This window comes from Onychomys torridus, chromosome 1 (assembly GCF_903995425.1).
Source record: "Onychomys torridus chromosome 1, mOncTor1.1, whole genome shotgun sequence".
NCBI classification, from domain to species: domain Eukaryota; kingdom Metazoa; phylum Chordata; class Mammalia; order Rodentia; family Cricetidae; genus Onychomys; species Onychomys torridus.
In genome coordinates this window covers 53,775,983-53,919,765 of record NC_050443.1, presented here as the reverse complement: position 1 = coordinate 53,919,765, position 143,783 = coordinate 53,775,983, and the positions used below count along the sequence as shown (strand labels likewise).

Below are 143,783 nucleotides of genomic sequence, written 5' to 3'. Positions count from 1 at the left end.
AATTTCTGAACAGGGGAACCCACCTGTGAGATAGTGCCTGCAAATGATCATATTTGGCAATGCATTTTGAGGTTGATTTTCATACAAAATAGTGGATAACATGTTGGTGCTCTTCTTGTCATGAAAATCATTTTCCCTTAGTACTTCTTCCTTCCTTCCTTCCTTCCTTCCTTCCTTCCTTCCTTCCTTCCTTCTTTCTTTCATCCCTCCCTCCCTCCCTCCCTCCCTCCCTCTCTCTTCCTTTCTTCTTGACAGTGTCTTAAGAATTTTCCAATTGCAATAGACTGGCCCATTAGCAAACTCCAGGAATCCTCCTGTCTCTACTGTGGGAAGAGGCTTCCTAGTGAGTTCTGAGCTTGAGTTACCCAGCAAGGGTGGATTGAGCACGTGCATGGTTACCAGGTGTTTGGAAGGGTCTGCACTTAGATGTGTAGTATGCTTTGATCTAGCAAGGGGGAGGTCTTTTTGTCCCGCCCCTTGGCATTGTTACAAAAAGCCCTTTTGAAGAGACAGAAAGGGCCTGTAGATTTTGATCCAGGTCCTCCTGAAGTTATCCTATGTTTCTGTCTATTTCTCTCCCCACTACATTCTATATTTCTTTCTTTCTCTCTTTCTCTCTCTCTCTTTCTTTTTTCTTTTTTCTTTTTTTTTTTTTTTTTTTTTTTGGTTTTTTGAGACAGGGTTTCTCTGTGTAGTTTTGGTACCCCCACTATATTTCTATCTACAAATTTCTTATGCCTCTCTCTTCCTCTTAGGAACCCTGTAAAAAGTGGGAGCTAAGCCGGGCAGTGGTGGAGCACACCTTTAACCCCAGCACTTGGGAGGCAGAGGCAGGCGGATCTCTATGAGTTCGAGGCCACCCTGGTCTACCAAGTGAGTTCCAGGAAAGGCGCAAAGGTACACACAGAAACCCTGTCTCGAAAAAAAACAAAAAACAAAACCAAAAACAAACAAACAAAAAAAAGTGGGAGCTGCCCTCCCACAGTCTGCCTCTCCAGTGTTGGACTTATAGGCAGACACTGCCATACTGAACTTTTATGCTGTGCAGAATCTGAACTCAGGTCCTCTTTGCCAACTGAGTACTTCTCCATCCATCTTTTCTATCCTCTTGATTTCAGGGGTGCACCTGAGAAGCCTGAAGCTCTTCTTATTCCTGGTTGTGAGCACATGCCTTTTCTTTTTTCTTTCAAAGCTTGTAGAATTAAAGGAACCTTTGTGCTCTGTGTCTGGGATTTCACAATGACCATGACTGGCTTCTGTGGAGGTCTACCTTCAGCTACTCATCTGACTGCCTGATGGGCTTTTTCACCTGCATATCAGACTCTGGTTCTGGGGAGTTCTTCTGAGTCATTCAAGGATCTCTCCTAGTCAGGATCTCTGTGTTTTTCTAGAGCCGTGTTATCAGAGGATGAACCCTCACACCTTGTCCCCCACTTCCCTCTCCATTATTTTCCTGCACTTCTTGATTTGCTTCCTGTGACTTTTCTCAATATTATCATTCTTTCTATTGAAATTGCCACGTGTACTCTGTTGGTTTATCACTATTTCTATGAATTCTTCCTCGTTCTTTGGGAAGCATTTCTTTTCACATATTTTGTTTTCCCAACCCATGACTGGGAAAAGTCATCTTTCTCAGTTTCCTTCTGTGGGTCTGTTGTTTGCCTGCAGCTTTTTCCCCCCTTTCTTTCTTGGGGTGGCACCCTGGAACTGAGGATGACCTTGAACTTGTGAGTGCTGGGATTCGAGGTGTGTGGTGCCATACCTGGTTGAGTAGTGCTTTGGAAGGCTTTGTAAAGCAAACTCTTTGTTTTCTGAGATGGTTTCTTGAAGTATAATTAACACACAAAGGACAGCACATATTTTAATAAGTACAATTGGAAGAGTTTGGACATGGACAGACAGACACCTATGGTGCCACACCACAATTAAGGTAAGTGGCAATCCAACACTTCCCCCAATGTGTCCTGGTCACCCCTCCAGCCCTCTTTTGAGATTAGATCTGACTGGCCTGGAACGTGCTATGTAGCCCAATTTGGTCTAAAACTTGTGGCCATCTTCATGTCTAGGCTTCTTGGTGCTAACATGACAGGTGGGAGTTACCACTCCTGACTGGCCCCCTTCGAACACAATTCTTCTCTATAAGAACAGATACCCAGTATCTCTGGTCCATGCCATCTACAACCTCATGGTACCTGGAATTTACAGCCAATGTACTGTGAGCCAAAGAAATGAAGATGGCTAACAAAATAAAGAACGTGGGCCAGAGAGAGGGCTCAGTGGTTAAGAGTATGCATCGATCTTTTCCTGAGGGTCCAACTTGGACTCCCAGCACCCACATCAAGTGGCTCATCACTGCCTGTAACTCCTGTTCCAGGTGGATCCGAGATCTTTGGCCTCTGTGGGCAATTGCACTCTCGTGCATATACCAATCTGCAGGCAAACATACCTACAAATAATTAAAAAAAATCGCAGGTATACATACATACATATATATATATATATATATATATATATATATATATATATATAATTAAAAATAACAACAACAAATAAAAAAACGGAAAGCCAGGTAAAGAAGCCGCAGGCGACATATGGTGGCTAAGACAGTCTGCAGGAAAGTCCCTCTCCATAACTACAAAGAGCAGGGGCAAAACATTAGGGACCCAGAGGTGCCTGGCCTTGAAAACTATCCTGGGTTTCTGTTCATCCTGGAGAGGGCCTGGACTGACAGTCTAAAGGAGACTGCTCACAAAATAGAGGGTTGCAGAGGATAGGATGCACAGAGAAAAGCTACATTGCTGCCTTCCATCTCCTCAGTAGCTACCAAAGGACCAAAGGGTGGAGTGAGGCTTTGGAGAAGCAGGAAGGCCTGTGGGAAAACCTGCTCTGTCTGCAGCAGAGCTGTGAGGTTGCTTCATCGGGAACGGAAGCTGCTATCTCAGGCATACTTATCGTCTTGACCTAGGAGCACTTTAGGTGCTGTTCAAATCCCTGGAGACTGTTTTGTGTGACTTTTATTTTCATCATTATGTATTATGTATTATTATTATCATTATCATCATTTTTTTTTAAGCTGAGGTTCCAACCCAGGGCCTTGTGCTTGCTAGGCAAGCACTCTATCACTGAGCTAAATCCCCAACCCCTATTATCATTATCATTATTATTATTATTATTATTATTTTTATTATTATTATTATTATTTTTGAGCTGAGGATGGAACCCAGGGCCTCACACTTGCTAGGCAAGCACTCTACCGCTGAGCTAAATCCCCAACCCCATTATGTATTATTATTATTTAGTTCATGTGTGTGTTTTGCTTGCATGTTTATCTGATCACTATATATATCTGGTACCTTTGGAGGCCATGTTGAATCTCTTGGAACTGGAGTTACAGATGGTGGTGAGCCATAATGTAGGTGCTGGGAAAAGAACCTGGGTCCTTTATAAGAGCAGCAACTGGTCTTAACATCTGAACCATCTCTCTAGCATTGTTTTGTTTTCTTGAGGCAGAATTCAATGTAGTCAAGACTGGCTTCAAACTCAATTGGTAGCTGAGAATGACCTTGAACTTATGATCTCTCCACCAGTTTTCCCACTCCCATTCTTGGATTATAGGCATATAGTACCAAGTACCATGCTTGGTAGGCTTATGGACTGCTAAGGATTGAATCTGGGGCTCTGAATGCTAGGCAAGCTTTCTACCAATTGAGTCACATTGCCAACCCCTTATGTGATCTTTATTCCATTGAAACATGCGGAAACATTTGAAGGTGTTTATTGTAGCAAAACTCAAACCTCTATGAAGTTAAAAGTAGTTATTTTTCTCTCCAGTAATTGGAGAGTAATTGGCTTTTTTCATTGCTCTTCTTTTCAATTAAAATTAGTGATTTAGTCACACGATTTAAAATTCAAAAATCCTAAGAGGATTCAGAGTGGAAAAGGCCTTTCTAGCTCTATTTTCCGGCTACTTCTCAGGTCTTTTTCTCCAAGGTCACCAGTATAAACAGTGTAGACATGTGCTTGTGTCCTTTGAGATATATTCTGTCATTCCAGCTTTTATTTTGGAATCTATTAAATAGGAAGACGACTCAGAGGCCAGACACACACAGGTATTTTGTTGTTGTTGTTGTTTGTTTGTTTGTTTGTTTGTTTTTTAAATTTGGTGAATTGAGGCTCACTTTTGCCTGTAGGGAAAAATATCAGTAGACACTATGGTGATGGTGGTTGTATTTGACTATAATACAAGCCCTTGGGAGGCTGAGGCAGTGGGAAGGAGAGTTGGGACCAGCTATGACTCCATAGTGGGACTCTGTCACAACTATAAAAAGAAATACAGACCAAAAGAACTCAGCAAAACCAGACCACAAAACAAAACAAACACAACAGTCTCAAGAGCCAGTGTAAACAGAGGAAGAACGGATGGCCTCTTGGTCCTTTGGCAGATGCCATAGAGCGCTGTGGTGGTTAGTTTTTTGTCAACTTGTCACAAACTAGAGTCATTTGGGAAGAGGGGACCTCAATTAAAGAAATGCTCCCATCAGATTGGCCTTTAGGGAATCCTGTAGGGCATTTTCTTGGTTAATGGTTGATGCCCAGCCCTTTGCGGGTAGTGCCACCCCTGGGCAGGTGGTCCTGGATGGTATAAGAATGTAAGCTGGGGAAGTCATGGGGAGCAAGCCAGTAAGCAGCACTCCTCCATGGCCTCTGCTCAGTTCCTTCCCTGCTGGAGCTCCGGTCTCGGCTTCGCTCAATGATGGATGGTGAAGGGGATGTGTAAGCCAAATAAACCGTTTCCTCTCCAAGTTGCTTTTGATCGGGATGTCTTATTAAAGCAACAGGAAACGCACTAGGAAAAGTGAGAAGGAACTGTGAAGGGGTTGATTGTAGTCTTTCAGGTCATTTTAAGGGAGGTCAGAGCTCTTCTCTAAGGAACGATGGCTAAACATAAGATACAGATGTGGCTGAAGAAATAGTGTCCAGGGCCAGTGAGATGGCTCAGTGGGTAAGGGAGCTTGCTGCTAAGCCTGATTACCCGAGTTTGATCCCCGAGTCCCACAGAATGGAAGGAGAGAACTCACTCCCCTCATGATTATTCTCTGAGATCCATACGCTGTGGCACAAATGTATCCCCTCCCCCCACAGAATAAATGAATGAATGTCAAAAAAATTATCATGTCATTTGTGATGGGAAACAGAATTTCAGTGTGGCAGATAAGTGCCTCTTCTGAAGAGAACCTTGCGCGCGACAGTTGGGAGAAGAAAGCTGTTGGAGATTAAACCACCCGAGGTGTATCTTTATAAAAGGGGTCGAGCCATAGTTTATGAGTAGGAGCTGTGGTCAAAGAGGCAGCAGAACAAGAGTGCTAGGCAGCTTTAGTTGGCATAGTTGGGAGGGTGGCACCCAGGTGGGCACAGGGCTGGGCGTTCTGTCGGACTGGACCAGGCGTCTGGAGTGGGCAAATCAGAAAAATGACCATGCCTTCAGAAAACTGAATTTCTGTTGAGGTGTTATAGCTCAAAGCATATGGTTAAAACATGTGGCCAGTGTGCCCAGAAGTGACCCCAATAACTACACAGATCCCTAGCTCTTACCTCTAAGCAGCTTATGCTACATTAAATCTAGTCACTTACTAGGTCTTTTGAGATAGGGCCCTGCTATGTTGCCCAGGCTAGATATGAACTCCTGGATTTAAGTGGATTCTCCCATTTCAGCCTCCCAAGTATCTGAGACTACAGGTTTGTGTCATCACAGCTGCCTAATTTTTTTTGTCTTTCTTTCTTCCTTCCTTCCTTTCTTTTCTTTCTCTCTCTCTTTCTCTCTCTCTTTCTTCTTTTTGGAACTGAGGACCGAACCCAGGGCCCTGTGCCTGCTAGGCAAGCGCTCTATCACTGAGCTAAATCCCCAACCCCCATTTTTCTTATCTATTATCTATCTACCTATCTACCTATTAGTCATATATCTCCTATCTATCTTTCTTTCAAAAAATTAAAAAAGATTTTTTTATTTTATGTGTAGGAATGCTTTTCCTGGATATATTTATGTCACCATGTATGTGGCTTCGGAGGGCAGATGAGGGCATTCGATCCCCTGGAACTGGAATTACTGATGGATATTAGTGGCCATGTGGCTGCTGGGAACTGAACCCAGGTCTTCTGCAAGCACAGTTAAGTTCCCTTGACTGCTGAGCCATCTCTTTGGCTTCAGTATGGGATTTTTATTTCTTAACATTTTATTTACTTAGTTTTTTGTAGTAGGTGGTGATTTTATTTATTTATTTTGGTTTTTCAAGACAAGGTTTCTCTTTGTAACAATCCTGGCTGTCCTGGAACTCACTTTGTAAACCAGGCTGGCCTCGAACTCAGATCTCTGCCTTCCTCTGCCTTTTTCTGACGCTGGAATTAAAGATGCACGCCACCACCGACTGGCTTTTATTTTTATTAATTTAAAAGTTATGTGTACATTTGTGTCTGTGTGGGAGATATGTGTATGTGAGTGCAGATGTCTTATGAGGACACAGGCATCAGATCCCTCTGGAGCTGGAGTTTCAGGTAGCTGTGAGCCACCTCATGGGGTTCTAGAAACTGTGAACTCAGGTCCCCTAGAGGAGCAGTACATGAGATCTGAATCACTGAACCATCTCTCCAGCCCCAGTGTGTGATTTGTTCGTTGTTAGCTTTTTGAGACAGGCTTTCTCCGTGTGTAGTCCTGTCTGTCCTGGAACTTGCTCTCTAGATCAGGCTGTCCTCGAACTTACAGTCTGCCTCTGCATCCCAAGTGATGGAATTAAAGGTGTGCGCACCCCCTCCCCCGCTGTGATTTTTAAGGCTATAAGCGGCCAGAGGGACAACCAGATGGCTCAGCTGGAGAAGGTGCTTTGCCTACAAGCCTGATCATTGGAGTAGGAGAGAACTGACTCCTTTATGTTGTCCTCTTACCTCCATATGTATGCTGCGAAACTAACCTCTCTCTGTCTCTCTCTCTCTCTCTCTGTCTCTCTCTCTCTGCCTCTCTCTCTCTGTCTCTCTCTCTCTCTGCCTCTCTCTCTGTCTCTCTGCCTCTCTCTGCCTCTCTCTCTGTCTCTCTGTCTCTCTCTCTCACACACACACACACACACTCTCGCGCCCGTTAAATAAACATCAAAAAATTAACAGAGTGTGTTTCAGGACAGCCAAGGATATGTAGAAAGACTATCTCATCCCCCACCCAAATTTAAATCGGGGCTTAGAACTAATTTTTGGGTCTATGCTCAACATTCTGATTCTAACCTCAAAATCTCAGGAGGATCTGAGAGTTGTCTTTCTCATCCCAACACTTGTCAAAAATTTTCTTTTCTCTCATAGAAATTAATTGTATCTATCTTTTTTCCCCCTGGTCTCTTGCTAAAAGAAACATTTCTAAATGCCACTCTCGGGAGAGAACTTTCTTTCCTTAGCTATTGGAGGACGGTTCAGAGGTTCACTTGTGTTCTGCTTAAAGTTGTTTCCAGGCAGAAGCGGGAAGAAGAAATGGAAAAAAGTGAAGTTTCCTGAGGAAATGAAATTTGGTTTGTGTAATTCTCTGGGGGAAAATTGGACAGGCAGACGTGGTGATTGTTCACGTTTAAACTACCGCTTCAATAACACTGCCCCAAAATGTGATAGGAGCCTGGGTCGTTAAGGCCTCAGGACACGGGTATGCTAATAGATTACCTCAAATAAATGGTATATCAAGTCATGTATTACGCTAGGGAATGAGCTGATCATAAAAAAATCACTACTCCTGAGTCTGTAACCTGAAAGTAGGTCTGGTTGCTTAGGGGGAAAAATCCTGAGGATATGGCTGCCTGCCTGCCTAAGAGTGAAGGACGCGTACAGTCTTTGCGTATCTTGTCAATCATGTCATCTTCGTTTCATCATTCCCTCTTCCTTTGAAGAAGAAAAAAAAAACCCTCAAGTTAAAAATAGCGAAGCCTAAGCTTTTAACGATTCGAGCCTGGCTTAGCCTATACCAGAAACAAACGAACTAGCTACGAGGAGTCCGCACTGCGGAGCAGAAAGCTACGTCTCTCCCGCAAACCCAAAGGTTTCATCCTCTTCCAATCGCTGGCCGAGACTTTTCAGCTGAAACGCCCACGGGATATGATTGGCACTAAAACAGTCCCATCGTCGCTGAGAAGGTGGAAGAGGTGGGATTAGAACTGACCAATAGTGTGCAGGAAGCTGCTGTCGGGGCGGGAGGAAGGCACCAATGAGAGTGCGTGAGGCCGCTCCGGGAAGCGATGGCAGGAAGCTGGTCCAGCCAATGGCCGCGGCGGGCGGGTGGTGGCGCGCGTGCGCACTGGGGGTCCCGGAGCTGCAGGCGGGAGGTTGGGGGAGGGGAGCGAGCTGGTACGCCGCGGAGCTCCTGCCGCCGCCGCAGCCACCGCCGCAGCAAAGAGGCCATGTTGTGTGGTGTGTGGGGCGGGTGGGGGGGAGAGGGAGGAGGAGGAGGAGGGAGTAAAGCCGAGCGAGGAGACGGGAGAGACACCACACACGGCACAAGATGGCCGGAGAGGCAGCAGCAGCCCGAGCTGTCAGGCGGCCCGCCGCGGCCCACGGGTTCGCTGCTGCGCTGGGAGCAGCGCCCGGGCGTCCCGGAGGGCTCCGGGGGAGCGAGGAGGCCGCGGCTGAGGCGAGGCGGCCGCGCGCGGGTGCGGGAGCCCGCGGCAGAGGCGCCCGGGAAGGCCGGGCCCGCGGCGCCCGGGGCTCCGCTGCGGTAGCGGCGGTGCTGGCGGTGCGCGCGGCCGGGAGGCGGTCCGCACCGTGGGCGGGAGGCTGCGGCGGGAGACCCGTCCGGGAGACGCGGGGACGAGCGAGCCGACGGCGCTGGCGGCCGCGCTTCGACCCGGTGAGTTGCTCCCCTGCTCCCTTTATTGTCCTTTGTCCTTGGGAGGAAAAGCACGACGTCCTTGAGCGAGGGCGGGAGGGGCGGCGGGTTGGTTACCCGTCCTCCGCACGCAGTCCCGGCTGCTGTCGCCGAGGGCCGAAGCCACCCGGGCAGTGGGTCGGGCCACCGCGTTCCCTCTGCACACCTGCCCGGGCGCCGCGCTGCCGGTCCCAGGCTGCGGGGAGAGGGCGGCGGCCGCACCGTGGAGCCCCTGCCTGCTCCGGTGAGTTATTTTGATACTTAGCGAGAAACAACAACAGTCTTCCGGAGACGGTCTCTTAAAAATCCCTTCCTCTGAGGTGGGAACCCATCTTCGGGGTCGGGTTTAAAAGAACAATGGAACCTCTCACTTCCCTTAAACCCGAATAAAACTTGTCTCTTTTCCCCCTCTCTCCCCGTTGGGTGTTGGCTTTTAACTCTTTCCAAGCTGTTTTTGAGAACGGCTGTTAGTTTTCTAGGTGCAAAGGTATCTTACTGCTTGTTAAACGTCTGTGACGTTTGTTGTCTTTTAGAAAAGGCAAGTTACAGGAGTGCTTCTGCTATTTCAAAAATGACGACGGCAACAAGACAGTTTAATGGCAGTAGATTTGATAATTACGGTACTATGTGATGACGTTTGATGAATACAGCTTATTTTTACCGAGTACTTGGCCAAGACTATTTGACAGCCTGATATTTGAACGTAACTATACTGTTGGATACTTTTTTTAAAATGAGCGGAAAGAGCCGTTATCAGTAACTTCTAACACCTGAGCGTTAAAACGTACTTGAGTCAGTTCCTACCCTTTAAAAGTTAAAATTCATCTTGTTATTTAAAAAGAGAGAATGTATACTCTTACAAACCGTGATCGAAAAAGTTTCATAAAGGAATATTCTAATAGAACAGTTCTTCGGGAAGTTACTTTCCTAGTGTAAATAGTGAAGTAGGACTGTCGGTGATGGGCGATGAAGAGGGGCCATATTTGTTGCATTTGTTGCATGTATAAAGTCGAGATGTGCTTAAAAACGGAACAGCACTGACCAAAAAAAAGCAGTTCTAATGAAAAGAAGAGTTTTCTGCATACCCATTTAAAAATGCTTGAGGTAATTGAAGTCAAATTGGTGGAAGAACAAACTAGGACTGCACAGACCTTTGTGTGTTGTTGAATATATTTGTCTTTATTCTGCGGAGCCCTTGTGCTGTAAAGGTGAAGAACTGCGTAAAGACAGTGTTGGGGAGACTTACGTAGTACATCTAAAATCAAAGATATGGGTTGATTGGACTATATTTCATAGGGTATTTCCAGTAAAAAACAATTGGAATACCTTTTATAGTATAGTACATGTTATATCAGTTGCACATACCTTGATTTCACAGAATTTAAGAACTAATTTTGTTTTTTTAAGTGAATGCTTTGAAATGTTTTAAAAGAGATTGGAAAATTGTAGTTCTTCGGGACCTCTTTTGAATAGTAAAAATTAAAAATAATTACTATCAGTTTAAGGTCTTATGATGATCTTTCATGGTAAATTGGGTAGGAGAAAGACAAAATATTCTGGACCCCGGTTTGGAATTGAATGAAGGTCATACATACCACAAGTTTTAGAGCTGTTTAAAAGACAAAACTCATAGCCCATTTGGTGAGATCAAATAGCTTGTAGTTTAAAATTTAAAGTAACCAGTGGCCATTTTAAGTTTCTGGAGGAGTTGATTTTTAATGCTCATAACTGTAAGAGGTATTTGTAGATGGTAAAGAAAAATTTAAGATGATGGCATTTTCTAAACACTGCCAACTTTTCCTTTGTTTTTGTTTAATACTTGATTTTTGAAAAGGGAAAAAGGAAAGCAAAGCAAATAGATAGTCATTTAAATTTTCTGTATTTCTTATGGATTCCAATGTTTTAATCCCTGGTATTTGAGTACAATTTCAAATGAGGAAAACAAAGACTGATAGACGTTACAGAAATAACTGCAGCCATAAATATGCAGGCTGTGCCACCCCACCTCTTTAAATTTGTACCTGAGCTTGTCTTTGGAATATTTTTCTCCTTTCATCATATTGAGTCTTTGGCCAAGAAATCCTTAAAAATTAAAACACTTAAATCATTTTCTTATTTTTTTTAAAGGTAACTTACAAGATTATAATTAGTGTGGTTGCTGATGATTCTGAATAAGTAACAGCTTTTATCACAGGTAAGATTGGTAAATATATTGATTTGACATAAAATTAATTTGTTAGGTTTTTGTTTTGTCTTTCTGATAACATATTTCTAGCATTCAGTTAATATGATTTTAAAAATGATTATGAATGAATATACATATGAAATTTTAAAAAATCTTTAAGAGCTCTTTTTACTGAGTAAGTGGTTAAGAGTATTCATACAGCCATTGTAATGTAATGTACCTTTGAATAGCTCCAAATACTGCAAGTCTTTTAAGGCTTTGTTTAATTTTGGTAAACAAGCTTTTGCAGCAGACATGGTCCAAAAATGTTTTTTTCCTCTTTCACTTTTTTAAGATATCATACAAATGATTTTAACATTTTAATTATTTAAAGAAATTAAGGAATCTGAATAGTTTGCCATTAAGACTAAATAGATTTTAGAGAGAAATATTTAAAAAGTTAGTTTTAAGCATTAGTAGTAGCTTTTGTTCTGTATAAAGTTTTAAAACATTTCAACTTGTTACTGATTTCTTCATGAGTAAGTTGTTTAGAATATTGTTTGTTTTCTCCAAAAGGTGTGCCATTTTGAAGACTGAGACAATGGAGTTTTACCTTTAAGAATAAAGGAGAGCTCTTGGAAAATTCTGTATTTTATATAGCAAGTAAGTTTTCTTTAATCATCATTTTTGAATATTTTTCAACATTTGGGTAGAAAAATATCACTAAAGTTTGTCAGTTAGACAAATGGACTATTTATATAAAAATGACAAAATACCCTATCTTTACCTTAAACCAAAGCACTTTTCTGTTGACTATTAATTAAAACAGTTGATACATATACTTTATATCAATGCATGTAATTATATCTGGTAGTAAGACAATTGGTCTTCCCAAAAAATGATGCTTGCCTTTCCATGATGGTTAAATTTGCCGTGTTAAATCAGTGTTGCTTTTACAGTCTGAAAGATAAATTATTTAGCTCTCTTCCCCATCCGTCATGCAACAATGTCCTTAAATTTTATAATTCTTGTTCCTTTGCTTCTTGGAAGACTGTATTTCAAAAGATAAAAACAAACTTTGATGTCTTTGTTATTAAATGGTTAAAATACTCATTTTTAGTAGCCTGTTTTTTAAACAAATAACAAAAATAAATTGATCTCCAGCAAACTAAGTGCACTGCTCTATCTGTATCTTGGTAATTGTTTTTGAACCTAAAAGAAATAATTTTAAGCACAAAAGGTTTTGGATTCCGCATACCATGAACTAAATGCATTAATAATCTTAATAGGTGAATATTAAGGTGATTGAAGAAAATGTGACTACTAGTATATGTTAAGAAATAAATCTGTCCATGTGAACTTGAATCCAGAAATAATGTTCAATTACTATTTTAAGTAATTGACCAGAGAAAATATGTAATAATAAGTGATATCTTGGGATATTAAAAAAAGTAACCAAGCAACTAATTAATTAAAATGAGGACATATTTACTTATAGCTTGGAAATCTGTGGAAAATTAAATTTGTGTTACCTTGTTTTGATTCAGATAGGTAATAAGGATGATAGAGTAGTTTTTATTGCTTTTGTGTTAGCTTAACGAAGTATTTTTGCAGTTTGTTCAAGGTTGTATTATTGTTTCCAAACAAAAAATGATTGACTTTTAGAGTCTATAATTTTTCAAAGATAGAATATACACAAAAGTATCTTTAATTTCATATTCCTATAACAGATGCCAAGATTAGGATTTCCCCTTTGCAGCTGATAGAATGTATAGTTGGCATTTGTTGAATACTGCTGTAGACATTGAGAATGAAGTATTTTATATGATGAAATCAGAAGTTAAGTCTAAATAGGCAATGTGTTCATAATGGCCTTGTTTGAGGTATAATTTGAACAGAAAAAGTAAATAGCTGAAGGTTAGAAAATTTTAAATGAAATTTTAATCTTTGTTCACTTTAATAAGTGATGTAGTAACTGTTAAATTAATTCCTAGCCTTTTCAGAGGCAACTTTTTTTTTTAAGATTTATTTATTTATTATGTATACAGAAGAGGGCACCAGATCTCATTACAGATGGTTGTGAGTCACAAAGGGGGTGCTGGGAATTGAACTCAGGACCTCTAGAAGAGCAGTCGGTGCTCTTAACCTCTGAGCCATCTCTCCAGCCCCAGTGGCAACTTTTATAACCAGCATAAATGGTTAAATTATATTTTATGAAGAGCATTTCTTATCCTCTTTATGATGGTACTTATAATTCAGTGTGTGAGTAGTTATTTCTTGAGCACATGAGGGCAGTTCTCAAATACTATGTTATATATATATGGGATTATGTGACCTACAAAGGTATATGTAATAGATAATATGCTTTATTATATAACCAAGGTAAGTTTTTGTCAAGTATTTTCTACTTAAGAACTGTAGTAATAAATACTTTTTTATCTTAGTGTTGTGGACAAATTCTTTCATTCTTAAAACTCTCCTTATCTAGTTGTGTTTATGTTGGAATATATTTAGTGTTTTCATAACATTTGAAGATTAATATACCAAAAAATTGAAAGAAGCTGTGTTGCAGCTAATTACAATTGTTTTTGGATCATGATACAACATTTATAGTTTTTAGTATATGACATGGGTAGTTACAATGTAAATTTTTTTTTTTTTTTTTTTTTTGCCAGAGCTGAGGACTGAACCCAGGGCCTTGTGCTTGCTAGGCAAACGATCTACCACTGAGCTAAATCCCCAACCCCATAAATTTTCTTTAACTTTCAGTTTTCTGATCAGTTTCTTTACCATAAAAAACTTGTTACATTTTTCCTTTGGCATTTTATTGTTGAATCAGATGTATGTGATGATTCAGCAGTCAGGGTACTCCACCTATAATGTAAATATGCTATATACTCTTGACATTTCTTCTGGAGTCTTGAACTTTTTCATTTGTGGGAAGGGTTTTGAGTTTACAGCTTTCATCTCATTTAGCACTTAAATTTCATGATAAAAATAATCCCGAGGAGTATCTTAGGTGAGGATTTGATTGCATATCAGATATTTCTGTTGTAAAACTACCAGAATCATAAAACATAGGACAATTGCCTAAATAATTTTGATGTGTTCCAAAGTATTCACAGTGTAAATGCAGATACTGCAAAGTAATTAAGTATGAAATGGAGCCTGAGAAATATAGCTCAGTTGGTAGAGGGCTTTCCTATCATGCAGAAAGCCCTGGATTCATCACTAGTACTGAATAAAACTAGTTGGTTGTTTTGTACATGTCTATTCTTAGCCTTTGGGAAGTGGAGGCAGGGAGGTCAGGTATTCAAGGTCATCAGCTACTTGACCTTGCCTCAAAAAAATTGTCTTTAAGCAGTGAAGGTTTAGAATTCTGCTATGAAAACATTAAATTTTTTTTCTATTTTAGTAAACATATTTAAAGGTGACTACTTTCATGTTTATAGCTGACCATGATTATAAACAAGATTTGTAGTTTATGTGCCTTCCATGTTTTATTCCTTTTAATAGAAATAATTATTTTAAGTAAAAATATGCTTCTGCATTTCAAAGACAAATAACTTCATTTCACAAATTTCTTCCTTTCTAGGTTGAATGCAAAGTTTATTTTCAAAGTGGCTATTTTTGCTGTAATTAACATTTTTTATTTTTTGTTTTCCTTTGTTAACGTGGACTTGTTCACGGTAGAAAAACACCATTTTAACTGAGCTATCCCCAGCTTTAATTTTTATTTAAAAAAAAATGGCATTTATCATTTATATACTTTGTGAACATGGAGGTCGGTCGGCCTGTAGGAATTGGCTTTTCCATGTGGAATGTCAGGCTTGACGTCAAAGCACAGTTAAGCTCTAAGCCATCTTAGTGGCTTACTTTTGGCTTTTTGAAACAGGAATTTACTGTGTAGCCCAGGCTGCCCTTGAATTTAAGGTCGTAATTCTGCTTTAGCCTTGAAAATGCTGTGATTACAGGTGCCAGCCATAATTTCTGACACCCTAAATTTAAGAATATTATGGATCTTTTGTGATAAGTGACCTGATTCTTTTTTGTTGTTACTTGCTTGTTTTTGTTTGTTTGTTTGTTTGTTTTTGAGATATGCTTCTCAGTAATAAGCTCTGGCTATCCTGGAACTCACTTTGTAGACCAGGCTGGCCTCTAACTCAAAGAGATCCACCTGCCCCTGCCCCTGCCCCCCCCCCCCCCCCCCCCCCCCCAGTGCTAGGATTAAAGGTGCTCACCATTACCTTTTTCTTTTTTTGGGGAGGTGGGGGACTGATCTGTTTTTTTTAAAATGGCATTTCTTATCTATTTATTAATTATATATACAGTGCCCTGCCTGCATGTATGCCTGCAGGCTAGAAGAGGGAACCAGATCTCATTACAGATGGTTGTGAGCCACCTTATGGTTGCTGGGAGTTGAACTCATGAGCTCTGGAAGAGCAGTCAGTGCTCTTAACCTCTGAGCCACCTCTCCAGTCCTAAATACTGATGTTAGGATTTATACATCATTTCATAAAGCTCCATAGGTCTGTAGTTTAATTATATTTAGTTTATTTGTGTATGTGTTTGCAAATTTGAATTTGAAGGTCAGAGGACAATTTGGAGTAGGTTTCTTTCTTGTGGGTTGCAGGAAATAGACTCAGGTTTTTTTTTTCCCCTTTCAAGAGAGAGGGTTTCTCTGTTTAGCTTTAGCTGTTCTGGAACTCCCTCTGTAGACCAGGTTGGCCTTGAACTCACAGAGATAAACTTGCCTCTGCCTCCCGAGCACTGGTATTAAAGGCGTGCGCCACCACTGCCCGGCTTAACTCAGAAATTTTTAAGATTTAAAAAATTGTGTGGGAATGAATGTTCTGCTTACATGTATTATTTCATTGTTTTCATGCCTAGTGCACTCAGGTTGTAAGAAGTTGTTGGATTCTCTAGAACTGGAGTTAAAGATGGTTGTGAGCCACCATTTGGCTATTGGGAACCATACACTTGTTTTCTCGAGGAGCAACAAGTACCATAACTTGAGTCATCTCTTCACCCACAAGAATTAAATGGTTAATATGTACCAGTAATCATAATCCTTTTAATTCAGATTATTCAGGTGGTTTTAAAATGCTTCTTAAGAAGGACACTTTTTTTGTGTGAGCTGAGACTTGAACTCAGGACCTTTGGAAGAGTAAGCAGTGCTCTTAACCTCTGAGCCATCTCTCCAGTCCCTTCATCCCCTTTTAAAGGGCGGCAAAATACTATTCTGCACTTTCTCACCTTTGGGAAAGGAGATCTTATGCTGGATTTCATCAGTGTTAATAATTTCACTCTAATGTACAGTGAGATCAAATACCTTTTTTTGGTGGTTTCAGAACCTAAAAATTTCTTGGATTGGTAGGATGACTTATAATCACTAAACCACTGTGAGGGATTTCTCTTAGAAATATTAGAAACACATTTTTTTCCAAGATTTCCTAAACATTTCCTACCCCATTAAAGGGCCCCAAATCAGTTTATTGTTTTACTTCTTAAGATACCATTTGAAGCAAAGATCTCGTATGCTGGGGAAGCTTTTTTTCTGTCACTGACCAGCATCCCCTGCCCTGAGTCAATTTCGTTTCCTGGTATGTTAACGATTGACTTTGTTCCCAAAATCTTCTTCCTGTTAGGTCAGACTACACTAGAGGTTTAAAAATTTGAAGATCATCACCTTGCTTTGTTTTCTTATGAAGATAGTTTAGTACCTACGTCAATAGTAACTTTTAAACAGATACTTGCTGTATTTCTTGGTTATGCTTACAAAATGAATTTAGATTTGGTACATAAGCAGGGCTCTTGCAAACAGTTCCTAGGAAGTTAGTTAGATAGCTTAATTTAAGTCTTAAACTTTAGGTTTGTTTGTTTTTTCTTTTTCTAAAAATCTTAAGTTGCTACAGTTTCTGATTAAGCTTTTAAAAAACTTTTGTGTGTTTGTAGGTCAGAGAAAACCTGTGTGAGTTGGTTCTTTTTTTCCATACTAGTTCCTATCAGCTTCCTTGTCATGTCAGCAAGCATTTTTTTCCTGGTGAGCCATCTCACTGTCTCTTGTTGATGGAGACAGTCACCTGTATATAACCCAAGCTGGCATTGAACTCTCATGATCTTCCTGCTTTAACCCCCCGAGTGCTGGGATGATCCTAACTTTCAAAGTTTTTTTTGCATGTTTTTATTTTTTTGTTTGTTTCAAATTCAAGGCCTCCCATATGTCAAGTGTTATACCACTTAGTTTTATACATCTTAATAAGGTTTCTGCCTGTAACCCCCTTCCTCCCATAATAAGGTTCTCTGCTGACTCATTAAACCAGATCATGCCAAATTAGAAAAATACAACAGGTATATTGAGCAAAGCAGCTCCCAGGTGGGTTCACCAGCCCCAGAGAACTAGGCCTGAGAGGTTGTGTTCTAAAACTAAAGAAGGGAGATTTTATAGGTTGTGGGCAAGGGGTGATGACATGTCCACCACAAGCTGGGTTTGTGCCTGTGTGTGGTCAAAGGCCATGTGCTTAGGCTGCTGGCAACTTCAGGGGAAGAAGCTGTAATAGCAGCTAAGAATGCTGAACTGGGCTTTTTGGCTCTTTGCTTTGTTAGGAGACTCTGGGTGGAGGTGTTTTGGACTGGGTGGGGCGAGCCCAGATGCTCCAGCTGAACACCTCTATTGCTTATTTTGTGATTATGTAATCATGCAAAACCAAGGCAAATGGAAAACTCATCCTTATTTCAGAAAGTACATGAGATGTGAGAAATAAGGGAAATATTTAGTCTTGAGGGATTTAAGTCAGTAACTAGTAAAAAGTCCTAATAAACCAACTGCATGTATAACATTTGGTATTAATGTTGGAGAAATGGCTCAGCATTTAAGCACCCGTAGTACCCTTGGAGGGGACCTACTGTGGTTCTCAGCACTCATGCTGCTTCTAACTCTAGCTCTAGAATATTCAGTGCCCTCTTCTGGACTTGTGCAGACGTGCATATACCCACACATAGACACAAAAGTTGTAAAAATAAGTCTTAAAGAAATAGTGTTAGTCATATAGATAGTACAATTTATAGTAATTTGAAATGATGCCTAAAGTAACATTTTATTTAGAAGTATTATGTACACGATTATATTATGTTGATTCTAGTATATGATATTATGAAGTAATATGTTCATGGGAGAAAAAAATGATCTTGGAGATAGATAGCAAAGGTCTTTTAAAGAAGGTTTAAAAGTATATTAGATGGGAGGCCAGAGTATGGATTAATTCTGTACTGTTTTAGTTTATTGAGACAGGGTTTCTCTGTGTAACTAACAGCCCTGGTTGTCCTAGAATTAGCTCTAGACCAGGCTGGCCTGGAACTCACAGAGAGATCCTCTTGTCTCTGCCTCCCAAGTGCTGGGATTAAAGGTGTGTGCCACCACTGCCCAGCTAATTTTGAACTGTAACTTGTATTCTATTTTCAGTCCTGGATATTCAATCAGATTTCATGTAGAACCTCAATAATTACTCCTTTGGAGTTCTTTGACTGAGACGTAGGCTTGTAATTTTAGTGACTTGTTCTAGAAGTTACTAAAGATCTTGTCACAATTTTCCTGTCTTTTGCTTGGTTTAATCCATTCATAAATTATTTCTTGATTTGTTGGTTCCTTAGAAAGTATTGCAGTTGTGATGTAATTTTTTTTAGTTGTGATATAATTTATATAGGATTTAATAAAATCTATTCTGTCTTTTTGCAGAAATGTGGATCCCAGATGGAATGAAATTACGTATACCATAGACATTTTTGAAGCATTTAGTAAGTCTTAATCTACTTATTGGGTTTGGTTTTTTTTTTTTTTTTTTTTTTTTTTTCATTTGAAGTGTCACCACATAGTTTAAGTTACTAATTTGGAATTGTAAGCTTTATCAATGCTGTGAACAGTGTGAAGAAAATCCATGTAATGGCTAAATGTAAATTTTATTTCTAGAGACAAAGTTTCATTCACTATCCTTGGTCGACTTGGAATTCATTAGGCTAATCTGGAACTCAGAAATCTGCCTGCCTCTGCTTCCTGAGTGCTGGGATTAAAGACATATGCCATCACAATGGGGTCAGAAATTAAAACATTAAGACCAAGAAATTCATTTGAACCTGTTTCCAACATCCTGGATTTGGGTGTCCCCTTGATTTTGGAAATACTTTCTCTCCACCTCACTCCCCTTTCTTCCCAGCAGACCTGGTCTGCTCATTTAGATACTGTGCTTGTTTTTTTTTTCCCATTACAATTTCAGAGTTGAGATTACTTGTACTGAAATAGATGCATAGTCTAGAATGTTTACAGTCTGGTCTCCAAAGAAAAAAGACAGGTTCTAGGATCTATGCTACTTTTATGATGTAGAACTCAGAGGCCCTTTGATTTTTCTCTCTTTACAATACAAATTAATTTTAATTGATTTCCAGTTGTAATTGATATGATAAAATAACTCTGAACTTAAAACTTCAAGAATGAAAAATTTGCCTTATTGGGAGAGAAATTGCTATTTGATGTAAGATGTGTTATAATCACCACTACTCTGAAATAGATTTTCTAATTCCAAACCTGACAAGTAGTGGGAAAGAGTAAAATGAGAAGGTTGTTATAAATCATTTTGAGTGAATTGCCAAAAGGATTTATTCATTGGCAACAAACTTCTAAGATAATTGTTTACGATCATAGGAGTACAGCACTTGGGAGTGTAGATTCTGAGTGACTTCTTTCCCATTATTGCTACTTGAGATTGCAATGACTTTAAGACCTATAAAACAAGGTTTCTGTTTTTCCTGAGGGAGAGTAAGTAGACCCTAACTAAATTTGTCTATTTGCACTAGTTACTAGTTTTCTGTGTGATCCCACTTAGAGATTAGTTGCCTGGCACATGGTACCTACCCAGTAAATATTTGTTCATTTATTGTATTAGTGTAACACTTATTAAACATTATCAATTAGTGCTTTGAATCTTATGAAAGGCAAAATGATATTCATTATTAAAATATAAATGTTATTAATGTAAAATATTGTAGGTAGGTGTGCTTGAAAGCTAAAATTTTGACAGTAAAACTGAAAGGTAATTACATAATTCCCCCCCCCCCCCCCCCCCCGCCCCAATACCCAGTCTCTTTTTGGTTTTATAATTAGATTGTAAAGCCACAGAAAAGATGACATTTGCTTTATTATATTTGACCTCATCCTTTCATTGATGAAGATTGCCTAGTCTTTTTGAAATAATTTTACTGTTAGTTTTTACACCTATCTTATTTAAGATCCAGACTTGTTAATCTATTCTGTTGAGGAGTCAATCTATTTTTTAAAATAAGAGCAAATAGAGTGTACTTGTCAGGGCTTTCTTACATAAGTATATTAAAATTTAAAGACAAGTCAAAAGATGGAAATTAAGGCATAAGCACTAAGTATTAATTACTTCATAGGAGGGATGAGTTTTTGTACTAAATTAGCATTTTGTCTGTTTTCTTTCAGTTGTGAAACAATTATTTAGCTTTTTAAAAATATTTCATTAATAATAGTAGCTTTAGAGCCATTTATTAAAAAATTGTTATTAATTTTCTTTCTAACCCTTTGCTCCTTATATTTTTCTTTGTTATTAAAACTGATAAAGATGGGCATAGTGGCACAAACCTGTAATCCTAGCACTTGGGAGGACAAGAGTCAGATGTTCAAGGTCATCTTCTTAGACTGAGGCTACTACACTGGGTATACTCAAAAAAATGAAAAGCTAGTTGAAATACAAGTAAAGAACTGGCTTGCATTTTAGTTAATGATGTGTGACTTATTTTCATAACTAATTTACTGAAAGAGAATTTGAAGGTATCCATACTCAATGTTCGGTTCTTAATTTATGAATGTCTCTAGTAGTTGGGTTTTGGGAGATAACATAATGATTAGCTTGGTGATATAAAAACATATTTGCACAGGGAGTGTTCTTAGAGTAAACATACTTACTGGAAGTACAAACTAGAAAATAACAATGTTAAGTTTGAATCTTACGTGTAAAACAAAGGCTCTAGGTCTGTCTGAGTGACAGACTTCCTCATCAAAGGCATATCTGTTTAGTACATCTGCACTAATTCACAAGTGACTGTAGAATGACTAGTTGATCATCAATATCTATGTTATATTGAAATATTTTCCCCCAATACAGTACAAAACTAAAGGCAAAACTGTTCTTAAATAATTGACTCCACGATCTTACTTGTTTTCAAAGATATTCTTGCTGTAGTAATAGAAAGTGGTCTGCTTCTTCAGTTTGAGATCTCAAATGCTTTGATTACTGTGATGTGGCATGATAGCCAGCCTTTACTGAGATCAGCTCATTTAATCTTCAGTAATGCTACAAGAGGGAGGCACTTGGATCGTTGCTGTTTGCACATGAGGAACTGTGGATTTTGTTAAGATTTTCAGGCTCTCAAGTGCTTATGTTTGATTCCTATTTTTTGTCGAGCAAAACTTTGCCTATTTATAATTTTAGTTTTTGTTAGTATTTGAAATTTTATGAATGCAAACAGATTACTTCTTAACCTCACAGACCTTTTATTAGCTTTGTTATTTTATATTTGTTTCCTAATTAATAAAATTCTTGCTTTTGCCTTTGGATCATGGACTTTGCATGAATCCATATTTGATCATTGATTTACAATGTTAAAGTATCTGTTTTCTCTTATAGTAATTTTAAATTTACTTTGAAATGATTTGACATACATCACTTGATGGCTTGACAACTATGGGAGTGCAGTTGTTGAGTGATAATGTCCTTAGATCTTGTTATTTTGAGACTACAGCCTAATACAGCCTCAGACTCTCCCGAGTGCTGGAGTTTCATGTAGAAGTCACCATATCTGGCCTTTCCTTCTTTGTGGATTTTTAATGTTTTTGTAGCCAAGGATGACTTTGGATGTCTGGTCCTTCCTTTAGCTCTCAATGCTGAGATTACAGACAGGCATGTGCTGCCACCATGCCTGGTTTTATGTGGTCTTGGGGCTCAAGCCCAGGGACTTGTGCTGCTAGGCATACAGTCTGCTGAGCTATACTCTTTCTTTTTTTTCCCCCTTACAAGTTATTTTAGAAGTAAGTTGTATTATCCAGTGGCAGAAAGATAGCACTGAGAATTAATGTCCCACACTGAATAACCTGCACCTAGCTCCTGAACTGACTACAATTTGGTAGGAATAAATTGGTACTGTCAGTTTGTCAAAGATTGTATTGCTGCTGCTGCTGCTTCTCCTCCTCCTCCTCCTCTTCTTCTCTTATTCTTTTTCTTATCCTCCTCTTTTTTTTTCCCCCCTTTGAGACAGGGTTTCTCTGTGTAGCCTGGCTGTCCTGAAACTCACTCTGTAGACCAGGCTGGCCTTGAACTCACAGAGATCTGCCTTCCTTTGCCTCCCAAGTGCTGGGTTTCAAGGTGTGCGCCACCACTGGGGCTATATCACTGTTTCATATAGTGCCTGACCATGCATTTAATGCAAAAGATGGAGGACAGTCTGGTTTGTGATGGACTGAGCTGACATATAGTTTACCATCATTTCTAAATTAAAAATAGTTTTTAATGTGTAAATTTTGCTTGCATGTTGGTCTGTGTACCACATGCAAGCCTGGTCCCAGAAGAGGAATTGTTTCCCCCATTCTGGAGTTACAGTTCTGAGCTGCAGTGTGGGTGCTAGAAATCAAGCCTGTGCCCTGGAAGTGCAACTAGTGCTCTTAACCACTGAGCCATCTCATCTATCCAGCCCTACAATTGGTCTTTTTCATTTAGAGACCAGGTCTCACTATGTACTCTTGGGTAAACTTGAACTCCCTGAGTAAGACCAGGTTGGCCTCAGATTCAGAGGTCTTCCGGCCTCTCTGGCTCCCAATTACTAGAAGTAAAGGCATGTGCCACTGTACCCAGCCATTTCTTAATTTTAAGAAAAGAACAAGGCAAATAGTATTTCGTTGACTTGGGAATAGAAGGAATTATTTTTCATTTTAAGGAGGGGTTCAAGAAATTTCCCAAAAGCTACTAGAGAAGAATATCTTGATTTGGGGTTGTAGAGATAGCTCAGTGGTTAAGAATATCTTGATTTGATGACTATTACTGATGCTGTGACAACCCTTTAATGGAGTAATACTCCTTTAAAAAAATTATTTTTTAATAAGGGGTACCCCATCTTTTGTTTATCTAGTTTTTCAAGTTTGTTTTCTAATGTGTGTATTGGAGAACACACCTTAATTTTAGTTATGGAGACAGGAGATTAGCCGAGAAGCAAATATACATTCTCATATATTTATTCCCCAGTCAGTCACGGACTGTAGCTCTACAAGTTGAGTTGGAAAGTTGTGGAACATACAGAGAAGACCAGGGATTAAAATGATTTTGCTGGCTGGGGAGATGGCTCAGCCTTTAAGCACTTGCTTGGGGATTAGTTTCCCCTCAAATACAAGTAAATACCCAGCTACCACCTGCCTCTAATTCTAGGTAGAGACAGATCCCCAGAGGAAACTGACTAACAATATGATGAGCTCTGGGTTTGACTGAGAGATCCTGCTTCAACAGAGTTTAGATGATTTCTCATCATGAGTACCAACATCAGTATTGACCTCAGGCCTACACATTGCACTTACACCCATGTAAATGAATACCCCACTACAAAAACAGGCACACATACATAAAAACTGGAAAAAAAAAAATCTTTTTCAAATTTTGTGTGAATATGATGAATTCAGATCTTTAGGACTAACATCACCTGGATTCTCATTTCTTCCTCTAGTCCAAATTATTTAAATAATAGATAAATTTTTATAGGAGGAACATAAGATGTTTTGGCAATGAAAATATATTTTAGTTCATAATTTGAAAAGCAATAGCGTTGCTGTGGCAAATTCCAAGTAAGCCAAGCAGATGTTTCTAATTTTTGTCATTTTTTTTCTTGTGGCTTCACATTTTCTGCATTCTCAGATACATAACTATAAAGGTGCTTTTGTTTATATAGGTCATATGTATTATCTGAACAAAATTAACATTTGTAAGAGTGTAAAAGTATGCCATGCAATGATCCTTTTTTTTTTTTTTTTTTTTTTTAAACCCTTAAGATTCTTTTTATACTTAGTTTTCTTTGAAGGAGCTTGGACACTTTTTTTGCATTGAAATTGTAGAATCAACAGTGTCTGTAATTTAGCCTCCTAACCATTTTTGAATTTTAATCCTTAGTTTTACTTTTCATATATGTTTTATGTTAGATTTTAAGAATTTAATCTTTGCTACTATTTTTAATAGATATGAATATATCTGACAGGAGAACCTACAAAATGTGCATTCATTGATTCTGTCTTCGAGAGGTTACATTTATCACAAGAGTGTTGTTTCAAGTTAGAGGATTTTACAGAATTAAAGATTTGTGTATGGTAGAATATCTTCAAGGTGGGTAGACTTGTTTGAAGAATTAAGATGATTGTTATTCCAACAGAATTTTTTTCTTCTAATTTTTTATGAAGCATCCAGTCAGCTTGAAGAGTTTCAAATGGACCATACCACTGAGAAATCAAGATGGCAGCCCACTATGGGGAATTGAGGAAAATGGATTAATCCAAGAATGCTGTGATATTATACAACCATCCCAGGGTTCTTTTAATGTGGATTCCATGAAATGAACGATTCTTAACCCAACACAAATGGACAGTGGGATTTACTTTCTAAAGACTTGTTATATATAATGTACAGTTTAACATCTGGAGAAGATGCTACATTTATTCAAATGGTAGTTTGTATTTCTGGAATTTCTTACAATTTTGATCTGAGTGACCACATGGAATGTTAACTTCAATAAAATCTCTAAAACTTAAAGATTTCTCAGTTTGGCCCTTTTTTGATTTTTTTTTTTTTAAAGTGGAAACTTTCATTAAATGTTCATTTCCCCTTAATAACATTTTGACCTTTATAGTTTGCTTTTCATTAAAATATACTGAATAAAGCTGGTAAAATGGAATGGTGTACTGGAGAATGTTTTGTTTGATTGGGATTTATGTTTATTGGCAAAGCTGTGTCTGTGTACCTATGCTTAGTGGAATGACCCTTTGCTTAAAAAGCAGTTTGGTTGGTGTTTATTATAGGGTTTAAATGAATTTCATTAAATTTGTTTGGGTCTTTTCAAAACATTTTGCATTTTAATCAGTGGGTAATAGGAACCTTGAAAGTCATGAGATTATAATGAATTTACAAAACAAAGTACTTGTTGGCTACCAAGTATCTCAGTTTGTGTTGATGCAAATGGCCTTGTTGACCTGTGTTTTTAAAGTATAAATAAAACACCTTGCAGTAGAATGCTCATCAATATTTGAGTTATACTGATGTTTGTATTGTTTAACATTAGATGTATATTTGTAGGGCCTTTAGGGTATACCAAAGGTCTTAAACAGCAGTATAATTAGCATTTGAAAAAAAATCTTGTTTCCTTCTGCTATACAGTTGGGAGTTTAAAAGAATCACACCATGTTTTGGAGTACCCATGGTTGGAATCAAATGACAGATTTTTATTTATTGATTTTAGCTAGTAACAGTTTGGGTAACTAATGTAAAGAAATGATGGGGATTTGTTTTGTTGACCAAATGACCACTGATTATGTTTTCTCAGTATAGAAAACAAAGAACAAAATAGCCCATTGTTAATGTAAAATACCTCAGAATTCACATCTGTGGTTAATTCACATGCAGTGTTGGTTCATTGAGTGATGTGAGGTAGTTGGTTGGTCTTTGTGTAAATTGGAAAATGAGTTTTGGATTTTTATTTGGATGCAAAACTATCTGTAGATTTGAAACTTGATTATGGATTTTACATTTACTTATATGTAACATAATTGCTTTTGGTTGTAAATCTAAAGTGGATTACCACATTGATGGAGTGACATGGTTTTGACCAATTACAGGGTTTAGTAAAGGAATGTTTTGAGTTTTTAGGGTATGTATGTGGTATACTTGTCTGTATGGGATAGAACACTTCGCATTTGTAATTTTGTTTCTATAGACTTTGTGTTTTCATCTTTAGGGAGTTTGTCTTTAAAAGTTTGATAATTGGCTGTTAGATGTGTCCTGTTGTAAATGACCTGTCATTGATGAAATATGTGTGTACCTAGAATTGGATTTGAAATATGAGTGATGCATTGGGCTATGCTGGTTATTTTGGTTTTGGAGTTTAGGTTGAGTTTTTGGTTTAAAGGTGACCATGGTTGGTGTATATTCTTGATTTTGTAGTTATTCATTTTGCCCAAATTGGTTTTAAGAAGTAAATATGTAATGAATATGAGAATTTTTTAATGTGTGGCGCCTCCAAGGTTATAATGGGTTAAAGATTTTTTCATGATTCTGTGGGGGTAGTTGTACTAAGTTTTGCTCTACTGCAACTGAACACTAGGGAGGCGCTCTTGAGTTGTAAAAAAATTACCCCTTCCAGTTGGGGTGGACAATTCCCCCTTAAACTTAATCTTTAGATGGTTTTTAGGGACCATAAAGAAGGCAAGAGTTGGGTAATTTATAGTATTGATGGTGCTTCTAGTTACAAGGCATTTCACCCATGGGGGTGTTAATTTTTTTAAAGATTAGTGTTTAAGATGAGCTTTAGATTCTCTAAAAATTATCCTTATTTCAAAATGGCTTGATAAAACACCACTTCCTGTCCAGGGAGGAAGTTATTTTAGCTCAAGGACTGAAATATTTAGCAGATCTTTAGACAAAAGGAACAAATTACATTTCTCTCTGGCTTAAAAAGGGTGCTTGAGCCAGAGGGGGTTAAGAAGCCCTTCCCCCTCCCCCTTATGGAGTGGTCTGGAGGGGCAGGGAGGTGTGGGGTTGGGGGTCTTAAGGCTGCCTTGGATGGAGGATCTAGGTTTTTTTTCTTTTTTCTTTCTTTTTTTTTTTTTGGTGGAGATGAAGGGGTGGGTCTATGGTACATCACCTGAGTTGTGGGGTAAATGTAGAGAGTGTCAATCAAAGGCAGAGCTCTCAGAGCTGGGAAGGAGGCTCTAGATGGCGGCTGTGCCTTAGAGAGAGCGCGCTTTGCTCCCTGCTTCGGTTCACTTTACGCAACTTTCCCTAACTTTCGGGCAGCCTCAGGGGGCCCCCGCAACCCCCTGCCTCTCCTAGTGACTTACTGGGGTCGAACCGAACCTTTTTTTGGGAGAAAAGCAGCTTTTAGGAGCTTTCTTTTCGTGCCTTGTTGGAAGAAGCTGCCGTATTGAGAGCCCAGGTCGTTGTTTTTTCCAGCTTAGAAGCCATGGCGCACCTCCATTTTTGTGCGCTCTCCTAATGAGGCTTTTTTTCCCTTCCGGACCTGTTTTAGTATTAATTATTGTTTTATTTTTTGCCAAGACAACACATTTGAGGACTATTTCATTTACTTTTGTTTTTTAACGGAGGATTTTGCGTTATTTTTAATTATTTTGGATCTGATATTTTTCTACTACTAGATAGGACTCTTGTTTTGGACATACTACATGGATCAGGTAAGTCCATGATAACTAGTGATAATTTTAAAGATTTTTATGTTGAAGTTGGCTTTATTTACTGTAAATAAGAGAAATTCCTGGATGACGCAATAAGATACAGAGATTGTTATTTGTATCCAGTGTGTTACTTTGAGAAACTTTCCTTATTGATAGTGATGCTTCTACTGTTCAGTTTATCCTCCACTTATTTTAAGAAGGAAAAATAGAAATATTTTTGTTTTTTTGGTGCTTATTGTTGTTGAATTACATGACTATCGCTAACATCGTCAGGACTTTGTTCCTGATAATAAAAACCGTCCATAGAAGCTGGGACCTTACCTTTCTTTCAACTTTTGACAGTAAATACCTGGGCACAGGACTTCAAAGCAAACAGATTCCCCCTCCCCCTTAATATTTAAGAATTAAAAGATGATGAGAAATAAGGACAAAAGCCAAGAGGAGGACAGTTCGCTACACAGCAATGCATCGAGGTATGAGCTATCAACTTTCTTTCATTTTTTTTTTTTTTTGGGGAAACCTCAGCTTACACTTGTTTACTTTGACAGACATGGATTGCTGTCTGTGTTATAAGAATTTTCTAACTTGGGTTGCTTTTTTTTAAAGCGTGACCTTGAGATTGCTAACATGCCACACCCTGATTTTTTGGTAGCAATTTATGAAAGTTGAGTTGTGACTTAAGGCCTCTTACAGCATTCAGAAGGTAAGGTACTTTTGTACGGAGGGGCCTTTCCTAGAAACTGTAGTTTTTCTGTCAGTAAATTTTTAGTTTTTAGGTTTTCATGCTGCAGAAAAATGACCTTGTCTGTTTAGCCATTGCTGCATTGCACCATTTTACATACAAGGCAAATTTTTTTCTTTGAAGAATCTAGGATATTCAAACTTGTAATTGAGGGCCATAGAGGAGCCTTGTGGTAGTAAATTATAGTAAATAGACATTTGAGAAAGTTTTATGAATGGAAAAATGTACATTTAAAAACAGAATCACAAATGGGACCCTTTGACTGATGCCTTTCGTTTTATATTTTTGATTGTTTCTTTCGATACATTTCACAATTTTGAGAATTTTTATGACTTAACCAAAGCCTGCCTTACAGTTCCTGAAATCATAAAATCTGTAACCGCAAAAATCCTGGAATGCTATTAATACTTGAGCTTTGTGTTTGTTACATGACAATATAATTTTAGATTTTATGTTTAAGATGTTACAAGGTTTATGTTTGTGTATTTATGTTAAGATAGTGCTTTCTGGTTGGTCATTGTATTTTATCTTTACGTTTTAGTTGATGCTGCTTTAAATTTATCCATTTATTTTTGACAGAGTCGTCTGGAATGCTTTCTCTTCTGAAGCTTTGTTTGTTCAAATAGTGATTTGTCTCACATTCCTTGAAGTAGTTTATTAGTGACTGAAGTAATAAAGCCTATAAGATATTTTTGTTGTATGACTGTATCTTAATTTAAAAAAATAATGTGCATGCATTTCTGGATGTGTTAAGAATTGTCATGTCATAATTTTTAAATCATTCAGCTAACAAGGATGTGATTGGTTATGTGACCTTTTCCCAATTTTGATTTTGCTTTATAATTTTGCATAAGATTCTTTTCTAAATTAGCTTGTAAATTTCAAAATTTTGAATATGGCTTATTACAAATGATGAATTTTGCTTTCGACTTAAACATTTTGATTCTTGCTTTTAAAAATAAATTTCCAAGTTCTTTTGCAAATTGAGTTTTTACAATTTTGGATGTCTTTTGAGTTGCCTGTGTGTGTAATTATTGAGTTATATATAGGACAAAAAACTTCTAATGCAAAATTAGTTTTCTGGAAAGTAATAATTGGAAGCTCCAGATATATTTGACAATTTTGAAAGACCCAGTATTAAAGTTGTTACTCCCTGGAGTATATGATTTGCATATTCTCACCAGGGTTTTGGCTTTCTTATGCTGTCTGGGTTTTTGGTTTCATTGATCAGACTATGCTCTCTAACTCTGAGATCTCAAAGTGCTTCCTTTGAATAAACTTTGACTTTTATCTGGGATATGACTTGGGCATCGTCATGCATTTGATTTCTTTAGTCAAAACAAGCATGTTTTTAATGCTTTTGTCAATTCTACTTTAAATTGTATACTTGATGAATGTCCAAATACTCTGGAATGTTTTAAAGATGGAGTTACTTTTAAATTAACTGTTACTCTTAAGTTATATACATTATTAATGCATGTACATAGTTATGACATCACTTCCTTTAAAGATTGTAAAGTTTAAAGGATGATTGTGTTACTTTGGTACAGTAGGCTGTTATTTCTAGTGAGCTGAAATTGGATTGCCCTTGTGTACCTGGTTTCTGTGTTATCTGTAGGTTGCCTTTAGAGGCTAAAGTTTTAAAGTATCTGTTTAAAGGACATTACTAAAATCACCTTTGTACCCTGATTCTGCAGGGGAGGAAAGGAATTGTTTTCAGGTCAAGTAAACTTTGGAATGAGAATCACTTGTGAAACAGGAATGAGCACAAGTTTTAAGAAAACTTTTTTCTGTTTCAGAAACAAGTGGTATAACTAAGAGTATTCTTGTTGAGTGTGGTTTTTTTTTTTGTATTCTTTTGAAGTTAATGTTGAATTCTGATGTGCTTTGTATATCATGAGTTTTTGAGATTAAAAATTGACTTTTTAGAATGTAATTTCAAACAATTTACATTTGTAAATTTGTAAATACAAGTTTTAATATGAACATAAAAAGTATGCCATATACTTACCTAAGTTATATCCAGGAGTGGAAACTAGGGGGAAAAGAATGCACATGGAACCTGTGTGCACACTTATTTGTTCTAGGACACGGCGTTTATAAACTAAAAATTAAATGTCTATCCAAAATCGTCTGCCTTTGAGCCATATTTTGATATCCGGAGGTGTGGGTAAAATCTTAACGTTTTCAAGAGCCTCTTACAAGAGCCTCTTAGCCTGGTAAGGTTGGAGATGATTAGAAAAGGAATATGCAGTGCTTGTGGACTGGAACAGGCAGTTTTAAGTGGCAGCCATTTTATGACGCTGATAATACTTAAAAATCGGATTTTTAAGAAGGCTGGGAACAAATGAATCGAAATTCTAAATATCAGAACATCCCCTTCCCCACCTTCCCATTGGTACTCTGATGATGAAATAAGGGGCAGCTCGGTAGTTGGCACAGGGAGCAGCTCTCGGAGGCTCTGGCATCTTGGTGCACGTCCAGCTCAGTCACAAAATGGCTGTTCCTTTGTGCCGCAGCGCTGACAGACATACTGCATTGCACTGTGTACTCGCCAAACAGCAGGAAGTTGCCGTGCGGAGTTCAAAGGCCGGCCGGCGCTGGCGGCGGGTGCTGATTGGCTGTGTTCGCGCCTGGTAACAGCAGGGTCAACGGCGGCGGCGCTGGCCTGGCCCCGCCCTTTGACGTCAGTCGTGGTGGGCGGGAGAACGCGGTGACGCGTGGCCTCGTGCTCCGGTCGGCTGCTTCCTCTCTGGGCTCTGCTGGTGTCGGGGGCGGGGCAGAGGAAGGGAATTTGGTCGGGACTTTCCGGTGGGCGGCTTCTTTCCGGACGGATTTTGATCCTTGCAGTCCTCAGGCCTGGCCTGTAGTGGCCCGCACCACACCCTACAGTGTTTTCCTGAGCCCGGCCCTGGAATAGTTATCCTCTTTTGGAGAAAAGACACTGTAATCGTAAATCTCCAAATAGTAGTCCGCTAGGTTTTTTTATTCATAGTTTTAGTTTTTTTTTGTTTTCTTTCTTTTTTAAAGATATATGTGTATATATATTTCGGTGCCTTTTCCTCCCGTTTTATTTCCTTGTTCATTGTAAAGAGATTAGTGAATTTCATTTTCTTGCCATTGATTGAAAGCAGTTCAGTGTGAGTGGAATGTTTTTAATTGAAAGGCCTTAACGGGTGTTTAAGCTCTGTGTCATACATGGCTCATACACCAAGTGAAGAGCATTTGAGCTTGTCCCCGTGCTTTTTTACTTGGTATCAGACATTTTCTCAATTGACATTTGAGGAAGAAAAACTCAGGTCAGTATGTGTTTAGTGGTTTGTAAGAGTCCCAGTGGGGTAGTGAAATGGAAAATGGCCTAGGAAGTTTTAGTTCTTCCACATGTACACTACAAGTGCCTGTGCATCTATATTACTGTGTAGTGCCAGCATACTACTAAAGTTTTACTGGCACTGGGTAGGATTCAAACTTGGCTTAGGTAAGGTCTGGAGAAATACCGTGGCCCTAGTCTCCCTCTAGTTCATCTCTGGTAAACAAACTTGTGTTGTTGCTTATTTCCTACCTTGTTTGGAAACCCTTGCAAGCATTTATTTTTAAAAATAGTTTACCAACTGCAACTCGAAATTAAGTCACAAGTAATGAGTTTAACCTTGAAGGAAAAGCAGTGTTAGTACATTTCTGTGCTGTTTACTTGCATATTCCTCATTCCAGTACATTTTAGGAATATTAAATAAGTATTCTTAGGAGACACTATTAACAATTCTGTAGAATGTGGTACTGTATTTTTTTATTTTATTATTTTTATTTTATTTTTTGTTTTTTTCGAGACAGGGTCTCTGGCTTTGGATCTCGCTCTGTAGCCCAGGCTGGCCTCGAATTCACAGAGATCCACCTGCCTCTGCCTCCCGAGTGTTGGGATTACAGACGTGTGCCACCACCGCCCGGCGGTACTGTATTTTTTTTTTTTTTTTTTTTTTTTAAATAAATGTAGGCACCGGGTGTGGTGGCAGAGCTCTCATTCAGCGCTTGGGAATCAGTGGCAGAAGCAGGCAACCCCTGAGTTCAAGGCCAGTCTGGTCTGCAAACCACAACAGCCAGGGCTAATACAGTGAGACTGTCTTCAAAAAGAGAGAATGAAGGAATGATATAGGCTTCTTGAGTGTTGTTAGAGATGTTTTCATAGGTGTTTGTGAAAGGAATAATTCCCTGAGTGGGATTTACAGGTTTCCCTAATCCTAGGAATTCTTAGGAGAATAAGGGATTTTAAGATTGTTACACAAAAGAATTACACAGAAAAGTTTGCATGTAATTTAAAATTATGTTCTCATGTTTATTTTGCACAAAATGCTTAACAACCTTAGAGATCTATATTTTGTAATCTATTTACTGGTTTCCAACGTCTTGAAGTGTTTATTAAATAAAAGCAATAAAAATATAATGTCTTGATAGCAGAAGGAAGATAGTAATCCCATCTCCCTTTTGGTGTATTGAAATTAAATTATTCTAGTATTAGACTTTTAGTATTTTTTAAATAGTCTTAAGTTTCTGTGTGGGATAGAACTAAGTAGCCAACATTTGCATTGTGTTTATGGGAGAATAAACAGATATTTTTAGCTCAGGTATATTGCACTGTGTGAGCTAATGTATATCACAGGTTTGGTGTTTTAGGACCTGGTTACAGTACACGTGGAACCAATAAACATTTCAAAACATTTTGTTAGGTTTGTTTTTGGATATGGCAGAAAGGCAAGAAACTTTTTTGGGTGGGGCAGTTATGTGTATTTTCATCATTTAAAACTTTATACCCCCCCCCCCCTTTTGCCTTGTTTTAATGATTAGTTCCTTTTGTAGATTAAGTCAGTGGGAGTTGGGAGGTGTGGTTTAGTTGGTAGTGTGCTTGTCTGGCATGCAAGAGGTCCTGGGTTTGTTTCCTAATTTCATAAACTGGATGTGACATACCTGAAATCTGTTTATTTGGGATATGGATGTTGGAGAATAAGGAGTTCAGGATTATCCTCAACTGTGGAAAGTTTGAGGCCAGTCTTGGCTACTACCTGAGATTATGGCTCCAAATTAGAATAAAAAGGATGGAGTTAATTGAGGGAGGTGTGTAATCAATATTTGATAAGTTTCATTAAATTGTTGCCAGGAGGAATGAATATGTAATTTTATTTGAACTTTGTATGACATTCAAATTTTGTAATTTACATTACTGTAGTGTTCAGCCCAGCTGTCTAAATTTGTACCACATAGCTGCTGAGATCACCTGGGATATCTACACTCCTACCATTTCTCACATAAAACTTAGTATAGTGAACTTGTCCCTAACAAGAAAATTGTGACTGCTAGTAAGTCATTTTTTGCTGGCTATTGGCTGCTTTAGTTTTGCCTGAGTATTTGAGGAGTGTTACTTTAACAAAGAAACTGTTTAACAGCCCCCTCTCCCATTACCCAAGAGTTACTTCTTTTCAAAGAAACAAAAACAACCTTGTAAGTTTGCTTATTTTAGGTGAGGTGATTGTGGTGGTCACATACTTAGTTTAGTATTAGCTCATGCGTTCCGTGATTGGGCAGCCTCTCCAGTGTTGCCAATTATTTGTTTTAGAACATTAAGATTATTGAGAAAATGCCTGAATAAAACTAATTTGACCCAAATCATCAAATACCCAGGGGCTGTTTTCCTTTTAAGTCAGTAATTTAGCATAGTGGTTACTTTGTTGATATGTCTATTGTGACCTTTGCTCCCTAATCTACTTGTGCTTCTGTTGGTTAGGTGACTTTGGTGCCTGAGACTTCTGAAAAGCTTTTTTTTGTTTGTTTTGTTTTGTTTTTCCAGACAGGGTTTCTCTGTGTAGCTTTGGAGCCTGTCCTGGAACTTACTCTTGTAGCCCAGGCTGGCCTGGAACTCACAGAGATCCGCCTGCCTCTGCCTCCTGAGTGCTGGGATTAAAGGCGTGAGCCATCATGGCCCAGCCTGAAAAGCTCTTACGATGGAAACATTTGAGCCCAAATTAGGACATGAGGGTCAAGGCGTTTCTGAAATAAATGATAATGAGCATAGAAGCCGCCATTTATGTTCTGTTTCCTGAAATGCTTAGTTTGAGTACTTCATTTATGGGCTTGCTTATGGATCACCTAGTTTTGGTGTTTCAAATGTCTTCCTGGCTCTACGTTTAGATTTATAGTAATAATTATCATCATCATTATTATTTTTAGGTTTTTTGAAACAGGGTTTCTTTGTGTAGCTTTGACTGTCCTGGAACTCTGGGTGTAGACCAGTCTGGCCTCAGACTCAGAGATCCGCTTGCCTCTGCCTCAGTGCTCAGAGTAAGGGCGTGCACCATCACTGCCTGCCTCCTATATAAGTTTTTGTTTTTTTTTTTAAAGGCTTTGGATTCTCTTATAGTTTGGGGAAAATAGGTACCCTCCCCTCTTTTTTTTTAAATTTAAGTATGTATGAGTGTGTGCCTGTATGAATGTATGTATGTATACTATGTGTGTGCGCCTGGTAACCCTTGGAGGCTCGAAGAGAGCGTTGTATCCCCAGGGACCTGAGTTACTAACAGTTGTGAAATGCTCTGTGGGTGCTGGGAACCACAGCCCTGCATCCTCTGTAAGAGTAGCCAGTTCTCTTAGAGGCTGAGCCATCTCTCCATTCTCAACCCATTAAGAGGCTGGGTAAAGAGCTAGGCCTGATTTTAGGGTTTAATTCTCAGTCATGTAATGTATGTAAGAGTGTCAATTCACCTCTTACTGTAATACCAAAAGCTTCCAATTTAGGTTATTTTCAGGCATGCGATTTTCCCATCTTAAGAATGTGGACCTTATTAACATCATTGGGTTGTGAGGATTAATTATTAGAATGCCTACCTAGGTCCTTAGCAAGGAGGCTAGCACATTGAATGTACCCAGTGAATATGAGCTACTAGCAATACTGTTCTGTTACTGCTCAGTTCATCCTTGTCTCCCCGCACCTTTCAGCCCTGCAGTTCTAAGTGTGTTCTGATGAGCCACGTTCTTCCTAAGGGCCCTGGTGGTTGTCTGGTTTGCCAAGAGTCATTTTAGGCAAATTAGAGGGGAGATTTTCGAGAATGAACTCAGGAGGCAAGTCCCCTTTAACCTAAAATCTTAGGTGCATTTTATAGTTAAAAGCTCAGTTGTTTTTTTTTTTCACCTCCTCCAAGGAGCCAGCCTCTGGGTGCTGATTGTTCTTCCTGTTGTATGAGTCACAGCCCTGCTCTTGGCAGTAATTGAGCTACTTCCCCACCCTCTGATGGTAATTGCTGCTTGTTTTACTTAACTCTTGAAGTGAGTGACTAGGGAGTGCTCTGGTAGTAGTTGTAGCCCATCTCGATGGCTGGGTTAGCTTTTCCTCATGGGTCTTCACCTTAGTCCTATGCATTTGCCTGCCCAGGGCTGATATGTACCTATTTCCTTGGAACTATAGTGCCAAGACTCGGGTGCTTTGATTTCTTCCTCTTCAGTTCCTTTTAATGTGGCTTATGGGTTAGATGAGTGTTTATTTCTGGCTCAAACATTAGAGGTCTTTTAAAATATCTGAGTTCAGATCTGCCTTCCAGGTTTGCTTTGTAAAAGCCCTCCATGTGGTTCCGATTTATCAGTGTTTGCCTGTTTGCAGAGCCTCCACGTGTTCCAAACCTAACAGTGGTTCACATTTTGTTCTTGCTTTCTTTAGTAACAACCAATTGCCCGTCATATCCCCCCCCCCTCCCCGACAGGGTTTGTCTGTGTAGTTTTGCACCTTTCCTGGAACTCACTCTGTAGCCCAGGCTGGCCTTGAACTCACAGCGATCCGCCTGCCTCTGCCTGGAGTGCTGGGATTACAGGCGTGCACCCCACCGCCTGCCGTCACATCTCTTTTGTTGATACTTGCAGGCACTGTTTTTAGTTTGGAGTTCAGGAAGTAAAAGAAGGGATGAAATTCTGAGAAAAGGAGTTAGAGGGTTAGTGGATAGGGCATGTCTGTGTTGAGCATTCTGCAGCTCTAGGCATTCTGGTCAAATGTGCAGTGAGGGGCTTTTCTGTACAGAAGTGGAGTTCCTTCTGTGTCTCAGTTCGCTGTAAGTTCTGGTGGTCTCTTCCCTTAGTAGTGTAGTCCACTCACACTCTTCAAATGGATCCAGAGATTTGTTTGGATGCTATCTCTGTAAATTTACTTAGCTCTCAAATTTGAGAAAGACTTACTTCATTTCAATGCATCCATACTCCATTCCGACTCCCCTGCCCTCTGTAGTTTATAGAGGTAAGTCCCTAGCCAGATGACACAGGGGTGGGGCTGTGTGTGCTCTTACTTAGGATGTTGCCCAGTTGACAGCTGTAAACTAACTAGCATCAGCTTTGTAAAAACTGATGAAAAACTTTAGGGAATCTCATTTACATAGTCTTCCTTTTTGAAGCAAGGTCTCACTGTATAGACCAGGCTGACCTTTGAACTCAGTCTGTCTCGCCTGTGCCTCTAGTGCTGTGATTAAAGGCATGTGTCACCTTACTTGGCCCTCCCCCACCCTCTTCCCTCTTTGATTTTTTTAAGGAGTCTTCATTCTCTGTATCTCTGGCTGTCCTGGAATGCTGTAGACCAGGTGGCCTCAACTCAGATCCACCTGTGTCTGGCCCCAGAGTACTGACGTTAAAGACATGTACCACCGAGCCCTGAACAGCCCTGTGTTTGTAATCTTTGTATTTTGATAGGTATCAAGCCTGTGGATGAAATGCTTGTGAGAGACTGTTTAAAAGAAAATAATGAGAAGGCTCAGTAGGAGCCACCATTTAGTGTGCCTGCTATGAACCCAGCCCTGTTCATGAAGAGGTATAATTAGCATCCTTGTTTGTAAAAAATGAGAAAATTGGAGTATTGGGATGAGTGGTGGTATCGTGACTCAGAGTTTTGGTGGCTGGCTCTTGGATGGCTTAAACTTGCCATAAATGTTTGCTGTCCCCTTTGTCGATTCAGAGGAAGCTGTAGAGGAAATTAGGAGACGCAGTAAAACATCTTGGACCATCCTCTTCTGCTTCTCCTAAGCTTTTACATTCGTTTATTCATTCACTCATTGTGTGGTGTATGTAGTTCATATACACAGTGAGGCCAGAAGAGGAGTCATTGGGTGTCCTCTTTTACTGTCTGCCCTGTTCCTTTGAGACACAGGGCCTCACTAAATCTGGGGCTAGGCTAGCAAGTTCCAGTGGTCTTTTTTTTTCCTCTATGTCTCAGAACTGCATTTTAAACAAGCCAGTCTCACTACATAGTTCTGGAAGCCTTGGAACTATGAAGACCAGATTTTCTTTGGATTCTCAGAGATCTGCCAGTTTCTGCCTCTTGAGTCCTAGGATTCATGCATAGTGGCCATTTTTTTTTCTGGAGCTGAGAACTGAACCCAGGGCCTTGCACTTGCTAGGCACAACCGCTCTACCACTGAGCTCAACCCCCTAACTATTTTTAAATGTAATTATTTTTATATATTTGTATTTTATTTGTATGAGTGCTTTCTGTATGTATGTTTGTGCACTTCGTGTGTTCCTGCTGCCCTTGGAGACCAGAAAAGGGTTTGGATCCCGTTGGAACTGGAGTTATAGACATGAGCTGCCATGTGGGTGCTGGGAATTGAATTTGGGTCCTCTGGAAGAACAAGTGGTGGTCTTTAAGCAGTGGGCCATCTCCAGCCCTACACTTGTGTTTTTATGAGGGTTCTTGGGATTTGAATGCAGGTCTTGATGTTTGCAAAGCAAGTGCTCATACTGCTTCTTCCAGCCCGCTCTCCTCACATTATTTATTTATTTATTTTTGGTTTTTTGACATGGTTTCTCTGCGTAACAGCCCTGGCTATCCTGGAACTCACTCTGTAGATCAGGCTAGCCACAAACACAAGAGATCCACCTTCCTCTGTCCCCCCCCCCCCCCCCCCCAATGCTGGGATTAAAGGCATGTGCCACCACTTCCCAGCTAGCCTTTTATATTTTAAAGAAACAAAACACCTCAAGAGTACTGTATATTGTGGATGTGATCTTCCAAAGGCTAGTAGTATTTTACATCAAAACTTTGTGGGGCCATTGAAGTGGTTTCCTTGGAACCCTGAAATGGTAGGGTAGATGGGGAGGTCATGGAAACCTTAGAACTTGCTCCTTTGTCCTTTGGCTTTTATTCACACATGCACTTTGCGTTAGTCTAGAATGCATGAAAATTTGTGCTTGTGGTTTCCCTCCCCTGTATCCTAAGTTGAATTAATGTGCATATTTTGCTTGAGAATTAGCTGGATAATGAGAACAAGTGTCATAACCGAGTGGATTTATGGATTGTGTAGCAGGTTAGGGGAAGGGAAAGCTCCTCTTGAGGTGGTTGTCTTGTAGATCAGGTAGATGGTGAGAATCTCAGGGATTAGTGTGTTCCCGTTCACATGCAGGTACAGGTTGCTTGACATTCACGAGGTCAGTATATGGCTGCTAAGGTGAAAGTTGGGACTGATGACCAAACTTCTGTAGTACTCATTCCTTTTCTCTTTAACAAAAGTTTGCCCTTTAGTCTCGCTTCATGTTGACATTTAACTCTAAAAATAGTCTTGCTAAGAATTAATCATCTGGGTTGCTTGTTAATACCCAGGCGTTTTGCTGGAAGTGTTAAAATAGGGTAGTTTAGGGATTTTATATATATATATATTTATTGAACAGTAGTCTCAGGTGGCTGCAGGTTTCATAGTTTGGGCAGCAGGGGAGGGTTGTGTGACAGGTGAACAGAGAGCTCTATAGTTTGAATCTCTGTTCTTTTTCTCCTTTTGGTTATTATTATTATTTTTTGCAGGTAGTTTTACCCAGGTTAGACTGGTATTTGAGGCAGTTTAGCCCTGGCCTCCTGAGTGATGAATGGTGTTATGGATGTGTGAACTCCCAACACCTGGTGTTTTGCTTCTTTTTTTATCTGTAGAATTCTGTGCAGGAGCTTCTGCACTTTTTCATCTTTTAAAATAATAGGTGGTAATCCTGTGCTTCTGAAGCAGGGTTACAGACAGTGGCAGCTTTTCACCCTTGACATTGTGTGGCCTCCATCCCCAATTTCATCCTTTTAGATATATTTTTGGTTATTACCAGGTGCTGAGGTGCTACTGACATCTAGGGCGTAGAAGTGTGGGATGCCAAACAGCCTACAAACATAGGTACTCCCCTCAATAATCCAGTTCTAGCCCCGTCAATGATATCCCAATGTGGAAAGCATGTGTAACTAAACATGTGGTGGCGTTCTCTTAGTGAATGTTGGTGATTGCTAAAGTGAGGCCCCTCACCTTGTTTTCTTAGCTAGCTCCAAGGACTCTTGAGGACATGGGCATATGTTTCACATTCATAATTGGGATGGTAGCCAGGGCTTTTAATGTCCTTTGAACTTTGCAGTTTCGTCAACACCATCTACTTTATAAAGGTCTATAAAAGTTATAGTCTGTAAGTTAGCTAATAAGAAAATAGGAGACTCGGGGGTTTAAAGGGAACCCCTGGCCAAACTAGTTCTTTATTCTTAGTGTTCAGAATGTAAACGTCCCGTTTGATGGTTGGTTAGAACCTTGTTCATGAATTCAGGGAGGTGTCCCTTGTAGCTTCTCTTCAGCTAGGTGGTTGGTCTTGTTTTTTTTTTTTTTTTTTTTTTTTCCTCAAGACAGGGTTTCTTTGTGTAGCTTTGTGCCTTTCCTGGAATTTGCTTTGTAGACCAGGCTGGCCTCGAACTCAGAGAGATCTGCCTGCTTCTGCTGGGATTAAAGGTGTGTGCCACCACCACCTGGCTTGGTCTTTTTTTTTTTTTTTTTTTTAACCTGAGTGGAAAGCTTTCTTTTTGTCTTAGTATATAACTCTTGCCAGATCCTAATTAACTATGCATAAGATTCTCCATGTAGACCATATCCAGCCTCTTTGATGCCATTCACACCCCCATCTGCTGGAGGCCAATTTTGTGGTACTTGGTAAACCATTTAAGATGATGAGAATGTTAATTGATTATTGGGGAACAGAAAGCTTAAGGTGACTTCTGCCTAGTCCCAGATGAGAATTTCAGAAACAGCTAGTTATATGGTTTTCTTTTTCAATTCTGGGTATCCCTGCTACCCTAGCCTAGTACTAGCTAGGCTTCTAGGCCTAAACCACCAGGGCTGTTACTCTCATCCATACGGGATATTGAACCTAGAGGGCCTTATGAATGCTATAAACTGCAGACCACTGGCTGCCTTAATTTGAGAACACAGTTGGGATTTATCTTTGCTATTCCATGAAATTGTAAGTGCCATTTGAGTGGTTTTCTTTCAAGTGAAAATGAAATGACAGCGTTTAACAGAGATTTGAAGATCTGGTTGGGTTTTTATTAGCAGTTGAGGCTAGCAGCATTCCATCAGTAAGTAGGAAGACGTGGAGGAGCAGTTTTAGGAAGCACTCTGTTAAAACAGGAAACAAAAGGCAGGACAGTTCCGGTTACTTGAGGTTGTAAAATAGAATTTGATTGTGCCAATGTAAATTGCCCTGAAGGTAAGGGAGACAATTACAAGTTTAGTGTGAGTGACTCCATTTTGGTTTGGTTTTCTTGTTGACTGGTGTAGTAGTACGGTCCTAATCCTTGGCCTTTCATAGATGTACAGTGAGATGGATGTCAGTGGAAGTGGGAGCAGACACATGCAGTTTCTCTGCCACCACCACCTGGAAAATGTTTTTCTGTTAAGGCGGGGCTCACAGCTTCACCACAGAAAAGAATTTCATTTCAGGTTGATAGATAGAAAATAGAGATTTGCTATTTGACCCAATGGATATTTTCAGTGTACAATATAAGCACAGCTGTTAATAAAGGGGCTCTCAGGGAAGTAAATTGTGAGTTTGGGTTCCTCAAGGGAGCTGAAATGAAGGGTTTTGTCGCCATCAATACTGATTTTGGTGGCTTCTGGAGTTATGCCTTGAAGGCCTGCTAAAGACTCTTAAATTCTTTGACAGTGTCATGCATGTGCGTAGGGTTCAGTTGTCTTCACCCTCCACTGGCCCTTATCTTCCCCCTTTCTCTTCCGCTGAAACCCTCTTCTGAGGGATCTTTTCTCTTTTGAGAAGTAAGATTGTGGGGGTGGTTTCTGATTTGCATTGATAAAGTGGAAGCCTAGAGCACTGGGGTTGCAGAAGAAGTTAAGATGTTGCTGTAAGATGGACGTGATGATGCATGCCTTTAATCCTGGCACTTGGGAGGCAGAGGAGGGCAAATGAATCTTTGAGTTCAAAGCCAGTCTGGTCTACAGAGCAAGTTCCAAGACAGCCAGGGCTGTTACCCAGAGGAACTCTGTCTCTCAAAACAAAACAAAACAAAACAAAACAAAACAAAACAAAAAGATGTTGCTGTAAACAGTCTGGCATAGTGGTACACACATTTAGTCCCAGCAGAGGCAGTTAGATTTTTGTGAGTTTTCAAGGCCAGCCCGGTCTACTTATACAGTTGCAGGACAGACAGACAGCTATGTTGAGAAACCCTGTGTCAAAACCAAAAACAAAGTGCGTGGGGTGGGAAGGGGTTTAATTTATAGTCTTGTTCTTGTTTGAGATCGGAGAAAATAAGACGTTGGAATTCAGTGAAGCAGTAAAGCTCATACAGGCAGATTTGCCTTCCCAGGAGTGTCAGCTGGGTTGGAATTCCTGATCCAGAATAAGGTGAGAGGCCCTAACCAGATTCCTCCTCTCCCTGCCATTTCTCCTTAATTATTCCTGTCTAGCTTGGCTAAGAGAGAGTCTATGGTGTCATTGTTATGGAAACTTCCAGAAGAACTGAATCCTAGGAAGGGATCAGTTATATGGTGAAAAGAAACCTTGCTGACTATAGTGGTATACTTTTATCTCCAGCACTTGGGGATCTCTGAGTTCTAGTTTGGTCTACAAGTTTCAGGCTAGCCAGAGCTTCACAGTGAGACCCTGTCTCAAAAACAAAATAAACCTTTGAAAACTCACGAAGAAACGAGAGGTTGAAAGAGTAAGTTTTTGTAAGACAGTTAAGACATAGCTACACTTCCATCATACCCTTTTACTGCTGTCACTGTTTTTTTGGTTTTTGTTTTGCTTTTCAAGACAGGGTTTCTCCGTGTAGTTGTTGCAACCGTCCTGGAGCTCACTCTGTAGACCAGGCTGGCCTCGAACTCACAGAGATGCGCCTGGCTCTGCCTCCTGAGTGTTGGGACTAATTAAAGACCTGTGCCACCACCTCCCTGCTTGTTATATCTTATTGAGTTTATTGGCCATTTCAGTTTCTGTTTTGTGGTTGTGTGTTTGTTTTTGCTGAATTTCCTACTGGATTTTTGAATTGCCAGAATTCATATGTTGTATATTTTTGTTAATGTATGTATTAACTTTGTTTTCCTAATTTACTTGGTTTAGTCATGTTTATACTATAACTTATTCAGAATCTGAAGACTTGAATTTAGAAGCATTAAAAACAAAGCTTGGGGTTGGGAATTTAGCTCAGTGGTAGAGTGCTTGCCTAGCAAGCCCAAGGCCCTGGGTTCAATCCTCAGCTCTGGCAAAAAAAAACCCAAAACCCAAAAAACAAAGCTTAAGCTGGGTGGTGGTGGCACAGCCTTTAATTAATCCCAGTAATCAGGAGGCAGAGCCAGGCGGATCTCTGTGAGCTCGAGGCCAGCCTGGTCTACAGAGTGAGTTCCAGGAAAGGCGCAAAGTCACACAGAAAAACCCTATCTTGAAAAACCAAAACCAAACCAAACCAAACCACCACCAACAATCAAAAACAAAAAAAACCCCAAAACTTAAGAATTGTTATATATTTGTCAGTGAGAACTCTGAAAATATCTTTCCCTTTCTATTTCCTTTAAGACACCTATCTAGCCATGACCTAGAAAGAATGGTCATATGGCAACTTAGTTGATTTGATAATGTATTTGACTGAAAAATGGGTGTAATGCAAGGCCAGCAATACCACACAGGAGTAGATAGTGCAGATTCTGTAATTCAGACTTCCTTAACACATTAGGATTCTATCTTTATAGGATTAATGTAAGGATTAGGCTTTTTGCATATTTTTGACACTTTAAATGTCTATAATGCAAACTGTGTGTGGATACCATTTTGTGGAGTCAGTATAGACTTGCGGTCTTTCAGGTTTTGTTTTTACCTGCAGTAACTAAGAAGTTCTGTCCAGTAGTAAGTCCTTCAGCCATTTTGTGAGTTAGGAAAATAAACACCAGTGTGCTGAAATGGAGGTTCTTAGAGAACCCACAGGCTTCCTCTTTTAAGTGTATTGTTGTGCTGTCCTCTTGTGGCCATTTTGAAAATGGCACTAAGAAAGGAAATGACTTAGTTTCCAAGCCCAACCCATTTCATGAAAACCTTAGTAAAGGTGGTATCTTTTTCTTCTCTTCTCTCTCTTGGATTTTGACACATAGCAGTTTTTTTCTTGTGTTCAGTTGAAAAACATGAAATTTGTTAACAATTAGAGTTTGAATAATTTTTAAATTTTTTATTTTTATGAGGCTGTAGTAGGTAATTCTTGTGAATTTCAAGTTTCAACTGCTTTGTTAACTATTACACTTTGAAAGACAGACAATCCTACTCACTAGTGGGAGTTGTTGTTTAGGAATTGTCACCTATGATATCTCTCTCTCTGTGATGTAGTTATTTTTATTGATTTTGGAGTCTGTTTTACTGTTTAGTCCTGGTTATCCTGAAAGTTGCCTTTTAGACCAGGCTGGCCTGGAACTCACAGAGCTCGCCACATGCTTCTGTCCACTGAGTACTGGAATTACAGCTGTGAGCTACCACTGCCTGGTCAAAAATAAATTTTAAATTGCTTAGTCTTATACTAACTGATTCACATGTGTGTTTATTTTGGTTAGTGAACCAGTTTATACATTAAAAATATTTAAGAATTCATGGGGTTGGGGATTTAGCTCAGAGGTAGAGTGCTTGCCTAGTAAGCTCAAGGCTCTGGGTTCGGTCCTCAGCTAGGGAAAAAAAGGAAAAAAAAAAGGGAAAATATTTAAGAATTCTAAACAGCTGTAAGCTCACCACTAAAGCCCTAAATATGTCTGTGTCTTACCTGCTTATACCTGTTTCCCTCGGCTCTACAGAGGATTATATAGTTTTGTTCCTTAGGTTTGATTTTTGTCGTGTTTTATTTTCTATTTTACAAGCATAAGTTGATCTATGAAATCTACCAGCCTTCTCTTTCCTACAGAATCAGCCACTTAACGAATATATGTGTGCCAATGGGAATGTGGGTGTTTTTGTGATAATTGTTTGCAGTGTCACATTCCTAATGGTTACTTGTACAAAAATAGAAACACAGGTGTCTTAGAAGAAGGTATATACAAGAGTATTTATAGCTTTACTGGTTAGAGTGAGCAATGGCAAAAGAACCTAAATATCCTGCTTAGAAACAAAGATATACAGAAATGAATTATAGCTATTTATAGCTTTTTTAGATAACAATTTGAAATCCAGCTTCATTGTGTGGCATTTCACAGAGAACTCTCTTTCTGACATGGCTCTGACATTCTGTTAAGTCTCCTGTGATTCTTGCTGTTTAGCACAGGACTAAAAGCCTTTCTGGGTAACTGGACTTACTGGTTTCTGCAGTCTTTCATAGCTTTTTTTCCTGTGTCTTTAAGCAGGTAGTTTAACATTGGCATATTTCTTTTCTCAGAGAGTAAGTATGTTGACTACTGTGCTGTTCTGACAATTTTGGTTGTGATGATGGTCATGTGACTCCACCCACAGTTCTTGTCTGGAGTTCTGCTGGGAAATGAAGGCAGGTATCTTGTATTATCCTAGCTTAGTCAGTAATCTGCAATATACCAGGCACAAGGAACATTGAGAAGATGGCCTTAGATTTCAAGCCTGTTTTGACAAGTGACTACATTATTATTATAGGATAGGGCAAATGGAGACAGGGTAATATAAGTGTCAAGTAAATAGCTGGACTTCACCCAATCTTATATTTACTAGTCTTCGACAGGTGTTGTGGGACCAAGCCTCAGATATATGCATGCATATGCGAGCACTATCCACTGAGCCATCCCCAGCCTGACTGCTGGGGCTTTGAATCCAGGGTCCTAGGGGCAGGAGTCATGGTGAGAAGTGAGAGGTAGCAGAAGTTGGAAGTGGAAGCCGATACCAAGTTAGGGCTGCCAGATTTTACTTTCATGGCAGTAATTGCAGTGGATAGGCAGCATTTGGAAGTGCCTAATAGGCTGAGCAAGGTACGTGAGAGCAAAGCATGCTTTCCTGCAGAAGCGATACCCAAGCTCTCGAAGTGACTTAGTTTGCTGCATAAGCACTGTGTACTTGGGTTGGAGGTGATGGCACTGGGATTTATGCCATGCTTCTACAAGTGTTACATGGAGCAAATGTGGATGAGGGCAGGGATGATGAAGAGGTGAGCAGGGGCTGGAGAGAGGGCCCAGCAGCTAAGAGGGCTTACTGGTTTTGTAGACAGCCTTAGCTTCAGTTCCCTGCAACTCCATGGTAGCTCACAACTGTCTGTAACTCCAGTTCGGGTATCTGATATCTGATACCTTCTGGCCTGTGGTACACAGACATCCGTGGAAACAAAACACTAATTAAGAAAAGAAAGGAGTTCTTGGAGACAGAGGTGGGAATCACACAGACACCAGCATGGGGCAGTCGTCAGGCTAGGGTAAAAAGACCAGGCTGTAAGGGGCAGACCATTGTAAGCACTCAGCTGCCTAGCTTCTGGGTTCTTCCTTGCTTCCATTTCAGGGAGAATGTCCCTTCTGAATCTGTGAATTATAAGGAAATTTGCAGCTAGTTCTACATCTCAGTGTGCACATGGTGACAGCTAAAGCTAACAAAGTCGTTTTAGTTCTCTGAGTTTTGTGGCACCTACTCCCTGGCTGGGAGAACTTTGTGTAGGGAGTCTGAGGCAGGGTGTCCGAGTCTCAGATTCCTACTTTCTGGGTAAGGGAAGCGTTTGTGGTGAAGTATTGCCGATTTCATAGCTGCGGTATAATGCTCCTGACTCTTTAGGTGGGTGGGACAGGTCCAGCAGTGGCACGGCTAGGGGACTGGAGAAATGACTCTGCAGTAAGGAGTGTCAGCTGGTCTTTCAGAGGACTCTGTCCAAACTCCTCACAGCAGTTGTAAATCCAGTCCTAGGGGATCCAACTGCTTCTGTGTGTACTGCACACACACAGACCTACATGCAGGCAGAATACTGATACACGTAAAATGAAAGGAAAAAACCATACAACTAGAAAGGGAGAGATGGGATAGGTATAGATTTCCAAAGGAAGAGAGAGAGGCTGAGTTTCTTAAAGTCTCTTGTCTTCTCATAGGATTGTTCTGGAGAATAAATATGTATAAGGTATTTAGCATAATGCCTGACACTATGAGGTGATCAGATTTGTATTTCTTCCACCTTTCCTTCTTAGAGACAGATTTCTCCATTTCTTCGTCTTGTCTTGACTTAAAGGCCTCTTCTATAATGTACTTTTTGTAGATTTGGATCAAGTCAAGTTTCCAGTCATTCATTTTCTTTCTTTTTCTCATATTTTGGCAGGAGAACATGTATTCCAGGCTGGCCTCCAACTTGTTTATGTAGCAGAGGCTGCCTTTGAATTTCTAGGTCTCCTGAGTGTGCACCACCACACCTGGTACATATATGCTGAAGCCTCGGCCCTGCTGTCCACCTGCAGTCCGCCTCTTTCCTCTGTAGTTATTTGTTAAGTTGTGTGACCTCAGTTCTAGTTTGGAAGATACAACGGTGGTCAATAGGAAACTTCCATCTCGAGCCTCGTGCTCCTGTGTCTCCCTCAACCTAAAGTTTCTGTTTTGTGGTATTCACCATTGTTATCGCCTCAAGATTGTTCTTATCTGAGGGTAGTTTCCAATGAGGAAGGGGATCGGACGTGCCTAGGCCATTATTAGACTGGTGGTGGGATTATCATTACAATCATTGCTTTGGAGCAGGACCTGTGGACTATAGATGATGTATAAAGCTCCCTATCCCCGTCTAACCCTGTCGTTGAGAACCACTGATTGGATAATTGCATACTTCCTTGGGGGGGGTTGTTATTTCTGAAATTATTAATATTTTTGTTTTGAAGGGGACATTGGTACTTAGATATGACTTAGTGGACCGACTGTAGTGTTTCAGTGAGATCTTAGAGTTCCTTACGTATGCATTGGAATGAAGGGGCCTGTGTTCACTGGAATGTGTGAAAATGTAAATCACCTGGTATATGCATGGTATCAAAAGCTACGAAGGTGAAGGTTGAAAATGATAGGAAAGCATTATTTGCAGCATAAGAATAAAAATGAATTTGAAGATGGGGATGCTGAATTGCTGAAATTATGGTCTGAAGATATTACCAAGGGATTTAAAAAACCAATTTATGTGGCAGTTTTTAAATGTTTCTAAGGCTTTCTCTCTCTGCCTTTCTCTCTGTTAAGTCGTTCGGCCTCTGAAGAAGCTTCGGGTTCAGACTCTGGCAGTCAGTCGGAAAGTGAACAGGGCAGCGATCCCGGAAGTGGACATGGCAGTGAGTCCAACAGCAGTTCTGAATCTTCTGAGAGTCAATCAGAATCTGAGAGTGAATCAGCAGGTTCCAAATCACAGCCAGTCCTTCCAGAAGCCAAAGAGAAGCCTGCCTCTAAGAAGGAACGGATAGCTGATGTGAAGAAGGTATCTCCTGGGCTGTATAGTGCAAATTTGTTCCTATCCAGGACCAACTAGTAGAATGTGTTTCCAAAGAAGATTGATTAGTATGTCTTTGTGTTTGTCTGTTTATGGAGATAGGGTCTGATGTGCCTTGGGCTAGCCAGGAATTTGCTTGCAGTACAGCCAAGACTGGTTTTTGCACTCCTGATCCTCCTGTGTCTGTCTCTCCTGTGCTGAGAGGTGTGCTTCATTATGCCTGGCTAGTCCTTCCCTCTCCACACAACCCTTTTTTTCAGACAGGGTCTTACAGTATAGCCTGGTGTAACCTGGAACTCAAGATGTTCCTCCTTTAACCCTCTGTGCTGGGACTACAGGCCTGACCTTGCACTGTCATAAAGAGAGTGTTCTTTGCCTGAGCTGGAAAGGAAAAACAGCCTGAGTGAGTGAAGGCATTGTAGTTGTATTTGACTTATTAGAAAGAATCTTATAGCAAAGACTACAAAAGGCAAAAATTAATTTGCATAACATTTTCACATTGAGGCAAAATTTTGAATACGTTCCTTTTTTGGTGGAAAAGGACTAGTGATTATGTGGCTTCATCAGCAGGTGTCTGAACTTCTTTTTTGGAGAGGATGTCATGTAGCCCAGGTTGACCCTGAACTCACTGCAACCGAGGGTGACCTTGAGCTCCTCATTCTTCTCCCCCGTGCTGGCATGAGAGGCGTGTACTTCTGTCATGCATGGTTTTCTGCGCTGCTGGGTTTGTGCAGGCTAGACAAGCATTATGCCAGCAGAGCTACTTCCCAGCCCACCATATCTGAACTTGTGAGATTTCATCTGAGAGTGTTATGTGCAAACCACTGCAAAAGAATGTTGCTTTCTGTTTCTTAAAAAAAAAAAAATCAAACAATCTTAATAAAATTAAATTTTATGCTGCCATCTTTTAAATTTATGCTATATTCTAAGATTAAATTTATATTCTGCATATTAGTTTTCATATTACAAATGATAATGAAATTATAGGTGGTAGTGAAAATTTTCAGACAATTTGAAGTTAAAAGAACCATTTGGAGCTCTTGAAATAGACTTGAGTTGAACAGTTATTTCAGTTCTCAGCAAAGTCAAATACCATTATTTGACTTTTAGGGGCCAGGGGATGGCAAGGGGTAGAAAACTGTATTAGTTTGTTTTATTGATTTATTTTTTGAGATAGTCCCTCACTATATATCATCCCTGGCTGTCCTGGAACTCTTGGTCCAGATGTCTCAAGCTCACAGAAGCAGCCTGCTTCTGCCTTCTGAGTACTGTGATTAAAGTCATGTGCCATGATGCCAGGCTCTTTTTTTCTTTTCTTTTTTTTGGTGACAGGATCTTACTATGTAGCCCTGGCTGTCCTGGAACTCACTATGTAAGCCAGACTGGCCCTGAACTCACAGAGATAAACCTGTGATTAAAGGCATGCACTTCAACCTGCCCCTACTCCTGGCTTTTTTTTTTTTTTTTTTTTTTTTTTAATGGTTTATTTTTATTCATGGGTATATGTGTGCTGGTCCTTGAAGAGGGTGTTCATCTACTGGAGCTGGACTTACAGGCAGTTGTATGCCACTAATCCTGGCTTGAGAAAGCATTACTGAGAATGGATTTGTATCTTCAGTTCCCACCAGAAGAATACATATGTGCATACATACATAAACACACAAACATGCATAAGATTTCAAGATGTAATTACATCTTTAGAAATATTAAGATAATTTTTTTATGTTTAAGGCTATCAGCACTAAAAAAGTAAAAATGTATAATTCCATTTAGCTGGACCTCATAGAGGAATTACCATAAATGAGAAATTCCAAAAAGACTACTTTGTATATCCATCCTCTTGACGTGCTAGCTTTCCCCATCTTCCCCTAACAGGAGGAAAGTTTTATTACCCATGTAAGGGGTACTCAATAGTGAGTGAGTTCACATGTCAGCTCTTTTTGGGAAGAGCAGAATTAGGTGGCCTCTACGGGACAAATAATTCAAGCTGCTTTGGGGTTTAAGTAGTACAGTATGACTTGGAGCGTAGTTGCAGCTTTGGAGCCAGTATGCCTCTGAGAGAGGTGAGACTGTTTGGTGTAGTCATATTAGCCTGACTGACCCATCTCAGCTAAAAAAGACGCCATAACATTCTCTGTGCAGTCAGACAAATCCTTTCTCTCAGAGGTCCGAAAAGAAATAGGTGTGGGTGTGGGCAGAAAGGCTAGCGGACACGTCTCTCTACTTCTTTTTTCCACCAGGTGAGTTCAGTGTGTTGTGCATTTACCTGCTTCTCCCACTTGTATTTCCTCCCACTTGATCACTCCTAACTCCTGGTTGGGCCTTTCGTCCTTTAAGATTGGGATAATTCTAAAGCCATTATTAGGAAATCTGATGATATTGAGTCATACAACTGGATTGGATTCTAGTTCTAATATGCCTTTTCCTGGGCCATTTTTACTTGTTGGCTTTTCAGTTTATTCCTTGTTTTTCAGCTTACTGTATCTTTTTTTTTTTCTTTTTATTGGTCAGTGGTTAATATTGTTTGTCCTGCTTTGTTTTTGTTTAATCTTTGACCAGTTTTGGCTTTTTGAGGGTAGTTCTCTTACCCCCTCCACCCCCCAGTTAGGATCTCAGCATGCAATCCTGGCTGTCCTGGAACTCACTGTGTAGACCAGGCTGGCCTTGAAAGCACAGTGGTCTGCCTTTCTCTGTCTCCTGAGTACTGGGATTTAAGGCATGCACCACCATGCCTGGCTTAGGCATGTGAAGTTATTTGTCATATTAAAACTTGTAAGACAAAGAAACACAATGGGATTTGTTTCCAATTCTGTTCTAGACTTAGAAATGCTGTGTTGGGGACATGGTGTCATGTGTCACCCGTCCCTCGCCCCATCTAGATACTTTGTGGTTGATTTCTCATTACAGTTTCAGAGTGAAATAGCCATATAGCAGAGAATGTTTACTGTCCAGTTCCCTAGGGAAAACATACTTAAGTGCAAACATTTTGCTGGCCTCAGACAGTAGCTCCACGTCCTTTGCATATACTCTGCCTCGAACTTCCAAGTGCTTTCATGACATTGGCTGCTGCTTCTGTTTTTTTTTTTTTTTTTTTTCTTGGATTCTTTTGAGACAGAGTTTTTCTCTGTAGCTTTGGAGCCTGTCTTGGAACTCACTTTGTAGACTAGGCTGGCCTGGAACTCACAGAGATCCGCCTGCCTCTGCCTCCTGAGTGCTGGGATCAAAGACGTGCGCCACCACTGCCCAGCTACTGCTTCTGTTTTTAATAAAACTGTTATTCCTAACTTCGGTTTTCTAACATCTGTTCCACATGTTTGACTAAACATCTTCCCGCGAGTGTCCCACAGTCCATTCAGATTCCTTTTGCTTTTCTGTGATTTCATGTAAAAAGCACAGTTTACTTAAATGTAGTTATCTCTAGGAAAGAGAGTGGAAAAACATAACAGCTCAGCTAGTCCCTCCTTGAAGGTTACCTTTTCAGATTGCTGAAATCGTTAGCAGGAGTCTGAAAGGCAGAGGACTCTTTACTGCTAGTGAATTAAAGTAGGTGTACTAGGGAGAAAGTGGTGGTGGTTCTCTTCTCGAGCTGGTAGCTGGATGCGCTGCCTTGTTTGATTAGATTCTGCAGGGCTCTTCTGCTTGGTTTTTTTGGTTTGTTTCTAATTGAAACTGCAAGCATCAGGAAATTTAAAATTCTTCAGAAATTTGTATTTTGTTGAAAGGAATCAGGTGGTTTACTTTAGTAACAGTAAGCAGTGCTCAACATTTTTAATAGCATGAAGGTATGGTTAAACTTTTTTTAAATGCCTGTTCCTTTGAAAGGATACTGCTTAGCTTTCTCTCAAAGCTAGCAAAACAACCCTTTGGGTAGTTAGTTACATGATTTTGTTTGATTTGAAATAAGTGTTCTAATACTGATAATAGCAATGGAGTTAAGGGAATAATTCATGCACAGTTCTAATACTGATAATAGTAATATAGGTAAGGAAATGATTTATATGCAGTCTATTAATTTTGCAGATGTGGGAAGAATATCCTGATGTTTATGGGGTTAGGCGGTCAAACCGAAGCAGACAAGAACCATCACGATTTAATATTAAGGAAGAGGTAAGAAAAAATGATCTGAGGGGATGCATTTTGGTTCCCTATCTTACCTCATCTTCTGTGACTGGTGTATATTACTATTAAAAGACAGCTTCAGGTGTGGTGGTTAAAAGTGATCTAATGGGGCTTTCTATGAACAGATGGCATTGGAGCAAGAAGTTAGTAAACACTTACCAACACATACTAGTTAATACTTCATTCCAGGATTGTATGGTGTCAGTTAATTAAAAGTTCAGTTTTAAGAATGTATGATTGTGGCCAGGTCACTTTAGACACCTAATATCCTAATATTTTGTTAAGTGGTGAACAAAAATATCCTAATATTTTGTTAAGTGATGAACAAATGGAACATGGAAATGATTTTGGATTTACTCCAGAGAGAGGAAAGAGGAGTGTTTCATGTCTTGTTTTTCTTAATTTATGTATGTTTGATATTCTATCTCAATTGTAGTGTGAGATAGAAAACTAGTTCCTAAAATACTCATTTTCTGGTCCAATTATGAGAGATGGAGTACCTTTTTTTTTTTTAAAGTCATGAGGCAGAGTCTTGGTACTTGAGCATTTTTAGCAAGCACCCTGTCACTAACTGCATCCATCTCCAGTGCCGAGACCGGTGATTTTAAGGCTGGTAGTATGGGTCCACGTACGGAGTGGACTTATTTCATGTCTCTCAGGTGGTGCCATTGGTTTGTAGAGCAGCTTCTGAAGGGCCAGTCTCAGTGCACTGTCCCTTTCTGCTGTTTTTTCAGCTGTGTGACGTTCTCCAATGGAAGTTCTGTATTGAGAGGCAAGTGTTGGAGAGTTAGGTCTGGGTTTTCAGCAAATGTCCTCTGATAGTCAAGTTCATGCCCGCACCTGCATGTGTATGCTGTTTGAGTTCCGAGTGACTTCTGAGCTGGTGTGCCTGTCTTCCCTTTCCTGCAGTGTCTTGGGCCACTGAGCCATGTTCTTTATATCCAGTTACATCTGTATGCCCTTCCTGTTTTATACATCAGTATATTCTTAGTAGGACCCAAACTAACAGGGTCAGGGGAGTGCCATTTTGTTTCATTTGAGGGAAGAAGCTGTTTCAGTGGCTGTGACTGTAATCCTTCTTTGGCCTAGCGCTGTTAGCTCTTCATTCATGATTACAGATGCTCGTCAGTCAAGTCAAAGTGAACACGTTAGCAGGTGGTGCCTTTAAGGCATACTCACTAAATTTGGTATTTTCATATGTTGTTTTACATCTGCAGCATCCTGTATGGTTACTGCTAACACATGTGGCTTTTAAAATTTATATTTAGAATTCTATTCCTCAACCCTAATAGGCACATTTTAAGTGCTAAATTCACATGTGCCTGATGGCTCACTGTGTTGGATATTATATAGGTGTAGAACATTTACCTGTAGAAAGTTGTATTTGATGTTGCTGCTCTGGATGTCTGAGCTAAGTATAGATTTGAGAAAGAAAGTGACATTGGTTTTCAAAGCAGAAGAAGAGTGGGCTCCACCTAGCAAGTGCTTAGGTTTCATTCTGTCTAAAATCTCACTGTGAACTAAAGTCTGTAATCATTTTCCCCCTCATACACTGAAGGCAAGTAGCGGGTCTGAGAGCGGGAGTCCAAAAAGAAGAGGCCAGAGGCAGCTGAAAAAACAGTAAGTCTTTCATGGGGGAGATGACATCATCTGCTAGTTGTGAACATGTCTGCATTTCTAGGACAATCTTTTTGTTCTGTCTGTCTCAGGTCTCTTGGTTTGGGTTACTGCCCTGCCAGGATCCTCATATATAAGCTCCATCTTCTTATGTGAGATAGCCCAGTTAGCGCAGTTAAATTTTTCTTGAAAGTAAACATAAATAGCAAAGTAGACATTGGCATTCTTGTTAAGTAAGGACCAGATTTAAATTGGCCACTTCTCATGTTGACATGATAAGGTTTATATTGTTGGGTACTTATTTTGTTATGAAACGTTTACTGTTTCAGTATAATTCTAAGATTATAGTTTATAGACCAGAAGATTTCAATTCTTGAGCTTAGAGTTAAAATATTTTATAACGGACTCTATTCTGTACATTATTTTATTTTTGTTCTTACCAGCATTAGAGCTTGAATGTAGGGCCTCACACATGCTATAGGAAGCACTCTCCTGTTGAGCTAAACCCTTAGTTCTATGCTCATTAATTTTGTAAATTAATTTTTTCTTACAATTAAATTAAAAAAAAAAAACTTTTTTTTTTGTATGTGTATGTATATATGTGAATGTGCATGTGGAGGTCAGAGAACAGCTTGTGGGAGTCTCGTGTGGGTTTGGGGAATGGAAGGCAGGCTGTCATGCTTGGAACTGAGTGACTTTATTTCTGCAGTCATCTCACTGGCCTTGTTTATTTTCACACAGGACTCAAGTGCCCTAGTTTGGCCTTGGTCTTACGTAGCTGAGGATGACCATGAACTCTTGACTTTTCAAATCCTTGAATTACAGGTGTATACCACCATACATAGCCCTTTTTAATATATCTAATATCTAATATTTAATATGTATATATTTTATTTAAAAACATTTTTTAAGACAGAATCTCATTTTTGCCTGGAGCATATGGCTTGCCTAGAGCTCACTATGTAGACCAGGCTGGCCTTGAACTGTGGCAGATCTTCCCGACTTCTGCTTCCCCAGTGTTGGGGTTACAGGCGTGTGCCACCAACCCTAGCTTCAGGATAGCTATTTTTTTTTAATTTTATTATTTTTGAGACAAGGTCTTGTTTTATTGTCCAAGCTAGCCTCAAACTCAGAGTGATGGACTTGCTTCAGTCTCCTGGTGATGAGATTCAAGGAACGTGACACTTCTGGCTCTTAAGTATTGGCTTTAGTTTTTTGAGACAAGGATCTCACTATGTAGTCAAGGCTGATCTCCTGCCTTCACTTTCCAAGTGCCAGGATTGCAAGAAAGTCCCCCTTTATCTAGCTATTCATTATTTTTAGTCAAAAATTCTGTGTAGTCAAAAAATTGTAAGATTTTAAATAACAGCCCCTCCAGTTTCCATGGTGTGCTATCCCTTTAACTGTGTGAATTCTGTAGATCCTTTTTTGAAAAATGTGGATGTCCAAAACTTTGTACACCAACTCAGGAATATGTTCCACTAAGGTCTCCAGTTACATGTACTCTAATTACTAGGCAAATTTGAATTTCTTGAATCCTTTTCCTCATTCTGCCTGCCCAGCAGTGAATAGAAGTAGTTACATTAAATGTACGTTTTAAAGAACTTTGTAGGGCAGTATTTAATACTGTCTTGCCTGAATACACCCAGTTTCCATTGTGTTAAGTTGGGGACAGCAGGCTCTAAGCAGGAGCATCTTAGAAGGTTTTCGTTGTACTTCAGTCTCATGAGCTGCTTTGGAGACTCTACGGTTTTGTTTTTTGTTTTTCCTTCTGGTGTAATGGCCTTTTGGGGATGGATGTTTTCTGAAGTGTCCTTCCTGATCACATTATGGGAAGGCTGATGACTGGCAACCCTGAGCTAATAAGTGTAACGGGATCTTCTGTGTGGGGATGTGCATTCAGAATTGAGAGACTCACTCAAAGGGAATAACATCTTGAATTAGTACAATAACATACTCTTTAGAAACTGCAGATTGGTATCCATGCATTCTTTCTTTTCTTTCTTTTTTTTTTCTTTCTTTTCTGTTTTTTGAGATGGGTACTTCAGATTTTTTTAAAAGCTGAGGGAATAAAATTTAGTGCAAATGTCCAATCTGGGCAGTGTTGTATAGGGTCTCTGCAGAGTCTCTGCCCCAGTAGTGTTTATGAAGGTGGTGTGTATTGGTTTCTCTCCTTCCAGCCAAATGTTAAAATATTTTATAAATTATATAATTATAAATCATGCAGGTTTGTGTGTGTGTGTGTGTGTGTGTGTGTGTGTGTGTGTGTGAGAGAGAGAGAGAGAGAGAGAGAGAGAGAGAGAGAGAGAGAGAGAGAGAGAGATCATAGTTACTTACTTTCAGTGTGTTTTGAGTTAGGAATCTGTCACAGATTTATGTCAAAATGGAACTGAATCATTATTAGTCTTAGATTGGAATTGTTGGTGAAAGTATTCTGTCTTGGGGACATGTGCTATCTGGAAGGTATTTTCCTCTTTTCCTGATGTATCTTTTAAGAATGGCACTTAGCCGGGCAGTGGTGGCGCATGCCTTTAATCCCAGCACTCGGGAGGCAGAGGCAGGCAGAGTTCCAGGAAAGGTGCAAAGCTACCCAGAGAAACCCTGTCTTGAAAAACCAAAAAAAAAAAAAAAAAAAAAAAATGGCACTTAGCCATGTTCAGTGTAGGCCCATTCTATTTAAAAGTGGCTTTTGCTCCCTGCCTGTCTATTTTCCACAGCCTCTCTAATAATGAAAGTTAATGTTCCCAGCTGATTAGTATTCAGACTGCTTGTTTGTTTATATTACTTTGGAATCTCCTTAGCTAAATTTTGGTAGTTTTTTTCACAATCCCTCACATTTGGAGAAAAATTCTGTTTGTGCCTTATGGTAGATTAAAATGCAAGTTTCTTTTGAAATGAAATAGTTTTTAATCAAGTTCTTGCCTCTTTTTATCTCTTAAATTTATTTATTTTATGTGTACTGGTATTTTACCTGCAAGTAAATATATGCACCTGTGTATACCTTCTGTCCTTAGAGTTCAGAAAAGAGTGTGTGCCTCCCCTCGAACTGGAGTTAGGGATGTTGTGGACCACCAAGTATGTGGGTGCTGGGAACCAAACTTAGGTCCTCTGGAAGAGCTCAGGTGCTCTGAACTGCTGAGCCAGTCCAAGTTCTTGCCTCTCAAGACTCCTCTCTACTACAGTGGAACTAACTTCCAGTGTAAGGGTGACTGGGGAGTCTCCGTTAAAAAGTCCCTGTAAAGTTGGCTTTCCACAAAATGATAGTGTATGTGTGGGGGGTTGGGAAGTTGATGTTCATTTTTTCTTAATCTCCACTGATTCTTTCTCCTAGCTGGGCATGCTGGCAAACGCCTCTAATCCCAGTTCTTGGGAGGCAGAAGCAGAAAGCAGTAGGTGTACATTCTAGGCTAGGAAGAGCTATATAGTGAGTCGCAGTTTTAGAAAAACCAAACCAGAACAAATAATTTTCTTTTTTCTTGTTCTTGAAAATTAAAACATAATGTGGCCAATTTCCAGCACCTGCCTCTCTGATTGTCTATATGTCCGGAATGTGTCAGCTTGGCTGCAATTTTCCTAGGTCTTTAAGGTTCTTCTGTGGATTGTGATTGAGAACAGTAGGTGTGAGGTTTGCTGTGTACGAAAGCAACTTTCTTAGTGGACTTAGTCTTATTCAAGGAAGAGCGTCTCACTAGGTTTTAGACCAGTTGATTTGATAAGTTTTTTCCTTCTATATTCTTACATTGGAAGAGCCCCAGTTCTTCTGGCTGTTCATAACTTTTTAATTTAACTGGGATACTCTGGCCTCAGCACACACTTTCTCTTTCTGTTTTGCTGTATACTTTGTCAGGGGGCCTCACTGATAGTCCTCGCTCTAGTAGACTCACTGATGATAGTCCTCGCTCTAGTAGACTCACTGATAGTCCTTGCTCTGGTAGACTCACTGACAGTCCTCGCTGTAGCAGACCTCACTGATAGCCCTAGCTCAGATTACTTGACTCTGGATTTTCCTCATTGATAATACTCTCCCCGGTCCTTAATTGTACACTTTTGAGACATGTTCCTGGGAGGCCAGTTTTTACAGCATGACTTTGGAGGGGCAAACGACTCTTTTGGAGTCCTGGGGAGTCTGCAGGCTCACATACCAGTTTTCCAAGTGTGTGTGTGGGAGTCACTTTTTCTTCCATCTTCTTGGCAATCATCTTCTGTTACTTAGATTCCTTTTGTTGTTGTTTGTTCTTTGAGATAGTGTTTCACTTGTAGTCAAGGTTGGTTTTGAACTCATCATTTCCCTGCCTTGTTCTGAGTACACCATCATGTCTGGCTTCTTTGTATTCTTTGGCAAAATTTTATTATACTAGACCTTGAATAAGCAGAGCAAGCTAGACACCAGAGTGTGAATAGATACAAGAAAGTCTGTTTTGGTTGGGGGAGGGCTCGAAACAGATTTTCTCTGTGTAACAGCCCTAGCTGTCCTGTAATTCACTCTGTAAACCAGGCTGTCCTCAAACTCACTGAGAGATCCACCTGCCTCTGCCTCCCTGAGTGCAAGGATTAAAGATATGCATCATCACCACCCGGCGAAAGCCTTTGTTTAAAGATAGACTGATAGGTAGAAACTAGTAACAGGGCTTACTGTCTAGTGTCCTTCCAAAAGTACTCAACATGGCTGACTGAAAAACTGACAGGGCTCATTCATGAATTAATTACATTATTCAACTAAGGCCATTTCTTTTTACCAGCCTTTGTATTCATCTCTGTGCATAGAGTCGATGACATACAGTGCTGATAGAATCTGAATAATGTACATGAAAGGGTTGCTTCTCCTCCCTCATGATTCAGCTCGTTCAGGTGGAGCTGAATTGGTTGTAGTAACTAATTAGTAACTCTTGCAGCTATTAGGAAGGGCCTCAGGAATCTGCAGATCAGCCCCTTCTAGGAGCAAGCCAGCACTGTTTTTCTTGACTTGTCCTATGAAGAATATTAATTTGACTTGGCAGTTCTACATCAGGCATCTTTGTTATGACCTCTGTTAAGGGAACCTGTGGGTACAGTGTTAATTGTTTTGTTTACAGAGGAATCCCAAGCATGTACCTGTTAGTTTTTTCCTAGGTCTTCCATGCCCAGTAGCTATTACATACTTTGTGAGTAATGAGCTAGCTTCCTGTGGTGTCGTGTTCAGCCTTTAGAAGATTAAAGCTCTTAGAAGTAGAAGGAAACCTGTAGGTTATGGCCCTTTCAAGCCTTGTGAGATCTTGAGAAACAAAAGAACACTTCCCTTATCTAATAATAACTAAAAACATAGTCTTAAACAGAACAGATTTAGTTTAGTTTAGTTGAGTGGTAGGCTCAGCACTGAAAAATGAATTCAGGGACTGTTTCCTTAATTATGTTCTAAAGATTAAAACATTTCATATAGTCTGAAGGTGGAGCTTAGTGGGAGAGTATTTGCTTAGCCCAGCAAAATTCTCTCTCCCTTTCAATATGTTTTCAAATACATTTCTACCCAATACTAGCATTGTGTGAATTTTTTAGAATTCCTAGCTTTCTTGTTTGTCAGTTTTTGAGTAAGAAACAAACTCTTTTGTTAGTTCTGGTGCATGTTAAAGCTTGGGAACCTTTGTTGTAGTATGCATTATGGATTCAGTCTTTCAGTGATATAGTGGTGAGCAAGATAGAATGGGTAACAGCATTTTTCTCCCCCAGAAAAGGTGGTTTGAAAATTATACTCATATTCTTCATTTATATTTGTTACCAGAGTTAAGCTAGGAATAGATGGTATGTAACTCAGGAAGAGTAACAAAAACCGAAATTTAAATTGAGCTTAAATATCTCTTTTTAACATAATATCTAAAATACATATGTTCTGTGTTTCAGAAAATGAATTTGGAATTTGTTTTTTGAGATTGTTTACCTTATGAATTTTTAAAGAAAAATGTATTTTGTTTTGCTTTTGATCATAGGGAAAAATGGAAACAGGACCCCTCAGAAGATGAACATGAACAAGGCACCAGTGCAGAGAGTGAACCAGAACAAAAGAAAGTAAAAGCTAGGAGACCCGTCCCTAGAAGGTATGCTGCTAGCCTGCCCAGTCTCTGCTTCTAGCTGAGGTCATTGTGGGTTACATGGGAAGGGATTGTTCGCTGGAGCCATAGCCCTAATCAACACAACTTGTCCCATTTCAGGAGTTGAGTATCTGGTCCTCTTTGTGCCAGCCTGTATCTTTACCAAGTGTTCAAGTAACTAGACTACTGAGATCACTTTTGAGTGTTTGCAGGGATGTAGTTCTGACTGGAGATACTTTTTTCTTCATGTACTGTGGGGTTTAAAGTAAATTATTTTGTTGTTAGCATATATTAATTATATATAGTAATGGATTTCCTCATTGCATTTTCATATATGCATATTATGGGCTCTGATCATATTCTCTGAGCATGGATCTTTGGCTTTTTTTCATAGCAGCCTATTTAGGGTGCGTGGGATATGCAACCATAACTTCTGCTTTAAAACAGTAACAACAACAACAGCAACAACAAACCCTGATAAAAATGAAAAACCCTTCTTTTTTGAGGTCATATTACAGATTCTTTTTGGGAGAACTAATTCTTTGCTTGTTTTATTTATTTATTTATTTATTTATTTATTTATTTATTTACTTATCTATTTATCTATTTATTTATTTATTTATTGGCTTTATGACACAGGTTCTCTTTATTTAGTTATAGCTGTCCTGGAACTCTCTATGTAGACCAGACTGCCTCTGCCTTCTAAGTGGGATTCAAGACGTGTACCACAGTGTCTGGCGAGAACTAATTCTTAAGATGAAAAAACTCTTTTGGCTGATCCAAAGCATATTTATTGATTATTACTCTTTATATAATGTTCATAACTTTAAGCAGAAAGTGAAACTGTATAGAGATGGGCATAGGTTGAGAAGGAACAAGCTTTAATAATTTTTGATGAAACATGGCAGGTAATGATAGGCATAAGAAGGCAGAAGAAATTTACTATGAGACTCAAGAGTAATTCAGAAGTGAAAATACCATCCAGACATTGTTCTGAAACATCAGAACAATAGCCACTAGGACAGGTCGTGACCTTGATCGAAGCAGGTTCAAATGAGCTGTGGTTACTCTCCTCCATTGGGCTCAACTTTATTTTTTCTCAAGGATGGCTAGATTCTGAAGACTACTTTAGCATACAGGCTTATATTCTTTTTTTGTTTTTTGAGACAAGGTCTCACTGTGTAGCTCTGGCCTTCCAGGCTTAAACTTAAACTCAAGAAAATTAAACCTCTTTTTGTTGTTGTTGTTGTGTGTGTATGTGTATGCATATGTATGTGTGTTTTTGTATGCATGGGTGTGTGTGTGTCGTCTATGCATATGTGTGTGTGGTGGTGGGCCATAGATCAGCTTTGGGTGTTGTTACCCAGCTGTCCACCTTATTTTTTGAGACAGTATCTCTTACAGGGATCTGGGTCATTGATTAGTTCAGCCTGGCTGGCTAGCCCAACCCCAAAGGTCCTACTGTCACATTTCCTGGAGGCTGGGCTTACTAGTACATGCCACATGTGTGGCTTTTTATGTAGATTGTGGGGACTGAGCATGCCATCATGCTTGTATGGCAAGCACTTGACAGACTGAGCCATCTCCTCAGTCTACAAAATAGACCTTCTTTCAGTATTGAGTAGGATGGCTTCAAATTACCCTCAACACTTACTTTTTAATGGCCAGAGGCTAATAATAATTTTTATTGATGAACATTTATCATTGATAGTTTGATAATAGTACTAAATTTGAATCCTGATTATGTGAAACATTCACTCCAGAATAATTCTATTCTTATTAATTATATTACCCAAACACACCCTATCTTTGTTTTGAATTTTGTCAATAAAAATGTTGTGAAGAATATGTCTTCTATTTGCATAAGTACTTATACAATGGCTCAGTTTTGTGCCTTGGCCAACAAAATCTAAAATGTTTCCTCTCTAAGCATTTACAGAAAAATTTGCCAACTCCTTGCCTAGGACAAGTGCCTGTCCTTACCCCATCACAGAAGGCCTGAGTTTTGCCTCCTCTGAGTTTAAGCTCTCAAGACTGAAGTATCATGCAGGACTTTTGCCCCGTGTTTACTGAGTCCTTGATCATTTCTTAGGGTTTGTTAGATCGGTAGGAGAAACACATCAATGTGATTGTACATTATCCTTTCCCCACCTTGGTTTCCTGAGAGTAGTAGAGGTCTACTTGGAACTCCTGATCCTCTCCTGCTGTCACCTCAGGAGTGCGAGAGTCCAGGTCTGATCCCGTGCTGACCCCTTTAGTGAATTCTTGTCTGTGTACCTGCTCTGGGAAATGCCAGTATGTAGAGGGGAATAGCTACCAAGTGACAGCAGAAGCTTTACTCTTTCTTTCTCTGTCCTTTCAGAACAGTGCCCAAGCCTCAAGTTAAAAAGCAACCTAAGACTCAGCGTGGAAAGCGGAAAAAGCAGGAGTCTTCTGATGACGATGATGACGACGATGAAGCTCCCAAAAGGCAGACCCGACGAAGAGCTGCTAAAAATGTGAGGTCAGTTGTGACCCGGAAGCTCCGTGTTGATGTGATGGTGATGACATAGTTGTTTAGAAGTTGGCTCTTTCAAGTTTTAGCTAATGTGATTGACAGGTAAAAAAAAAAAATCAGCCTGAACAGGATGCAGGCCTTTCATCCCAGCACTTGGGAGGCAGAGGCAGGTGGATCTCTGTGAGTTTGGGGCCAGCCTGGTCTACAGAGCTTGTCCCAGAAAGGCCAGAGCTATACAGTGAGACCTTGTCTCAAAAAACAAAAAAGAATATAAGCCTGTGTGCTAAAGCTGCTTCTAGAATCTAGCCACCCTTGAGAAAAAATGATGTTGAGCCCAGTGGAGAAGGAGAATAACCACAGCTCATTTGAACCTGCCTCATTCAAGGTTACGTCCTGTCCTAGTGGCTACTTTTCTGATGTTTCAGAGCAACGTCTGGATGGTATTTTCACTTCTGAATTACTCTTGAGTCTCATTGTATCTATTGACATTTGGGTATAATCATATTATAAAACTTTAGTAACAGGATATGAGGCATTAATTGATGGTGAAATAAGGATTCAGATATATTCAGATACTTTGTTTAATCTAGAGAATATGTAGTACATTTACTTTCAGAGCACATGCATGTTTCTCTTGGTCTCTTTGGAAATGTGAACCTGAGTACTAGAGATACTAATTACTTGTTGGATGTTTCCAATTGGTAGTTAATGTTAGACTAGACTTTTAATGTGCCGATGTTTAGCTTACCTCATTTTTTTTTACTGTGTTATATCTAGAATTGTGTTTTTCTATATTTATTTTCTTGCGTTGGAGATTAAACCCAAGCCTGTGCTTATACTAGACAAATGCTACTGAGCTATGCCCCCTTGTGTTTATTGTTCATGTGTGTTATAAAGGCTTTTTTCTTTTTTCTTTTTCTTATGTTTTTGATGTAACTCAGGCTAGTCTGGCACTTACTATGTAGTTAAAGCTATCCTGAAATTTACTGGCTGTCCCTCTGCTTTCAGTCTCCCCAATTCTGGGATCATCATGGCCAAATGCATTTTATATTTTATAATTCAGAAGTGTGAATGTGAAAACTCTCAACTATTTGGGTTAAACTAATTTCATTTTCTTGTTATTGGGAGATAAAATTGCATGATTGAAACATTTAATCTTAGGAATATTATCTTCCTTTTGTCTGAAATATTAGTAATTTTTCTTTCATTATGGATTTTCTTTCTTTGTCATTATTTAGATAGTAATTACCTGGTACTAAAGAGTATCCTTGTAGATTCCTGTATCTTGCTTATATGTATAGTGTGAGCTACTCTTTAGTTTGTCTGTGGGCATGCATCAGTCATCAAAATGGGGTAAGGTAGGCATTGAGCCACCGAATGGAAAATCTGTGAATAACTTGTTGGAGTCAAAGAGTATGGTTCTTATTGCAGTGATGCTCTGTAGAGATGTTTAATTCTGAAGGTACAGTCTCCTACTCATTCAGCATTATTTCTCATACAGTTACAAAGAAGATGATGACTTTGAGACTGATTCAGATGATCTCATTGAAATGACTGGAGAAGGAATTGATGAACAGCAAGATAATAGTGAAACTATTGAAAAGGTCTTAGATTCAAGACTGGGAAAGAAAGGAGGTTTGTGTCTTTGGGGAGTAAATTACTTACTGGATTTTTGAGACAGGGTCTCTGGTATCCTGGGCTGGCTTTCAGCTTGCTCTATAGTCAAGGCTGACCCCCCGTCTCTACCTCCCAAGTTCTGGGATTACAGGTGTGTGCCACCATGGCCAGGGTATGCATTGCTGTTGGTTGAGTCAGTTCTTGGTGCTGCTCACCCAGCCACACCCCAGCACACCACACCCTAATCTGGTTTATTTGAGGGGAAGACAGTTAACGTAGCTTTGGGAGGGTGAGCAGGACAGGATGTTTGATTTCTTACTCTATTCTTAGAGGAAGAGATCTGCTTTTTGAGGTAGTCAGGACTAAAAGGAAGGATGCTGCTGTTTGGATTTTATGGTGTTTGTACAGAAGATTTGCTTGACTTCACCTGCAAGTTTGCATATGCTTTAAGGTAAACAGCAGCATTTTCAGGATATTTGAAATGACTGGATCCATCCTGTAAGTTGACTTACTTACTGCGATGATTGTAATTGGATAATAAGTTGACTGCTTATTGTAAGTCAGAGACATTCGGTTTATTCAAGATGAGATTCTTCTTGGCAGTTGCTGAACTGGAGATCTTTTCGTTGCCTTTTGTAGCCACTGGAGCATCCACCACTGTGTATGCTGTTGAAGCTAATGGAGACCCGAGCGGCGACTTTGACACGGAGAGGGAGGAAGGGGAGATCCAATACCTCATCAAGTGGAAGGGCTGGTCTTACATCCACAGCACATGGGAGAGTGAAGCATCCTTACAACAACAGAAAGTGAAGGGCCTAAAAAAATTGGAGAACTTCAAGAAGAAAGAGGATGAAATCAAACAATGGTATGTTGCCTGCTGAGGATAAAAGTGGTGTTTCCAGTCTAAGGGAAGGGAGCTTTTCAAATGTGTGGAAAACACTGCTATCTAGGATTTCAGAGTTTTCCTTGATCATGTGATCAAGGAACACTGAGCAGTCGACAGTTCTGTAGATGACAGTGGATGCTTCCATATATGTCTACTAAATTCTCAGATTTAACAAGGACAGCTAGCCTACTGCACATTGTTGTTTGATCATGACAATATAACTGTGAGATTTTTTTGTTTGTTTCATTAACTGTTTTGTAGATGGGAGAAGTGAGATACAGAGTCACTGCAGGTGAATCAGTGATTGAAGTTAAGACAGCTGTATGTAGAGCTGTAGCATGACCATGTTGTTACTTTCTTTTGATTAGGCTGGGGTGGCTTATATGTGAAAGTTAATCTTCTAGAACCCTCTGAGTTATGCTATACTTAGTTATTCTTGTTTTTTTTTTTTTTTTTTGTTTTTTGTTTTTTGTTTTGAGCTGAGGATCAAACCAAGGGCCTTGTGCTTGCTAGGCAAGCCTCTACCACTGAGCTAATTCTCCGACCCTTATTCTTGGTTTTAATACAGTGTGCAGAAATGATGTGAAGGTTTGTTTTCATCTCATTTAATCGCTGACCTGTTAGTAGTGAAGATTACTAACGGGACACATGGAAGCAACTTAATTTACATTTGTTCTTCAGACGTGTGCTCTGAAACATAGATATAGACCTCCAAGATCTAACTGGTATATGCTTGCTTTTGGTTTTCTGTCTAGGTTAGGGAAAGTTTCTCCAGAAGATGTTGAGTATTTCAATTGCCAACAGGAGCTGGCATCAGAGTTGAATAAACAGTATCAGATAGTAGAAAGAGTAATAGGTAAGTTCATGAAAACTCATTTTAGTCATGCATAAACTTGGAGAAAATGACCTTTGGCTTTGGATAATATAAATTTATAAAATGCATTTTATAGGTTTACTTTTTGAGATTAAACAAAGGCCTATGTTTATTTTGAAGGGAGAGTTAATAATTATTGCTTGTAGATTTGGGTATGGGGGATGAGAGACAGAAATGTGAAGGATGTTTGGCTTGTAAGATTTCTTAAGAATATAGTCACTACTCACTGAAATGGGAAGATCAAGGGAAGAAACCGATCTTTGGATTTGAAATCAAATGCTTTGGTTGGTAACTGTTGTTATCTAAGAGACATGTATTGTTTGAGGGCTCCCACGTATATTTCTTCCCTTGGTGACTTGGAGATATATCTAGGTATTGTGGGTGTCTCGGTATAGTACTTAAATTTTGAAATTTACTGAGGCCACGAGAGAGTACACATTGTGAGAAGAGAAAGTCTGAGAACATTCTAGCATGTTTTCATGAGACAGAAGAGGAGTAGGCAGTGATCTAAGAGGTGAGCTAAGAGAGATTGCTGCAGTGGAAGTAGGTGATTGACATGGAATACTAGTCCTGGAATTGATCCTTGAATTTGGGAGTAGGGCTGCGTGGTGTCAGTGAAATGACGACAGGAACCAGCTCTTGACAGGAGAGGTCTGATTGAGGGGCTGATTGGGGACCCTCAGGAGAGTCTAAGAGGTGGTTTGGAGTATAGATTCAGTGATGGTTTCTTTTATAAAGTAACAGAACCATTTTTACTCTTTCAACTAAAAGTTCTTTGGGGAATTACTTTGTCTTAAAAACTTGTGGAGAATGAAGCTGTAAGAAATGCAAGCTTCTAGTTAAGGCTTTTCTAATTGCTTCATTATCAGTGATAAACATGCTGCAAACACATGGCATTTGCACACTCTCCACAGCCCCAGTACTCTTGGCTTAGGAAACAATGCCCAGGAAGTCTTTCAAACATTCATTGACATTGACCATGGACTTTGTTTTCCATCACACATTGCTGTGGTTTGTTCAGTGGTCTTACTAACCCAGAAAAGCTCTTCTATTTAAAAATATTTTTAATGTATTTGAAAATAAAAATAACAGAGTAATAGAATGATAGTCTGGCAACCAGGTTAGAACAGGCTTCTTTTAAAACATGAGATAAGTGAGCACATATTCTTACTTGTAAAATCTTTTTTAAAAGTTATTTATTTTTTATGTGTGTATGTGTTTTGCCTGCAAGTGTACCTCTGTGCATTGTGCATGCTTTGTTCCTGAGACCAGAAGAGGGCTTCAGATCCCCTGGGCCTGGAGTTACAGACAGTTGTGAGCTGCCATGTGGGTGCTGGGAATTGAACCTGGTTCCTCTTGGAGAGTAGCTAGTGCTCTTAACCTCTGAGTCATCTTTTAGCCCCTTCCTTGTAAAATCTGTTTCTTCTCCTTTCTTGGTATATTTATAACTTTTCTGTCTTATTTGTTTAGCTGTGAAGACAGGTAAATCTGCATTGGGCCAAACAGATTTTCCAGGTGAGTAACACATCTTATATAGTAAATGTTCAAAATTTATAGGCACATTGGGAATTGCAGATTATTTATAGTTTTGTCATATGGTGTTCATTAGTTATATATTAAAAAAGAATACCACTTCCTACTACATTGTTTGATAAATGTTTTATATGTGATGTAGCTCATAGTCGAAAGCCAGCGCCTTCAAATGAGCCTGAATACTTATGTAAATGGATGGGACTGCCCTATTCAGAGTGTAGCTGGGAAGACGAAGCCTTGATCGGAAAGAAATTCCAGAATTGTATCGACAGCTTCCACAGTCGTAACAACTCTAAAACCATTCCAACAAGAGAATGCAAGGTTTGTTGATTGATTGTTGGTTTTTGTGTTTTCATTTTTTTTGTTGTTGTTGTTGTTTTGTTTTTCAAGACAGGGTTTCTCTGTGTAGCTTTGCACCTTTCCTGGAACTTGCTTTGTAGACCAGTCTGGCTTCGAACTCACAGAGTTCCGCCTGGCTCTGCCTCCCAAGTGCTGGGATGAAAGGCCTGCATCCTGTTCAGGCCTTTGTTGCTCTGGCTGTCCTGGAACTCACTGTGTAGATCAGGCTGGCCTGGAACTCACTGAGATCCATCTGTTTCAGCATCCTGAGTGCTGGAATTAAAGGCATGCACCACCACACCCAGCCTACTTCTATATACATATTTATTTATTTATTTTTTTTGTGGAAAGGTGTAGCCAAAGGTTTAATTGTCTAGATATATAGAAGCAAAAATAGAACAAGAATTTAAAAGTAACATTAAATATAAATGCTTGCTGCATGGGCTGGGTATATAGCTCAGTTGGTACTTGGCATATGTGCAGCCCTTGGTTTTGATTATCTGACATCACCCCAAACTAGGCTTCATGCCTATAATCCCAGGGTTTTGGAGGTAGAGGCAGAGGGATCAGAAATTCAAGGTCATCCTTGTAGTGAGTTCAAGGCCATCCAGGTTTACACATGACTTTTTGGCTCAAAGGCAAAAGAAAGCAAAAGGAAAGGATGAGGGGCTGGAGAGGTGGCTCAGAGGTGAAGAATGCTTACTGCTCTTGGAGAAGACCTGGATGTGGCTCACAGCTTTCTGTGGCTCTAGTTCCAGGAAATCCAGGGCCTCTGACCTCTGAAGGATTCTGCATTCACGTGGTGAACATCAGTGTACATATACACACATACACTTGCACACAGATTTTTAAAAAAGAGGATCAATTGTATAATAACTTTGCTGGTTTCTATAACTTGCTACTTTATAGAATTAGATATATTGTTAGAAATATTTGAAAATAGTTAACTTTAAAACATACAGGAAAGAGGTCTCTGAATTTTAAATCAGAAACTGAATATACAGTTTTTATTGCTGGGTTATATAAGTCTTTCTCCCTTATTGAAATTTGTTGAGATGTAGATATATGCTTGGTTCCTTGGACTGTGTCTTAGAGAAGTTGAAGTTCATGTTTATAACATCAGATACCTGTCTGTGAAGGCCAGCCCAGCATGTGACCATCGCTTACATGAGTGTGGTGGAGAAGCCATGGTCAGAACAGAACAGAGGTGGAGGTCACAGCTTTGGTGGGCATCAAAGAGGTTTTTAGAGGAAAGCAGCCTCTGCCCTTGAAATGTGGATTGCTGCTTAGTAGCATACAAGAAAGGGCCTTGGGGCCCAGAGAGTTGGGGTAGCGTTAAGAGCAGCTGTTGCTCTTCGGTGGGCTTCAATTTCAGTACCCCCATGGTGGCTCACAACCATCTGTAACTCTAGTCTCAGGCGATCCGACACCCTCTTCTGACCACCTCAGGTACCAAGCACAGTTGTGGTGAACGTACTTCAGGCAAAACACTCAGACACATAGTACAATAATAAAATATAAAAGAAAATTTAAAAAGTGAAAAAGACCTGGGATTGACTTCTCATAAAAGGTACCAAACAAATTTTGTAGTTGAAAACTCCTGGATCTGAAGACAATCCTGAGTATGTTTACTTCAAAGTACGTGTCCTGACTGTTGAAGGAGTTTTCAACAGTTTTTGGGGCCTTGAGTGGAGAGAAGCAGGTTGTGATCAGTCTTTTATTTAAAGACTTCAGCCATTGACCGTGAGTAGGGAACTGGAACCAGAAGCTCCATCTGGTAGTATGTCATAGAAGTCAGTAGTTGAAGAATGTGTGGAGGGACAATTAGCTGAGGCCTGGAAAGGTTGTAGACATGAATCATCATGAAGACAGTTTGTCAGGAGTGGATGGATGGCTAGTGTGTGGAAGGTGAGCGTGAGGGGTCAGGTTGTATTCACTGTCCCCTCACACAGGAGAATCGAAAGTACTGATGACCACACAGTGAGGGTGATAATTCCTGTAATGGGGAAGGGTGTCTTGCAGACATAAGTGCTGAGTGAATTTCTCTGACAAATTCACCATATAGCTAGCTCATATGCTTAGACTTTGAAAAGTCCTGAGTAGAGATTTGTATAACTTTGAATGCGTGGTCCCCAAACTGATTAGGCTGCAGAATCTCCATTTTGTTTGAGCAATAGACTTGGCCTCAGTAGAATATAAGTTTTTAAACCCTCAGCAGTGGAAAGAGCAACTTCTCCTTCTGAAATAACTAACAAGGTTGGGGCTGAATATAAGTGGGCTGACTCACAGAGTTCCCAGTTACAGTAATTGTAGGATTACTTCTTCAGCATCTCTCAGTGACAGACTTCCAGACTGTTCATGTATTGTTTAGAAAAGGTGACATCAAGGTACCTTTGTGTGTCACAGAGTAAAAGAAGAGCTAATTGATGTCCACAAATTTATCTCAGAAAAAGTTATTTAAAAATACTTGAGTTTTAGGATGAGGTCTGCGAACAGAGAGAGTACTGGGATAAGGTAGGATGGGGTGACTATTCATACCTGAAATTAAGCTTTTTTTTTTTTGGCATAGAGTACATAAAATATGGCTAACATTGTAATGTAAGAGCAGGGAAAATGTTCTACATAATATAAAATATGGCTAACATTACAATTTAAGAGCAGGGAAAATGTTCTAAGACATAGGTTTTGTTAATTTTTGTTTTTCAGGCACTAAAGCAAAGACCACGATTTGTAGCTTTAAAGAAGCAGCCAGCATACTTAGGAGGGGAGAATCTGGAGCTCCGAGATTATCAGCTAGAGGGTCTCAACTGGCTTGCTCACTCCTGGTGCAAGTAGGTAGAAGATAATGGCTAGATTTTTCTCTACTGTGTTTGGCTTATTTTTATCCTAAGTACTAAGTTCTGGGGACCATTTAGGCTTTGAGAATTTAAGTGATTTAAGTTAAACACGATTCCTCTGTCATTATGTGATGTATCATGTGAGAGCTTTTTTTAATGCTAGTGACAGAATTATTTGACACACAAATAGGAGTTTTTATTTATATAGAAGCACACACATGTGCGTGTGCACACACACAGACACACAGAGTATGTTTTCCTGCATGTATGTCTATGCACCACTTGTGTGCCTAGTACCCACAGAGGCCAGAAGAGGGCATCAGTATCCTGGAACTGGAGTTACAGATAGTTGTGGTCTGCTTTGTGGGTGCTGGGAATTGAATGAGGTCCTTTGGATGAGCAGCCAGTGCTTTTAATCACTGAGCCATCTCTCCATTCCCACCCTTTCTTTGTGTCTTCTTCTTTTTTTTTTTTTTCTCCTCTAGACTGGGTTTCTATGTGTAACAGCTCTGGCTGTCCTGAAACTTGTTGTGTAGACCAGGCTGGCCTTGAACTCACAGAGCTCCACCTACCTCTGCCTTCTGAATGCTGGGATTAAAGATGTGTGCCACTATGCATGGCTTGTGTTTTCATTTTTTATAGTAAAGCAGATATCTTTATTTCAGAATTAAAGTATAGCTTGGAAAATAACAATATTCAAATTTATCTTCAATGTTAGGGAGATAGTTTCTAGTTACACATTTGCAATAACTCTTTCCCAAGTGAACCACCTACTGTACTTGTCTTTTCGGGTGAATGTTTAAGACTCTGAAGAAAAGTCAGTGTTTGAGTTTCCGTTTGGGTGACTGAGAAAGTGGGTCACAATCATTTGGGCTCTAAAGATGATTTTCCTTAACCCTCCACCCCTGCTCATGGAGGCAAACCTAATTCAATGCAGTGGAAGTCATGTAGACACAAATAAACAAATGTGAATGTAGGTGGGGGACTTGGGAAGAAGGGGTTTGGTTTGGCGGAGGGGTATGGGATAAGAGGGAAATGGAGGGATTGATCAAAGAATGTTATGTGTATGAAATTATAAACCAAATACTTTTTAAAAAACAATTTTCCTTTCAGAAGCTAGTAAGTCTTACTCTTTTAAAGGATCAGTAAGAACTTAGATGTAACTAAAGAGTTAGTATGAGCCCCTTTTATTTTACAATTGATGGTTCTTTTTTTTCTTTTTTTAAAGATTGATTTATATATTATATATGTATATGTATATTTATATATTATATATGTATATATATACATATATATACACACACACACAGTGTTCTGCCTGCATGTATGCCTACAGACCAGAAGAGGGCGCCAGATCTCATTACAGATGGTTGTGAGCCACCATGTGGTTGCTGGAAATTGAACTCAGGTCCTCTGGAAGAGCAGCCAGTGCTCTTTAACTATTGAGCCATCTCTCCAGCCCCAATTGATGGTTCTTATGAGCAAGGACACTATGAGCTTCCTCCAGAGTTGTATAATGAAGATTCTCACTATGTAGCTCTGGCTTGCCCTAGGACTCTCTAGACCAGGTTCTCTGTAAACCCAAAGGGATCTGCCTGCAATTTTAGCAATTTAAATGCCTTGATCTTCTAGCTAGATGCAAACTTTTATTTTAATTTTAGTATCCTGGTTCACTAGTGAAGCATATACACATATAAACATTAGTTCATTTGGCACAGGAAGCATGAGCATAGCTGAGGGAGCAAAGACTGGGCTTCTTGGGGCAGCAGCGTATCTCCAGGCACAGGGACAAGAATACCAATGCCCCAAGGTCTGTGGGCCTCAAGCCCCATTTGTCAGGATTCCACGATCCTGGTAGTGCAGAGCCTCACCCCACAGCTCCTACACAGCCTCTAGCGGTCAGCAGTGCCCTTTTCGGCTGTACCTCGTGCTGCTTCTACTTCCAAACAGATGTACTGATGTTTGCTTTACCTTCAGAGACATGATGAGCAACTACAGTTAACTCTTCCGGGTGTTTCTGGGTTAAAGAGTCAGAAAAGGTAGGAAGGAAGGGAAGAATGACCAACAACCCTTTCTAAGCTAGGTTGAGCAGATCCCCCGAGGGACTGTCAGCATCTTCATCCCCTCTTCAGGCTTTGAAAGCAGGAAAGAGAGCTTGGAGGTAGTCCCCTGCTAAAGATAGCAAGCAGAAGGCACAGGGGAGCAAGCCGCTGAGGGATTAAGCTGAGGTAATGGCACTGGCATTGGGCCATGTACATATTCCGGTTTGGGAAGGACCCAGATGAGCTACAGTACTCAGAAACAGCACAAAGCCATAAACAACAAGCACATTCAGAACTGTGATGGTCCTTGGCAGCCCACAGTTCTGATACTGGGGGAAATCCATAACCTCAGCTAAAGGCAGACATTTTATTTTCATTTATTGATCTTTTAAAAGTTTGCTTACATTGCATGTGTACCTGCCCATGTATATGTCCTTGCGTGTCTGACATGAAGGAGCCCTGTCTTCCTTTGTGGGTTCTGGAGACTGAGCGTAGGTGGTCAGGCTGTGGAGGCAGTGCCTTACTCTTTGAGCCATCTCACTGGCCCTTAAAGAACCTTTTTACAATGTTTACAGACTATCATACATAGATTCTAATTTCCTGTCATAGGCTACTTTCTGTTTCCCAAACATGCCTTCCTAACTTTGGTCATTTTCTTCATCTGTCTTTGTTTTTACATGTGTACAGTTAAAAAACAAATATGAAAATTTAGCCTATTTCCTAGTACAGTCTTTCTTAAACTGTCCTTGAACACTTGCAGAGGTTGAATGTACAGAATCCTCTCCTACTAGCTCTTCAAGGCAGAGGCAGGAAGATTGCAAATTCCAGATCAACCCCACCAACATAGTGGGACTCTGCTTCCTAAAAACAAAACAAAACAAAACAAAACAAAACAAAAACTAAACCAAACCCCTGAGATTCCTGCACTCTTTCTTGAATATGAAACATATGTAAAACAGATTCCATTTGCCTAGAACATGTAAGACCCTGGGCTCTATCTCTAGTACTACAAACAAACAAAAATCAAGTAGATGTGGTATTGGACAGTCAAGTGAAATGCAGTGGAATGGGGAAGGCAATTTGAGCAAAGGCACATGACTATTGGGTACAGTCTCCAGCAGCATAGCCAGTTTACTTGTTTTGTATATTGATGAACCCAAGGCTGTATGCTTGTATGCATCTGATAAAACCTGTCTTCTCTGTTAGAAGGGGTAGCCTATGGAAGACAGTATAATTCAGAGCCTCATTTGTAAGATAGAAGCAATTAGAGGAGCCTTGTGTAATCTAAACCTAGAATAGACTTCCAGATAGACTTGCCTGGTCTGCTATTTCTGTCTTCTGCTTTCTTCCTTATTTAGGAGGCTTAAGTAGTTGAAGATGAGAAGAAGTTCATTGAAGGGTCAGTCTGATCCTTTTTCTGCTGATACAGTCAAGACTGTTATTTGTGCACATACTGTTTTTCTCATGAACTAATAATTACTTTGTATTTTTTTCTTATTGCAGAAGTAACAGTGTAATCCTTGCTGATGAAATGGGCCTAGGAAAGACCATCCAGACCATATCATTTCTCTCCTACCTGTTCCACCAGCACCAGCTGTATGGACCCTTTCTTATAGTCGTCCCCTTATCCACTCTCACTTCATGGCAGAGGGAGTTTGAAATCTGGGCACCAGAGATTAATGTCGTGGTTTATATAGGTGACCTGATGAGCAGAAATACGGTATGTAAACAAAAAGAGTGGAAGTAGCATTGTGTTAAACATGGATTTTGGAAATTGGCTGATAATGTTTTATAGATGCATTAGTAAACTCTTGAGTAAAATCATTCATACACACAGGCAGTGATGATGTATGCCTTTAATCCCAGCACTGGGAGGGATAGGTAGTTGGATCTCTGCGTTTGAGGCCAGCCTGGTCTACAGAGCAGGTTCCAGGACAGCCAGGACTATTAAACAGAGAAACCATGTTTTGGGGAGGGGGGAACAAACAAACCAAAAAAACTATTCACACACTGTGTACTATGAGCTCAGTACTTGGAGGTCTGTCAAAGTGCAATTCATACATTCTTTAAAACATTGAACAAAGTGTATACTACTAAGTTTTAAAGCAGCAATAATTGCATGAGAATTTCTTAGTTGGATTGCACTATTTTCTCTTCCTCCCAGTGTCTCACTGTGTAGCTCAGGGTAGCCCCCAACTTGTGGCAATCTTCAGCCTCAGCCCCCTGAGAGCTATGATTATTGGCATGCATTACATCTACTAGTTTGATCTTTGTATTTAAGATTACCTTCCTTATGGAAAATTAATATCTTTGCTATCTTACCCAGAATGTTATTGGGAAGACTTGAATTCTTAGAATTTATTTCCCAGTCTCTTAAAACAGTTTCATAACTTACAAGAAAAAAAATAAAAATAAAGGAAAACAATACATTTCTAGGGCTGCAGAAAAGAGAATTATTTGGTATGAAATATTGACTTGAGCATCATGAAATTAACACAGTGATGTAAATTTGTCTTTGTTTATAAAAAACATTTTTTGAGAAATATGATTTTTGGGGGTACATACTGTGTGCTAGTTCTTTTGCTGGGTGCTTTTATGTGTGTCCTTGTAACCTTTGTGGTCGTCTTCAAAATGGATGGCAGCAAATATCTGACAGCCTGCTAAAGATGACTGTCCAGGAAGTCTCTCTAGTCCATGCTTTTAGACAGCTGAGATGGCATAACTGGAGCTCAGCTCACCAGACACACGTCTGGAGCTTGGCTCTCGTGCCTTTCTATGTGCACATGTGTTTTGGAGATTGCGCATAGTAAGAGTGGGTCACCAGGAATTTTCAAAATTTTAGATAAGTGCTCTAAACACTTTTTCATGGATTCAAACTTGCTGTTATTAAATGCTGTCGTTAAAATGATCTCATGTGGTTGGGTTGAAGCTGTAGCTCTGTGATAGACCCTAGCCTGCTAGACCCTGGGTTTGCTTGCCAGCCCTGCAAGCAAAACAAAAATCATCTGATTATCAAGTCTATTAGGCTTCATTGCCATAAATTTGACTTTCTAAGACTATTTCGAAGACTACAGCAGTTCTTAGTTCCACTAGTTTGTTAGTTCTTAAGGAGAAAGCAAGCAGAGATTTTGCTTTCTACCATGAAATTAGTACTCCTTCTCTTTAGTCTTTGGTGGTAAGCACCTTACTCATTGTCTTTGTTGACTTAGAAAACAGAAAACAAACTGTAAGAACTTTGTTAGTAGTCATTGTATTTGCTGAGTTTCTGTTTCAGTATGCATTCATTAATTTTCCAGTTTCTTTACATTTTCAATATTTCCTACTTACATTAAGTTATATTTTCACTCTGCAAAATTCCTTTTTTTTTAAAATAAAAAATAAAGGCTGGAGAGATGGCTCAGTGGTTAAGGGTATTGGCTGCTCTTCCAGAGGACCCGGGGTTCAATTCCCAGCACCCATATGGCAGCCCTCAACTCCCTGTAATTTCAGTTCCAAGGGACCTGTCACCCATGGCAAAACATCAATGTACATAAAATTAAAAAAAAATTCCTTTTCTTGGGGGATATATCTATTGATTATGAGTAATGAAATTTCTGGCCAACCTACTGATTATAATTTGTTACTTCTTAATAAATATTACCATATGCAAAGAATAACAGAAATTTCATTTCCTTAAGAATAGTTTAAGGGGCTGGGAAACCCTTTATTTAGTTCAAGTCCCCAAAACTTTTTTGTCATTTGGTTTTTCTCGAGACAAGGTTTTTCTGTGTAACAGCCCTGGCTTTCCTGGAACTCACTTTGTAGACCAGGTTGGTCTTGAACTCACAGAGATCCGCCTGTGTCTACAGACTGTTAAGTGTTTGGATTAAAAGCATGTTACATCATGCCCAGCAAGTTTCTGGAGTTTAATTGCTGGTAAATGCTGCACACTCAACAGATCTTTGGGAGAGGGCTGGTTCATTTGCAATGGCAATAAAGTTTTTCCTGCTTTTGATTCTGACTCAGTGTTCTGTGCTTGGATTAAGTCTCTTTAGAGTGCATAGGCTGTTCATTCAATTCTTGTGAGACTTTTTTTTTTTTTTTCATTTTTATTGCATCTATTAAAAGACTTGTTACAAAAATTCCTGAAGTAGATATTGTGTTTTTATTACTATGTTTTTTCTTCTTATAGATAAGGGAATATGAGTGGATTCATTCTCAAACCAAAAGGTTGAAGTTCAATGCGCTTATAACAACATATGAGATCCTCTTAAAAGATAAGGTGTGTAATTAGTAATAAAAAGTTAAGTCTTGTCCATGTGTATCCTATTTCAGTAGTGGCGACTACGCTTCCTCCTTGTCATGTAATTCTTGCTTTGTTTAAAAAGCCAAGCAAACAAACTTAAAATCCTCCTCACTATAAAGTTGTAAGTAGAAGACAACCCTCACAGTTGACTGGGAGCTCAGGTTGCCTTAGTCCAGTTGAGCTGAGCAGGAGGCAGGAGGAAAGGGGATTGAGACTTCACTGAGGTATAGTGCAGCGCACTAGTGGAGAGCTTTTTCTAAAGGTCCTGAGCAATCAGTGCTTTGCTATTCAGTGTGGTGGTTTTGTGTTTCCTGTGTCTCGAGGCTGGCGTGGCAAATAGGCAAGAAAAGCATCTTGCAAAGACAGAATACCATAAAGTTTGGTTTCTGTTTTGTTCAGCATAGCAGTTTCCATCTTCTTGCAGAGCTTGCAGTAGAGGCTTGTGTAAGAGATTCACTTATAGTTGATGAGGTACTCTTGATCTGGCCGTTGGTAGGTCAGGCAAAGAAGCCTAATATATATTTAATTGCTGAAGAATAAATGTGTCTACCTGTGTATCTTTGTGATGGTATGTATTTAGAAATGATTTAATGTGCAAGCACTCTGGGTCCCCTTCTGACCTGGTGGCTCATTCTGTTTGTTTTTCACTTTAGACCGTGCTGGGCAGTATTAACTGGGCCTTCCTGGGAGTAGATGAAGCCCATCGGTTGAAGAATGATGACTCTTTATTGTATAAAACTCTGATTGATTTCAAGTCCAGCCATAGGCTACTGATCACGGGCACCCCTCTTCAGAATTCCCTCAAGGAACTTTGGTCTTTGCTGCACTTTATTATGCCGGAGAAGTAAGCTCCTTCTTCCTGTTTGTTTCAAAAGGTGCTAGAATGTCTGATATGCAAATATTTCCCCCCTTTTTGTATTTTTGAGAAAGGGTCTCATGTAGTCTTGGCTAGCTTGGAACTAACTATGTAGACCAGACTGGCATATATATCATAAGAGATCTGCTTGCCTTTGCTTCCCACATGCTGGCATTAAAGTCTGCACCACCATGTCTGGCAACGTTTTGATGTTCTTAATAGACTTAGCAAAACTGATGGCGTGGGGAATGTGACAGAAGCAACTATATTAACGTCTTACATAATAGAGTGGTAGAAATTAAAGAAATTAGCTGGTTGAGGAGTATATAATTGCCTACCAAAGGTTTGAATTAGTTAAAGCTTTTTGGGAATAATTATTAAGACATATGAGAGTAAGGTGGGGTAGAGATGCTTTTTTTTTTTGAGCTGAGGATCGAACCCCGGGCCTTGTGCTTGCTTGCTAGGCAAGCGCTCTACCACTGAGCTAAATCCCCACCGTGAGATGCTTCTTATATCCAATCCCAACACTTGGGAGGTTGAGGCAGAAGGATTAGGAATCCAATGCCAGTTACATAGTAACTTTAAGGCTACTCTAAGCTCCATGTAACTCTGCCTCAAAAAACATAAAACAAAACCAAACCTCAGTGACATGAGTGAAGTATGTGATATATATAGTCTGATATGCCTTAAACACAGTTTTTGCTAATAGAAACATCAATTTTAGTTCTTATTCAAATCAGCTTGCTTCTTACAGAACTTCTGCTTATCTCTACTAGATAAATTGTATAGGTTAGATACATAGTATATATATTCATTCCACAGTCGTAAAATTATCTGGTGGTTCTCAGTGACAGCTTAGATGAAATCTCAATTCCTTTCTCTAGTGTGGAAGACTGTACTGAGCTGGATCCTGGCTCTACCACTTGTTCCATTACTCATCATGTATCCATTGTCCTGGCCATCTTTCTGTCCCTTCCACATGCTCTTCCATTCCTACTCTGTCTTGTCTGGAATGCTCCTTCTCCTTATTTTTATGTGGCAGCCACCTCCTTTTCTATCCTGTTCTCCCTCCCTCTTTGGTTTGCTGCATAGCACCTCTGTGTCTCCCAGCACTAAATTAGGCGTGTGAGAATACTAGTGGTCTCGGTTGTTACTCATCATTGGTTCCCATTACCTAGAACAGCAACTGACACACAGTAAGCAGTTTAATTACTAATGTGTAATTGACAGGTAAATGTTTTATAATTTACTTGTCTTTATAATGACTAAGGATGTTGAGCATCTTCTCATTTTGTCTTTGACCCTTTGGGCTTCTTTTGTGAAATATTTATTCAGATCTTTTGCTGTTAAGAAAATTAGATTCAAGCTAGCGAGCTAGCTCAGTGGTTAAGAGCACTTGCTCTTGTGAGGATCTGGATTCAGTTCCTAAACACTCTGTGGCGGCTCACAACTGTCTGTAACTCTAGTTCTAGGAAATCTGAAATCCTCTTTTAGCTTCTGCAGGCAATGCATATACTTGGTGCATTAACGTACGTGCTGGCAAACACTTATAAACATAAAATAAAGATAAATAGAATTTGAAAAGCATTGCTTCAACTTTTAAAAATTGATCTGTCAATATATGGGTTGAATAGTTTATTTCTTTAAAAGCACTCTGGATACAAGTGCTCTCGATCAAGCATTTTTGTATAAATAAAGTATGATTGGCTTTTCTTTTATTTTCATGTTGTCTTTTGAAGAGACAAATTTTTATTTATCAAGTGTCGTGTGTGTCAAGACAGGGTTTCTCTGTATTGTTACCTGTCTTGGATCTCACTCTGTAGACCAGGCTGGCCTTGAACTCACAGAGATCTGTCTGGCTCTGCCTTCCAAGTACTGGATTAAAGGCTTGCACCGCCACTCCCTGGCATCATCAAGTTATTTTTTGTGTGGCATGTCTAAAACAGATAGGCTTAGCCACGGGCGATGACGACATTTTTGTTGTAGAAATTTTAGCTGTCACATTAGGTATCTTTTATTTCGAGGCATTTACTATATGAAGTGTGAGGATCTTGATTTATTTTTCTTCACTGAGGAATTGGGAAAGTTGTTCCAGCTTCATTGTTGAAGACAGCATCTTCTTTTGAAATCTTAGTGGAGACAGAAAGGATTTGCTTCTGGTCTGCCAGTCCTGCACAGTGAATCCTTACTTCCATATATCTACACAGCTGTCTTGAGTGTCTACTTCCGAGAAGTGTAAGGATCGGTTTCCTTCTTTCTCAGAACATTTTGTCTACTTATAAAGGCTGTGCATTCTTATTTCAGGATCAGCTCATCAATTTCTGGGGGAAGAGCCTACTGCAATTTTGTTGGGATTGCATTGAATCTTACATATCAGTTAAGGGATTGTTGTTAATCAATAATAATGGCGCCTTCAAATCCATGGCCAAAGAAGGTTTTCTCTTTACTGTGTAATTTTTCTCAGTAGTGTTTAGTAGGTTCATTGTTACAGTCTTAAACTTCTTCTATTGAATTTACTTTTTAACTTTTGATTACATTTTAGGATGTTTAGTTGTTTCGGTAAGATGCTGGGGATGAACCCCTCTTGCTGTTGAGTAGGTCAGTGCTCTTGGCTGAGCTCACCATCCTGAGTCCTCTCACCCTGTTTTTTTCATCTCATTTTTATTCTGTACTAGAGTCCAGAGCTACACTTAGAGAGAACTGCAGTTAGAGTCTAGAGCTACACTTAGAGAGAACTGCAGTTAGAGCCCAGAGCTACACTTAGAACTGCAGTTAGAGTCCAGAGCTACACTTAGAGAGAACTGCAGTTAGAGTCCAGAGCTACACTTAGAGAGAACTGCAGTTAGAGTCCAGAGCTACACTTAGAGAGAACTGCAGTTAGAGTCTAGAGCTACACTTAGAGAGAACTGCAGTTAGAGTCTAGAGCTACACTTAGAGAGAACTGCAGTTAGAGCCCAGAGCTACACTTAGAACTGCAGTTAGAGTCCAGAGCTACACTTAGAGAGAACTGCAGTTAGAGTCCAGAGCTACACTTAGAGAGAACTGCAGTTAGAGTCCAGAGCTACACTTAGAGAGAACTGCAGTTAGAGTCCAGAGCTACAGAGACTAAAGCAGTGGTTTTCAACTGTGGTCGGGAGCCTTTAGGGGTTGAATGACCCTTCGATGGGCTGCCTAAGACCACCAGAAAACACAGATATTTACATTATGATTCATAGCCATAGCACAATTATAGTTATGAAGTAGATATTTACATTAAAATGCAACTATTTACATTATGATTCATAACAGCAAAATTACAGTTATGAAGTAGTAACCAAAATGATTGTATGGTTGGGGCTCACCACAGCATAAGGAACTGTATTAAAGGGTTGCAGCGTTAGGAAGGTTGAGAACCACTATCTACAGCTCTGGTTGAGTATAGAACTGTGGTGAGAGTCTAGAGCTATACTTAGGATATAGAGATACAGCTGAATGTAGAGCTATGTTTGAGTGTTACATATTTATCTGATACTCATAAATTTGCCCCTATAACTTTTTTGTGTTACCAGTTTTCTTTGTATTTTTATTTAGGGGACCATATTTCTGCAGGTACAGGTTTTTAAGTGTCTTTCTTATGTGAATGCTTTTTATATCTTGCCTTACTTAATATACTGTAGAATGTCAGTGTTGAATAGAATTGGTGGAAGCAGAACATTCCATACAGGTCTTTGTTTTTTTACATTTTGGTTAGGTTGAGGCAGTTCTTGGACATAAATAAAGATTTGGCTGAACCCGTTCCTGTCATTTGACTTCTTGTTTTCATGTTTCATGTCCATTCCTGTTTCTCCTTTACTGCCTTGCTTAGTATTTACAGTTTTAGAGTACTATTTCACTCCTCTCTTCATTAGTGTTACCGTTTTAAAATTGTTTATTCATGGATTCGCTAGGGATTTTGTATTGTAGTCTAATCTTCAGGTTAATGCCAACTTAATTCTTAAAAAGTATAACAACTTTGTTCCACAATGACTCTACTTTAAATTCTCATTATGTTATAAACTCAAGAACACAACAGGGAAATTACTGTTTTTAAGGAAACATTGAAGAGAGAAAGATAACATGTGTTTTTATCATTTCCAGGTGATCTTTATTTCTTCCTGTGGAGGGTTTTCTTTTAGCTCAGTGTTTCTTGTAAGGCAGATCTATAAGTGGCATATTTATTGTCTTTATTTACTGCTGGTTTGTTTGTTTGTTTGTTTTTGAGCTGAGGATCGAACTCAGGGCCTTGCGCTTGCTAGGCGAGCACTCTCTACCACTGAGCAAAATCCCCAACCTCGCACTGCTGGTCTTTTAAAAAAACATTGATTTTTATTTTATTTTATTTTTTTATTTTAGTTCTGCCTGCATATATGTCTTCAGGCCAGAAGAGGGCATCAGATCTTGATACAGATGGCTGTGAGCCACCATGTGGTTGCTGGGAATTGAACTCAGGAGCTCTGGAAGAGCAGTCAGTGCTCTTAACCTCTGAGCCATCTCTCCAGCCCTAAAAAACCATTTTTATTTGTGAGAATGTTTACGATCTTCTGATGGTGGATTGAGACACGCCACCATGGTGACTAAGCTAGCTTCACTACAGTGGTTACTTGAGCAGATCGCAGTCAGGCTGACCCTCCTTCCTTCTCTGCCTTCCTTCCCTTCCCTTGTCTTCCCCCTCTTCTCTTCCCTCCCGTTTTACTCTCTCTTTTCTTCCCTCCCACCCTTCTCCCCCGTCCCTCACCACAGTATCTTTCTGGGAGGAGAGTTCCCCTGCACCCTGCCTACAGTGCTGTCTCATAGTACTGGGCTTCTTCTCATCCTTGGGTTGGCTTGGACACCCCCACCCCCCACCCCAGCTGCCTCGTGTCATTTTCCTTGGGGGAAATCTAGCGTCACTCTTGGCTTCTACCCACTGCAGGCCAGCTGTCACAACTAAAAATATCCACAGACGTTACTAGTGTCTCCCTTGGGGAGCGAGGGGTCACCATCGACTGGGCCGCTTTCCTGGCTGCCAGCTTTCCATTATTTGCTGCACGTGTGTCCTTTCTCATTGCTGTTCTTTGTCCCCTCAACTCACTGGTCCCCCTGTCTTCCCTGGAGATCACAGTCAGCAGTGACCGCCGTATCAGTTAGTTTACCCAGTTTCCCATATCCGAGAAAAGCAGCTTCAGAGAGGGTTGATGGTGCTGCTTACAGTTCTAGCACGCAGCCCATGGTGGCAGGGGAGCCGTGGTGGCTGCGGCGTGAAGCAGCTGATCACATTGCATCAACAGGACACAGACAGCCACGAGTGCTGTGCTCAGCCCCCTTTCTCTTGCCAGGGCCAGTGTCCACATGCTGAGCCACCTGTGTGTGAAAGTTTAGACTTACATTGTACTTTTTCTCTTCTCTTTTACTGAAGATTCAGGGATGGACAAGTTTTGCCTTTCCTTGCATGAGGGATTGGAAGTTGTTGTTTTTTTAATCCCCTCAAACCCCCCCCCCCCCCCCCCGTTCAGTTCTTATTTTGTTGTGAAAATGCTCTTCCTTCCCTGTGGGTAACTAATGGTGACAATTTCATCTATAGGTTTGAGTTTTGGGAAGATTTTGAAGAAGACCATGGAAAGGGGAGAGAGAATGGTTATCAGAGTCTTCATAAGGTACTAGAGCCTTTCCTTCTTCGGAGAGTCAAGAAAGATGTGGAGAAATCCCTTCCTGCCAAAGTGGAGCAGATTCTCAGGGTAGAGATGTCAGCCCTTCAGAAACAGTATTATAAGTAAGTTCCTGCCATGAGGTAAATAATTCATAAGTAATCCGTGCCTTTTAAAAAGTAAAATCTGAACATAGTTTGGTTTTTCTGTTTGTTTGTTTTTGTCTTTGTTTTTAAAATTAAGTTTATAACCTTGCAGATCTTGGCAAGTGCTCAAGAGTAAAGTTTTCTATTTTTTTATTTTGTTTTTTGAGGCAGGACCTCTCTATGTAACTCTAGCTGGCCCTGAACTCAAGAGTTCCAGCTGCCTTCAGAGTACTAGGACCAGGCCTAGCTCTAAGCTTTGCTTTCTTAGAGCAGTAGGAATTGAACTTCAGCCTTGGGCTGGCTAGATAACAACTGAGCTTTGTTCGTAGACTCAGCACAGGATTAAATTGAAATTCATAATCAATTAGGAAAAAAAGGGAAGTTGTTTTTATTTGCATAAGTGAGAATTTACACAGTACTTTCTCTTACATAAATGACCCAGAGTTTGTCAATCAAAACATTTTGGGGGAGGGTTTTATTTATTTTATGTTGTCTGTATATGAGTGTTTTGCTTGCATGTATGTATATGTACCACATGCATCCCTATTGTCTGCAGAGATTAGAAGAGGGTATCAGATCTCCTGGAACTGGAGTTAAGGATGCTTATGAACCACCAAGTGGGTCCTGGGCCCCAAACCCAGGTCCTCTGCAAGATCAGCAAGTGCTCTTGACTACCAAATCAACTCTCCAGCCCCTAATTTTTAGTGCTAATAGTCCTATACTAAGCAGGTGTTGGTTAAGCGAGACAATGTTTGTTTTCCATTCAGTAACTCTCCTATGAAGTTTTTAATGCTAGGCATTCTTCTAGCTGTTTGGGAAGGATGAAGATGAATGAAACATGTCCCTTCTGGAGCCTTGCTGTATCCTAGAAACAGGTCATTGCAGTGCAATCTCATTGAAAGTTCAGCAGAGGTAGCACTCACCGTAGTACAGAGTGAGCACTCCTTCCTTTCTAGCATTCCAAGCAGCACAGGCAAGCCACATTTTTGGCTTACCGTTTTGTACAGAAATTCAGGAATAAGGTAGCATAAAATGTACTTGTTATGAGCTTTCACATTTAATTTTTGTAAATATGATGCCTTTATATATATATATATTTGCATGTTTCTGGGAGATCAAACTCGGTGTCACATGTGCTGGACAGACACTGCTGACCTATAGGTGACCCTAAGTCCCCATTTAACTTTTAGAGATATTATTATAGGGAGTTTGAAATATAAGAAAAATAGTATGGTATTTACTCATCTGCTCATAATCTAGCTTCAGTGGTTATTAACTCATGGCCATTAATTAATTTACCCATATCTTTTCTTCTACTCCAGTCTTAGTGTGTGTCTCTAAAAGAGAAAGACTTCTTATTCTTCAAAAATTTGCTGTGTTATCATACCTAAAAGTAGTTAATGATTCCTTAACCATTTAATAATATCCGCAGAGCATAGAGGAATTGAGAAATAAGATACAGGGATGGGATAGTCAGAACTAAGGATATATAAATAAGCCATATGGAAACCCACGAATTTGTAAGCTAATTAAAAAAAAGTATACATATACATACAAACATGTACAGATATGTGTATGAGTGTCTATGTAACCTTCTACAATTGTCTTCCTTTAGTGTTGTGATCAGTGAGGTTGACGTACCCAGTAGGATCATTGAACTTTTTTTTTTTTTTTTTGGTTTTTCGAGACAGGGTTTCTCTGTGTAGCTTTGGAGGCTGTCCTAGATCTCACTCTGTAGACTAGGCTGGCCTCAAACTCACAAAGATCCACCTGGCTGTGCCTCCTGAGTGCTGAGATTAAAGGCGTGCGCCACCACCGCCCTGTGTCATTGAACTTTTTACTTCTGCATGGAGATGTGAATGATCACGATTAGGTGGTAGATAGAAAGTAAAAGTCTCTCTGTCCTTTAGCTTTTATGTCTTATGGTACCATGAACTTTGTGTATTTGAACTAATGTTTTCAATTTGCAGGTGGATCCTGACCAGGAATTACAAGGCTCTCGCCAAAGGAACAAGGGGCAGCACATCTGGCTTTCTTAATATTGTGATGGAGCTGAAAAAATGCTGCAATCACTGCTACCTGATCAAAGCTCCAGAGGACAATGAAAGGGAGAACGGCCAGGAGGTCCTTCAGGTGCTGCTCCTTCCTCATGCTTCTTCCTGCCTTCTCCAGAGTGACGGAGGCTTGCTTAGATTCTGTTGTAGTCCAAGTGCTCCTTCTCTTCCTTGATTACCCTTCAAGGCACATCAGCAGAAGCTTCCAAAAACATGAGACAAGCCAGACATGAGCACTGGTGCGGGCTTGATGGGGATGTGGTGGAGGCAGAAGGGTCTGAGGGTGAGGCCAGCTTATTCAGGGGTCACTTGGGCTGCATCGTGAGACCTCGTCTCCAAACGAACAAAAATGATGAGGAAACTTGAGTAGAATGCAGGAAGTATTGTACTATAGATGCCATGTTTAAAGACCATTTCAGCAGTGCTGTGTTTGAGTTAATGACTGAGACGTCTTCTGAATCTTCAGTCCCTAATCAGGAGCAGTGGGAAGCTGATTCTGTTAGACAAACTGTTGACAAGACTCCGAGAAAGGGGAAACAGAGTCCTGATCTTCTCTCAGATGGTGAGGATGTTGGATATTCTGGCCGAGTACCTGACTATCAAACACTATCCTTTCCAGGTAAGGTGGCTCAGGAACTGGGCTTACACAGTCTAGCTGTCTGTCCCCTCTCTCTTCTCCACTTTCTTGGAGTTGGAGACAAGTTTTCTTACCTGAAAAACATCTGAAATTAAGGTTCTAGGAAGGCCACAGTTTTTCTTCATGCCTTTAGACTACTGTATGATGAGAATGAACATGTGAAGGTCATTCTTTAAAACAAAACAAAAAAACCCCTCTCTTTTTTTTTCTTTCTTGTTTTTTTGAGATGGCATCTCACTATATAGCCTTGGCTGTCCTGGAACTTAACTGTGTAGACCAGGCTGGCCTCAAAATCACAGAGATCTTCTTGCCTATGTCTCCCAAGTGCTGGGATTAAAGGTGTGTGCTACTATGCCCAGCAACTGTTACTATTAGAATTGAGTGAGCGAGGACACATGCATAGCATTTGTGTGCCGTGGTGCCTGTGTGGAGATCAGAGGATAACTCTGAGCAGTGGTTTCTCTCCTGCCACTATGCTCTGAGCTCAAGCTCAGTTCCTTAGGCCTGTGTGACAGATGCTTCCTACCCGCTGAGTGTAGCTATGAACATTAACATTAAGGATAAGGTGATAGGAAAGATTGGCAAGAGAAAAGTGTCTGTCCTATCTATCCGTGTCTGTTGTCAACATTGACAGAGGTAAATGTGAACCTGATTATAGGATCCCAAATCCTAAGAAGAAAAGAGGCAGCGTTGTTTTATCTTAACCCTGTAGAGTAGGACCTTGGTTTGAGGCTGGGAGCAAAGCAGGAGTTCTTGAAACATCCTGGTCCCCAGAGCAAGTTGTAGTGACTTCTCAGTAGACTTGTCTCAGTGTTCCTTATTACTGTGACTTGTAGGAGGACTTTCTTATTTCAGATACTGGCTGTGAACCTGCCTTTGCAAATGCCTTTGGGTCCCTCCCGGCTGTGCAGATTTATTGTAGATAAAGGGAGTAGTAGTAGTTGTAGAGAGTGCAGGGGCTCCCATCTGTAGATCTGTTGTTTGGGTGGCTATGGCCTTCATGACCTTGGGGAGATGGTGATCTTTGCAGTCTCTGCTTGGATCAGCTTGACCTTTTATAAGTTCAGTGTTTCAAGAGATGATTTTAAGGGATGAAGTGTGAAAGTAGTTCTACATACTGAGAAATGCCTTTTATGTACAGCATTCAGTATCTGCTTTGTATGTATTGAATATTTTCTGTATGGTGACAGTTTTGTACCTGGAAGTGACATATTTTCTAACTAAAAAAAAAAAAACAAACAAAAAACAAACAAACAAACAAACAAACAAAAAACTTCTTCTCCGAGTTTGAGGCCAGCCTGATCTATAGAGTGAGTTCTAGGACAGCTAAAACTTCACAGAGAAATCCTGTCTTGAAAAAACAAAGAACAAAGCAAAACGAACAAATAAAAACCTCTATGCACAGATGAGTGCCTGAGGCTCAGGTGGTGATACAGTTTTACTATTTGAACACTTTATAGTGACTTTAGAATGTAAATTTTAGAAAAAGCTGGCATATATGATTATTTAATTTGAACATTTTCAGTCGTTTTCAAATGTTATGTTTTGGTTTGTCTAGCACTCAGTGTTTTTGGCCATATTGCTCTAAAAAGTATTGTTTTTCTGTGGGAGCCACTTATTAAGTGACTAGAGGTACTATCTCCTCATCACACAGGCTGGGTTTTCATCTCTCTCCTTGTAGGTTTTGGCAGACATTCTGATCCTTGGGTAAGACTAGATAGTCCTTTGAATCAGAAACTTCTGACCTTGAGTTTGTAACTGGAGAGCTTGGGTTACATCAGCCATGCTATTTACACAGGACCCCTTCCTAGTACTTTGCCAATGATTTCCAGTTATTTTTACTTAGTATGTGTCTGAGAGACTGAGGTTTCAAGTCTGATGTTCTATTCTGAGTGAGCTGATCTTCCTCACTTAAGATTTTTCCTCTGGTTTATTTTTACAGCGCCTGGATGGTTCTATCAAGGGAGAAATCCGAAAACAGGCATTGGATCACTTCAATGCAGATGGTTCTGAGGTACATTATGCATGGCTTTATTATTTGGACGACTTGGACTTTGTATAGGGGGACATCTTTCCAGCTTAATGTATTCTGTTTCAGAAACATTTTGTAGCAGACTTCTGTCTTGACAAGAACAGGAAAGCCCTACTATAGAAGAGGCCTTATTTGTTGTCACTCACCATGCAAGCATGTACATGCTTCCCTAGCTCCCTTGGTCTGAACTAGTCGTGTTTTCTACTGGATTACCAAACTTAGGGGTTTGAAAGAACAGCAAGGCAAGGGCACAGCGGGCCAGGCCAGTTGTGTTAACTTTGATGCACATGTTGTCAAAGGTTCTTCTCTGCCCTGTCCTGGTGCTGATGCTTGAACAGTGTGTCTGCCAAGGTTCAGTTATGTTAGACTGAATGGTGGGATGTAGCCCTTGCTCTTTCTCTGTCTGCTTCATAGCTACAATTTTACATTACTAACTGTTCTGCTTGGAATTGGTTTTGCAAAATGTTTTGGTTTGGACACACCTATATCAGAACTACTTTAACCAAGTTGGAAACCCTGAGTATATATAGTCTGCATATCAATTGGTCAGGTGTCAGATTTAGGAGAAGTGTGGAAGAGCTTTCGTGTAAGAGACACTAGTACCATGTAGGACAAAGGGTTCAGTGGAGTCAGCCTAGCAGTGTTCTGGACAGAATTCTAGTTTCTAGACGCATAGGTTTCTTTTTTAACAATTTTATGTTCTGCTGCCTAAAGGGTTTTAAATTTAAACTCAGTGCCTCTTTCATTATTTCAGAATGATAGGCCGTCTGTCTCTGAATTTCTAGGTGGTCCTAGTAAGACAGTGTTCTGGATGCTTCCTTCTCTGAAGGGCGATGATGTATTGAGGACTAAGACTGCAGAGTTAGACTGTGAGAAACGTTAGTTTCGTCTCTCTTTCTCCGATTTCTTTAACTGTAAAATTGAAGTGGATCCAGGCCTTACTTTGTAATATTGCCATGAGGATGAAATGTAGTAAAAAATGAAGTGCTCATCACATTTCTTGGCATGTAATAGGCACTCAATAAAATACCAGCAATTTTTTATTGTAATGTTTATCTACTCTGTTTCCTTGTCTTAATTTAAAAGATGATGTGAGTTAAATACTTTATTTCCTTTTCAGAGAAAATCCGAAGTTTATTTTTTTTATGTAGTTTTATTTTTTGGTTCTCATTCTCTGATAGCCATATATACAGTATGGTTTCTTTGAGGTTCTACAGCCTTTTAAAGTTAATTTTAGAGTTGATCTGGGGAAGGTACTATATGCCCACTTATCAGATGTTGTAGATGGTGAAGAATACCTAAATGTATCCTTGACCCTAGTGACACAGTCTTCACACATTGCTGTCTGTATCTGTACAGATTGAACCATTCATCACAATGCATCTACCTGATTGTAACCTTTTTTTTCTTTTTGGTTTTTCGAGACAGGGTTTTTCTGTGTAGCTTTGCACCTTTCCTGGAGCTCACTTGGTAGCCCAGGCTGGCCTTGAACTCACAGAGATCCGCCTGGCTCTGCCTCCCGAGTGCTGGGATTAAAGGTGTGCACCACCACCGCCTGGCCTGTAACCTTTTTTTAAAAAAAATATTTATTATTCTTTTATATACATTGGTGTTTTGCCTGCATGTATATCTATGTGAGGGTGTCAGATCTTGGAGTTACAGACAGTTGTTAGCTGCCATGTGGTAGCTGGGAATTGAATTCAGGACCTATGGAAGCGCAACCAGTGCTCTTAACCTCTGAGCCATCTCTCCAGCTCCCTAATTGTAATCTTGCTGTACATGATTTTAGCTTCTTTTGGTCAAAATTATACTTGGATGGTTTCCCCATGTTATTAAGAAGCCTTGGGGATATCCCCCACTTCCTACCCCCGCTATGGGGCCAAACCCAGGTCCTTGTGCATGCTAGACACTTTGCTGCCAAGCTACATCCCTAGCCCAGCACCTTAGAGTTTGATTCTTAGTGTTTTTCATGCCTCTGCTGTTACTTTTGTTGTATGTGGGTGACTCCTTCGCCTGTACATGTGTTCATATTCCATATACGCCTGGTGCCCGAGGAGCCCAGAAAAGGATGCTGGAAGCCTTGGAACTGGAGTTACAAATGGTTGTGAGCTGACATGTGGGTGCCAGGAACTGAACTTGGGTCTTTTACAAGAACAGCAAGTACTCTGAACCACTGAGGTAGCTTCCAGCCCCTGCTGTTTCTTTAGCCATTTTATTATTGTTTTTATTTTATTTATTATTGTGTCTTGATGCATTTTGTTTACTTTCCTAAAACAATTTATAATTATATGGCCTATGTACAAATACTCCTATTTTAGATTACTGTTAGCAGTGTCAAGCTTCATAATCTTTTTAACCATTATTTTGATAATATACATAAACAACATGCAACTTACATTATCTTTGTGACACTGAAAATTGTTCATGAGACAGTGTGATGTTCAGATGTCATTTACAGTTTAGCATCTTACCCCAGGCTGTTTGCTGTGGCTCTCTAGGACTTTCTAAGAGAGGCATCCATGTAGTATTTGTATTCTCAGCTGGTGACTAATTTTTATTATGATTAATTGAAATTCTTGGAAGGTAGCTGTCTCCCAGTTTGTGTTTTCATGGCTTAATGCAGTTGATTATGACTGTTAGAATGTGAAGAACTTTCTGCTCTTTCTGTCTGCCTGCCTGTTTGTATTTGTCTGTCTGTCATCTGTTAAATATATCCATTTATTGAGGTTTATTGCCCAAGTCAGCAATTTATTTACTTAGTCATTTTGTTTTGTTTTTAGAGACAGAGTCTTTTGTAACCCAGAGTGGTCTCAAACTCAGTATATAACTGTGGACAGCCTTGAAATCCTGACCCTCCTGCCTCTTCTTCCTGAGTGCTGAGTGCATGCCACTATACTTGACCCCAGGCCAGTTTTTGAGTGGTAGTTTTGTACTCAGAAGGCATCAATTTTTGCAGGCAGGTGAAATGGCTTAGCATACTTACACACACATACACTAAATAAAATGTACAAAAGAAAGAATGGAAAAGAAAAAAGAATGTCTCAGCTTTTGATAGAGATAATCATATGCTCTGAAAATAGTGATATTAAGCTTTTTTACATGGCTGTGCAGTTTACCTTCCCTTTGTCCACATGTTTTCCTGAACACTCACCTAGAGAGATTAGGCAGGATGCCATATTGCTATGGAAACTAGAAGATGTTAGGGCCGGGTCTTTGCCACACACAGTGGTGATGGTGGTTCTCGTGCTTCTCAACAGTCTTGTTTCATGAGTTTTGCTGTTTTCCTCACTGCCTAACAAATGGATTTACTAACACCTTACATGCGCAGTCTCCCTTTTCCCAGAAAGCATGCATTTGGGTAGCTTGCTAAAACAGCCGCACAAAGGCTGAGCGTGTGTGCTGCTTTTGGTTAACCTGTTGCATACACTGGTTTTAACTGGGACATGATTCCCTGTCCTTGCTGTCTTACTGGATTCTGCTTTTCTTCTTTTTTCCCTGCACTGACACTCCTCTTAATCAAATGGAAACCCTCTGTGTCTCAAGTCCTTTTAGCCTCCATAAAGTTTGTCCACCATCCCTCACTTTTCCTCACACCTGCAGGGCTTTCCGGGTGTGAGGGCTTATTGGACTATGAGAGTGTCTCTGACAAGGCCACTGCATAAAGTAGTATATTGCATTGTGTACAGGACTTCTGCTTCCTGCTCTCCACACGGGCTGGGGGCCTAGGAATCAATCTGGCTTCAGCGGACACAGTTGTCATCTTCGACTCTGACTGGAACCCCCAGAACGACTTGCAGGCACAAGCCCGAGCACATAGAATCGGTCAGAAGAAGCAGGTCAGTGGGTTCGGTCTCTGGCAATCAGTTGGGCCTGCAGGCAGAGGTTTAGTCTTACCCAGAAGACTGTTTGTACGATGTTTGTTTCCCTATTGCATTGCCTTCTCTTTATTAACTTGTCTTTGGGCCTCCTAGTGTAGACTCTTAACCTATCTGTATTTGAAAAGTACATGACGGGGGTTGGGGATTAAGCTCAGTGATAGCAGGCACAAGGTCCTGGATTTGGTCCTCAGCTGAGCAATGACAAAACAATAACAAAAAATAGGGTAACTGAAAAGTATGTCATGAGTGACTTTCTACATAGTCACCAGGAAAGATGTAGGAGGAGACTTAGAGCTGAGCCTTTCCTGTGTTAAGAGCATGGCTAACTAGTCAGGGCAGTTAGTCTTCTCCATAACCATGTAATCTGCAACGTGTTGGAAAGCCATAGGCTTAGGTTTTTGTTTGGTTTGTCTGTGACTCTCAAAGATTGCTTTCCTATTGGCTAGCTTAAAAGTTCATATGTGGCTAGTGATTCAGATTTTGTGAAGATTGTTAGGAAGATGTTGGTCAAGAAGCAGGCTGTGGTTCTGTAGAAGCATTTCTCTCTAGGAGTGTAGCCCATTACAGATAACACACATTCTGCACTCACATCTTTGCCTGCTTGGACCAGCAGGTGTAGTCATAATGTGTACAAGAGAACAGGTGACTTTTCTTCTCCCTCTTGAATTTTGACAGAAGTAATTTTTGCTTTAAATGGAAATGAACATAACATTTCCCTTTTTTATAGGTGAATATTTACCGCTTGGTTACAAAGGGGACTGTGGAAGAGGAGATCATAGAACGGGCCAAAAAGAAGATGGTGTTAGACCATCTGGTGATTCAGCGCATGGACACCACTGGCCGGACAGTCCTCGAAAACAACTCAGGAAGATCCAAGTAAGTGCAGAAAGCCCAAGAGACGGAGCCAAATTGTTTCCACCAGGATTTGATAGGCTTTCGTAGGGTTTCACCACAGGAAGTATCTGTCCACTCTTGATGCTGTAAGGATGCTGCTGCCCTTCCCTGCCCCCATTTATTTTCATGGATGTGTGTTTCTGCATGTGGAGGTTGGAAGCAAGAATTGGTTTTCTGCTTTTGTCATGTGGTTTCTGGGGACCAAACTCAGGTTGTCAGGCTTGGAACAGAGGCCCTTACTCACTGAACCAGAAGAAGGCTTCCATCATATGGGATAGGGGAATGAAGAGAGGTAGTCTCAGCGTGGCAATAAGATGCCTTTTCTCACTGAGCCATCCCTCCAGGCCCTGCTTGAGATCACAACCGTGTTTCACTCCCACAGCTCTAATCCTTTTAATAAAGAAGAGCTGACCGCCATCTTGAAATTTGGAGCAGAGGATCTCTTCAAAGAAATTGAAGGAGAGGAGTCAGAGCCTCAGGTAATCAACTCAGAGCCTGGAAAGGTACTTTTGTAGCCACTATGGGAATCAATATGAAGGGTCTCAAAATTACAAATGGAACTGCCATATGCTCCAGCTGTAGCACTCCTGGGACTATACCCAAAGGGACCATAGTGAGGTGCCACCAAGATGCTTCCTAGCCATGCTCACTGAGCACTGTTGACAATTCTGAATTGATGAATCAGCCTGGGTGTCTACAAAGCTCCATTGTGTCAGTGCATATGTGAAGTTACGTCATTTGTAGGAAACTTTGATCTGGAAGTCATCACTTCAATGAAATGAGCCAGATTCAAAAAGACAAATGTCACATGTGTTCACGAGTACTGTTCAAGTATATGATTTCCTTAAAAGGAAATGTAGTTGTAAAATCCATCACTTTTTTTTTTTTTTTTTTTTGGTTTTTCGATACAGGGTTTCTCAGTCTCTGTGTAGCTTTGCGCCTTTCCTGGGACTCACTTGGTAGCCCAGGCTGGCCTCAAATTCACAGAGATCTACCTGCCTCTGCCTCCTGAGTGCTGGGATTACAGGCGTGCACCACCACCGCCCGGCTAAATCCATCACTTTTAAAGTAAAGATGCACTATTAGAAAAATGTTTTTTAAAGGATATTTTGTGAGCATATAATTTTGCAGGAAGCAGATTCCTTGTTAGTTTTTTTTTTTAATTTTTTTTTTTTTTTTTTTAAATTATCTGTACAGAAGAGGGCACCATATCTCTTTACAGATGGTTGTGAGCCACCATGTGGTTGCCGGGAATTGAACTCAGGACCTCTGGAAGAGCAGTCAGTGTTCTTTACCTCTGAGCCATCTCCCCAACCCCATTGTTAGAGATTTTTATCAAGAAAGTAATTATTTGAAGGCACAGGGATTCTTTTTTTCCTTGCCAAGCTAAAGCTCTTATGACATTAAAGAGGAAAGGGTATGGCACTGAAGGACTCTGCATTTTTCCATAGTTTCCTTTCTTAGGACTTCTTGAATTTCGTCTCATCCTTTGATTAAATATCAGTGTGAAGTGTTAGGCATGAACAACATAGACTGAGGCTGTGAGAGTGAATAGGATGTGGTAGGGAAGCTGTCTGGGGCGCACACCTGATGCTTTAGTAATGCTGAGACTATTGCTCCTCACTGTGCCTGTGTGGTCTGTGTTCCTTCAGGAGATGGATATAGATGAAATTTTGCGCTTGGCTGAAACCAGAGAGAATGAAGCGTCGACTAGTGCAACAGATGAGCTTCTGTCACAGTTCAAGGTGGGCAGACGTGGTGGGAGCCAGCACCCGCCGCTGACTTAGTAACAGTGACTCCCGCGTCTAGAGCACTTGTTTTTGTACTAGGCTTGCTGTTTCCTGTGCCTGAATTAACTCACGCTCAATGTTAGTAACAATATAAGCAAAGGCCTGGAAGTATGCAGGGACATAGGAAACATTCATGATGCCATTTGCCAAAGAGATGTCAAAGACATGGGAATTGTTGGTGACAGTTGGGAGATGCCTAATAACTTGGTTAAACCTTTTTTCCCCTCTTTTCTTTCCCTCTCCACTCTCCTTCCCTTTTCTCCTATTCCTTACCCTCTGCCTTCTTCCCTCCCAAAGGGAAATAAAGGGTTGTGGAATCATGGCTGAATATAGAAACTGTGGACACCAGATGAATGGGAAGTGGCATCACTGAGTATAGGTGTTTATTAAAAGGTTTAGGAGAGGTAATTATGTATAACAGACAGCAGGACTAAGTGAGCTAAAATCTTTAGAAAGATGTTGCTACTGTATTTCTAGGTTGCAGGAAGAACTTGAGGATAGGCAGATCCTGAAGAGACCTAAGAAGGAAGAAAGCTGATGGCGCATTGCCCCAGAGGAGGCAGGGAACAATATAATCTAAAGCATACCTTCAGAATTTGGTTGGAAAGAAAATGGAACTGATCACGTCAGTGAAGAGGAGGGGAAATCTGAGAAGTCAGTCTGTGACTGTAGTTCTGCCGAGAGGCGGAAAGCACTGGGGCAGCTGTGGGTTAGACTGTGAGTGTGGGGCGAACTTGATAGGCAGTCATCTAGATCTAGATGGGTCTTTGCTGTGGAGCTGCTCAACAGGATCACGTGACTTTCTCTGGCACTACTTGGTGTTGGAGAGATTGGGTCCCTTAGCAATCCTAGGATGGGAGGGAGGTTGGTCTGGAGGGCACAGGGGAATCAGAATAGCAAGTGGTTTCAAAACGCACGTGGGAACCCGGCTGATTCTGTGCAGGTTAAAGAAGCAGGAGAAGGTTGAAGGTTCCAGTAGTGTTAGGGACAGTAGGCTGGTTGGCGCTGAGGGAGAAGTGGTGTGTTCTCACTGGAAGCAGGGCTTTGTTGTCTGTGCTCCCTGGTTGGCTAAGGTGGATTGTCTTCATGCAAGACTGAGGAGGGGGCTGGGCAGAGTGGTCCAAGAGCTCTTGGAATACAATTCCCAGAATTCGTTCTGGGATGCAGAGGACAGGGTGGAAAGATAAAGGATAAATCACTGTGGCTTGTCTTAAATTTGGTGTCTTATAACAGTATCATAGACTGGTTCATCTAAATAAGAGACATTTATTTCTTGTAGTCCTGAAGGTTTCTGAGATCATGGTCCCAACATGTTGAGGTTCTGTGAGGTCTGTCATCTGACTAGCATATTGCTGTCTTCTTACGTTCTCACAAGGCATAGCGAGGCCCGAGAGCTCTGTCCCTTGTGTATGTAAGGTGACAGCTAATCCTGCCATGAGGACTGCATTATCCTGAGCTAATCACTTCCCAAGGACCCCTTCCTAGTATTGCCAGATACTGGCATCAGGATTTCAGCACTAATTTCTTTTAGTTGTAGTTGTGCAGGGATTTGAACCCAGAATCTCACATGTGCTATGCAAACATTCTGCCACTGAGCTATAACCCTAACCCTGCAACATATGAATTTTTGAGGGGACACAAACATTGAACCTGATTCTACCTCTGTGACTATCCTCACAGTTAAACAGATGTGATTTTATGATATTTTGATTAGAATCTTACATGATTATTTCGATACAGAAAAATTCCACATGCTGTAAGGTATTCAGATACAGTCAGCATAGTGCTGGGTACTGTTCCTTCCTGAGTCCTTTTTGTCCTATGTTTTAATACTTGGGGAAATAGGATTAACACGAGAGGCCTGCTTACCCTCAGCCTTTCTGTTTATGGAGTGAGTACTTCAGCACAGTTGGTGTTATTTTTCTCCTTAATCCTTTGTCTCAAGCCTTGATTTAGTGTGTTGGAAACAGCAATTTAAGAAAAAAAACAAGGTTACCATTTTATTTAGCAATAACAGCACTTGTGTTATTCTTTGCTATTTTTGAAATATTTTAAAGTATGTGATACACATTAACTCCTTTGATATTTACAGCACGTCTGTGAGGAAGTATGCATTGTATTTACAGTTGGCTGAACTAATGTACAGGAAGGCTGTCACCTTCCTTCCTTCCTTCCTTCCTTCCTTCCTTTTTCTTTTTCTTTTTCTTTTTCTTATTTTTTTTTTTTTTCAATAGGGTTTCACTATGCAGTACTGGCTGTTCTAGAACTCATTCTATAGACCAGGCTGGCCTCAAACACAGAGATCTAAAGAGCTGGGATTAAAGGTGTATTGTACCACCAGCACCACCCAGGGAGGCTGTTAGTTTCTTTATATGACACATAAGTGCAGCTGTGATCATTTCCCAGGCAGAATGTTTGGCCCATCACTCACAATACTACCTTTGGAAAAATTAATTCCCAGCTACATGACATACCAACTTATATTCATATTTATGTTTATTGTTTTTATTTGACTCCTTAAAAATTCCAGACCTACAGCCCCCAGGATAGCTCACTGAGTAAAGGTGCTTGTTGCCAACCTGAGTTCGGTTCCTGGAGTACACATTGTGGAGGAAAGAGCTGACTGATACAGGTTGTCCTCTGACCTTCACAATAGGTGCAGTGGTGTGCGCATGTGCACACACACACACACACACACACAGACAAAATAAGTAAATTCATATATACAGTCCAGACCAAACCAGTTGTAAACAGTGCTTAATTTGACAGAGTGGTGAGATGGTTTGTTTTTTAACAATCTCAGAAATTATACATCTCTTTTTTTTTCTTGAAATTTAAAAAATCTGGTTGTAAAGATTAAAATATCATTGCTGGAAGTTAAAGAGTTAAGTTTTACTGCATGCCGTAAGATTTTGATTTGATTTTGTGTTAGTTCCACATGACTTTGAGGGATGGAAACTGGAAAGGCCATTTTGTGCTTCATGGGACACTTAGGCTGGGAAGGAAGGCGTGCAAAAGAATATGAAACCAGAAATGGGGCTCTGACAGATGGCCAGGGCCTTCCAGAGTGGGCTCAGCTCTGCCTGTAGCTCTGGTTTGATAGGCTTAGATGGTTTTCTTTCTTGGGGCACATATCATTTGAGTACAGATACCTACAGGTTTGGTAGGGAATAAATGACATGTTTTCTAGATATGTTTCTGTTTTCTGCCTAAGATTAAAATGTACTCTTGAGCACATATAATCTTTACATACCTTCTACTGCTTACCCTTCTGATAAAAATGAGTAAGGTTATGGGTGGACTAGATGAGTGGGGGCTGGCTTCTGCTGCTCATCACAATTAGGGAGATGCAAGGTCATCATGGATGATTAGGTACCAAATATTTTACATCTAAGCAAATTAAATTACACAGTGAGTGTGATGCAAATGAAATACACGAATGATTTAACAAACTTTTAGTAAAATTTACAAATTTTTTTTAATCTTTCTGTGTCCATTTCCCTAATTTTTAATAAAACTTTTTGATGAGCCGATAGCTTTGACAAGTTGATTTGGGGGAAATAAAAGGTGAGAGTAACAAAAATAAATTGATTTTGATTATGTAACATTAGGAGTCCTATTACAGTGTTCTAAATTACAAATACTCATTAAGTCGATGCTCAGCAGCTGGTGTCTGCAAGTGGAGAAATATCATGTGGGGTCGTTCCTTCACTTCCAGGTTGCCAACTTTGCAACAATGGAAGATGAAGAGGAGCTAGAGGAACGTCCTCACAAGGACTGGGATGAAATCATTCCAGAGGAGCAAAGGAAGAAAGTGGAGGAGGAAGAACGACAGAAGGAGCTAGAAGAAATCTATATGCTGCCGCGAATTCGTAGTTCCACTAAAAAGGTGAGGGGAACATATGCCTGGGCCCTACGCAGCATCAAGTGCAGATTTGTCAAGGGTGAGGCCTTGGCACAGGCCTGCAGGGATGCAAGTGGGGATGCCAGGGCTCCAGGCACACGCCTGTGACTTGTCTCCTAGTCTTTGCAGATTGGCTTTTCAAGAAATGACTGGATGGCTTCTGAGTTTGCAGAAGTTTGTATTTTGCCTTTGAGGTTAAAACTGCTGACAGTCTGACAGTTTGGTTCTCATCATTACTGTCTTCAACTTTCAGAGCGCCAGATCTTTTTGTCCTTAAATGTTTATAGTACTAGGTCTAAATAGTAGAAGGTTACATGACTAATAGGGGACATGCACAGGCTGTACAGCCTAGTCAGTCTTTTACAAGCACTATTTGATATCCCCCCCAGTATCATTGAAATTAAGAAAACAAATTTATTAACCATTTTGTTGGAGCTATTAAGCTTGTCTAGTATCATGGTAAATCAGCATTGCCTTCTGAGCAGCTCCTGCATGCCAGACATAGTTCTGAGTGCATTTTCATTTCCTGATGCATTTAATGCTTATGAAAACCCTGTCTCAAAGGGACTATCACGCTATTATCCTCATTCACAAAGGAGAAAAAGACAAAGAAAAGTAGTTAGTTGTCTGAGGAATTACTGATTCATATTGGGTATCATATATATTATAGTGTAAAAATTAGCCAAGTATTTTTAATTCAGTACATTTAATCATTGCAAGATCACTGGGCGTATGACAGTTTCTCTCCCCTTACTACCTGACACCTGACACTTGTTTAAGGAAAACTGACTTGTCAGATGTGATGGGATGTCTGAGCACTAACAGTTAAGCTGCGCTGCTCTCAACCCTCCCGTTTCTGGACTTGACACTTGCTGAAGTGCGACTTTGCCTCATTCATTTGTTTTCAGGCTCAGACAAATGACAGCGACTCTGACACAGAGTCAAAGAGGCAAGCCCAGAGATCTTCTGCTTCTGAGACTGAGACAGATGACTCTGATGACGATAAGAAGCCGAAGCGCAGAGGGCGCCCCCGAAGTGTGCGCAAAGACCTGGTGGAGGGCTTCACGGATGCAGAGATCCGAAGGTTGGTGGAGTCTCTGACCCTGGCCAGGGGGACTCTGACACTTAGGACAGGGTAGGCAGAAGGTGATCATGGAGAATGAGGTCTTCCCGATGAGTTCCTGCAGTTTCCCAGTGAGGGCTTTCCTACTTTCATCACGTTTTTATTTTAGGTTTTGGTGGGGCTGCTTTATGGGGGTGAGGTAGGTCTCACGTAGCCTAGCTGGCCTTGAGCTCCTGTGAGACAGAAGGGCCCTTTCTTTGAGGTCCTTAGCCTCTTGCCTTTACCTCTGAGTGCTGAGGTCATAGGCTCTTTTCCATCTTTTTATTTCCTTACTGTTTTCTGATTCTTGAAAATCAAGAAACGTTACTTCTCATTGGGGCCTGCTGTGCTCAGTGGGCAGTCTTCAGTACTCCATTCTAACTGCCCTGTTTCCATTGCTGTCTCTGGGGGGTCTGTTGTTGTTGTTTGTAGTTATTGGTGGTTTCCATGGAAATTTCAGGTGACATCTGGATGCTTAGCGCCTTATGTTAGTGGTTTGTGAAACTCTTAGCTGCAGTTACTCTCCTTCCTCTTTCCATGCTGCTGGCCCACAGTTCCTCACATACTGGAAACCCCTCGACACAACTGTATAAATCAGTTCTGTGAAGAGATCAACCCAAAGTAGTTGCTAACTTACTTCTTCATGTGGTTTGAGCTACTGCGTAATGCCCTTGATTCCTGCCTGAAGGGTTCTCATTTAGTGGTTTCTTTTTTTTCTTTTTTTAAAATTTATTATGTATACAGTGAGTGTTCAGCCTGCAGACCAGAAGAGGGCACCAGATCTCTCATTACAGATGGTTGTGAGCCACAATGTGGGTGCTGGGAATTGAACTCAGGACCTCTGGAAGAATAGCCAGTGCTCTTAACCTCTGAGCCATCTCTCAGCCCTAGTGGTTTCTTTTAGGGTGTGTCTGCTAAGGATGAATTCTCTATTTTTCAGTTTCTGGCAGTATCTTTATTTCTGTTTTGCTTATTGAGTCTTCATTCTTTTTTGTTGTTGTTTGTTTTGTTTTCAAGTTTATTGTAGATGTAACAGTCTTATTAAATAAGAAACACAGAGCCAAATGCAGAGTTAAAAGCCAAGAGGTCAGAGCAGTAGCTAAGAGCTGATACTAAAAACCCTTTCTTACCCTTCACTGCTGCTGTCATCCTTCCCCTCAGAAAGAAGCCCACTTCCTGTGTGTCTGTCTTTTTATTGACTTTCTGTTCTGCCTTCTTATTGGTTGTAAATCCAACCATATGACCTCCTCGTCACTGCCTGTCTACACAGACCTCCAGGTCTTCTATGGTTGATATTGAGATTAAAGGTATGTGTCTCCATGCTGGCTGTATCCTTGAACACACAGAGATCTGCCTGTCATGTGATCGGGATTAAAGATGTATGCCACCAGCGCCCGGCTTCTGCTATGGCTTGCTATTAGCTCTGACCCCCAGGCAACTTTATTTTTTAACATACAAATAAAATCACATTTCAGTACAATTGAAATATTATCATAGTTTATTGATTCTTTTTTCTCCTGATCCTTTACTGATTCCTCCCATTTCAGTCTTTGTACTTTTCAACTCTAGAAATTCTGTGTGTCTCCTTTTCAAATTTTTCTGTTCCTTTTCCTTCCCTGTCTTAGAACCACACCCAAGGCTGCATGCATGCTGGGCAAGTGCTCTCCTCCTGAACTGCCTCCCTGTTCTCTAATTCTTATCTCTTCCAACCATCTCTTATTAGGTAACTCTTTCATTCCTTAGGTATAACTTGCCCGTGTCCATGTGCATGTTTACAGTACCAGATTGTTGTCTTCTGAGTCCAGGTTCCAGACTTCTTAACGTAGTTTTCTTGTTGGCCTTTGTCTTCTTTCTTTGTGCACTCTACTTGCTTCTCCATGTGCCATAATTTTGTTTTTGTTTGAAAACCAGATGGTTGGTTGGTTGTTTTTCAAGACAGGGTTTCTCTGTGTAGTCCTGGCTCTCCTGGAACTCCCTCTGTAGACCAGACTGGCCTTGAACTCACAGAGATCTGCCTGCCTCTGTCTCTGGAGTGCTGGAGTTAAAGACATGCACCACCAGCACCTGGTAAAAAGCAGATGTTGTAAGTAGTGTAATATGGAACTCTGGTCCTCATAGTTTCCCTCACTAGCCAGTCAGATGCTGTTTGTTCTCCGATTCCCCTCAAGTGTTTTGTAAAGTCTGTTTTCCGTCATGTCCTTCAATGTCTCTGCTCCTTTAGCGGAGTGATTAGCAAATGACAGGCAGATCTCAGTTGTTCCAGCTAGCAAGTCTACTGACCTCTTTGAGGAGTTTGGTATGGATCTTGTGTAGTGCTTCTGCAAGTCTGTTCACAACTGTGCCCTGACCTAGACGATCTGCACACACAGAACTGAAGTTAGGACCATCCCAGATCTTCCCTTTGCATTTCTGCAAACCTGCAAATGTGTGGTCTTTTTGATTCCTAGGAGTATGTCAGAACCTTTCAGGATATTCTGTGGGCATCTTACTTCCAGTTGTTTTTAATTTTTGACTAGTGTTGTATTATCTCCAAGAAATGTGCCCCAGACCACTGTTGTATTAAACCTTTGCATCATGATTATTACCAGTGACCTGTGGACATGAGTGTCCATAAAGAGTTCCAGTTCATATTAAGAAAGACAAACCAGGAGATGGCCCAGCAGTTGACAGCATTGACTGCTCTTGCAGGGGACCCACATTTGAGTCCCAGCACCCACATAACATCTTACAACTGTCTATAACTCCAGTTCCGGGGCATCTGACTCCTTCTTCTGGCCTCCCTGGACATCAAGCATTCACATGGCACATAGATATTTATGCAGCCAAAATACCCATATACATAATACTAATAATTAGTAATAGAAATACATAATTAAAGGAAAGAATAAAAAAGTCAACCCTGAGAACCGCACTTTGGGGATGTATAGTTAAGTTAGTATTCTCTCTTTGGAGATGGTCCTCCGTGATACCTCAGCCCTGCCCTCCTCACGGGTGGCCGCCACGCAAGGAGTCTCAAGAAGGAATTGGAAATAAAGCGAACTGCAATGATAGAAAGTTCTTTGCTCTTACTGAGACTCAGTCATTTTCTTCAGCAAATGCTTCAGATACTTCTGTGTAGTTTTTAGGTTTTCCATAGAGTTGACTTTGGCAGTTTTTATTGATGGATTTGTTATTTTCATGGAGGAGAACAACAAATGACTTTATTTTTGGATAAGCTTATTGTGCCATTGAAGATTATTTTCACATTTTCAGTGCTGAGGTTGAACCCAGGGCCTGGTGTATGCTAGGCAAGAGCTGCCTTCCATCATCCTTACTATTTTTAAATCCCAAAGCCTACTGTTTCAGCCAGGAAAGATTTCATTTTCTATTAAGGAGAAATGTAGGGTCAAGGCATAACCCTCAGGTTCACTTTCGTATCTAAGACTTCATTAAGTTTTATATGCAAATTCTTTCTTTCATATTGTTGCTTAGCTGTTCTCATATTTAGTGCTGTTGTTACATCTTCCTTTTTTCCTAGTGTCTTTCCTTACACTGTTACATTACCAGTTTTCATAGTAACTTGGCATATTACAGTGAGGCTTTGATGTGCTGTGACATCTTGCTTTTTATTGAAAATGTTGGTAGTTAGCATGCAATGGTGAGGGGACATGGGGAATGATGAGCATGATTAAAGGTAGAGACAGTGGAAAGATAAGATTGGAGCTTTGGTTCGAGACAAGGGTGGGCAACAGTTTTGTATAAGTTTTAAATTATACATGTGTATACATATGTGTGTATTGTATATAGTTCTGCTTAGTTTAGAAAATTGTGTCGTAGAAATCTTACAGCTGTATCATAATCATAAAATAATGAAAAATATTGTGATTTAGAACTCAGCATAGAATTAATGGACTGAATTGGCCACTGAGTAAAGATGTAGAGTTTTATCATATATCATAGTAGAGCTGTTGTGCGCATCTTCCTTCTAAAAAGGACATGCCAGTGCGATTGCAGTTCCAGTCCGGTCTGTCACTGAGAATAAACTTGGTGTCTACCTTGACTAGTGCTTGAGTCCTGTAAGTTGACCGGTTCATAAACACTCAGTAGTCACTTACTAGATGTAGGGATTGTGTCAGTCTCCTGACAGTTGGTGTGGCTCATATTTCCTGACAGGATATTGTGGCATTTGTACAGTTAATACTTGTGTTTTTTTTTTTTTTTTTAATTCATTTTGTTGATCATATTCTTAGGTTCATCAAGGCTTATAAGAAGTTTGGTCTCCCTCTTGAAAGGTAAGACCAATAATAGATCTGTCTTCTTTTTACTTGTTTTATATAGCAGCAGGCTTTTTTTTTCTTTTTTTGTGACGGGAGGTAATACTTTCTATTTAATACTAATGCTGGGAACAGTTTTTCCACCTAAGGGAGACACTGTTAAGACATGACTCTATTGGGCACATGTCCGGTTTTGGAAAGATGGCACAGGTGGTGGCTGTAGACTGCCCATTCAGAAGTTTTGTCTGAATGAGGGAGATGAGGCTCACTCATGCAGACTGCATGGTCATGAGTGGTCCAGGAGGGATGCTCACAGGGCTCCATTCCACAGTGAACGTAGTTAGTTCTTTGATTTAGGAGCATGGGAGGAAAATGTGGCTTTTGTGATTTCATGATCTAGTGATGTCATGAAGATAATATAAAGAGCTGTGTTATCTTGGCAGTACTATGGAAAGTGTCAGTTACTGCTGCTCAGAGTACACATTTAGAGATTGGGTTTTTAACAGAAGTGTCTGGATATTTCAAATAGTTGAATATCTTGTTTTTTACGAAATTGTCACATAACCTTCAAATAAGAACACTGGTTTAAAGGACATGTCAGGTGCCTATCTCTTAGAAACTTCTGGGTTTGGTGGAAATCCCAAGTGTGTGCCTTGGTTTTGTCTTTCCATTGGGAGAGGAAGGAGAGATACAGTAAGTAGTCCATTAACAGTCAGTACAACATCTCTCTGGGACTGTTTGAGCATCCAGATGCAAAATTCTCATCTTTAAAGAAGTTAGTGTAAAACCCACTGGATGTGGGCAAGTGGGTCTGTGAGCCTCTAGACAGCCTGATTTTAATCAGTGGATTCATGCGCTTGGTATGCCATAGAGGTGAATTGAATAAAGTATTTATCCTGTGCTTCTAGGAGGATTGCAGTGGCTAGCACAGAAGAAGAGAAAAGGAACACAGAAAGGCAAACTAATGAGTGTATTCTTTAGGCACCTCACATGCTAAGTTGCAGACAGCTCATTTGTAGAGAACACAGTCTGATCCTTTCTCTCTGATGTTAGGGTGGAATATCCCAAGGCAGTTCTTTTGTTGTTGTTATTTGAGACAGGGTTTCTCTGTGTAGCTCTGGCTGTCCTGGAACTCACTCTGTAGACCAGGCTGCCCTCAAACTCAGAGATCCACCAGTTTCTGCCTTCCCAGTGCTGTGATTAAAGGCATGAGCCATCACTGCCCTGGTCCTTTTTTTTTTTTTTTTTAAAGATTTATTTATTTATTATGTATACAGAGTTCTGCCTGCATGCCAGAAGAGGGCATCAGACCCCACTATAGATGGTTATGAGCCACCATGGGCTGCTGGGAATTGAACTCAGGACCTCTGGAAGAGCTCTTGACCTCTGATACATCTCTCCTGCACCAAGGCACTTCTTGATGATGAATGTGCCTTAGTTACTACACAACGTTCTTGTTGGCCTTAGACTCACTCATACGGGAAGCATCTTTCAAGAGCAAGCACTTAGGAGAGACATAGCATTATGCAATAGAAAAGTGGCACAGTGTCTTGATCTTTGTCCTTTTTTCAGGCTAGAGTGCATAGCACGTGATGCTGAACTAGTGGATAAGTCTGTGGCAGACCTGAAACGCCTGGGGGAACTGATTCATAATAGCTGTGTGTCAGCAATGCAGGAATATGAAGAACAGCTGAAAGAGAATGCCAGTGAAGGTAAGTCAGTCAGCAAGTCTAATTCCGGGATTCTTCCATATCTGGTACTTATGGGCTGGAATTTCTGTTACGGGTTTTTAAAAACTGTACTTGCAGTTACGGATTTTGAGTTGCCTTTCTGTGAGCTCAGTGTTGTAAGATCCCATGTATCTACTCTCAGATGAAGTGACTTTGTGAATGTATGATGTGATAAACAAGATGAGAGGTTTCTTTGATGCTGCTGTGAAAAGATTAAACTTGGCTGGATTATACAAAGACATTATGGGCCAGAGTAGAGCAGACACCTGCATATTTTAGCTCTGAAGGGTTATAAACCTTAAACACTATGAGATGTAGGTTGTTATCTTATGGCAATTGTAAGATATTTAGAGAATTAGACAAATAATATAAACATTTTGGTTATCTAGAGATTTCCATGGCACTAGAGTTTGTTGTTATTGGGCTGGACATAATTTCTTTCCTCTTAGAAACCAGAAAAGGGACTTGGAGGTGGTAGCAAGAATTCCAGTTACAATATCTAGTCTATTTATAACATCTAGTCTATTTGTATTTGGCAAAATTAAAGAAGATACACTAATCTAACCTATATTTGTGAGTCTAAGGTTTCATATCTAACTTATCTTTTATCATAACTAAGGTAAATTATAACTATCTAGTCTTCAACTACATCAAAGACCTCAGAAGGATATAATAATACCTGAGAAGTGGGAGAAGGACACAAGCAACTTTTGAGAGTCTTACAACAGTAGACAGAGATAGCTGGCAGCCTGAACAGTCATCCAAAGTTTCTCTGTAAAGTTGGGGCATCTGTCTTTAGCCCACAGGTCTAGAGTCTCTCAGTCACTTTTCTCTATGTCCTGTAGAATGTCTGGCAGTTTCCTCTGTTAAGCAGGTACCTGAAGGACCATTTTGCCAAGCAAAGTTCAGTGGTCCCCTTTCTATGGGTCCTGCATGTCCAGTTGATCAAGTAGTCCAGGCAAGAACAGTTTCTTGCCCAAATGGCTATTTTTGCCAAGAAGAAGATAAACTCCATATAGAGTGTCTTTGATGCCCATCCTCCTCTCTGAAGTAAATCCGTGCTGCCAGGAGCAGACATGTCCACTGTTCAGAAAGTCTAAATTTTTAAAACATTTAAAATGCCATATTCTGTAGATCTTTGAAGTATTTGAAGATTACCTGTCTATCTGAAATACATCTATGTATACCTAGAAAACTTAACTAACATGCTACAAGTTTGACTATCATAGAAGACTAATTACTAATCTGTATTTCTTAATTATCCATTACAATTTAAATGAGTTACATAAACATAATAACCTCAAACGAGAGTAGAAATATATATGCGGGGTTGGGGATTTAAGCTCAGTGGTAGAGTTGCCCTGGGTTCGATCCTCAGCTCAAAAAAAAAAGAAAAGAAATATATATGCAGTATAACAAAATTAACTTTAAATCTGTATCAATAAACTAAAATCCATAGTAATGTATAACATTTCAAACACGTTGTTCATTAAAAGTAGGTTCAGCAATCTATCCTTTTATCCTATCATATCTATATCATATCCCCTTCTTTAGAAAGAGATTGCATTTATAATCAACCTGATTTAAATAAAAATATTGGTTTTTCTCTGTCCTACACCAGAGGGCTCTTTTGATATGGGACAAAAGAATCAAAGAATCTTTCAACCTTTTTTTTTTTTTTTTTTGTAGCAATATGTTTGGGTTTAGAGAAGGAGTGAGCCAATTCCATCTTCAAAGCCAGCTTGGTTTATAATTGAATGGAACCCCCAACTTTTCTAGATTGAAAGAGATATAGATGTTAGGCAGTGAGGTTTACCCTGTGGAGATTGCTACCAATAGATTCTTTCTTTCTGTTGTAGACATCTGGATATCCAAGGCCTTATGATTTCTGGAAGATAGGTATTTCCATTATCCTGGAAAGACAAAAACAACCCTACCCCATTTATTATTATTAATAATAATAATAATTATTATTATTATTAAAACTGTTTGGCCTAATGTCTCAGGCTTCTAGCTATTTATAAATCTATACCTTGCCACATGGCTCATGGCTTACCAGTATCTTATATGTTGGTACTCATGGCAGTGGCTGGCAACATCTCCTCACTTAGCCTTCCTGTTCCCAGAATTCTCTTCTCTGCATGTCCTGCCTATACTTCCTGCCTGGCTACTGGCCAATCAGCATTTATTTATGCAGAGCGATATCCACAGCAACCCAGGAACCACCTGCCCAGGGCTGACACCTTCCAAAGTGGGCTGGGCTCTCACATATCAATCACTAATCCAGAAAATGCCTTAGAGACAGGCCTGCAGGCCAGTCTGGTGGAGGTAACCCTCACTTAATGTTCCCTCTTGCCAAATGACTAGCATGTGTCATGGCTAAAATAAACCAGCATACCAGTCTTTGGTAGAACAAACAGTGGTTTGTAACTAGAGCTCTAAAGTGGTCACTCAGAGTTGGTAACCCAGTAGGATGGTTAGGAGGTCTGTCTAGAGAGGTTATTGAGAGCAGAGCACTAAAGTGGACACTCTCAGAAATGCAGTGTCTTCATGGGCCTTGTCTGTGTGTCACTTGTCCCACTTTCTTCCTCTTTGCTCTGCTCTGTAGCCCTGTGACGGCTCTGTAGTGGGAAGTTCAGGCTCAGGAGTCAGGTGGTTGCCTGGGAATCTGATTCTGCTTTTTCTTAATTATAATACTCTCAGGCAAGTTACATACCCTGTAGTGGGGAGTTCAGGCTCATGAGTCAGGTGGTTGCCTGGGAATCTGATTCTGCTTTTTCTTAATTATAATACTCTCAGGCAAGTTACATACACTGTAGTGGGGAGTTCAGGCTCAGGAGTTAGGTAGTTGCCTGGGAATCTAGTTCTGCTTTTTCTTAATTATAATACTCTCAGGCAAGTTATATACCCTCTTAGTAACCAGAAGGTTGGATGATTAATAACTCCATACGTTACAGTGGTTATCTAGAGTATGACTTACAGTGTTGGCTGTTCTCAGTAAGTAAAGAAACAAGTATTTACTCTGAATTTTGCTTTTAAGGATATTTTAGAAATTAGCAAAATTTAAAAACATTTCAGATATAGTGAAACCATTTTAGTTTTTTTCTTTTTGTAAAGGAATGTGATAGTTTGAATGATTTGAATAGTGACTTGAATATATGCTTTTATAACATTCAAAAACAACTAGAAATAACTTTTAAGTTCATATCATTATTTATTTACTTATTTATTTGTTTATTTATTTGTTTGTTTATTTATTTATTTTTGAGACAGGGTTTCTCTGTGTAGCTTTGCACCTTTCCTGGAACTCACTCTGTAGCCCAGGCTGGCCTTGAACTCATAGAGATCCACTTGCCTCTGCCTCCTGAATGCTGGGACTAAAGGTGTGCGCCACCACTGCCCGGCTTATTTTTTATTTTTATCTATCTATCTATCTATCTATCTATCTATCTATCTATCTATCTATCTACCTACCTACCTACCTACCTACCTGTCTATCTATCTATCTATCTATCTATCTATCTATCTATCTATCTATCTTTAATCAATCAATTTATCTATCTATCAACTTATTTATTTTGAGGTAGGGTCTCATGTAGTCCAGGCTGCCCAGGGACTCACTATGTAGCTAAAGTTGTCCCTTCCTCCAACTTTTAGCTGGGGTTTCAGGAGTGTACCACCATATCTGGCTTTACTCAGTGCTGGAGATCTGAGCTAGGGTTTTAAGCACAGTACCAGCTGAGAGATTAAAAATAATTATTAAAAAATAACAACTATTGTGGTTTCATATTTTAAAAATGTTTTCAATTTATTCATTCACGACACAAGTTCAAGTAAGCATTTAATGTACTTGGTCATGTTTTCTCCTCCTTACCCTGTCTCATCCCCTCCCACTCCTGTTGAACCCTTCTGAACAAGCTCCCCTTGTACATCCAAGATTATTTTATGACTCACTGAGCTTAATTAGGATTGTTTATGAATTTAGGTCAGGGATTCTTTAGTGGAACATAAGCATTATCATTGGCTACACCACTGAAGAAAACAATTCCTCGTCTCTAACAACCATTAACTGCCAATAGCTCCTTCAGGAGGGTGGGGTGGGTCATAGGAGCCCCTCTCCTGTCTGTGATGGAAGTTGATGGTCCTCTCATGCAGGTAACCACTCAGCCTGTTCTTCAGATCTTAACGTTCTTTTCACCTCCCTCTTCTGTAATTTTGCAGAGCCTTGGATGGGTAATAGAGGTTTTTTGACCAGTTATGAGTCTCTGCTTTAAGCAGTGCTCACTGCAAATAGAAAGTGCTCCGGCCAAGGCTGAGTAGCACTAATGTATGGGTAAAATGTAAAAGTTTGAAGGCAGTGTGACACTGTCCAATAAAACAACAACAGTAGAGTCTCCACTGGGGCCTACAGCTGACTGCCCCAGCCATGGGCTGTTGACCGGGTTTATAGGAGGCGCATGAATTCCTTCCTGGAGGAGGTTTCAGATTCAGTCAGAAAGCAATTGTGCAACCCCGTAGCACTCTGTGCTTGGTACCAGTAGCTGTTTTCATTTTTTAAACACAGTTCAAATGGAGTATACCATGCATCTGTGCATTGTTCTGTTTGTTTGGTCCTGTTTTCTTCGAGTTTCCAGTTTGGAGATTTCCTCCCTTATTAGAGCTCCATGTCCTCTTTTTTTTTCTTATATATGTTCCTGTTCTGGTTGTGGCTTATTGCTTTTTCCTGACATTAGCTTCCTTCCCCTGAATTTCTGTTTCATGTAGACTGTATCTAGCATATTTTGAGGGCAGGCTGTTTTTTCCATTTCCATTATAAATTATTGATTCTGTTCTTAACATAATTATGAGCCTGTTTTACCCCACATCACATACATGCATTTCCGAATATCAATATTAATCTGTGTGTATGTGTGTGTTTTTTGAGACAGGGTCTCTCTATGTAGCCCTGGTGGTCTTCAATTTATGGAGGCCAGTCTGCCTCTCTCTCCTGAGTGATGAGATTAAAGGTGTGCACCACCATTTCTTAGCTCTCAGTATTAACCTTGTCTCTGAGAAAACTTGCAAATGCAAGGTTTTATTTGTTTATCTTTTTGTCTTTAGAATACATGTCACTAATAGTTTATTTGAAGCTGTTTTTTCTGTGTGTGATTGTGTCATCAACTGAATTCAGACTTCCTTTTCATATAGTTTTGATTTTTAGGGATCACCGTTCTCATTTTGGTTAAACTAAATTTCCGCCTGCTTTCCTTTCCCTGCCTCTCTTGACAGGGTCTTGCTGTGTAGCCCGGCTTGTCTGGTATGTCAGAGTCCTGGCAGTTCTCTTGCTCAGCCTCCCCAGGGCTGCCATTGCAGCAGCACCACGCCTGACTTAGTGCTGTTTTATTGTAGTGATGTGAAATAGTGACATGAAAATGATTCCAAGTCTAAACTATGAGCAGAAATCCTGTAGAAGAGGGTCCTGCTTCATTGTCATTTCTTCCTGTGTTTGCTTCATCCTCTAAGGCACTGTGGTGCTAATTCTGAGTTCATTCTGTTGCTTGTTTAGAACATCTAAGCATGCGTGTACTTCTGTCCACATACAGTAGAGAATGTAGTTCCTGACGTGTCTGTTCCTGACGTGTCCTGCACAGTATGCATGTAGACATGGTCTTCTTTCACACTTCATCTTCTCTGTCCCTTAGTTCTAAGTATTTGAGTTATTTTCAGTCTTTTGCCATCATCAATAAAGTTACAATAAAAAAAAAATGTGCTCTGCTAAATAGTCTACTTTATATCTCAGTCAGGATTTTTAAGATAGATTTTTAAAAGTGGGATTGTAGGGCCCTGAGGTAAATGTCTGGGCATTTTGTTCTGGTATCACTAGATTATCCTGTGTTGGTTTGGTACTACCTACCAGTGGATGGTTGGTAGTGCCTGTTGGCAAGCTTTACAAACTGAATGGGGTGTTAACTGTTTGTGTTGTTTATTTGTTTTTAGTTTTGTTTGTGAGACGGGTTGTGTCTCTGTAGACCAAGCTGTCATGAAACTCACTGTGTACACCAGGCTATCCTGGAACTCACTCTGTAGACTAGGCTGTCCTGGAATTCACAGAGATCCACCAGCTTCTGCCTGCTGAGTGCTGGGATTAAAGACCTGTGCCACCACACCTGGCAAACATTTGGATTTTTGTAGCCGGATAGGCGAGAAAGAGGATCTCATTTTTCTTTTAGTGAATGAGGTTGTATCTTTTAAAATAGATGTTTATGTGTTGTTTTATTTAAACTGTCATATGTTTTAAGATAGATGTTTATGTGTTGTTTTATGTAAACTGTCGGTACTCATTTTTCTCCTGAGAACCATCTTTGTTCTTACAAAAAAGAGGCATCTTGATGATCTTGAAGTTTTCAACTCAGGCTCTGGTTAGAGTGGTTTTATTTTACTCGTAGATGAACTACGATTTCTAGTGCAGTTTGGAGTTACTGTCTCATGTTACCCATGACATTCAGTCTTTAGTATTTCAATGTGCTAGCTTTAACAAGAGCTCATACATACTTTTCCAGAAAGTAGTAACTGAATTAAATATAAGTCATCTAAAGCACTTATTTTTAGTTTTTCTAAAATTTTAACATTAATATGCCTTTCGAATCTTCTGTTAATTAGCTCACATAAAGAAGTATAAGCAGGAAGATTACAGGTACAAATATCAATACATATTTAAAAAATAGAAATGTTAAAATACTGCTTAAAATTTATTTTATAAACATTAGTTGAGGCTGGATGGTGGTGGTGCACATGCCTTTAATCCCAGCACTCAGGAGGCAGAGGCAGGTGGATCTCTGTGAGTCCAAGGCAGCATGGTTGCACAGAGAAAACCAATCTTGAAAAAACAAAACAATAATACAAAACAAAACAAAACAAAACCCAACAAATCATTAGTTGAGAATAATTTCTCTTATAAGTTCTGTCTTTGATCTAATAATACACTAGAAGTTGTATAGAGAGGGACTGAGTCAGAGTTTGATAGTAGAGATCCTTTTTACTTAAGGAATATAACATTTGTATTTAGGAAAAGGACCGGGCAAGAGAAGAGGCCCAACCATCAAGATCTCTGGGGTTCAGGTTAATGTGAAGTCCATTATCCAACATGAAGAAGAGTTTGAGATGCTGCATAAATCTATCCCTGTGGACCCTGAGGAAAAAAAAAAGTGAGTGTCTTTACCATGTACGCTGATGGCTGGCTGGACATAGAATGAGGTTAGAGCTGTGTGTGGTTGGGCAGCTTCTTTAGCATGTTGGGAAGGCCCCATCTCTCAGGCCCTTGGTTTTGAATCCTGTAGATACTGCCTGAGCTGCCGAGTCAAAGCGGCGCATTTCGATGTGGAGTGGGGTGTGGAGGATGATTCTCGTCTGTTGCTTGGGATCTATGAACATGGCTATGGAAACTGGGAGCTAATTAAGACAGACCCAGAGCTAAAACTCACTGATAAAGTAAGTAACTGCTGTGCTGGACATTTCGAGATTTGTTGTGTAATATTTCTGTATTACTTACCTTTAACTTTTCTTTAATTCTTTTCAAGAGGGGGGGATTTCTTTATCTTTGGGAAGTTACCATCTTTAGTGGACTGTGGCATATTTCATAGATGATGATCAAAGGAAAGATGACAACCAGAGGAAATTACATAGGAGAAATCTTAAAATTCTGATATTTACTGCAGGCCAAATCTCATTACAGCAAATACCAGGTCAGTTTATTGGGACTGGAAGCATTCCTGGGCCTTCCTTGTTGGCGCATTATTTAACATCTGTGTGCAGTTCTGTACACAGAGAACGAGTGTCAGCTTGGTATTTTTGTAATGAAATTGAACCTTCCTTGCACTTCTCCCACAGAACTGAGCCTCCCACCTATCTCTTCCAAGTAGCAAGGCTGTACTTAGAGCTGTAGCAAGGCCACTGGATCCACGCCATATTGTGCTCCTCTCAGGGCTTTGTCCTGGCACATTAAACACTGCTCATCCCATCTGGGGTTAGGAGGGTGACAGCACCCTGTTCAGAAGCACTGAGAGCAAATCCAGTCTGGCCGGAGAGGTCCAGCCGTGGTAGCCAACAGATCATGTCCTGGCATAGCTCAGTGCTCCGGCAATGCTCTAAGAAGCATTTTCAATCTAAAACGAAGCTTTAACCTAGCTCCAGGGATTCCCTGCTCCTGGAAGGAGGAATCCACGACGGCTGGGATGCTCTAGCAGATGAAGCCACAAGCCCCTCCTACCTGAGTTGTTCTACCCTGTTAGCAGCACAGGTAGGAGCCAGTGGGAGAGCTGGATTTCTCCATCCCATTTTGTAAACCAGAATGGCTCATGAGGGATTTTCAGTGCGTGGGAGCCATGGACATGAGATAGGATCTGAGGCTTTAATCTGTGTTTCGGGTGGTTGGGAGGGAAAGGACTGTGCTAAGTTCTGTGTTGTCTCTGTTTATCTGGATTCACTAACCAGGCTGTGGGTGGTGGCGGGTGCTTCTCTTCCTTTCCTGTTGAAGATTCTACCGGTGGAGACAGACAAAAAGCCTCAGGGGAAGCAGCTGCAGACCCGGGTGGACTACTTGCTGAAGCTGCTCAGGAAGGGTCTGGAGAAGAAGGGCACTGTGACCAGTGGGGAGGAGGTGAGTGAGTGCACTGCCAACTGGCATTCCCCCAGGGGAGCCTGGGACTCTGCAGCACTGAGGAGGAAGTGATGTCCTTTCTGGGTACTGCACAGCATCCTGCCCTTGTGGGCAGATGCGGCTCTGAGGTTGCTAAGAACAAATACTCATTTGATAATTGAACTCAGTATCTTGGCACCTGTCTGCAATACCTGTTCTGCTCAGGTATTGCAGCAGAATGTTCTACATCTCTTTGGATGGCCCTTGTTCTTTCCTGTTCTTGTCCTTAGCTGGGGACATATTTCCCGTATTTTGGCATCTGACTAGGCTGCTCTGATAATGGATTCCAGGAGCAGACAGTTGGATTCCACACTTAATTTCACAAATTGGACTTCTGTTTTGATTAGAGTTGGCTCATGAAAAATACCAAGTTGCTAATGAATTCTCTTCTTTAGTTCCCCATGATAACAAGTCAGGGAAGACAGAATCTAAGTATGTTTGTACTTTGTGTGGGCATGTTGCTTACATGCTCCTTAGCTGTGTTGTGTATACATGTATGTATACAGTAAATAGAACTTATATGAATAAAATCACTCTACTTCCATTTGTTTTACACAATGGTATTTTAAGAACATAGTCCCACTCTGTAGATATTATGGTGAGAATATAATTATGATGTATTAAGTTCTAGATTGGCAAGTAAGATCATGCTTATATTGTTTATTTGATTGATTAGATGAACAATGTTTTAACCTTTTTCTTAGTTTTAGGTACCTAATTTTCAAGAGTTAATATTGTCACCTTCAATGTTAATTATGTTTTTGTACATAGAATGTCTTAACCTTTTCTGGGGGTGTTACCTGTAGGATGAATTCCAAAAATGAAATCAATATTTTCAAGGAATACAGACATTTAAAGCAGTATAGGCTAGGTAGAGGTTAGTAGGTGGTTTTGTTCAGTTTTATTTTCTTTCAGGTAGAATTACCTGTACCTTTGTGTTACTAAATTATCTTATTTGGATTATAAATCAGCTGGCCAGAATATTTCTTGGTCATGCTGTTGAGTTGGGGGTGATTTATAGTTTTATCATATTTTTATTTTCTAGACCAAACTAAAGAAGCGGAAGCCTCGAGTAAAGAAGGAAAACAAAGCCCCGAGGCTGAAGGATGAGCATGGGCTTGAAATGTCATCTCCGAGACACTCAGACAACCCGTCTGAAGAGGGGGAAGTGAAGGTATGGGACTACATGAAGTCATGTGATGTATTTGTTACATAGAGAATAGATAAAATACCATAGAATATGTTTCTCGTCACCTAATCTGTCAGAAGAATATAGTTGTGTCTTAATCACCATTCGATTGCTGTGAAGAGACACATGACAAAGACGACTTAGAGAAGAAAACTTTAATCTGGGGTTTGCAGTTTCATCATGGCATGGCAGCAGGTAGTAGGTATGGTTCTGCAGAAGTGGCTGTGAGGTACATCCTGTTCCACAGCTGAGAGAGAGAGCGAGAGCGCGCGCCTGGGCTTGGTGTGGACTTTTGAAACTTCAAAGCCACCCCCAGTGGCATACTGTCTCCATCAAGGCCATGCCTCACACCTCCTAATCCTTCTGTTCTTTTTTTTTGAGCTGAGGACCGAACCCACTCAGTGCTCTACCACTGAGCTACATCCCCAACCCTTTTTGTGTGTGTGTGTGTGTGTGTGTGTGTGTGTGTGTGTGTGTGTGTCTTTTGAAACGGCTTTGTGTGACAGTGCTGGCTGTCCTTCTGTTCTTATCAGAGGTTCCACTCATGGTGACCAACCATTCAAATAGAGTAGCCTATGTGGGCCATTCTTACTCAAGTCTCCACATAGTGGCTCATCCCAAGTGAGCAACTGCAGATTCCTACATAACTGAAGTAAACCATACAAACCAAGATAAATGACAATTAGTCATTACTTTTATTTTAGAGAATGAAAGAGATTGGTAGAGACTGGTTAACCAGGGGACTTAAGACTTATATAATGTAGTTCAGATAATTAGAAGTTCTCTTGAGGTTGGGCTTGGCCATTGGCTTGCCAATTTGTAATCTAGTCTGAAGAAAGTGGAAGTACAGTGTTCTCAGTGAGTGACAACTCTGTAAGATTTTATTCTATTGTTCTGAATGTAATTCTTCGATGATGGCTCCAGGAGGGCCCAGGGTATAAGGGGCTAACATAGCTTTGAATGCTTGTTCTCAACTTCAGATACTAACAGCCTCATCAGTTACTAGCTGACTGTGGACAGGTGTAGTGTTTCTTTGGTTCTCAATTTTTTGTTTGTGAAGTGGGGGCAATAATACTATTGTTTTAGGGTAGGGGTAGTTCTGAGGATCTAATTCTGGGCCTCAAGCACAGTAGGCAAGTGCTTTTCTGTTGGACCAGACTTCCATCTGGTCAATGCCTTAAAGAGTAGCTTTGAGAATTAGATCAGAGGATGTTAGGTATCTGCCTGGATGAGTCTAGTTGACTCAGAGTTCTGAAAGCGAGTGCTGGCAGGCTCTGACTGGACACAGTGATGAGCCCCTGGGCCATGGCTGCTCCCTTTAGAAGCAAATGAGGAAGCAGAAGAGTGAAAATGTCCACGGTTTTCTGTTTCCTAGGATGATGGCGTAGAAAAAAGTCCAATGAAAAAAAAGCAGAAGAAGAAAGAGAACAAGGAGAACAAAGAGAAACCAGTGAGTTCTCGGAAGGACAGAGAAGGAGACAAAGAAAGGAAGAAGTCCAAGGACAAGAAAGAGAAGGTGCCCAACATACTTGTCTGGGAAATCGTGTTTAGGTTTTAAATAACATGAGGTACAAGCCCTGGGATGACTGTCCTTGAGTATATCCAGGAAGGAGGGTTGGGGCTATATAAGCAATCCCTGCACCCTCCTTATGGGAAAGGGGAGATGTGCAGTCTTGAGCTTTCTAACGTAGAAGGCCTGGTTTGGTCCGTCTCCACATATTTGGGAGGAGTGTTTGGAATGAGACAACCAGCGAGAGGATTATGAGGTATAGGTTCTCAGGTTATAGTATCAGAAGAATGCAGTCTACACACAGTCAAGGCTCTTTGAAGAGTTGAGAGTCAAACCAAATGCCACCTGTCATCAACAGCCACTGGAGTAGACTTGGCTAGGAAGCCTTCATGTTGGGAGTTTTGTGATGTTCATTACAAACCATAGCTTAATACAGTTTAGTAACAGACTTTGTGAAATGTGAAGAGATGGTTGTAGTCAATCCTTACCCATTGCTCCAAGCAAGTCACAGCTAGAGTTCTGCCATCTGTTGATGTCTTGACTTTTATTTTATTTTTTTTAATTTTTAAATTTTATGTGTATGGATGTTTTGCTTGCATGTATGTCTGTGTACCACATGTGTGCCTAGTGCCTGAAGAAGCCAGAGGAAGGCATTGGATCCCCAGGTACTGGAGTTTCAGGTGGTTGTGAGCTGCTGTGAGGGTTCTGGGACTGGAACTAAGGTCCTTAAAAGGAGCAGCCAGTGTTCATAACTCATGGGTCACCTCTGCAGCCCTTGACATCTTAACTTCTTGAGACTTTTATAAATTTCCCCATGGAATATGAGTATGAATATAAAAATACTGGCTGGGCAGTGGTGGCCCACACTTTTAATCCCAGTACTTGGGAGGCAGAGGCAGGCAGATCTCTGTGAGTTCGAGGCTAGCCTGATCTACAAATTGAGTTCCAGGATAGCCAGGTAGGGCTTCTATTTTCAAGACAGCCCTGTCTTGAAAAAACAAACCACCACCACCAACAATAAAATAGATATAAAATACTGGTCATCTCAGACCATTGGATAACCTCTTCTCTCCACACAACAATATATTGCAAACTACCTTACCACCAAAGAACAGGTGTTAAGGTCATTTTTAATAGATAAGGCAGATTGTATTTGGCTATATTGTAGTGGAAGCCATTTAAGTTTTATACTAAAATTACTTTCCAGTTTTTAATGTTAGAAACTATACTGAGGGTGTTGGTGATAGTTCAGTTGTTAAGACTTAGGTTCAGTTACCAGTCCTCAAAACCATCTGTAACTCTAGTTCTTGGGGATCTCTTGTCCTCTTATGGCCTTTGTGGGCATTACACACCCGTGGCACACATGAATTCAGCAAGGTGCATCCATATGAGTAAAAAATAATAGTAAGTTTTAGAATAAAACAGAAACTGTATTGTGATAAATTCTTTTGCATTTGGATCAGAATGATGTTTCATTCTGGCTTTTTGTTTTGTTTGTTTTGTTTTATTTTGTTGTTTGTTTTCTTTTTGAGAAAGGGTTTCACTACATAACCCTGGCTGGCCTAGAACTCAAGAGAAATCGTCCTGCCTCTGATTTCTCTGTCAAGATTAAAGGCATAGGCCACCAAGCAAATTCATATTGTTTCATGTGTAGTTTAAGTGGCTTCCCCTCCCCCCCTGCCCAGCTTAATGCATTTTGTATCTCATGAACACATTATGAATACTGCAGATACCTTTCTGATTGGATTACTCTCCCTGTTTCTCTCCTCATAACTACTACTATGTAGTTGATGTGACACCATGCTACTTGTGTTTTTTAAATTTTTATTTTATTTATTTAGTTAGTTATTTAGTTAGTTTTTAAAGACAGGGTTTCTCTGTGTAGCCTTGACTGTTCTGGAACTCACTCTGTAGACCAGGCTGGCCTTGAACTCACTAATTTTTATTTTAACAGTATTTATTTTTATTTTATGTTTATGTGTGTATGTCTGAGTGTATGTACATGAATGGTAAGCTGGCAGGAGCCTGTAGAGGTGTCACATCCCTAGAATGTAATTACAGACGTTTGTGAGCTTCCATGTAGGTGCTGGGAACCAAACCAGGAACCTCTGTAAGGGCAAATGTTTTACCTTTTGTGCTTTTTAAAAAGCTTGTATTTTCTCTATATTGTATAATTTTTGTCCCTGTGCCTGTTCCTCTTAACCTGCAGCATTGACAGTTATGTAGTTGGTAGATTCTCAGTTCAAAGGGTAGCTGTTAGGAGAGGTTGTTGCATTATGCCCTGGGGAGTTCTAGGTAGATCCTTAGTCCCTTCATGACATTTTTGTAACTTATATTGATAAACTTGAAGCTGCAGTTTAGTACTTTTAGAGACAGAAATAGGAAGAATTAAAATTCTGCTATTAATCTTGTAAGTGTATATTTGTGTATATTTGCTTGCTGTAGTAATGCACCATAGGTTAGAAGTCTGGATTGTAGAGCTGGAGAGATCCTTAGCTGTTAAGAGCTTGCTGTTCTTGCAGATGACCCAGGTTCAGTTCTCAGCACCCACATGGTGGTTTACAATGTCTTGTAACTCTAGTTCCTGGGGATCTGGCAACCTCTCAAGGGCCTCTGCAGATTCATGCACAGGTGTGGTACACATAAACTCATGCACACCCACACATATATTCATAGGAACACCACCATCACTACCACCTCCACCACCACCAAATAAAAACAAAGCCAAACAAAAAGAAATCTACCCATATTTTAAGACTGTAGAAATGACAAGGACTCTTTGTAACTCTTTTGAAAGGTTAAAGGTGGTGATGCCAAGTCTTCAAGTAAATCAAAGCGATCTCAGGGTCCTGTCCACATTACAGCGGGAAATGAACCTGTTCCAATTGGGGAGGATGAAGATGATGATCTGGACCAGGAAACCTTCAGCATTGTAAGTCTTGAAATAGAGGATGCTGATGCTTAGGCTGCCCTTCACAGGCACATCCACAGAGCTTTAGTTAGTATAAACATTAATTATGGTGTGTTGTTTTAGAAGTATATTGCTTATTATGTTTGCATACCGTATTTTGAACCAGATTAGTAGGATGCCTTGTATTCCTGTTTTTATGAGTATATGTGGGCCTTCATGAGTTTCTATGAACCTCACCTGTACAGGAACCTGCAGAGTTTAGATGGGTTCTCAGAGGCATTTGGGAAGTAGAAATGTGTTGGTTGGGAGACAAAACATTTAGAGACCCCATCTCAAAGAAGAATTTCCCTTTTTCTTTAGTCTATTGTTTATAGAGAAAATAGTATCAGTGACTAAGCTGAATAATAATAGGGCAGATAGCTAACTACCTGGATCATGTTGGTGCCCTTATGATAGGGTATGGAGGAAAAACAGTGGATACAGTGGAGGTCTGGTAAGAAGGGATCTGACCTAGTCTGGACGGCCTAAGGAGTGATGTTTGCATTGGGTTCTGAAGGAAGAGTCAAAGGTAGTGGGAGAAGAGGGGGATGAATATGCCAAGGTGGCAGGAAGGTGTGCATTTGAGGAAGTAGCACTCTGGCTAGAGTGGGGGGTTGAAACCTGCCGGCTGACCAGAAGGGCCTTGGCTAACGTTTGAAGTGGTGAAGTTCTGGAGCATACCTGCTGCCATGCTGTGGAGCTAAAGAACTGGACCCGGAAATATAGTTGTTTCCTCATGGAAGGATGGGAAGGTGCTGCTGTCCTTTCTGTGTTCCACACTCTGTATTCTTGTTCCAAACTCCCACAAGTTACGACTCACTTCAACAACTCTTTCAGGCTAAAGAAAAGCTGTCTTCTTTGAAATGAGAGACTGTTGACCCAGTTCTGTGAGGTCTTTGGCCTTCTCTGTATACTCTAAAACATACTTGCATACATTTTTTTTCCTTTGTAGTTAAGTCAGTTTTCTTAAGTTCTTTTATTTTCTGTGAGAATTATGTTTTATATGAAGTTCACTTAGGTACTAGAAAGAAAGCAATAGATGAGTGAATTGAATAAATGAATAAATTCATCATTTCTCTGTTTTTTTCCTTTAGCCTGTTGCTTATAAACAAATTAATACCTGCTGCTTCTGTGGAACTGTTTCCCTTGTTTTATGTTATTGGGTTTTGAACCAAGGGTCTTCCTAATATTAGCCACATATGTGGCTAAGTATGGTGGCACATGTTTGTAGCCCCATCACTGTGGAAACAGAGACAGGAAGATTGCAAACCCAAGGCCAGTTTAAGCGTATGAGGCAGGTTCCAGACGAGCTGGAGCTACATAGTAATTTATCTTTTCTGTAGAAATCACTTATGCATTTTTTTTTTTTATTTTCACAGTCATTTGTAAGTATTTTCCAAATTGTAGTGTCTTTTTTATTTCATTTTAAAAATTGAAGTTAAACACTGAAAAATACCCATGAATTTTATGAGTTTCTAGCTGAGGAAATTACCAGAGGATAGTGTTTTTGTTTTTTCATTATTAAGAAACTTGGTGATCATGGTTTTCAGGTTAAGCCTATAATACTGTTTTACATTTGATCTTCTTAGTGGCCACAGCCCTCTTGCAGATGAGGAAACAGAACATTCAGAGAGGCTAAGTCAGGTATCAAAGGTCCTCACTTAATCCCAAATATGGTGACGGCACTTGTACCTAGAATTTCTACGTATCTGCACTTGCCCCATTCCACTGGTGTTCCCACTGCTATAGTGACCCATAGCATGAGGGGGTGTTTTCGAATCTCGACGTGGATATGGTAATTGAACTCTTGGTGCAATGCCTCATGTGACTGTTGGACTGTTCCAGTGTAAAGAGAGGATGCGGCCTGTGAAAAAGGCACTGAAACAGTTGGACAAACCTGAGAAAGGACTCAATGTGCAAGAACAGCTGGAACACACCAGGAACTGCCTGCTTAAAATTGGAGACCGCATCGCCGAGTGCCTTAAAGCTTATTCAGACCAGGAGCACATCAAATTGTGGAGGAGGTAACCCACTCTGGCCTGGAATCTCCCCAGTTTCATTTGACAGTGTGTGGGTGTGCTGTGGTTTTAAAACAGAGAGCATAGTCACTTAATTTATTGTTGACAAACATACCTGTAGGCTTCAACTTCTTTTTCGTGAAATAAGCCATTTTGTTAAGACCAGCCTTCTGATGTGTCAGGATTATGCCATTAATGTAATTTATAAGAAGGAAATAATAATAATAATAATAATGATAATGATAATGATAATAATAATAATAATAATAATAATAATAATAATAATAATAAAAGATGTTCTCTTTTCCCAAGCTGACATAAAAACTAGCCAGTGCAGGTACCGACACATGAATTAAAACAAAGGTTAAAAGCACAAGAACTTGGGCTCTCCATTTCCCTCTCCTCTAGTTGAAGGACTCTAGTAGTAATTTAGATTAATATAAGACATTATGGCTTATATATATGTGTATTAATTTATAAACAGGTTAAGTATCCCTTTATCAAACATGCTTAGAATCAGAAGTGTTTTAGACTTTGAAATATTCATGAATATAAGTAATGACAAGTCTTGGGAGTGGTAATCAAATCTTACACAAAATTCACTCTTATTTCATGTATACTTAATATATATATATATAGCCCATAGGTATCCCTGTACAATGCATTTATTGCATCTGTATTTTGACTGTGGCCCATCATATGAGGGTGAAAGTATAACTTACCTCTTGAGATGTCTGTCTTGGGATTTTCAAAATAGGGACACTCAATCTGTATTCCCTTTAGATACTTGAAGAGATGACAACTCTCTAAAGTAACTGTAACAATAGTCAAGGTGGTGGCACAGTTTTCTAATTGAGCTACTCAAAATGTTGAGGCAGGAGGATCAAATACACTTTTGTGGACTGTAGATTAAGTTCAGGGCTAGACTGGCCAACCTAGTTAGACTGTCTTAAAATAAAAAAGAAAGGGAGCTGGGCGGTGGTGGTGCACGCCTTTAATCCCAGCACTCGGGAGGCAGAGGCAGGCGGATCTCTGTGAGTTCCAGGCCAGCCTGGTCTACAATGCAAGTTCCAGGTCAGCCAGGAATGTTACACGGAGAAACCCTGCCTCAAAAAACAAAACAAAATGAAAGAGTTGTGGATGAGGGCTTGGGGATGTAGCTTTGTAGTTGAGTATGTACCTAACCCTGACTTCAGTTCCCAGTACTAGAGGGAATTTTTAAAAGCTAATGCTAAGTTTATTTCCATAAACTATATTTACTTTGAGTCCATGTACTTCATGGTCCCTGCATCTTTGTAGTCTGTTTTTAGTAGATTGGTTTTTGAGTGAAAAGTAGATTTTCAGAAACCTGTCCTGATGCTAATGATAACATGCCACACATCCCTGAGTACAAGACATAGTTTTTGAAAAGTCATTTCTTTCCTCTTAACACTGTTTGCATTGTTTCTCTTTACTGAGCATATATGGCTTTCTTTTTACCAGATCAGAGGATAGTAACAGGTTATCTTAGGCTTTCTACTGTGCACTTGGATCTGCTGGTGTTCATCCCAACACCAGCAGTAGTTCATTAAAAAGTCCTTGGTTTTTAAAAGTTAAAAAATAGTACAAATTATGACTTCCATAGAAATTGTCCATCTAAAAGTAGGTATGGAAGCAATTTTAGAAGTTGTGTGAAGAAAATGCCTACAGGGATGGAGAGATGGTTCATTAGTAAGAGTACCTGCTTTTCTTCCAGAGGACCCAAGTTCAATTCCCTGCATCCATATAGTGGTTCACAGCTATCAATAACTCCACACCCTCTTCTAGCCTCCACAGATACCAGGCATACATATAGTACACAGAGATGTACTCAGACTAAACACCCGTAAACATAGCATAATAAATACTAATTAAAAGATAGAAAAGAAAATGCCTGCAGAAGGGTGGCCAGGGAGGCTAACTGCTGTGAGTATAGACAAGCTAAGTAGAAACACTTAAATGAGCGTATGGGCTCATGAATGGGCTTCAACAGAGGCTTGAGAGTGGACAGCAAGGGCACTGGGTATGTTTAGGGCTCAGTTGCAATGTCTCAGAAGACTGTTCTTTATAAGAGCCCTTAGGAAGCTAAGTGGCTCTCTACCTGACACAGTACGTTTACTAGTCAGTGGCCTAGCACAGCACAGCCATAGTGAAAGTGGAAAGCTTTCATGAGAAGTCTCTGCTACTTCAGGGTCTCTGTGCGAACACCCATCTTGTGCCATTCTTATGGTATACAGCAATGCCATGCTCGGACAAGGAGTTACTGAGAGTTTGAAGGAGGAGGTGACAGGCCTCACTGGTGACAGTTGGGAAGAAAGCACGGCAGTGACACAGGTTACCAGTTGATTGTTGGTCCCAGTGTGGGAGATGGTGGGAAAGATGGAGTGTGTAGGCAGAGTCTTGAGTGTAGGGAAGGCAAAGGAAGGCTTCTGGAATAGAGTGTGGCCGCCACTGTAGAAGTTCCTAGAACTGTTGACAACCCTCATCCTAAGACAGAAGCATGTAATGATATATTACTGATGCAAAGACTTTCTGTTTTAATCTTATTTATTTGAGATAGAGTGTCCTTTACCCAGGCTGGTCTCAAACTAACTGTGTAGCTGAGGATCTGAGGATGACCTGAAAACCCCCTGTGTGCTGGGATTGTAGCAAGAGCTTGAACACCTGGCTTAGTGCAGGGACTTGGAGAACATTTCACAGTAAAATTCAGTAGCTTGCCATCCATAAAATAGAATCACTTTTTAGCCAGGATGGTGGTGCAGACCTTTAATCCCAGCACTTGGGAGGCAGAGGCAGGCATCCTGGTCTACAGAGGGAGTTCTAGACAGCCAGGGCCGCACAGAGAGCCTGCCTCACACTTTTAAATGTGTCATTTACTAGTACAACTTTTCTTTCAGGAACCTGTGGATTTTTGTTTCCAAGTTTACAGAATTTGATGCACGAAAACTACATAAATTATATAAGATGGCTCATAAGAAAAGATCTCAAGAAGAGGAGGTAAAATACAAATCTAGTCCTAATGTATACTAATGTATAAAATAATTGCACATGAAATCCCCTTAGCTTTTGTTTTTTCCTGGGCTGGTATTGATAAATCTGTGGGGTTGTTGATGTAGACAGGCCACTGGCACTTTGCCTGTGTCTTACATGGTTTCAGTACAGCCCAAACAGGGTGACAGAAGCCACCACAGGCCACAGAGTTTGTCACCCGTGATCCAAACATAATTTCATACAGTGTGACTTTTCCTTGTACTAGCCATACATATTTCCTAACATTTTCCATGAGTAGCCAGACAGTATGACTGTTGTTTATTAGGTAAAATAGCCAATACATTCGAGCCAGAGGATTAGATATTTGCAGTGTCCAGGAGTTGTTACCCTCTCTTATGAGTAGGGAGATGGGTGTAGAGGTGACTTGGCTTCTGTGGAAGAATCAGTTCTTGTGCAGACTTCTATAGATCTGCTGCTTAGCCACATGGTCCATATCCAAATCAGCCACTGAGGAGCAATTGTGGAAATTGTTCCACTTTTCATTAATGTCTCAGGCTCACGAACACAGAGACTATGTTTCTCATCTATTGCCATTTCTTCAGTGCCTATAATCGTGCCAGGACCAGCGTGGACACTTAGAAGAATTTGTAATGTGAAATTAATGCATTATTGACCTGGGAATTATACTCTCAAATACTTCATAATTTAATTTTACACTGAAGAATATAATGTAATGGTAATAGAATAATACAATAATTGTGTATTAGTGCAATTCTAAACATAATAAAATTTTACATTTATATATTTATTTATTTTGTGCTTGTGTGAGAGAGAGAGTGAACATGGGAGTGCAAGAGGCAGCACTTACCTCATTATGTTCAAAGACAAGCTGCAGGAGTCTGTGCTTTCCTATCCTTCCATGTGTGTCTCAGGGATCGAACTCGGGTAGTCAGGCTTAGTGATGCATGCCTTTACCCACTGAGCCATCTCACTGGCTTCTCATTATTATAAAAATCCATGAAAGAATAGTTAGGAAAGATTCCAGAGAAGAATAAACTAGTCAGGAAAGGCCCTGAGATAGGAGGGAAAATTGGATTGAGGATCTAAGTTGGACACACAGAGGTAGAGGACTCCACAGAAGCGTATGAGGTTGAATGGCAAATGTATCAGTATCCAACTATGGGGAGTGAGTTATCTTAGTCTTTCTATAGGATAGTTGTCTTGGTTAGGGTTACTGTGCTGTGATGAAACACCATGAACAAAACAAACTTGGGGAGGAAAGGGTTTATTAGGCTTATGCTTCATTATCGTTGTTCATCAGTGAAGAAAGTCAGGACAGGAACTGAAACAGGGCAGGAACTTGGAGGCGGGAACTGATGCAGAGGCCATGGAGGGATGCTGCTTACTGGCTTGCTCTCCCTGGCTTGCTCAGCCTGCTTTCTTATAGAACCCAGGACTACCAGCTCAAGACAACCCCTCACCATGGGCTGGGCTTCCCTGCATTGATCACTAACTAAGAAAATGTCCTATGGGCTTGCCTACAGCCCTGTCTTATGGAGGCTTTCTTCTGTTGAAGCCCCTCCTCTCATAACTTTAGCTTGAGTCAAGCTAACATCAAACAAACCAGCACAACGGTTCTTCAAACTTTGTTAGAAGAGTAGACATATGCTTCTACATCTGAGAGTTTAGTTTAAGGGGCTAATTAAAGGTTAAAGCATTCTTATGATGGGAATGACTGCAGTCCAAAAATAATGGGAGGATTATGGTCATGTATTCTTACTGAAGAGTAATAATCAAGCATTAAATAAAATATGGTAGTATTAAACATCATGCAGGGAAAGATATTTTCATAATGTGCTAAATGAAGAAAGGACAGAATCAAGTAATATTTGTTTTTTATTCTTTATACACAAAAGGCTTAGATATGGACCAAATTATTTGTAGTCATTTCCCTCATACTTAGATTTGAAGTCACTGTACACTTGTAAAATTTTATTTTGAGACTCTTGCTTGGATGAAGGAGTGGTATAGCTGCAAGGTCTAATGTCCAGCTTGAGGACTTGGCTGTAGTAACCCCTCCCATTTGACAGCTGGTAGTTCTGTACTCTAGCTAGCCTTGGAAACGTAGCAGTCATGCTTTTGTGTAGCCAAGAGAGTCTTCCGCGTCTGCCGAGTGCTTGGCCCCTCGTACAGGGATAGGCTATGGCCAGTGACACCTGGCTATGGCAAGTGTGTTCTCATGGGGGCTTAGTGGAGGTTGGTTTTCTGCAGTAATCTAGTAGATCAGAGTCCATAGACAGCTGACTCCCTGTTAGGCAGGCTGCTGGAGCTGTAGGTCTCAATGGAGTTCACCAGCGATTTTGGTAAGAAGGTATTAATGGCAGCTCAAAGGTATAGAAGAACAAGATGGATCTGTTTAGGGAGATGACCTTTATCCTGCTCTCAGGAGTTAAGCCTAGCGTCCTAAGCTCTTCAATTTCCTTTTACTCTGCCAGGAACAAAAGAAGAAAGATGATACGCTTGGTGGTAAGAAACCATTTCGACCAGAGGCCTCGGGCTCAAGCCGGGATTCTCTGATATCTCAGTCCCATACCTCACACAACCTTCATCCTCAGAAGCCTCATTTGCCTGCCTCCCATGGTCCACAGATGCATGGACATCCAAGAGATAACTACAGTCACCCCAACAAGAGACACTTTAGTAATGCAGGTAGGCCTCTAGATAGCTTTTAAAAGGTGTCAAAACCCCTAGTCATTTCATTTCCCAAGGACTTTTGTACTTTCCCCAAGACCTTGTTGTCTGTACTTGGTTTTTATAAAACATGAAATAAAGATCTAGAAGGTTAAGGACCAGCTCTAAGTTAAGGGGATCAATGGTACCATGAAAAGTAATGGGCAGACGTAGAGAACAACTCACATCCTGTGTGTAAGAATGATCACTAATTAATTAAAAAAATGTCCTACAAGCTTGCCTAGGTGTGTAGGGAGGGCATTTAAAACTGCTAATATTGAGTCGGTGACAAAAGATAACCAAATAGAAAAAACAAGCAGTGGACTGTCAGCAGTGAAGAAGTAGCCTGTGTTAGTGAGAGGATGTCAGAAACTGTAACTCTGAGACAGTTTATTAGCAGGTAGAATAGAGGGACTGGTTAAGAAATGGGAGAAAGATCTAAACAGACATTCTCAGAAGACGGTGATAAGCTCTGAGGCACCCTAAATTCAGTTATAGGCCAGACGGGGAGGGAGGGGCTTCAGTAGAGGAAGATGATTGATCGAAACTCACAGCTTCAAGATAAATCAACAGAGAGGAGTGCGCCCATTCTTTGCTGAGTGCCGTAGATTACCTCGAGGCCACATTGCATTTTGCTTTTGGAACCAACCAGGCAAGATGTAGCAGAAACTTTCTTTATGGATGAATGTATCCAAGATGCTGCCATCTATGTCACCTGACTCTTTTTCAGTAAATGATGTAGGTTTGTTTAAAAACACTTATGATTGAACATCCCCAAATTTCACTAGAATAGATCCTAACCTTTGGTCCAGTGGACATTTTCCCAGCTGCTATAGAGTCAGGCTGCTGGTGACTCAGGGATTTTCACCTGTGGCTTGTCCTTTGACCTTTAGGTAGGCATTTGTACCTCAATAAGTCCTTTATTTCTGAGACCTTTTAGTCTTGTTTGTTTTAATAAAGGTATATAATTGGCCAACAGGTATAAAGAAAAGCACTCAGCATTATGGGCCACAGTGAGACACTACTTTACACCTGATAACTGTTACTAACGCAACACAGTGTTGGTAAGGATGCAGAGAAAAAGGCAGCCTGTACCACTGTTGTTAGATTAACACAGCCATTAGAAAACACAAGTAGGGGTTCCTGAAAGCATCAACATAGAACTCTCGTATGACCTGCAAGTTGAGTGTGTGCATCTCATGCTGAAGAGGTATGGGAGCTTGCAGGTGTGTTAATGCCAACTACTTATTTACCAGAGCCAGCACATGGAATCCACCTGCGTGTCCATCAATATTGAGTGGAAAAAGAAAATGTGATAAGTGTTACCCATTAGAAGTGAACCTGCAACTTGTGGCAGTGTGGGTGAGCCCAGAGAATACTATGTTTAGAACTGTAAGCTGGTGCAGAAAGTCAAAGCTACATGGTTTCTCTGTGTGTGGAACCTAACAGAGTTGAACTTAGGGGATCAGAAAGAAGAGTGTTTGACTGGGGAGCTGGGATAAGAGGTGGAGGAATGCTGGGTGAAGGGGACCATAGTTAGGAGAGAGGTAGATGCTCAAGAGAGAAACTGTACAGAATGGTGACTGTAGTTAATAACAAGATGTTAATTAGCATATTATAAAATAATGTAGTTAATTCAATAACAAAAATCAGTGGGAGGCTTTAAATATTCTTTCCATAGACACAAAAAGCATTTGTTAACTCAGCCATTGTATAGTTAATGTGTATTTTAAGATATACACAAAATAAGTATATGTAATTTTTATTTGTTAATTTAAAAATCTTGAAATTTAATTTTTGAAACAACTTAAAAAAGAAAAAGGAAAGTAAATTGAATTAGATTTTGGAAATTTGTTTAGAAAAAAGGAGAAATGGCCAAGCAAGCTGGCACACACCTTTAATCCCAGCAATTGGGAGATAGAGGCTGGTGGATCTCTGATAATTCAAGGCCAGCCTGGTCTACAAAGTGTGTTCCAGGACAGCCAAAAATACATAATAGAGAGACCCTGTCTCAGAAAAAAAAAAAAGAAAGAAAGAAAAATGTAGAAATAAAACTAAAGGTGAGTGTGGTAGTGTCTGTAATTCCAGAACTAGAGGGGCTGAAGCAGGAGAGTCCTGAGTTCAAGGTCAGCCTGAAGAATGTATAAGATTTCCTCAAGCTGGGTGGTGGAGGCAGAGGCAGGTGAATCTCTGTGAGTTTGAGGCTAGCCTGGTCTACAGAACAAGTTCTAGGACAGACAACACACAGAAACCCTGTCTCGAAAAAACAAAAACAAAACAACAACAACAACAAAATCCAAAAAATAAAAAAGAAAAGAAAAAGATTTCTTTAAAACCTCAATACAGCTATGTGTCAGATTTTTCTTTTTTTTAAAGATATAGGTTAAGGATTAGGAAATTCATATGAAAAAGTAAAACTGCTCATATGGCAAAATGACCACCCTTGCCAATGTCAGGAAGTGTTAAGGCAGAGAGGTAACCAAGTTTTCACTCATTCCAATTAGCAATAATTAAAGGGAGAAATGCACGCTAGTTATTAAGGATAGGAATTGATATAGTCATTTTTAGAAAATAATTTGAAATGAATAAATATACAGTCCCTTTGACCACAATTCTCTTGTCTGGATATCAGTTCTGTAGAATGAGGACACGTTTAAATATTACATTGGCAAAAAGCTAGAACTGGAATGTCCACTAATTAGGAGAATGAAAACTGAGTATTAGGACATCTGTACCCAATATCATCTACCATTACAAGGAATTGGCTAGACCAGCCATTATGCACTTGCTGGTAATATTAGTACTTGGGAGGCCAAGGCAGGAGCACTGGCTGCTATTCCAGAGGACCTAGTTCAATTCCCAGCACCCACATGGAAACTTGCAGCCATTCCAGTTCTAGAGACTCCCTCTTGTGGCCTCTACAGGTACTGCATACATGTGGTGCACAGACATCCATCCTGGCAAAAACATTCATAGATGTAAAAGAAAAATAAATAAAATTGAAAAAAAAAAAAAAAAAAAAAACGTCAGTGAGGGGAATAATAAGAACCAAACAGTAATCATGGTGTATTTTTACAATAATCATATTATATTAAAAATCCATGTCTGTAGTTTTAAATTTACTGAGGTGAAATTCATACAAGATAAAGGTAAGCATTTATAGGTGAACCATCCAGTGGTATTTGTACACTCAAAATTCTGCATAATAGTTCTGCCTCCTTCCTAATTTCTCTATCACATCAATGGAAATTCTATACCTAGTCCCCATCCTCTCTTTCTAGCTGTCTGTATTTTACCCCTGTAAATTAACTTATTTCTGAATACTTCAGGTAAATGGAATATACAGCAAAGTATTTTCAAAGTTCATCCTAACTCTAGTGTGAAGCAATAATTAGTTCCCTTCTATGGAAGGTAGTATCCACTCAGTGGGTATACCATGCTTTTCATTCATCGGTGGACATTAGTCTCTCCTTTTTTGTTGTTGAGAATAGTAATAATATAAACATTTGTATCCATATATTTGCTTGAATACCTGTTTGCAGTTGTTTTAGCTAGGTGCATGGGGATGGGATTGCTTGTTCTATGGTAACTTTGACGTAAGTACTTGTGTGAACAGAAAAGGGCATGAAAGTGAAGTGTGGTCAGTAGTAACTATTGCCTTAAGACTGGTGGGAATAGAGGGAGAGTGTTTGAATTTAATGATTATTCATTGTTTATTGCCTCACTAGTTAAAATAAGCAAAAGTTATTTTTAGAAGAATAAAATAAAAATTACTGAAAAAGACAAAGCATATAGAAATATAGAAGCATAATGTAAGATTTATTTTACAGATTCAGTTTTTCTACAGTAATCAAGATGAAGTATATTTCTTTCTAAACCTTAGTTCTAGAATTCCATTTGTGTACACACACACACACACACACACACACACACACACACACACACACAGAGTGGATTTTGAGTTTGAGGCTTCATAGCAAGGTATTATCTCAAAAAGTGCCCCCATATCTCCTGTAAACTTTTATATACTAAAATTATGTCTGAGGCTGGAGAGCTGGCTCAGGGGTTAAGAGCACTCACTGCTCTTCTAGAGAACCTGGGTTCAGTTCAACAGATTGTGCATGCGCCCTTTATACTTTTTGTAAAAATTTCAAGATTTTTTTAAAAAGAAAATTTATTTTTATTTCCTCCCTCTCTTACATCAAAGTAGTGCATACCTTTAATCCCAGCACTGGATTAGGCAGACCTAATGTGAGTTCAAGGCCAGCCTGGTCTCCACATAATTCTAGGCCAGCCAAAGCTATATAATAAGATCTAACTGAAAAAAATTTAATTAATTGCTAGTACTTGGGGATTTATTTTTTTCATTTTATGTGTATGAGTATTGTTCACATGTATGTCTGTGCATGATGTGCATGCCTGATGTCCACAGAGGTTAGAGGAAGTTCTTTCTCAAAGCCCCTGGAATTGGAGTTATAGATGGTTGTGAGCCGCCATGTGGGTGTTGGGGATTGAACCCGGTGCTCTTAACCACTGAACCATCTCTCCAGTTTGTTACAGTTATTTAAAAATCATCGCCCATTAACTTCCTCAGTATCAAAACCATTTCTTTGTGGTATTTCCCATTACATGCTTTTTTCCTTTTGATTTTTGGTCTTGTGTTCTTTGGTTATTTTTCCTTTAGTAGGTGACTTGGTGCTCTAAAACTTGTTGAAGCTTTAGCTGGTGTTCCCAGACTAGGAGTTGTCCATCTCAGTGTGGTGCCCTGGCTTACCTGCCCTGGGCTCAGCCCTTCGAGTATTCTTGTGGTCTAAGGAAGGAAAGTCTTTAGTGAAAGAGGTCTTCAGAGGCTCGACACAGCTGGTATCAGAAGGTTGAAGCCCCTTCAGCTGTGTAACTGAGGGCGCTACTGTGAAACCTCAGTACCACTGTCCAGATTCCCTCGGGGTTCCTAGTGAGTCTCATTTCCAGGGGCTGCTGCACACTGGGGCAAGCAAGAATGAAACACATAAGCCGTGGTTTGGAAGGTCTCAGCAGGGACAGAGGGGATAGAGTTTCTTTGGCCTTAGAAGTTGGTGGCAGCAGAGAAAATGTTAGGACTCATTCATTACTCGTGTTAGTGATAAAGCTAAGGAAGGAAATGATTATCTCCTTCCAACCTGTTAGCCTTCAGTAAATTCTGCCATGTGTTGTAGTTATGAAACATATCTCTTCTTGCAGATCGAGGAGACTGGCAGAGGGAAAGGAAGTTCAACTATGGTGGTGGTAACAATGCCCCCTGGGGCAGTGACCGGCACCATCAATATGAGCAGCACTGGTACAAGGATCACCATTACGGTGACCGGAGACACATGGATGCCCACCGTTCTGGAAGCTACCGGCCTAACACCATGTCCAGAAAGAGACCTTATGAGCAGTACAGCAGTGACCGAGACCACCGGGGACACAGAGACTATTATGACAGGTGTGTAGACAGTGTGAGAGGCCAGGTCTGACCTGACTGGACACGCATATGGGAGGAAGCATGGTGATGCTCATACAGGTTTGTCTGTCTACTGCAGAATGAGCGTCTTGCATGAGTCAGTTATAGATCCCATGTGCCTGCTATCAGAATAGCTTCAGGATGCTGCAAGGGAGGCTGTTTTATAGCTGTATCTCTTACTTGATGTGTATGAATGTTTTGCCCCCATGTGTGTATGTATACCATGTGTGGGCCTGATACCTTGGGGGGTCAGAAGCCTGGGTTGATGTCTGGACCTGGGTACAGAAGATTGTGGGCTGCCATGTGGGTTCTCTACAGGGGCCGCAAGGGCTCTAACACCTGAGCCATCTTTCTAGCCCCACCATTACTTTGTTCTTGGAGAATTTTATAATGCATAGAAATTTGATTTTGGTCATTTCACCCCAGTGCCCTCTCTCATCCCTCTCTGCACCCTGCTGTGACCCTTCTTCCAGCAGGCCTCTCCTCTACCCTTCTGTGTTGAGATCCAGTGAGCTTTCCTGTGGTTGCTGCATGCGTGGGCTGGGGTGTTACATATGGCATGGGCAACTTAGGAGTAGCTGTGTCCCTGGAGAAAATGGCACTGCTCTCCCAGCAACCTTTTTGTGTTTTTGTTTTTAGATTAGCATATAGTGTGTTCTGTACCTTCGTGACATTTTTGAACAAAGTGTGTTTTCCTTCCCGCCGTCTCCCCCTTGTAACTTCCTCCCAGATCCTTTTCCTCTCCCATGTCCCCATACTTCCTCATCACGTAATATAGCCTCTTGGTTTCCTTTCTAGATTTGTAGATTTTTCCTATGCTTAAACCATATGTACATGTATACATTATAGGCTAGTATCCATGTTTGTATGAGGGAGAACGTTTGATTATCTTTCAGAGTTTAAGTTACATTGTGTAGTATTGTACCTTCCAGACCCATCCACTTTCCTGCAAATTTCGGAGAGGCAGCATTAGGAGACTCACTAGCCAGCTTGCCTAGCCTAAGCAGTGAGCTACAGGTCTTGACAGGGTTGGGGCAGTGAGATGTTTTAGTTGGTAAAGGTGCTTGCAACCAAGCCTGATGACCTGCACACATATGGTGGCATATATGTGCACACAAAATTAATAGATGAATAATTTAATGTAATATTTCTTTAAAAGGTGAGTGGTGCCTGAGGTATGATAGCTGAGGGTGGCCTCTGGCCTTCACATTCATGTGCATACACCCCTGAACATGTGTCCACACATACCTACACATGTGAATATGCACACAATATGGAGTCAACAGTAATAGTTCCTAACGTGACCCTCATTCTGCAGGGATTCTGAGGTAGGTACCAGCCTGTGGTCCTTGCCTACCTGGGTCCAATAACTGAAGTCAGGGCCTTTTGAAGTTGTACCTTCTCTTCAGCCATACAGCGCCATTAGTGAGGTGATAAGTCAGTTTCAGTTTGTGAGTTGGCAAGTGTGGGAAGAGCACTATGTTTTACCAGACCTTAATTCAGAAGCTGATTGATTGGCCTCCATAGCAACCATGGTCTTCCCCAGGCTGTTGTTAGCTTTATGCATAGACTCTACTGTGAATTTAAAGTGTCCTGCTGTTGTTTGGAAGATGCATTAGGTGAGTACCAGTAGCCTGCATTGGCCACCTCAGCTGAAGGAGCCTCTGCTCTTACTACCTACCACCTGGTGTCCCTCATCTCATCTGGCTCCTTTGTGGAGGTCTGCTTTTGCCCCTTGCCTTCTCTGTCACTGAGGCTGTACTGTGAAAGGTGTTGATTTTGAAGGGTGTTTTTGCTGGATGTAACGTTTTAGATTGTTGGTTTGGGTACTTTGAGGCACTCCTTTGTTGTCTGCTTGTGTGCTTCTGACAAAAAGGCCTTGTTCTCCTTTTTCCTGAGTACCTATGCTGTGTGTCCTGTGCTGTGTGTCCTGTGCTGTGTGTCCTGTGCTGTGTGTACTATGCTGTGTGTATCTGCCTGTCTGCCTTCCTTGCCTCTGTACCTTTGTTTGTGGTACAGAGATTAAACCCAGGGTTTTGAATGTACTAAGCAAGTGCTATGCCACTTAGCTGCTTCCCAGCCCTGGCAGATATTTCTTTGTGTTTCCTGAATAACTCAGGAATTACTCAGCTTCTTGGATATATAGGGTTATTACATCCATAAATTTGGAAGATTTTCTGAAGTCCTGAAACTTGCTCTGTAGACCAGGCTGGCCTTAAACTCACAGAGATCCAATGCATTTATGAGTGCAGGTGCCCAAGGAGGCCAGAGGCATCAGATCACCCTGGAAGTGGGTTATAGATGGTTGTTAAGCCTCTTGACATGGGTGCTAAGAACTGAACCCAGGTCCTCTAGAAGAGCAGCAAATGCTCTTAACCACTGAGCCCTCTCTCCAGCCCCTCTCTTTCAATTTTAATAGGTTGTTTTGCTGAGAATAGTAGTCTGGTTGACAGTTGTGGTGTGTCAGGACTTGGAGAACATCCTTCCAGGCTCTTCTGCTTTAAAGGTTTCTGCAGGTATTATTCTATTACAATCAGATGTTTTTTCATGGGCCTGCCTTCCCAGGAGACTTGGATATTCTTTCTTGCAACTTTAAATATCCTTTAATCTATATTTTTAATGTTTTAACTGTATTATATCATTTTGTTGTTGTTGTTCGTTTGTTTTTTTCCTTTTCTTTTTCTGGTCTTGTTGAATTCTTGTCCTCTAGGTCTCCTGTACCTACATGGGCATCTTTTCTCTAGGCTTGGGGAATTTTCTTTTCTGATTTTACTAAAGATACTCTCTATTCTTTCTCTATAGTTTGTCCCTTTGTGCCATAATTTGGAGGTTAGGTCTTTTAATGGAACCTCAAACTCTCCCACATTCTGTTGATATTTTCTTGTACAACTTTCTCAGTGACTTACTGAGAAATCCAGTTCCTCTGCCCAGTCATCCTCCGTCCGACTGCTTTTGACACGACCCTTTCTGTTGTGTTTTTCTGCTAATGGACTCACTGAGCTTTTCATTTCCAGGATCATTTCAGTTTGGATTTCCTCCCACAATTCAAACTCTGTTTTCCTGTTTTGGATTGACGTTTTTCACTCCACTCATCTTTGTCTTTGAGGTGTTTGCCCGTAGTGAAATCAGTCTTTTAAATTCTTTGTCTTCTAGGTCATTCTCATTAGGAGCCGTTACTGTTGTGTTTTTGAAGATGTGTTGCTTACTTATTTTTGTATGTGTGGGTCTGTTTGTCTGTTTTATGGCTGTGTTGGCATTTGTCTATCTGTAGTTTGGTTTTGGTTGAGATTTTCCTTTTCGTTCAGCTCATCTTTCTTCTTTTAGTAGAGGAGTTTACGTTGCTCAGGATTCATAGCAGAGTGGAGAGTGGAGCATCCTTCCTGTCTTTGTCTCTGTTTGATGCTATAGCCTCTGATCCAGGTCTTTGCTTGTCTGCTGCAGCCTGGTATCTTCAGTCTCAGTCAGGAGCTTGGAACAAGTTTCCCCTGGGTCTAAAGGCCAGATAGGACAACTGGAGGGTCCCAGTCAGGTAGCTGGTAGGACTCTGGGTCTCTGGGACATGTGGGGTATGAGTGTCCCTGGTGGAGAGTGACTTGGGAGCGGTGAGCTTGGAGAAAAAGGGGCCAGGAGGAGGTGGTGGTCCTTAGCAAGCAGCTGCCAGGCTTGGGCTACTGGTGTGGTGGGGGTCTAGGTGTGTAGGTAAGCCTGCCATATGTGTGGTGGCTAGAGAGTCCCTGGTGGGGTGAGTCAATTTGTAAAATAATTTTAGGCAGCCTTAATACTGAATATCTAGGTTGATTCTGGGTTTTGCTGCTATTAATAATTTACAAATGGTTTCTGTGTATTTTTTCTCTTGAGTGTGGTGAAGAAATATGAGAATGTTTATAGTTGTGTTTTCCTGGAGGGAGAGTGAGTTAAAAAACTGTCAGTGATTGTCCACATGCGTCCACACATGACTTCAGCTCTGAAGATCGTACGTCATTTCATAGGATGCCTTTTACGAACTGACTGTTTCCAGGTCTTGTATGTGTGTATGTTGTGTGTTTTGGTTTCCTGGTGATAGAAACATTTGTCTCTGGGTCCATGTGTGCATGAGGAAATGCCAGCAGAAGAGGGAGAGAGATGCAGAGTCTGGTTTGGGTCTTTCAGCTGACACTTGCATCTCTCTTTCAGGCACCATCATGACTCTAAGCGGAGGAGATCAGATGATTTTAGGCCCCAGAATTACCACCAGCAGGATTTCCGACGAATGTCTGACCACCGACCCACGATGGGTTACCACGGCCAGGGACCCTCAGACCATTACCGCTCTTTTCACACAGACAAGTTGGGGGAATATAAACAGCCCCTGCCCTCACTGCACACTGCGGTCTCAGATCCTCGCTCACCTCCTTCCCAGAAATCTCCCCATGATTCCAAGTCACCCTTGGATCACAGGTCTCCTTTGGAGAGGTCACTAGAACAGAAAAACAACCCAGATTATAACTGGAATGTTCGGAAAACGTAAAGGGCGACCCCGCCAGGGGAGAGGTCGCAGGAGTCATCAAGCACTTGGACGTTTTGGTCTGGTCCAGCGGGGGCCAGTGCTCAGGCTGCTGAGCGGAGTGTTTGGATGCGCTGCTGCTGAGCCCACTAAGCTGGCGGCTGAAGGAGCACTTGAGGGGGTCGGGGGCCTTGGTCTGCTGCTTTGGTTTGGCCTCCACTCCTGCACTTTGGCACCCCATCCCATCCTAGCCTCTTGTGGCCTCCCACCTCCGTGGGTGTCGGGGGAAGAGGCGACTTTCTGTACCAGCTGCATTGGCTGCTTCCCCTGGAAGGACTCGGGGATGTGAGAGTCAGTGAATGTTAGAGTCAGCATGTGTGACCAGGGCAAGGACCTGCTGGACAGTGTGTGATTGGTTCACTGTGGCACCAGGGATGCTGCTGATGGGAGGTGGGAAGTGGGAGATCACAGGGCGGGTTTCATACTGCAAGACTTGAAAGGGGAACAGGTATGCCCCTCAGATGTGTTCTTGGGAGAAATGATACACTCGGTCTCATTATGTGAAGTGGGTTGGGGATAAAGAGACAGGGAATAACTTCCACTGTGGCCTCCTACCTGCCAACACTAATTTTTCCCGTACTAGCTTTGTACATTTCAAAGGTTTGGTCTTCTGGTGGGGTCCATTTCCCTGTTTGTCAGGGAAAGTTGGATCTCTCTGGCTGATTTTAGAGTACTGTGACTTTGGCGTCATCAGTGCCAGATCTTACTTGTTTGGGGAGTGGGCTGAGTGGGTGTGGGGTGGAGATGGGGGGTGGGGTAGTGTGACCAGGAACTAGGAATCCCTGGTGGGTTTCTGGTTCCTGGGTTGAGAAGGAAAGTCACAGGTCCTGGAGATGGAAATGGAGTTGGCCTGCTGATGAGATACCTGCTGGTGAGCTCAGGGGTGGGGCACTCATGCAGATGGGGGGGGGGGGGACTCCTGATGTGGGCATTGGTAGTCCCAGCAAGCAGGGAGCTTTCAGTATTGGAGTGGGTCAGCGAATGCACTTGCATATTGGTTCCTTTACACGGCGTGAAGAGGCAGGCTATACTGGCCCAAACATCTTGACAGTGAAGGTGTGCAGTCAGATGAAAACAGCTACTGATGTGGTTACATTTCCATTGCAAGTTGGGATTCAGTAGAACCAAACCCTGTTTCTTTACGATCTGTAGAATATAAACCCAAGTTATTTTTATCCCAAATCCCAAGCACCCATGACTGGGGTAGCTGAGCTGTAAGATGTCAGGAGGCCTGTTAGGGTCAGATTGGGTTGGGTTGAGGGGGAGGGCCGCTGGTGGGTTGCATCATTGCATGGCTCTTCTCAGTGTATGGATAACTGGGTCGGTCCTGTGGTTTTACTCACTTTCAGTATAGCTTGCCAGTATTGTTAGGATATCCAAAAACCTTTCTAGATGGAGACAGCAAAACTGACTTGAACATAAGGTATGGTGTGCCTCTGTGAGAGTCCAGGCTCATTCTGAGTTGATGAAAAGTCTTGTGTTGGAAGTACGCAGGATACAGCTCTTGGGGAGCTCCCTTGGGGACAGGGTGGGGCCGTCCTGGGCAGTACCATTAATGACTTTCCCAAGACAAGCTTGAGTGGTGTCCTTGAGTGCGTCTGGCCATGGTATGGCTGTGGTGGGCCATTGCTTCTGCTGCTTAGAGTACCATGGACCTGGCTGTGCAGAGTCAGTCCTTGTAGCCAGTGCTCAGTAGACCATCACCTTCTTGATTCCTCGTGGTCCTTTACCCTGACTATGTATGTGCATGACTGCACTGGAGTTCCCTGGCTGTAGTCTCCTGCCTGGTGGCCTGCCATGACTTCTCAGTTGAAGGCTGAAGTCTGGTCTCTTTTGGCCACACAGTGAAAAAGTGAACCATAGATGGAGCTTCTTGCTGATAACATCAACACTAGTCTGTTGGGCATACTGTGCTCTGAGGTGCTGGGAGTGCAGCAAGAACAGGAGGTGCCCCTGTGGAAGGTGGAGGGCCTTGCCTTTCTATACTAACCCAGGTCTGTCTTTCTTCCAACTTGTTGGTAGAAGTTACAGGTTATTCTCAAAGGTGTCTCATCATGAGGAAAAAGGAACTTCCTTTTGTTCACATTCAGGACTAAAGTGCCATAAAGTGTAGCAAAAGGCAATGTTGGCCAGATCAGTGTTACATTGATTCTAAGATTACAGTATCTCCCATCAAACATCTGTTAAGGTGTTGAAGTGTATTTGAAGAGTGGGTTGGGAGAAAGGAGGCATTCCTCTTGCTTTAAACCAGTATGTGCATCACATGCTTAACACGGGAATTTGCACAGGTGGGAGAAGCTGCCAGTGGAGTTCTTCTGGAACCTAGCGTTGGGCAGCCCATTGTTGAGGAAATGGCGGGACTTGAGGAGAGAGTGAGTGTTGCCGAGGCCTGAAGTACTGTGATACACTGTGACCCTAGAAAAGGAAGGTGACGTCTCTGTTGATCACTGTGTCCTCTCATTGGCCAGCCTGCGGGAGCCCAATCTCATGGTCCTTCCTTGGACTCTGTAGTCATTCCTTAAGCCCCGCCAAGGGAACGCAAACATTTCTCACTGTGCTGCTGATGTTCTGAGCTGGTGTGGCTGGCAGCTACATCGGGCCTTGCAGAGCAAAGGTGATTCACTTAAGTGTTCACACACAGCAACACTGAAATCCTGTAGACCAAAACCCACTTGTCAGCAGGAGCTGTGTCCAGGCCCAGCACCTGTGGTCTTCTAGCTCATCTGAGGCCAGCTGTATCGGGTGAAGAGAGCCATGCCAAGGGTCCAGGCTGCTTTAGTCCATCTGTGCCCTACCCATTTGGGAACAGGTGGTTTTTCTTGTAAACTTGTGGACTTTTGAAACCTGTTGACTAAACAGTAATTAATTTATATTTGTGAAAAATGCCACTGTCCTGGTGATTTCTGATGTAAATAATGTTGTTTATATAGTATGTATTAAAATTTTCCTACATTGTAAAACTGCTGTACTTTTGATTCTTGTGTATTAAAAAGTGTTACTAAGGATTTTTAGAATCGGGCTAACCAGATGCATTACGTTCTGGTGTAAGGCAGATAGATGCCTTGAAGATGCTTCCTTTCCCTTCCCTTGCTGGTGGCATGGCCATGTGTCCAGACTGGTCTACAACTTCATCGATGGAGTTTGTTTTTAAGTTACAGTTTTGTTGTTAGTTATAGATAGTTTTCTGTCCCTGACCAGCTCCAGGCCACAACCCACAGCTGTGCACTTCTTGAGACAGCATGGAGCTATTAAAGCTGGTAGTCATGCAGGACTTCCCTGAGCTGCTCGGGGGTTGGGGGTTGGGGCTCTGGGGACGCCTGCCTTGAATATCCACTTCTGTCCAGAAGGAAGCAAAGACATCAGACCTGCCAGCCTGCGGCTTTAGTGTAGTTAACAGTTGGGTTATATATTCTTGAGTGGGGAAAAACGCTTTTCTAATGGGGACAGTGACTCAAATGTGAACTTGCAATTTGGCAGAGGCAGGCTCAGCGTCGACATGGCCCAGACAGAGCAAAGGTGGCCTGGTCTGTGGGTGGAGAGCCTCCTTGAAAGGAGTCTGAGAATCTTGCCCAGACCCAAGTGACTTTGAAACCAAACTCACATCTCTATTAACCCGGGTTTATAGCAGTGAGAGGTCAGCTGCTGAGACTCCACCCTGCTAGCTATCCAGGACCCTTGGGTCCAAGGGGGCAGTGTTAAGCCTGGCCCAGCAGTAGGTGGCTGGATTTATAACGCCTGTAGTTTAGTTCCTGAGTGGAGAAGCATAGAGAGCCGTTCCTGTGAAGAAACGGCTGGTAATCCCTCTCCTCCACAACGCAGCTGGAATGGCTCTGGGAAACTTTTAAGAACAAGTGCTGTAATAATCTGAGTATTCTGATTTACAACAGTGGCAGGGCTCCCAAAGCTACTGCTGCCAAGATGCTTGCCTTTTCCTGGAAGCTGCAGGCCTGGGGCCCTCACCTCCCCAGGCCCTCCTTGGCAGGGACTCAAATGCTTGGCAAACACCACAAACCCTGCTCAATTAGTGCCAACAGAAAGGTCACTTACTGAAAACTGAGGACCAGCCGTTTGCCAGCAAAGGACAAAGCCTGTGGTGCTTAAAGGAGCCGCAGCAGCCTTGCCACTGAGGCTTCACCCGAAAGGCCCTTCCATCTTATTTCAGGTCAGAACTTTTATGATCCATGCTGCCTCCTGGCTTGCATGGTGGTTTTGTGGAGTAACCTGTGGATACAGCTGAAACAGATAAAACCTTCCTGCCTGTTTCTGTTTAAGGTGGAGCTCTGTCTCAGCTGACAGGTCTTGGGGTTTTCCTGGTTGCTTATGCATCCAAGTGGCTTGCCCCTGATCACACTGCTCTGTGGCTTTGTGTGGAACAAAAAATCAGCTCTGCAGTCTTTACCTAAAATGTGTTCAGGGTGAATAGCTGTATCTCAGAGTGAGCAAACATGGGGAGGGTTCACACGGGCTCTCTACCTCCCCTGCTAACTACAGGCACCATGGTGGCCTTTGGGTGGCATAAAGGAACTCACAGGAGTCGGCCCTGTGCCTCCATTTGTCCCTGCCAGGAAGCATCTTTAATTGCAAATTGATGTGTTGTATGAGCGTGCATATAGGGCAAAAGAGCAGGCCTACAGGCCACCAGAAGGCGACAGGGTTCCATTCTTAGTTGGGGATAGAGCCATAGGGCAGCTGGACACGATGATGACAAGACAAAGCATGTCTGTCTGTCTTGGAGGGCAGCCCTGGCTCAACATTGAGCCCTAGTGGCTTGAAAAAGAAGCTTCTGCAAGGCCACCCCAAGAGCTCCAAGGGAACCAGAAAGATACTGTTGGGACCCGATCCTGGAGATAAGGCTGTCCACCCGAGTTCTGAGCCAGAAACACGGACCCTGTCTTTCTGGAGCTGATACTTTAGGTGGGATGGGTACCCTCGACAAGCAGCTTGGCTGTGAGGGAACAAAATGTCACCTAAGGGAGGAAATAGGCAAGGTGCTGGTGGCTAAACTCAGGCAGAGGGGATCAGAGAGGGCCCCTGGACCAGTCAGTGGGTGCAAGGCATGTTTTTCCCTCACACCTGAGCGTGCATGACTAAACATGCATTCTGTTAGCCTCCCAATAGGGGCTGAGGTAGAACCCACAAGATGGGCTTGGCTGGCCACACTGTCAAAGGGAGAATGATGGGCCCCTGGAGGCACTGTAAATGAGAGACCTCTCTTGTTTGCTTTCTATTTCTCTGATAAACACAATGACCAAAAGCAACTTAGGGAGCTAAGGGGTTTGTTTCATCTTAGACCTTCCACCATGAAGAGAAGTCAGGGTGGGAACTAGAGGCAGGAACCAAAGCAGAGCTCATGGAGGAACACTGCATACTGGCTTGCTCAATCTTATACAACCCAGGACCACCAGCCCTGGGGTGGCACCACCCACAGTGGGCTTGGCCCTCCCCCATCTATCGTTAATTAAGAAAATGCCCCCACAGACTTGCCTACAAGCTAATCTGATGGAGGCAGTTTCTTAATTAAGACCCCCTCTTCTTGGACGGCTCCAGTTTTTATCAAATGGACAGAAAACTGACCAGTAGCATCCCCCCCGCCCCCACACACATAAAGCCCCGTGGAGCCTTGGCTATATAGAACCTAGGGCCACTTCAGAATTGGACCCATCATCCCAGAGTACATGTGATTCTAGAACTGTCCTGCAGAGGGCAGCAGACGTCCATAGACTCTGGTTGAACTACAGCTAGCTCCCACCCTGCTCTGGAGAAGGCTCCCAGCAGCCCGGAGCCACCTTGGTCCTGAAGGAGGCATGAGAGGGGACTGAGAAGAGCCGTGTGCTTCCCGAGGCAAGCCTCCCTATCTTCTCCATCCACTGCTCAGGACCTCCAGGCTTAACGTGTCCTCTGCTTTCTATAGGGCTGTGGTTCCATTCCTGATCAGATATGGTGTGTGTGTGGGGGGATTCTAGTGAAGTTCAGTAGGAGTCTTAGGGAAACCCGACCATGCGAAGGCAATGTGAGGCTCCACGCTGAAAAGTTCAGGAGAACCTGAGTATAGTTTGGTCAAGGAGAGAAATGCTATCAAGACCCAG

General features: G+C 40.7%; 2 protein-coding genes across 4 annotated transcripts; both read left to right on the top strand.

Annotated features, from left to right (window-relative positions):
- Nucleotides 1-8,462: 8,462 nt before the first annotated feature.
- Nucleotides 8,463-24,898, top strand: LOC118582388 (translation initiation factor IF-2-like). Of its 2 annotated transcripts, none has more exons than XM_036185240.1 (5): nucleotides 8,463-8,866; nucleotides 11,012-11,078; nucleotides 11,625-11,711; nucleotides 18,784-18,842; nucleotides 24,550-24,898. In XM_036185240.1, the coding sequence occupies exons 1-2, from the start codon at nucleotides 8,522-8,524 to the stop codon at nucleotides 11,057-11,059; spliced, it is 393 nt and encodes a 130-aa protein (XP_036041133.1). In that variant the 5' UTR covers nucleotides 8,463-8,521; the 3' UTR covers nucleotides 11,060-11,078; nucleotides 11,625-11,711; nucleotides 18,784-18,842; nucleotides 24,550-24,898. The 2 variants fall into 2 exon arrangements, 1 of the variants encoding a protein (XP_036041133.1); XR_004944766.1 differs by lacking the exon at nucleotides 8,463-8,866 and adding an exon at nucleotides 8,939-9,128.
- A 2,076-nt stretch (nucleotides 24,899-26,974) lies between these two features.
- Chd2 (chromodomain helicase DNA binding protein 2) lies at nucleotides 26,975-140,697 on the top strand. Of its 2 annotated transcripts, XM_036185228.1 has the most exons (39): nucleotides 26,975-27,549; nucleotides 27,892-28,022; nucleotides 47,723-47,954; nucleotides 51,987-52,073; nucleotides 53,644-53,705; nucleotides 59,663-59,770; nucleotides 62,127-62,267; nucleotides 63,763-63,896; nucleotides 64,518-64,743; nucleotides 65,520-65,620; nucleotides 67,109-67,153; nucleotides 67,314-67,492; nucleotides 70,217-70,341; nucleotides 73,893-74,109; nucleotides 76,561-76,650; nucleotides 77,328-77,518; nucleotides 83,109-83,297; nucleotides 85,289-85,451; nucleotides 85,839-85,991; nucleotides 87,952-88,023; nucleotides 91,728-91,877; nucleotides 92,647-92,795; nucleotides 93,196-93,292; nucleotides 94,466-94,558; nucleotides 98,322-98,492; nucleotides 99,416-99,591; nucleotides 103,839-103,880; nucleotides 105,435-105,574; nucleotides 112,638-112,776; nucleotides 112,909-113,059; nucleotides 114,105-114,227; nucleotides 115,312-115,440; nucleotides 116,831-116,971; nucleotides 119,763-119,897; nucleotides 121,761-121,939; nucleotides 124,849-124,948; nucleotides 127,438-127,651; nucleotides 132,893-133,136; nucleotides 137,328-140,697. In XM_036185228.1, exons 2-39 carry the CDS (start codon nucleotides 27,961-27,963, stop codon nucleotides 137,659-137,661), a joined length of 5,484 nt encoding a protein of 1,827 aa, XP_036041121.1. In that variant the 5' UTR covers nucleotides 26,975-27,549; nucleotides 27,892-27,960; the 3' UTR covers nucleotides 137,662-140,697. The 2 variants fall into 2 exon arrangements, with proteins under 2 accessions (XP_036041121.1, XP_036041112.1); XM_036185219.1 differs by lacking the exons at nucleotides 26,975-27,549; nucleotides 27,892-28,022 and adding an exon at nucleotides 31,396-31,590 and having other exon boundaries at nucleotides 137,328-140,655.
- The last annotated feature ends 3,086 nt before the right edge of the window (nucleotides 140,698-143,783 follow it).

Bases quoted from the DNA above. Each gene is read 5' to 3' on its own strand.
- LOC118582388 (XM_036185240.1), top strand. From the start codon at position 8,522: ATGGCCGGAGAGGCAGCAGCAGCCCGAGCTGTCAGGCGGCCCGCCGCG. The intron at 8,867-11,011 runs GTGAGTTGCTCC...TTTTTTTTAAAG, and splicing joins GGCGGCCGCGCTTCGACCCG to GTAACTTACAAGATTATAAT.
- Chd2 (XM_036185219.1), top strand. From the start codon at position 31,490: ATGGCTCATACACCAAGTGAAGAGCATTTGAGCTTGTCCCCGTGCTTT. The intron at 64,744-65,519 runs GTATGTTGCCTG...TTTTCTGTCTAG, and splicing joins GAGGATGAAATCAAACAATG to GTTAGGGAAAGTTTCTCCAG. The intron at 105,575-112,637 runs GTAAGTCAGTCA...ATTTGTATTTAG, and splicing joins GAAAGAGAATGCCAGTGAAG to GAAAAGGACCGGGCAAGAGA.